Source organism: Lithobates pipiens, unplaced genomic scaffold (assembly GCF_037356315.1).
Source record: "Lithobates pipiens isolate NorthernLeopardFrog02 unplaced genomic scaffold, aLitPip1_a1.2 Scaffold_98, whole genome shotgun sequence".
Classification (NCBI taxonomy): Eukaryota; Metazoa; Chordata; class Amphibia; order Anura; family Ranidae; genus Lithobates; species Lithobates pipiens.
This window is the reverse complement of record NW_027507921.1, coordinates 347021-491199: the sequence shown is the minus strand read 5'-3', so window position 1 is coordinate 491199 and position 144179 is coordinate 347021. Positions and strand designations below refer to the sequence as shown.

Below are 144179 nucleotides of genomic sequence, written 5' to 3'. Positions count from 1 at the left end.
AAGGACTGGTAACTTGGTATAGGGTGCTACGGTACATAGGCTTGAGTGCGGTACAGTCTGCTGTTCTGTAAGGACCGCTATAGGTCCACAATAGATAGGGTTGACGTGCACCACTGCTGACCGCTCACCTATACTGCAGCAGTCCTTCAGCGGTATAGGGACTGACGTACAGTCTGCTAATCACTAACACACAACCTGCTTGTTCCACAAAAGTTCTTATAAGGACTGGTAACTTGGTATAGGGTGCTACGGTACATAGGCTTGAGTGCGGTACAGTCTGCTGTTCTGTAAGGACCGCTATCGGTCCACAATAGATAGGGTTGACGTGCACCACTGCTGACCGCTGCCCTATACTGCAGCAGTCCTTCAGCGGTATAGGGACTGACGTACAGTCTGCTAAACACTAATACACAACCTGCTTGGTCCACAAAAGTTCTTATAAGGACTGGTAACTTGGTATAGGGTGCTACGGTACATAGGCTTGAGTGCGGTACAGTCTGCTGTTCTGTAAGGACCGCTATCGGTCCACAATAGATAGGGTTGACGTGCACCACTGCTGACCGCTCACCTATACTGCAGCAGTCCTTCAGCGGTATAGGGACTGACGTACAGTCTGCTAATCACTAACACACAACCTGCTTGTTCCACAAAAGTTCTTATAAGGACTGGTAACTTGGTATAGGGTGCTACGGTACATAGGCTTGAGTGCGGTACAGTCTGCTGTTCTGTAAGGACCGCTATAGGTCCACAATAGATAGGGTTGACGTGCACCACTGCTGACCGCTCACCTATACTGCAGCAGTCCTTCAGCGGTATAGGGACTGACGTACAGTCTGCTAATCACTAACACACAACCTGCTTGTTCCACAAAAGTTCTTATAAGGACTGGTAACTTGGTATAGGGTGCTACGGTACATAGGCTTGAGTGCGGTACAGTCTGCTGTTCTGTAAGGACCGCTATCGGTCCACAATAGATAGGGTTGACGTGCACCACTGCTGACCGCTGCCCTATACTGCAGCAGTCCTTCAGCGGTATAGGGACTGACGTACAGTCTGCTAAACACTAATACACAACCTGCTTGGTCCACAAAAGTTCTTATAAGGACTGGTAACTTGGTATAGGGTGCTACGGTACATAGGCTTGAGTGCGGTACAGTCTGCTGTTCTGTAAGGACCGCTATCGGTCCACAATAGATAGGGTTGACGTGCACCACTGCTGACCGCTGCCCTATACTGCAGCAGTCCTTCATCGGTATAGGGACTAAGAGTTTTGTCACAGGGTCATTTAAAAAATGACAGGCAGAGGAAGAGGCAGGCCCTTCCGCAGGGGTGGTAGGGGTAGGGCAGGAGCAACAGGCTTGAGCCAAAGTGGGAAGTTGCAGAAGGTGCGTTCAATTACTTTAAAGGATGCACCAGACTTGGTTGAGTGGCTCGCTCAGCCTTACTCTTCTGCACCCTCCTCATCCTCTCGATCTGCACCCTCTTCTTCACTCTCTGCTATGTGCACCCCCAAAGACACTACCACCAACAACACGACCACCACCACCACCACCACATACCTTCCGCTTGAGTCACTGGAATTATTTTCCGATCCATATCAAGAGGACATTTCTGATGCGCAGCCACTCTTGGTATTGGATCAGGAAGAGGAGGTAGCAACAAGCGCTACTCAGCAGTCTGACGCCAGTACCCAGATCAGCCCAAGGAGGAGGTTGGTCCCCGGTGTTGCTGCCTACTCCGAGATCTCTACTTATAGCGGTGGGGAAGGTGACGTTGATGATGACGTGTCTAGTGATGTCACGTGGGTGCCCACAAGAGAGGAAGAGGAGGGGAGTTCAGAGGGAGATATGGACCAGCAGATAGGGAGGAGAAGCAGCAATGACTTACATTGCACAGCAGGGACAAAGCAGACTGCAAATGTATCAGGAGCGAGTCATCGACCATGTACGGTCACATCTGGCGCTCCCAGGACACCGGCACATGGCTCCGCAGTGTGGGCTTTTTTTAACGTGTCCGCTGCTGACAATAGCGTTGCCATCTGCAATCTTTGCAGTCAACGCGTTAGTCGCGGTAAGCCCAATACTCACCTAGGGACGACCGCCTTAAGAAGGCACATGAGCAGCCATCACCGAGCCCAGTGGGAGCAACGGAACACACAAAGCCACACTGCAGGCTCTCACCGTCCAGCCTCGTCTTCTACTTCTCCTTCTCCTCTCTCCTCACAATTGTCCTCCACTCCACCTTCCATCACGCCAAGCTCACATTTTTCTGCAAAAAGGCAGGCTTCCGTGGGCCTAATGTTTGAGCGTAAAAAAATGATGACGCCGGATAACCCTCTTGCCCAACGGTTGGCGGCTGGCTTGTCAGAACTCATAGCCCGCCAACTACTGCCATATAAACTGGTGGACTCGGAGGCCTTTCGCAAATTTGTGGCCATTGGAACACCACAATGGAAGGTCCCAGGAAGGAAGTATTTCTCAGAGAAGGGCATCCCAGAGCTATATGGCCATGTTCAGCGGCAAGTGAATGTATCTCTGGCACACAGTGTCGGTGCCAAGATACATCTGACCACAGACACGTGGTCTAGCAAACACGGGCAGGGAAGGTATATCAGTTTTACTGCCCACTGGGTGAACCTTCTGACGGCCGTCAAGCATGTAACCCGTGGCACCCGTGTAGATTTGGTTTTACCGCCACGGATTGCATGCAGGCCTGACTCTTCTTCTCCTCCTCCTACTCCATCCTCCTCCCTCTCCTCCTCAGCTGCCTCCTCCTTTTCCGCTGCTAGCGTCTCTTCCACTGCACCGCCCAAGCTCCCCAGAACCTATTCCACATGCCAGGTGAGACGTTGCCATGCCGTGCTGCGTCTGTTGTGCCTGGAAGCAAAGAGCCACACTGGCCCGGCACTCCTTTCAGCTTTGCGTTCACAGGCAGATGAGTGGCTAACACCGCTCAATTTGACAGTTGGTAAAGTGGTGTGTGACAACGGTGCCAATCTGCTTAGCGCATTGAAACAGGGCAAAATCACGCACGTGCCGTGCATGGCACACGTCTTAAACTTGGTCGTGCAGCGATTCCTTGTCAAATACCCTGGGGTCCAGGACATCTTGCGGCAGGCAAGGAAAATCTCGGCCCATTTCAGAAGATCTTACACGGCCATGGCTCGCCTTGCTGACATTCAGCGGCGACACCATCTGCCGGTCAGACGTCTTATTTGCGATTGCCCGACGCGATGGAACTCAACCTTCTATATGCTTGATAGGCTGCTCCAGCAGAAACGTGCAGTTAACGTCTACCTGTATGAACTCTGCGAAAGAAACGGTTCTGGGGAGCTGGGTTTTTTTTCACCGCGCCAGTGGCTGCTCATGCGCGACACATGCAGACTTCTGCGGCCATTTGAGGAGATCACCAAACTGGTCAGTCGCAGCCATGGCGCCATCAGTGACATGGTACCTTATGCCTTCTTTCTGGAGCGTGCATTGCGTCGTGTCATTGATCAGGCTGTGGAGGAGCAGGAGCGGGAAGATGAGGAAGTCGCAATGCTGGATGAATTCCCAGGGGGGGCTACTCTATCTGAGACAAGTCAACAACAGGAGTCTGATGAGGAGTCAGAGGAGGATGGTGCCGGGGCGGATGAGCAGGAGCAAGAAGAGCATGCTTTAAACCTTTCTGGGATCCCTGTTGTGCGAGGATGGGGAGAGGAGAATGAAGAGGACGACATTATCCTGGATGATGAGCAGGAGCCAGGCCACCACACCGCTTCCACTTTAGTGCAAATGGGGGCCTTCATGCTCCAGTGTTTTAATAGGGACCCCCGTATAAAAAGCATGAGGGTCAAGGACCAGTACTGGGTGGCAACGTACTTAGACCCCCGGTACAAACACAAAATGGCGGAAATGTTACCGCCGTCGCAGAGGGCTGTCAGAATGCAGCACTTCCAGGCCTTGCTTCGAGAAATGCTGCATTCTGCTTTTGCGTGCGCTGGCAGAGGAGCAATTCCCACTCCCAGAGAAGGATTTGCGGGTACCAATCCAACAGCGCCTGCAAGAAGAGGCCGGTTTGAAGATGTGTTGGTGACTTCGGATATGAGGTCATTCTTTCAGCCGACCCATCGACAGGTGTCATCCGGATCCAGCATCAGGGAACGCCTAGACCGTCAGGTGTCCGACTACATTGGGTTAACGGCCGATGTGGACGCTCTGAGGAGTGATGAACCCCTAGACTACTGGGTGGGCAGGCTTGACCTCTGGCCAGAGCTTGCCCAATTTGCAATCGAACTGTTGGCTTGCCCCTCATCCAGTGTCCTGTCCGAAAGGACGTTCAGCGCAGCAGGGGGGATTGTGACCGATAAGCGTACTCGCCTAGCTCACCACAGTGTTAACTACCTCACATTTCTAAAAATGAATGAGGCATGGATCTCGGAGGAATTCAACACATGTGACCAGTAGACCATGTATATGTCTATAAACTATTTTTTTAATCAAGCACACAGACCTTCTTAATTCATTTGGCTCACTTCCTTGACCCAAAAAAGCACACCGTACTATATGCCCCTACCCTCCTCTTTGAAGAGGTTGAGCGGTGTCATATTTCTACTGGGGCTGCTTATGATATCCCTGTGCTGTGCTGACTTCCTCCTGGGGGTTCTTATTATGAAGGGATCACACTATCCCTGTGCTGTGCTGACTTCCTCCTGGGGGTTCTTATTATGAGGGGATCACACCATCCCTGTGCTGTGCTGACTTCCTCCTGGGGCTGCTTACGGTGCTGCTGTCAGTGCTGTATGTCACGGTGCTGCTGTCAGCGCTGTATGTCACGGTGCTGCTGTCAGCGCTGTATGTCACGGTGCTGCTGTCAGCGCTGTATGTCACGGTGCTGCTGTCAGCGCTGTATGTCACGGTGCTGCTGTCAGCGCTGTATGTCACGGTGCTGCTGTCAGCGCTGTATGTCACGGTGCTGCTGTCAGCGCTGTATGTCACGGTGCTGCTGTCAGCGCTGTATGTCACGGTGCTGCTGTCAGCGCTGTATGTCACGGTGCTGCTGTCAGCGCTGTATGTCACGGTGCTGCTGTCAGTGCTCTGTATTACGGTGCTGCTGTCAGATGCCTCTATCACGGTGCATGTGTCATTCCGGTATGTCACGCTGCTGGTGATCATCTCCTGCACCCTCTTCTTTGCCTACCCTGGTCCCTGACCTTCCCTCTCCTCCATTGCCTTCATTAGCTCCATAGTCCTGAATTGTTAGAACAATTTCCCAAATAAAATAAAAATGCTTGTAGTTATCGATCCCAAATTCACCTCATACATGTATTATGTCATTGTCCAGATGGTGGGACTACGTTTTACCCCCTAATAATTACCACGTGGCCGCAAATTCGACATGAAGGTTTGCAAAGTTCGCCTCCCATTGAAGTCAATGGGGCCCGCGGCGAACGTTCGGTTTCGCGAACGTTTGGGTCCGTTCGCATTTCGCGTTCGCGAAACGTCCCGTCGGAAGTTCGTCCATCACTACAGGTAAGTATAAAATGTTTGTTATTTTCATAGGGAAAAAAAAAAAACTTTACAATCACTTTAAGCTGGCTACACATTATACAATTTCCTTGTACAATTTTCCTTTAGATTTACCAAAACCATATACTGTAATATGATGTCAAACCTAAACACTTTCAAATTGTATGCAATCGGGCAGGGTCTTGCACTAGGTAAATCTAAAGGAACTTGAACAAGAAAATTTGAGAATATATAGCCAGCTTTAGGTTGGTCACACATGTGGCTATTTGATAACACAATTTAACTTTATATTACATGTTTTCTTATAAATAACAAAGCAATTAAAAACATAAAATATGGTTTCTATAGCTTGCAAGGGAATGAGATAAAAATTGTCTCAATTGAACACAGCAGAAAAAGATTCATAGCTCTAGATTTGTTCCTTTTCTGATTTGACTTTCCAGTAAACTGTACTGAAGCTATCAATTAGTTGCCCGGTTTAAGTTTCACAATTGAATACAATTGGTCCATCTAATGTTTAGGTGTTAAATTGCTTAGTTTGCATAAATTACTTTCTAACGTATTTTAATTCCTGGTTAAACGGAAATTGCCCCGTGAGTGGCATGCTTTAACTGGTGCACTTCTTTATGGTGTCACCAACTCCTTTCAGTTATAATTGAAAAGGAAACGCCGTTCTTTACCTGTGTGTCATAGGGATAAGCTTCTGGCTTGGGTCAACCATGAGTTTTTCCCAAACCAAAGTTGTATGCAGTAAGCCGAATTGGCAAACTAAATGGTGAGATTTGACCAGTGTACTTGCCCATCAAAACCTCCAGCTGATACAGCCACATGCTTGTTTCAAATTGTACACAAAATGGTGGGCATACCTGGTGACATCAATGACTAAATATGGTCATAACCAGTTGGTTGACATGTATTAGCCAGCCAAGGAGTGTTCATTTTCTGGCAAAATAGTGACAGAGGAGGATTGCCATGCACAAATCATTAAACACGACGAACCACACATGACAATACTTTACTGCTCTACTTCCATTGAATATTTCCCGAGCGGTACTGGAATGCAAACAGCAGTGCCATGGAATCTGGCTAAAATCATTTATCAAATATGGTTATCCATGGCCATTTTGTTTACAAACATAAGCAGGCTGGGAAAGTGTCATGTAATTTAGTAGTGGATATTCTATAGGTGGGCCATTTAACAAGGAGATTTAAGGAACTGTGACAGACTCAACCGGGACAGATACTTTTGGAGGGGACCACATGCTAGCCTCTTATGTACTGACTATGGGCCTGGTTTTTAAGAGTACACTACTCTTTAGGAGGTGGGTGCCTGGGAGACCCTTGGAGTGGTCTTGTTTCTGATTCAAGTCCATGCCTCCCCAAAACACACAGACTCTGGAAATCTAGGCCTGGGATCCATATTTAGGGCCTAGATGCCCCAATACCAGCAATGACTAAATTCAGGCTGTGAGACTCAGAGCAGATGTCATCAGCTCAAAGCAACCTGATCCTTGAAGTCTCCTGATATAATCTATTTAAAGTGGTGTTGCCACCAAAAAATCTATTTTTTAAAAAAATTCTTAAAAAATAAATAAATAAAATAATTGGAAAAAATGTTTTTACTCACCTCTAAATAACTGTTGCTAGGGGATGCCTCGCAGTCTGCCTTCTTCCTTGCCCAGGATGGTGACATCACTTCCCCTCGCACCGCACAGTCACCTGGGACCTGTCACGTGTCCCAGGTGACTGCGCGGCATATCATGGCGCCCTGCACCGCTCGTGCATGCGCAGTGGGTGCTTGGCTGTGAAGCCACAGCCGGGTGCCCACAGTACGAATGACGGCGCTGCGAGCAGAGGGGGGAACGAGAGGGGGCTTCGTTCCCCCACATTGCTGGACCCTGGGACAGGTAAATGTCCGATTATTAAAAGTCAGCAGCTGCTGTATTTGTAGCTGCTGACTTTAAAATTTTTTAGGGGGTACCTCACTTTAAGTTATGTGTTTTTGTCCCATTGTGGAAGATTCAGCTCCCATGGATCCCTATGGAATTTGGGTTTTCAGATTTGTTTTTTAATTGTTCAACAAACATCCAGTAAAGTGAATTTTTTTTTCAGTTTGTTCATCACTGTGTTGTAGAAGCAGAACTTCCTATTGAGGAAACTGGCCACTCAAGCTGACTGTTGCTTGACCGACATCTTTTCAATCAAGGGATGTTAGTTAGGAGATGGCTGACAGCCCAAACATTGTTTGGCGAACGCTCCAATTTGTGGGGCGCTCGGCAGGATGTTCGACCGCCGAGCACCCCACAATACACTGTACACTGCATAGTAGATAGCTGATTGTTAAGGAGTGGGCTGGGAATGTGCTTCCCTGCTGACAGCTAAATAGGGATGAGCTTCGTTTTCGAGTCAAACCCATGTTCGTCTCGAACATCAGCTGTTCGACAGTTCGATGAATTGAGAACCTTATGGGCCATCTGCACCAAATTTGAGTGGCGCGTCACGGCCCATAATTCACTGCAGAATCGCAGTGCATTGCTGGCTGATGATTGGCCAAGCATGCACTATGACCCGCATGCTTGGCCAATCACAGCGCCGTCTGTCTAGCGAGCTGTAATTGGCCAAAGCCAGGGTGGCTTTGGCCAGTTATGGCTCAAGGGGTTACAGTGTACAGGGTCAAGTAGTACATGCCCCACACTATATAAGGCCGCCTGGAAGTCGGCCTTATGTAGTGTGTTCCGGCGTGGTGATAGAGAGAGAGATAGACAGTGTGATTTCATTTAATTTGAGTTAGATAGAGCAGGCAGAAGGCTAGTCAGTTAGCTGCAGTCAGTGTATTGTGTATATATATATATATATATATATATATATATATATATATATATATAAATATATATATATTGTGGCAGCACGCAGGTAAAGTCACCTGGTTGTATCCAGGATGGGAAATATGTGTGCCCTAGATTCAGGCTTTATGCAGACTTGTACAACTAGAGGGGAAGAGTTAATGAGCCCAGCTGAAGTAAGTGGGCTCATTAAGACCTCTACAAAAAACCCCAGCATGCTTAGGGAGATGCTCCATCCTGGAACCAGTTTTGTGTGTATAGACTGGGGAGTGTGATACCTGTTCTGTGCGGTGAGTTAACGCCTGTGTGGCAAACCTCTACAACAGAGACAGGGACTGGTGCAGCACAAGGCTGCACTCAGTTGTTAGACAGGGAGTCTAAGTGTGTAATTAGAGGTCAAGCTGACCAGGATTTATTTTCATGTTTTATTTTTGTTTGGCTGTTATATGTTTCACTGCATGTAGCATAAATAAACTGCATCTTTTGTTTTTTTGCACCTACAACGCTGTCTGCTGTGCCTAATTTTGTGTTGTGAACCCATCCAGGGGGTCACACACACCCGCTGCCGAGCTAACCCCCTCACAGTTGGTGGAGAATGCGGGCACTTTTTTTTTAAGGTCAGCATGGAAGAGATACTGAGACAGCTGGCTCTAGCAAATGCAAATCAGCAGCAAGCAAATGCAAATCAGCAGCAAACAAATGCAGGTTTACAAAAGAGCCTTGCATCCCAGCAGCAGACAAATGCAACTTTGCAGCAGTGTCTGGAAGCTCAGCAACAAGCCCAGCAGCGATCTGAAGCCCACTTCATAGACCTGTTGCAGAAGCAAGAGCAGAGTTTTCAACAGCAAATAGAGACATTAATACAGCAACGTCCGCAGACCAATGAGGCAAGTGGTTACACTAATACCGCATCCTTTGGTGTGAGCCGTTTACTGACAAAAATGACTGGAGAGGATGATCCGGAGGTATTTTTGACCACATTTGAAAGGACTGCTGAAAGGGAAAAGTGGCCTAAGGAGCAATGGGCTGGACTGGTGGCCCCTCTGTTAACTGGGGAATCGCAGAAAGCTTATTATGACCTAGAGCCTGACCAAGCAAAAGACTATGTGGTGCTAAAAACAGAAATATTGGCACGGCTGTGTGTCACTCTGGCCGTCCGGGCTCAACGTGTGCATAATTGGACTTTTCAGGTTGGAAAACCCCCCAGGTCTCAAATGTATGATCTCATTCACCTGAGCAGGAAGTGGCTGCAGCCAGAGATTTTGCCCGCACCAAACATTGTGGAACGTGTTGTTATGGATCGTTTCCTGAGAGCTCTTCCTACTGCCATCCAAAAATGGGTAAGCCATGGAGATCGAGAAAATTCAAATAAACTTGTGGATCTGGTTGAGAGGTACTTGGCTACAGAGAACCTGACCACCTCTTCCAGGGACTCACGGACTTTCCACCCTAAAACCAGATCATCCCCAGTGGCGGGTAAGATGACTCCAAGGGGTGAGGGTGGAGAGAGTGAGAATTTGGGAGTTCTACCTAAGGTCTGGCGGGAGCAGCCCAGGAAGCCCAGGCTGCAAGAGGCAGCGAAAAAGATTATTTGCTACCGCTGCCGGCAAGAGGGACATATTGCAGCCAATTGCCCTGTTGTGGATGAGCCTATGCAATGTGACTTTACAAGGGAGAGACGTCAGTCGCTGTTTGCGACAGTTGCATGCACTGCCATTCGGGGATCTGAGAAACATTTATGTAAAATGTGTATTAATGGTAGAAATGTTGATGTGTTGCTGGATTCAGGTAGCCTGGTAACGTTGATAAAAGCTGAATTAGTTACTACAGAGGTCTCTGGGAAGAACAGGGTGGCTGTTATTTGTGTGCATGGGGACACCCGAGAGTATCCTGTAACTTCAGTGTTTTTTGAGACCCCCAAAGGTAACCTCTCTCATCAGGTGGGGTTAGTGTCTCACTTACCACATGATGCTATTGTGGGAAGGGATTTTCCAAAATTCTGGGAACTCTGGGATTGTCCTGAGCCCCCCACTGGTGCCCCTATAAACCAGGAAGATGACCAGAATTCCTCTGGGAGTGGTGAGGACTCTCCTGAATTTCCCTTGTCGGTATTGGCGGGGGAAACTCGAGAAACTGGGGAGGAGCCAACATCCTCAGATGAAAACATGCCGTCTGTGGAGTTTTCGGATCTTGAGGTTCACAGGGAAAATTTTGCCACAGAACAGTTAAAAGACCCCACCCTAATAAAGGCACGGGAAAATGTGGTGAAAATAGATGGTGAGTTAGTGAACCCAGATAAGACTTGCACTTATCCATACTTCACTATGGAAAGGGACCTGCTGTATCGAGTGGCTCAAAGGGCAGAAGAAACCATTGAGCAACTTGTAGTGCCCAAACCTTACAGGAAGTTGGTGCTAGAATTGGCCCATGGGCACATTCTGGGAGGTCATCTGGGGACAGAGAAAACCAGAGAGAGGATATTGCAGAGATTCTGTTGGCCTGGGGTCATGAAGGAAACAGAAAATTATTGTTCCTCCTGCCCTGTGTGTCAGAAGTCGGCACCTATGCCACATTTCCGTAACCCGCTGGTACCTCTTCCTATCATTGAGGTCCCCTTTGAAAGGATCGCAATGGATTTGGTAGGTCTGATAATGAAGTCCGCCAGGGGGCATCAGTACATTTTGGTTATATTGGATTATGCCACCCGTTATCCGGAAGCAATTCCTCTTCGAAATACCTCGGCCAAAACCATAGCCAAAGAGCTATCTCTTGTTTTTAGCCGCGTGGGTATTTGTAAGGAACTGCTTACGGACCAAGGTACACCCTTTATGTCCAGGGTTATGAAAGAATTATGCAAGTTGTACAAAGTGACACAATTGCGTACATCTGTGTATCACCCCCAAACAGATGGGTTGGTTGAAAGATTCAACAAAACCCTAAAACAAATGTTAAAGAAGGTGGTGGATAGAGATGGAAAGAATTGGGACTGTCTAATACCCTATCTGATGTTTGCCATTAGGGAGGTACCCCAATCCTCTACCGGTTTCTCACCCTTCGAGTTGCTCTATGGGAGACACCCAAGAGGGCTGCTGGATATCGCCAAGGAAACTTGGGAAAATGAGAGTTCTCCTCACAGGAGCGTGATTGAGCATGTCGCCCTGATGCAAGATAGAATTGCACAGGTAATGCCAATTGTAAAGGAACATTTAACCCAAGCGCAGTTAGCAAAGCAGAGAGTGTACAACCGTGGGGCCAAGACACGTACTTTTTCCCCGGGGGATAGGGTCTTGGTGCTAGTCCCAACGGTTGAAAGCAAATTTCTGGCCAAATGGCAAGGTCCATATGAAGTAATTGAAAAAATTAGTGAGGTGAACTACAGGGTTAGGCAGCCAGGAAGGCGAAAGCCGGAGCAGATCTATCACGTCAATCTGCTGAAAGCCTGGAGGGATAGGGAATCCCTAGTCGCAGAGACTTTGTCACAAGTACAGCCTGATTGCTTAGTTCCTGAGGTTGGAATAGCAGACACCTTATCGAAACCCCAACAACAGGAGGTTAAAGAGTTTGTACTTCGTAACAAAGAGATTTTCTCTGAGTTTCCGGGACAAACATCTGGCGTAGAGCATGACATTATCACCCCGCCAGGAGAAAGGGTAAAACTAAAACCTTATAGAATACCAGAGGCCCGACGGGAGGCAATACGTGGGGAGGTACAAAGGATGCTGGAATTGGGAGTAATAGAGGAGTCCCAGAGTGACTGGTCCAGTCCTATCGTACTAGTGCCCAAACCTGATGGGAGCTGGCGGTTTTGTAACGATTTTCGACAATTAAATAAAGTTACAAAATTTGACACCTACCCCATGCCGCGTATAGATGAGTTGATTGACCGGCTGGGAACAGCCCAATATATGACAACTCTTGATCTCACCAAAGGGTATTGGCAAATTCCCCTAGCCAAGTCGGCCAAGGAGAAAACTGCGTTTGTAACCCCAGATGGGGCATTCCAATATAAGAGAATGCCGTTTGGGTTACAGAATGCACCGGCAACATTCCAGCGGAAAATGGATACGATTCTGAGGCCCCATCAGAAATATGCTGCAGCTTACCTGGATGATGTGATTATCCATAGCACAGACTGGGTCTCACATTTGCCAAAAGTACAAGCAGTCCTAGACTCTATCCGGGAAGCTGGGTTTACGGCCAATCCAAAGAAGTGTACCATTGGACAGGAGGAGGCCAAATATCTTGGGTACACTATTGGGAGGGGAGTGATAAAACCCCAAGTAAATAAAGTTGAGGCCATACAGATTTGGCCACGTCCCAACAGCAAGAAACAGGTATGAGCCTTTCTGGGAATCGCTGGCTATTATCGACGATTCATTCCCCATTTTGCTTCTCAGGCTGTGCCCCTCACCAACCTGACAAAAGGGAAAGAGTCTGTTATGGTTAAATGGTCCCCAGAGGCTGAAGAAGCATTTCAGTCCTTAAAAACAGCCTTATGTAGCCAGCCAGTGTTGTACTCACCAGACTTCTCTAAGGACTTTGTTGTACAAACTGATGCATCAGACGTTGGGTTAGGAGCAGTGTTATCCCAGGTCTGGAACGGGGAAGAGCACCCAGTCATTTACCTCAGCAGGAAGTTGAAGTCCCATGAGGTAAATTACGCCACGATTGAGAAGGAATGTTTAGCAGTGAAGTGGGCTCTAGATTCCCTTCGGTACTATCTGCTAGGTAGGCACTTTGACCTGGTGACTGATCACGCTCCTTTAAAGTGGATGGCTCAGAACAAGGAGACCAATAGAAGGGTAAATAGGTGGTTCCTGGCCCTACAGGAATTTAACTTTACAGTTAAGCATCGCCCTGGTGTTAAAATGGGGAATGTGGATGCTTTGTCTCGGATACATGCGTGTCTGACTGCTTGTGTTACAACCCCAAGGTTGAAACAAGAGGGGGGGGTATGTGGCAGAACGCAGGTAAAGTCACCTGGTTGTATCCAGGATGGGAAATATGTGTGCCCTAGATTCAGGCTTTATGCAGACTTGTACAACTAGAGGGGAAGAGTTAATGAGCCCAGCTGAAGTAAGTGGGCTCATTAAGACCTCTACAAAAAACCCCAGCATGCTTAGGGAGATGCTCCATCCTGGAACCAGTTTTGTGTGTATAGACTGGGGAGTGTGATACCTGTTCTGTGCGGTGAGTTAACGCCTGTGTGGCAAACCTCTACAACAGAGACAGGGACTGGGGCAGCACAAGGCTGCACTCAGTTGTTAGACAGGGAGTCTAAGTGTGTAATTAGAGGTCAAGCTGACCAGGATTTATTTTCATGTTTTATTTTTGTTTGGCTGTTATATGTTTCACTGCATGTAGCATAAATAAACTGCATCTTTTGTTTTTTTGCACCTACAACGCTGTCTGCTGTGCCTAATTTTGTGTTGTGAACCCATCCAGGGGGTCACACACACCCGCTGCCGAGCTAACCCCCTCACAATATATATATATATATATATATATATATATATATATATATATATATATATATATATATATATATATATATATATATGCATCCTAGGTGTTGTGTGTATATATATATATATATACAACTGTATTCAGTTTAGCTAGATTTGTTCCTGTGTACTGTGTCCTTTGCACAGTGTGCACTTAAAGTTACCCCAATTGCTGGTGTTCTGCTGATCCTATCCGCAGGCAGCTGTAGTAATTACAGTTGGTGTATTGTGTCATCTGAACAGTGTGCACCTAAAGCTACCCCAATTGCTGGTGTTCTGCTGATCCTATCTGTAGGCAGCTGTAGTAATTACAGTAGGTGTACTGTGTACTCGGTACAGTGTGCACCTAAAGCTACCCCAATTGCTGGTGTTCTTCTGATCCTATACTACAGGCAGGCGGCTGCAGTAATTACAATTGATGTACTATGTACTCTGCACAGTGTGCACCTAAAGCTACCCCAATTGCTGGTGTTCTTCTGATCCTATACCGCAAGCAGCTGCAGTAATTACAGTTGGTGTACTATGTACTGTGCACAGTGTGCACCTAAAGCTATCCAAATTGCTAGTGTATTGCTGATCCTATCTGCAGGAAGCTGTAGTAATTGCAGTTGGTGTATTGTGTCTAGGGATGGCCGAACAATTCGTCCGGCGGTCGTTTCGCGGCGAATTTCGGCTGTTCGCGGTCTGCCAGTTCGGCGGACTATTGGCGCTGTTCGCCCGGCGGACTTCCGTGTTTTTACTGTGTAAAGGAACTTTGACCTGATGACACATCCATCATGGGATACAGGACAGCCAACTGATACATGACAGCACATGGACACTTGGACATTCCCCCTAACTTATAAATACACCCGATTCGGCGGCCATTTTACATTCTTTCTTCTGTCACTATAGGGAAAGGTTGCTGTTTGGAGCAGGGAGAGATAAACCACTAGCTATTTGGTACACAAAAGTTCTTTTCAGGACTGGTATAGGTGTTAGTTGTATATAGGTTTGCTGTGCTACTGATTGTTGCAGCAGCCTGAGTGTCTTTTGTCAGTTTAGAGAAAGGGACAGAGCGCTGTGTCTGCTGCTATTTTAGGGACAGCCAGATTAGTCGTCATCATCATCATCATCATCATTAGCTGTTACTATCAGGTCCACAAAAGTGCTATTCGAGTGACCAGTAATTGTTCCAGTCTCCTCTGTTTTGCCAGTTTGTATAGGGACAGGAAGGAAGCAGTGTGTCAGGCAGTGAGGGTCAGTTTAAACAGTTGCTGTTACTATTAGTTCCACAAAGGTTCTTTTCAGGACTGGTATCAGTGGTACGGTAATAGGCTTGTACACGTATAATATTCTTTCTTCCAAATATAGAAAGAATATTATACTTGACTGCTGCCCTTCTGCTGCAGTCTGCTAATCATTCACAACTCACTTGTTCCACAAAGCTCTTTATCAGGACTGGTAACTTGGTCTGTCTAGGGTGCTACAGTACATAGGGTTGAGTGAGGTACAGTCTGCTGTTCTGTAAGGACTGGTATCAGTCCACAATAGATAGGGTTGAGGTGCACCACTGCTGACCGCTGCCCTATACTGCAGCAGTCCTTCATTGGTATAGGGACTGACGTACAGTCTGCTAATCAGTCACACACAACCTACTTGGTCCACAAAGGTCCTTATAAGGACTGGTAACTTGGTGAAGGGTGCTACAGTACATAGGGTTGAGTGAGGTACAGTCTGCTGTTCTGTAAGGACCGCTATCGGCCCACAATAGATAGGGTTGAGGTGCACCACTGCTGACCGCTGCCCTATACTGCAGTAGTCCTTCATTGGTATAGGGACTGACGTACAGTCTGCTAATCAGTCACACACAACCTACTTGGTCCACAAAGGTCCTTGTAAGGACTGGTAACTTGGTGAAGGGTGCTACAGTACATAGGGTTGAGTGAGGTACAGTCTGCCGTTCTGTAAGGACTGGTATCGGTCCACAATAGATAGGGTTGAGGTGCACCACTGCTGATCGCTGCCCTATACTGCAGCAGTCCTTCATTGGTATAGGGACTGACGTACAGTCTGCTAATCAGTCACACACAACCTACTTGGTCCACAAAGGTCCATATAAGGACTGGTAACTTGGTGAAGGGTGCTACAGTACATAGGGTTGAGTGTAGTACAGTCTGCCGTTCTGTAAGGACTGGTATCGGTCCACAATAGATAGGGTTGAGGTGCACCACTGCTGACCGCTGCCCTATACTGCAGCAGTCCTTCATTGGTATAGGGACTGACGTACAGTCTGCTAATCAGTCACACACAACCTACTTGGTCCACAAAGGTCCTTATAAGGACTGGTAACTTGGTGAAGGGTGCTACAGTACATAGGGTTGAGTGAGGTACAGTCTGCTGTTCTGTAAGGACCGTTATCGGTCCACAATAGATAGGGTTGAGGTGCACCACTGCTGACCGCTGCCCTATACTGCAGCAGTCCTTCATTGGTATAGGGACTGACGTACAGTCTGCTAATCAGTCACACACAACCTACTTGGTCCACAAAGGTCCTTATAAGGACTGGTAACTTGGTGAAGGGTGCTACAGTACATTGGGTTGAGTGAGGCACAGTCTGCTGTTCTGTAAGGACCGGTATCGGTCCACAATACATAGGGTTGAGGTGCACCACTGCTGACCGCTGCCCTATACGGCAGCAGTCCTTCATCGGTATAGGGACTAAGAGTTTTGTCACAGGGTCATTTAAAAGATGACAGGCAGAGGAAGAGGCAGGCCCTTCCGCAGGGGTGGTAGGGGTAGGGCAGGAGCAACAGCCTTGAGCCAAAGTGGGAAGTTGCAGAAGGTGCGTTCAATTACTTTAAAGGACGCACCAGACTTGGTTGAGTGGCTCACTCAGCCTTACTCTTCTGCACCCTCCTCATCCTCTCGATCTGCACCCTCTTCTTCACTCTCTGCTATGTGCACCCCCAAAGACACTACCACCAACAACACCACCACCACCACCACATACCTTCCGCTTGAGTCACAGGAATTATTTTCCGATCCATATCAAGAGGACATTTCTGATGCGCAGCCACTCTTGGTATTGGATCAGGAAGAGGAGGTAGCAACAAGCGCTACTCAGCAGTCTGACGACAGTACCCAGATCAGCCCAAGGAGGAGGTTGGTCCCCGGTGTTGCTGCCTACTCCGAGATCTCTACTTATAGTGGTGGGGAAGGTGACGTTGATGATGACGTGTCTAGTGATGTCACGTGGGTGCCCACAAGAGAGGAAGAGGAGGGGAGTTCAGAGGGAGATATGGACCAGCAGATAGGGAGGAGAAGCAGGACTAGCTTACATTGCACAGGAGGGACAAAGCAGACTGCAAATGTATCAGGAGCGAGTCATCGACCATGTACGGTCACATCTCCCAGGACACCGGCACATGGCTCCGCAGTGTGGGCTTTTTTTAACGTGTCCGCTGCTGACAATAGCGTTGCCATCTGCAATCTTTGCAGTCAACGCCAACACTCACCTAGGGGTGACCGCCTTAAGAAGGCACATGGGCAGCCATCACCGAGCCGAGTGGGAGCAACGGAACACACAAAGCCACACTGCAGGCTCTCACTATCCAGCCTCATCTTCTACTTCTCCTTCTCCTCTCTCCTCACAATTGTCCTCCACTCCACCTTCCATCACGCCAAGCTCACCTTTTTCTGCAAAAAGGCAGGCTTCCGTGGGCCTAATGTTCGAGCGTAAAAAAATGATGACGTCGGATAACCCTCTTGCCAAACGATTGACGGCTGGCTTGTCAGAACTCATAGCCTGCCAACTACTGCCATATAAACTGGTGGACTCGGAGGCCTTTCGCAAATTTGTGGCCATTGGAACTCCACAATGGAAGGTCCCAGGAAGGAAGTATTTCTCAGAGAAGGGAATCCCAGAGCTATATGGCCATGTTCAGCGGCAAGTGAATGTATCTCTGACACACAGTGTCGGTGCCAAGATACATCTGACCACAGACACGTGGTCTAGCAAACACGGGCAGGGAAGGTATATCACTTTTACTGCCCACTGGGTGAACCTTCTGACGGCCGTCAAGCATGTAACCCGTGGCACCCGTGTAGATTTGGTTTTACCGCCATGGATTGCATGCAGGCCTGACTCTTCTTCTCCTCCTCCTCCTACTCCATCCTCCTCCCTCTCCTCCTCAGCTGCCTCCTCCTTTTCCGCTGCTAGCGTCTCTTCCGCTGCACCGCCCAAGCTCCCCAGAACCTATTCCACATGCCAGGTGAGACGTTGCCATGCCGTGCTGCGTCTGTTGTGCCTGGAAGCCAAGAGCCACACTGGCCCGGCACTCCTTTCAGCTTTGCGTTCACAGGCAGATCAGTGGCTAACACCACTCAATTTGACAGTTGGTAAAGTGGTGTGTGACAACGGTGCCAATCTGCTTAGCGCATTGAAACAGGGCAAAATCACGCACGTGCCATGCATGGCACACGTCTTAAACTTGGTCGTGCAGCGATTCGTTGTCAAATACCCTGGGGTCCAGGACATCTTGCGGCAGGCAAGGAAAATCTCCGCCCATTTCAGAAGATCTTACACGGCCATGGCTCGCCTTGCTGACATTCAGCGGCGACACAATCTGCCGGTCAGACATCTTATTTGCGATTGCCCGACGCGATGGAACTCAACCTTCTATATGCTTGATAGGCTGCTCCAGCAGAAACGTGCAGTTAACGTCTACCTGTATGAACTCTGCGAAAGAAACGGTTCTGGGAGCTGGGGTTTTTTTCACTGCGCCAGTGGCTGCTCATGCGCGACGCATGCAGACTTCTGCGGCCATTTGAGGAGATCACCAAACTGGTCAGTCGCAGCCATGGCGTTATCAGTGACATGGTACCTTATGCCTTCTTTATGGAGCGTGCATTGCGTCGTGTCATTGATCAAGCTGTGGAGGAGCAGGAGCGGGAAGATGAGGAAGTCGCAATGCTGGATGAATTCCCAGGGGGGCTACTCTATCTCAGACAAGTCAACAACAGGAGTCTGAAGAGGAGTCAGAGGAGGATGGTGCCCTGGTGGATGAGGAGGAGCAAGAAGAGCATGCTTTAAACCTTTCTGGGATCCCTGTTGTGCGTGGTTGGGGAGAGGAGAATGAAGAGGACGACATTATCCTGGATGATGAGCAGGAGCCAGGCCACCACACCGCTTCCACTTTAGTGCAAATGGGGGCCTTCATGCTCCAGTGTTTTAATAGGGACCCCCGTATAAAAAGCATAAGGGTCAAGGACCAGTACTGGGTGGCAACGTACTTAGACCCCCGGTACAAACACAAAATGGCGGAAATGTTACCGCCGTCGCAGAGGGCTGTCAGAATGCAGCACTTCCAGGCCATGCTTTGAGAAATGCTGCATTCTGCTTTTGCGTGCGCTGGCAGAGGAGCAATTCCCACTCCCAGAGAAGGCGTTGCGGGTACCAATCCAACAGCGCCTGCAAGAAGAGGCCGGTTTGAAGATGTGTTGGTGACTTCGGATATGAGGTCATTCTTTCAGCCGACCCATCAACAGGTGTCATCCGGATCCAGCATCAGGGAATGCCTAGACCGTCAGGTGTCCGACTACATTGGGTTAACGGCCGATGTGGACGCTCTGAGGAGTGATGAACCCCTGGACTACTGGGTGGGCAGGCTTGACCTCTGGTCAGAGCTTGCCCAATTTGCAATCGAACTGTTGGCTTGCCCCTCATTCAGTGTCCTGTCTGAAAGGACGTTCAGCACAGCAGGGGGGATCGTGACCGATAAGCGTACTCGCCTAGCTCACGACAGTGTTAACTACCTCACATTTCTAAAAATGAATGAGGCATGGATCTCGGAGGAATTCAACCAGTAGACCATGTATATGTCTATAAACAATTTTTTTAATCAAGCACACAGACCTTCTTTCTTCATTTGGCTCACTTCCTTGTCCCAAAAAAGCACACCGTACTATATGCCCCTACCCTCCTCTTTGAAGAGGTTGAGCGGTGTCATATTTATACTGGGGCTGCTTATGAGGGCATCACACCATCCCTGTGCTGTGCTGATTTTCTCCTGGGGGTTCTTATTATGAGGGGATCACACCATCCCTGTGCTGTGCTGACTTCCTCCTGGGGGTTCTTATTATGAGGGGATCACACCATCCCTGTGCTGTGCTGACTTCCTCCTGGGGGTTCTTATTATGAGGGGATCACACCATCCCTGTGCTGTGCTGACTTCCTCCTGGGGGTTCTTATTATGAGGGGATCACACCATCCCTGTGCTGTGCTGACTTCCTCCTGGGGGTTCTTATTATGAGGGGATCACACCATCCCTGTGCTGTGCTGACTTCCTCCTGGGGGTTCTTATTATGAGGGGATCACACCATCCCTGTGCTGTGCTGACTTCCTCCTGGGGGTTCTTATTATGAGGGGATCACACCATCCCTGTGCTGTGCTGACTTCCTCCTGGGGGTTCTTATTATGAGGGGATCACACCATCCCTGTGCTGTGCTGACTTCCTCCTGGGCCTGTTTATTATGAGGGGATCACACCATCCCTGTGCTGTGCTGACTTCCTCCTGGGGCTGCTTACGGTGCTGCTGTCAGTGCTGTATATCACGGTGCTGGTGTGAGTGCTTAATGTCACGCTGCTGCTGTCAGTTCTGTATATCACGGTGCCAATGTCAGTGCTTAATGTCACGCTTCTGATGTCAGTGCTCTCTATCACGCTGCTGCTGTCAGTGCTGTATATCACGGTGCTGATGTCAGTGCTTAATGTCACGCTTCTGATGTCAGTGCTCTCTATCACGGTGCTGCTGTCAGTGCTGTATATCACGGTGCTGATGTCAGTGCTTTATGTCATGCTTCTGATGTCAGTGCTCTCTATCACGGTGCTGCTGTCAGTGCTGTATATCATGGTGCTGATGTCAGTGCTTAATGTCACACTTCTGATGTCAGTGCTCTCTATCACGGTGCTGCTGTCAGTGCTGTATATCACGGTGCTGGTGTGAGTGCTTAATGTCACGCTGCTGCTGTCAGTGCTGTATATCACGGTGCTGCTGTCAGTGCTGTATATCACGGTGCTGGTGTGAGTGCTTAATGTCACGCTGCTGCTGTCAGTGCTGTATATCACGGTGCTGCTGTCAGTGCTGTATATCACGGTGCTGATGTCAGTGCTTTATGTCACGCTGCTGATGTCAGTGCTCTCTATCACGGTGCTGCTGTCAGTGCTGTATATCACGGTGCTGATGTCAGTGCTTAATGTCACGCTTCTGATGTCAGTGCTCTCTATCACGGTGCTGCTGTCAGTGCTGTATATCACGGTGCTGGTGTGAGTGCTTAATGTCACGCTGCTGCTGTCAGTGCTGTATATCACGGTGCTGATGTCAGTGCTTTATGTCACGCTTCTGATGTCAGTGCTCTCTATCACGGTGCTGCTGTCAGTGCTGTATATCATGGTGCTGGTGTTAGTGCTTAATGTCACGCTGCTGCTGTCAGTGCTCTCTATCACAGTGCTGTTGTCAGATGACTCTATCACGGTGCAGGTGTCATTGCTGTATGTCACGCTGCTGATGTCAGTGCTCTGTATCACGGTGCTGCTGTCAGATGACTCTATCACGGTGCAGGTGTCATTGCTGTATGTCACGCTGCTGGTGATCATCTCCTGCACCCTCTTCTTTGCCTTCCCTGGTCCCTGACCTTCCGTCTCCTCCATTGCCTTCATGCGCTCCACAGTCCTGAATTGTCACAACAATTTCCCATATAAAAAAAGAATGCTTGTAGTTGTCGATCCCACATTCACCTCATACATGTGCTATGTCATTGGCCATGTGGTGGGACTATGTTTGCCCAGCTAATAATTATTTTGTGGCTGCAAATTTGACCTATAGGTTTGCGAAGTTCGCCTCCCATTGAAGTCAATGGGGCCCCCCGCAAACTTTCCGGTTCGCGAACTATCGGCCGCGTTCGCGGTTCACGTTCGCGAAACGTCCCGTCGGAAGTTCGTCCATCACTAATTGTGTCATCTGCACAGTGTGCTCCTAAAGCTACCCCAATTGCTGGTGTTCTGCTGATCCTATCCGCAGACTGCTGTAGTAATTACAGTTGGTGTATTGTGTCATATGCACAGTGTGCACCTAAAGCTGCCCCAATTGAATGGTGTTCTGCTGATCCTATCCACAGGCAGCTGTAGTAATTACAGTTGGTGTATTTTGTCGTCTGCACCGTGTGCATCTAAAGCTACCCCAATTGCTGGTGTTCTGCTGTTTCTATCCACAGGCAGCCATAGTAATTACAGTAGGTGAACTGTATACTCGGCACAGTGTGCACTTAAAGCTATCCCAATTTCTGGTGTTCTTCTGATCCTATTCCACAGGCAGGCAGCTGCAGTAATTACAGTTGGACTACTGTGTACTCTGCACAGTGTGCACCTTAAGCTACCCCATTTGCTGGTGTTCTTCTGATCCTATACCGCAGGAAGCTGCAGTAATTACAGTTTGTGCACTGTGTACTCTGCACAGTGTGCACCTAAAGCTACCCCAATTGCTGGTGTTCTTCTGATCCTATACCACAGGCAGCTGCAGTAATTACAGTTTGTGTACTGTATACTCTGCACAGTGCGCACCTAAAGCTACCCCAATTGCTGGTGTTCTTCTGATCCTATACCGAGGGCAGCTGCAGTAATTACAGTTGGTGTACTGTCTACTCTGCACAGTGTGCAACTAAAGCTACCCCAATTGCTGGTGTTCTTCTGATCCTATACTGCAGTAATTACAATTGGTATACTGTGTACTCTTCACAGTGTGCACCTAAAGCTGCCCTAGTTGCTGGTGTTCTTCTGATCCTATACCACAGGCAGCTGCAGTAATTACAGATGGTGTACTGTGTACTCTGCACAGTGTGCACCTAAAGCTACCCCAAACCCCAGGCGAACAGCCGATGTTCGAGTCGAACGTATGTTCGACTCGAACCCGAAGCTCATCCCTAGTCACAGCCAAGTACTTGCGGGCAATCTACTATCAGAACACCGACGTCCGATTGTACCAGGAAAATTTCCCTGCCTCCGCTGCTGCACCGCCGAAAGAAGTTCACTCCCAGCCATCCACACACCCAGCGGTTGAATGCTAGCTTGGCTAAATTGCTAACACTTCAACTGCTGCCTTTTCAGTTGGTAGACTCTGCCCCCTTTCCGTGAGTTTGTGGAATGTGCAGTTCCTCAGTGGCAGGTTTCCAAATGCCACTTTTTTACATGGTCAGCGATTCTGGCCCTCTACCGGTATGTGGAAGGCAATGTCAGGGACGTTTCCTATCTTTCACGGCGCATTGGGTGACTCTGCTGGCAGCTGGGAAGGATGCAGGACAAGGTGCAGTAGTGTTGGAGGTTGTTCCACCACCACACCTCCAAAATGCTACTACTGGTTGTGACACACCTCTCTCCTCCACCGCCTGCTCTTCTTCTTCCTCCATGGCCTCTTCCAGTGCTCTGCCCTCGGAACCAGCGGTGCTCCATAGGCGTTCAAGGGGCTATGCAAGTATGCAGGCAAAAAGATGGCATGCGTTGCTTGCGCTGGTGTGCTTGGGGGACAAGAGCCACATTGGGGCAGATATTCTGTCAGAGCAGGCTGAGAGGTGGTTGACGCCACGCCAGCTTAGGCCAGGATTGGTGGTTTGCAACAATGGCACCAACCTCCTCTCCGCCCTCCGACAGGGATAACTGACCCATGTGCCCTGTTTGGCTCACGTCCTTAACTTGGTGGTGCAGCGGTTTTTGGGCAGGTACTCAGGCTTACAGGATGTCCTGAGGCAGGCCAGGAAAGTCTGTATGCATTTCTGCCGGTCATATAATGCCAGTACTCGGCTGGCTGACCTCCAAAAGGAATTGAACCTCCCAAGAACCGCCTAATCTGTGACATGCCCACCAGGTGGAACTCAACATTGGCTATGCTGCAGTGGCTACACACGCAGCAGAGGGCCATCAATGAATACCTGTGCACCTATGGCACCAGGACAGGGTCAGGGAAGCTTGTTTTTTTCCCCATGCCAGTGGGCCATTATCAGGGATGCATGCACTGTCCTGTCACCATTTGAGGAGGGCACAAGGATGGTGAGCAGTGACAGTGCATGCATCAGTAACACTGTCCCTCTTGTTCACCTGGTGGAGCACATACTGCGTGGAGTAATGGTCAGGGCACTTGAGGCAGAATAGAGGCAAGAAGAGAAGGACTTCCTTACCTCTCAATGCCCCCTTTATCCAGAAAGGGTTCCTTCTGGCCCGCTAATCACACAGGAAGAGGAGGAGGAGGAGGATTGTGTCAGCATGGAGGTGGAGCCTGGCACTCAGCATCAGCAGCAGTCTTTTAGGCATCATTTACAATCCCAAGAAACCCGTGGACTTGCATGTGGCTGGGAGGAGGCTGTGGATCATGTTATTCTTAGTGACTCAGAGGACTCCGGACTGAATGCCTCAGCTAACCTACACTGCATGGCCTCCCTGATCCTGCAAAGCCTGCGGAAGGATCCTCGTATTCGTCGGATCATGGAGAGGGATCATTACTGGCTGGCAATCCTTCTTGATTCACGTTACAAGGGTAAGGTTGCGGACCTTATCTTGCCATCACAGAGGGAGCAGAGGATGAAACATCTTCGGGAGGCCTTGCAGAAAGGTCTGTGCAACACGTTTCCAAAGACTGGGAGGTTACAAATTCCTGGTACTGGACAACTTGTTGCTGAGGCTTCGGTCAGTCACAGAAGGAGCGATGAAGAAGGTGGCCATCTGACCAATGCCTACAGACAATTTTTTAGTCTGCCAAGGTATGATCGGTTACAGCAACCATCGCCAGCGTCTGATTTACATGGTGCAGGAATACCTAGGGTCAAGGTCAGACTTGGACACCTTTCCCACCGAAAATCCTCTGGGTTACCTTGTCTTGAGGATGGATCACTGGGCAGAGCTTGCACAGTAAGCAATTGAGCTACTGGCCAGTCCTGCATCCAGCATTCTTTCGGAACTGGAGACTTTGTAACCGATCATAGGATGCGCTTGTCCACCGACTCGATTGATCGACAGATATTCATAAAATTTAATCAGTCTTGGATCACCACCAGCTACCAAGCACCTGATGCTGATGTAACCGAATATTTTTTTTTGAAATTTCAGATCCCTTCAAGACTGCCTATGCTGAATGACTATCCCGTTATGCTGAGTGACTATCCTCTTCCTCCTCAATGATCATGCTGATAGCTTGTAAGAAAATGTTTGGTTCTGGGTACCACCACCAGTGGCTAAGGCCCAATTTCTCAGCCCCTGTTTAACAGGGGCTTGTAATTAAATATTTGATGCAATACTTTGCAGCAGGGCTCATTCCTGCACTCCAACTAGAGTGTCTGTGAGGTGTTGCAGTGTTGTGGCACCAGTGTCTGAGGCCTAATTTTTCTGCCCCTGTCCAACAGGGACATGTAATTACAATTCTTGACCTAATATTTCACAGCAGGGCCCATTCCTGCACCCACCAAGAGTAACTGTGAGGGCTTACAGTGTTGTGGCAATACCACCACCACAGAAGGCCCTTTAGGGGTGCCGGGACTGGGGGGCCTGCCCCTTACTCAGGTACAGAGAGGTTATTAGAAAAAATATTTTTCTCTAGAACTTCAGTCTTTCAACACGATGCAAGGTCTTTTTCTCAGCAAAATGTTTATATTCTGTACTATGCTTCTGTCTCTATTAATATGCATTGTTAATGTTTTGCATTATTTCTTTGAATTCTCAATAAAAATCTGTTGAACGAGAGAAGTGGGTGACCAAAGTAGTTCCCAGCTTAACTTTTAACATGATGCTGGTTTGTTACTCCTCTCCCTTTCCACCCCCATTTATTCTCTCTCCTCCACTTCTTCTTCCTTTCTTCCCCATCTTTCTCCTATATTTCAAATGTTTACAGATGAAAACGACAGGTAGCCTCATCTCATACCTGAACTCAGAAGTTTAATTCAGGAGATACAATCCATGGCATTTCTCTTTCCCTCTTAGGCAGGGTTCAAGAGGGGTCGTGGGATGGATACCCCTAATCCGATATAGTTAGATCCCATATGGGGTGCAGGAGGGTGGGGAGTCCTTCCACCCGACTCTCTGGTAATTTCTTTATAATACTAAGTCACGCCTTGTCCATCTGATTTCAGGTGCACAAGTTTAAATCTTGTTTTTTTTTGTATCACTTGCAATTCATGTTGTAGAGTTATAATGCATTTCAACAGTTGTTTTATACATACTGTCGTTCTCATATGTATTTCTCTTGTGATTCAAAATAAAATATTTTAAATCAAAAATCGTGATAAAAGCATATTGATTGGTTTGTGCAAAAGTCATAGCATCTACAACATAGGGATAGATTTATGGCATTTTTATTATTTATTTAAATTTAATAGTAATGGCAATCTGTGATTTTTATTGGGACTGCGACATTGTGACAGACAGATCAGACAATTTTGACACTATTCTAGGACCATTGACAATTATACAGCAATCAGTGCTGATTACTGTGTAAATGTCACTAGCAAGGAAGGGGTTAACACTAGGGGGCGATCAAGGGGTTAACTGTGTTCCTTAGTGTTTTAACTGTGGGGGTGGGGACTGACTACAGGAGATGACAGATTGTGGTTCCTAGCTAGTAGGAAATCATGATCTGCCTCTCCTCTCCTCACAGAACAGGGGTTTACACACACATGTCCCTGTTCTGCCTCTCGTGCTTGCGATCGTGTGTGGCCGGCAGTTAAAGATATGATAACAAAGCTAATTCCATCAATCTCACATCAGGAATTGGGAATCATCAGAGCACACAGATTACCTAAATCATCTCACATTCCAGAAATATTACCAAGAGACGTCATAGCCAGAATTCACTTTTGTAAGGTAAAAGATGCGGGTATCATTTTATATTCTGCTCTAACACATGTGACGAACTTGGTCTGCAAAAACCTAAATTCAATTACCAAGATCCTACGGAATCACAGCATAATCTATAAACGGGGATTTCCAACAAAAATACTTGTAGATCATAAAGGCACCTCGTATTCGATCAATAATCTGGAGCAAGGTTTGAAAATCCTACGCTCATGAGGTATTCTCCCAAACAACAAAGAAAACATAATGGATAAATCCAAACCTGGGAAATTATCACAAGACTGGCAAAAAAGCCACAGATGAATCCTCTTGACATCACAAGATAATATTATGCCTTCTACAAAACGACATGTTGCTGTTTTATGAAATCGATAATTCCTCAAATATCAATCATCCAAATTCTTCGAAGCTCAGGGATCCATATAATTGGTAAATTTGGAACAAGTTCAATGTACACCGGAGTTGCCCAGTAACTCTTTCATTTTTTCCATTTTCTTATGTTTGAGGTAAATTACTGGTTTTTCTTTTCTCCAATGACACTTATAACTGTTATATGGTCCAACACCTCTACATACTGGAAGAAGATCATAACTACATCAAGTCCAACTCTCTCAAAACTTATCTATATATTAGGCTAATGACACTCTTCAGCAAATGTACACAAACTTACAATTAATCTTAAACTTTTTTCACTAAATGTAAAGGGACTAAACAGTCCTTACAAAGAAGAGCTTTATAGACGGATGTCCTAAAATATGAATGTGACGTCATCTGCATCCAGGAGTCCCATTTCGCATTGGACAAAGCACCCAAATTTAGCCATCGCAAATTCCCTCAAATTTTCTCATCCAGCTGCAAAAAAAAAGGAGTGATTACAGCAATTAAAGACACTGTCTCTTTCAGGCTTATTAACCTGAAAACCGACAACCAAGGTAGATACATAATTTTGGTGGCTTCAATTGACAACGTAATCTATACAATTGTAAACATCTATGCTCCCAATAAAAATCCTCTCCAATTCATCAGAAAAATCATTAAGAAAGCACGTAAAAAAAAAGGAAGGAACTCTCATCTTTTGTGGTGACTTCAACACACCAATGAACTCTGCTATGGACACTTCCAAGAAAGGAATCATTACTAAAAGAGGTCTATCTTCCATTTTTTCCTCAGAGGACATGTATGACATCTGGAGATGTTTGCACACAACGGCAAAGGACTATACATTCTTCTCACATGTTCCTAAATCATATTCTAGATTAAATTATTTCATTGTCGACAATCTTCTCCTGCCAAAGGTCTACCTTACTCTAATAACTACCTCCGGAGAAACAGCACCTTTGTTCTTTCGCAGGAGAAACACTTGTCTGTGCTGAAAAAAAAAAAAAAAAAACAAGAAGATTTTTTGTAATAAATGATAAAGAACCGATAAATAGCACTACTCTGTGGTGTATCTATAAAGCTTATGCTATAGGCCTCCTTATACAGGTAGCAGCCAGGGGCAAAAAAGGAAAACCAATATGTTAAATAATATACTAAAAGACATAACCAAATTAGAAGAACTATACAAAAAAACTCCTCAAGACATCAACCTAGACCGCCAACTTACTCACTTAAGATTTGAATTTGAGAGCTATCCTTATAGCAGATCAAAATAACCCATATCACTATTAAACTCCGACCTAAAAATGTATGCAAAAACCTTGGCCAACAGACTAGTAAACATACCCCTTACCTAATAGTAAGCTTTATTAAGAAGAGTAGACATGTGCATTCGTTTTTGTCCAAATGCATTTTCGTCCGAATTTTGGGTATTTTCGTTATCATTTTAACAAATAATAACAAACGTGCGGAATTCGAAAAATGAAAGATCCGACATAAACGAATACTTTATTTTCTTTTTCGTTGCAACAACAGTTCGATATAGATAGGAGATTCAACATGACGCTGACAATAGCAATCTCTGTCCATCAAACCTGTGGTTGAATGTGCCTAACCTTAGCTCTATTAGTCCAAGATTACTCTACATAGAGAGAAAAGATTTGACATAGAGAGAAAATATTTTACATTATAGAGACAATAGCAAAAAAGATTGAATGTGCCTAACCTAACTCTAATAGTCCAAGATTATTCGACATAGAGATAAAATATTCAACATGAAGATTCGATGAAGCAGTCGCCTCGAGCGGACATTTATGATCAAATGCTCTGCCCATAGGCTATAGAAGAATCCTAATGTTGGTTGACTAGTAATAATAATTAATACATATACATATTACTAGTGTCATATAACATTAGAATTCTACTATAACTTGTAGGCAGAAGATTCGACCGGAAATGTACTATTGCGGCATCGTAAAGTGAAGCTGCTCCGTTGAATCTTCTTAGAACATTTGACAGACACCATAAGCCTTCAATGACAGATTCAACCTTAATCATTTTGGATTTTTTGACGAATGCATTTTTTAACAAAACAAAATAAATAAAACAAATTTCAGGAGTAACTAAACAAATGTATTTTTCGGACAGAAATTCTGAAACAAAATATTTCAGTGGGCACATGTCTAAAGGGAAGACAAGCACCAAATGGCACTAGAAGAATTCTGAACTTAATTAACCAAATTCATATCGAACAAACACCCTCATTGCTTCTAGCATTAGATGCAGAAAAGGCGTTCGACAGAATACATTGTATACGTTTCCAAAACTCAAACTAAATTTCGATTCCAAGGATTCATCCACCCGGCAATTACGGCGCTATACACAAAACCCATGGCTAAAGTATTTATATCAGGTATAATCTCTAAAAATGTCTCCCTTACTAACGGGACCAGACAAGAATGTTCACTATCCCCATTCATTTTTTCACTAGCAATAGAACCACTTGAGGAATATATAAGAACAATGTCAGAAACCATGAAATCAGAGACAGAAGTACAGTTAAATCACACTTGTTTAATAATTAAAGTAAAAAGAACAAACATAGTCAAAACATAGCCAGAGTTCAGTAACCGGAACAGATAGTCAGCCAAGCCAAAAGTAATGGATCAAAGTAGTGGAATGGCAAACAGAATCTGGAGCCAGACGGGATGTCAGCAAAGCCAGTCTTTAAACAGGAACGCGGAAGATAGTTTCTAGTGATGTGACCAAGGCGAAGGCAGAGATCCTCTGGACTGGATGGCTTAAGTAGGCAGAATTGACGAGCAGGATCATCAACAGCTGAGTAACTGTGGAGAGAGATGGCAACTGGCAATTAGCCGACAGCTGAGCGGCCAGCTCAGAGAAGGAAGGGCTGAGCCCAGCCCTGACAAACAACCCCTAACATCAAAGGCATAACTATAGGAAGGTATGAGCATAAATTAGATTTATTTGCAGATGATATCATACTTACCGTATATACTCGAGTATAAGCCGAGATTTTCAGCCTCTTTTTTGAGGCTGAAAGTGCCCCCCTCGGCTTATACTCGAGTCATCGCTGTCTGTCTGCCCGATCAGCGTGTCGAGCAGACAGACAGCGGCCATTCTAGGATTCAAAGGCCGCGCCTCCGTCGGTGATAGGCGGAACACTGAATTTCCCAGCAGTGTGTGTTCCGCCTATCACGGACATCCTCTCATCCTCGTCCGTAGTATGAGGATGAGCGGACGTCCATGATAGGCGGACCACTGACTGCTGGGAAATTGAGTGTTCCGCCTATCACGGACATCCGATAGGCGGAACACTCAATTTCCCAGCAGTCAGTGGGAAATTGAGTGTTCCGCCTATCACCAACGGAGGCGCGGCTTTTGAATCCTAGAATGGCCGCCGACGAAGAGCTGAAGGACGGAGGCTCGGCTCGGGACGGGCCGGGACGGGACGCAGGCTGGACGGGACGCAGGCTGGACGGGACGCAGGCTGGACGGGACGCAGGCTGGACGGACGCAGGCTGGACGGACACAGGCAGGCTGGACACAGGTAGGCACACACACACACACACACACACACACACACACACACACACACACACACACGGATGGATGGACACACACACACACGGATGCATGGACACACACACACACACACACACACACACACGGATGCATGGACACACACACACACACACGGATGCATGGACACACACACACACACACACACGGATGCATGGACACACACACACACACACGGATGCATGGACACACACAGGGATGGATGGACCCACAGGGATGGACGGACACACAGGGATGGACAGGCATGTCTCACCCTCGGCTTATACACGAGTCAATAATTTTTTCCAGTTTTTTGGGGGTAAATTGGGGGCCTCGGCTTATATTCGGGTCGGCCTATACTCGAGTATATACGGTACATTAACCAATCCTGACTCTTTCCTGCCAAAAATTTGTCGTATTACAAAACAAATCAAAACAAGTGTTATGCTCTCCTGTGAACCTTCCTACGACATTAACTAATATGCTACGTAATATGGCTTTAATTGGGATAACTCCTCAATAATTTATTTGGGGATACAACTATCTTACCCACCAACCAAAACATATAAAGTTTACTACCCCCACCTTTTAGATCTACTCAGCAAAGACCTACAAAATATACAAAAAACACAACTTTCCTGGGTAGGGAAAATAGCCACATTTAAAATGCAAACCCTCCTTAAAATATTTTTATTTTTATGATATAAAAGGAAAAAGACAAAATTTTGAAAAAAAATATATTTCTACTTTTTGTTATAAGAAAAATCGAATAAACTAAATTTTAGTCATACATTTAGGCCAAAATGTATTCAGCCACATGTCTTTAGTAAAAAAAATGTCAATAAGCGTATATTTATTGGTTTGCACAAAAGTTAAAGCGTCTACAAACTAGAATACATTTTCTGGAATTTACACAGCTTTTAATTTATGACTGCCCATCTCATTTCTTGATGTGCTAAAATGGTAGGGCAGTACAAACCCCCCCCCCAAATGACCCCATTTTGGAAAGTAGACACCCCAAGAAAATTGCTGAGGGGCATGTTGAGCCCATTGAATATTTTTTTTTGTCCCAAGTGATTGAATAATGACACAAAAAAAAAAAAGTTTACAAAAAATTGTCACTAAATGATATATTGCTAACACATGCCATAGTTATATGTGGAATTGCACCCCAAAATATATTCTGCTACTTCTCCTGAGTACGAGGATACCACATTTGTGGGACTTTTTGGGAGTCTAGCCGCGTACGGCACCCCGAAAACCAATCACTGCCTTCAGGATTTCTAAGGATGCAAATTTTTGATTTCACTCCTCACTACCTATCACAGTTTCGAAGGCCATAAAATGCCAAAATAGCACAACCCCCCCCCCCCCCCCAAATGACCCCATTTTGGAAAGTAGACACCCCAAGGAAATTGCTGAGGGGCATGTTGAGCCCATTGAATATTTTTTTTTGTCCCAAGTGATTGAATAATGACACAAAAAAAAAAAAAGTTTACAAAAAATTGTCACTAAATGATATATTGCTAACACATGCCATAGTTATATGTGGAATTGCACCCCAAAATATATTCTGCTACTTCTCCTGAGTATGAGGATACCACATTTGTGGGACTTTTTGGGAGTCTAGCCGCGTACGGCACCCCGTAAAGCAATCACTGCCTTCAGGATTTCTAAGAATGCAAATTTTTGATTTCACTCCTCACTACCTATCACAGTTTCGAAGGCCATAAAATGCCAAAATAGCACAAACCCCCCAAACGACCCCATTTTGGAAAGTAGACACCCCAAGCTATTTACTGCGAGGCATGTTGAGTCCATGAAATATTTTATATTTTGCCACAAGTTGCGGGAATATTACAAACTTTTTTTTTTTCACAAAGTTGTCACTAAATGATATATTGCTCACACATGCTATGGGCATAAGTGAAATTACACCCCAAAATAAATTCTGCTGCTTCTCCTGAGTACGGGGATACCCCATGTGGGGGACTTTTTGGGAGCCTAGCCGCATATGGGACCCCGAAAACCAAGCACTGCCTTCAGGATTTAAATATAAAACACTACCAAAAAAAACTGTTAGCGATCGCAGGAATCAGGCCTGACTCTGCGAACGCTGCAGTTATGTGGTTAGTGTTTTGTAAGTGACAGTGATCAATCGATACTGCACTTGGGTGGGCTGGGCGGAGGGGCAAAACGCAGGTGCCAGCAGGTATCTGGGCTGATCCCGCTAACAATGCGTTTTTTTGGAACCCTAAACTGCTGGGGACGCTAGTATAGATCTGATCAGATCAGATATTGATCTGTTCAGATATTGATCTGATTTGTGTGCCTATGTGTACCTACATGTCAGTGTAGTGTTGGTGCACTTACTATGTGTTCTCCTCACAGTCCGGTCAAAAAGACCGCCCGAAGATAAGGACATCACTTCCTCCCTGCCTGTTGTGTTTACACTACACAGGCGGGAGAAGGTTCTCAATCGTCATGAGCGATCGAGAGGGGATGGCCAGAAACCAACGGCCATCCCCTCATCCCGGATCTCTCCTGAAGAGAAACGGACAGCTGCAGCCAGCGGGAGGGGGTCCGATCGGACCCCCCACCCGCTGGAAGGCAAGCACGTACATGTACGTGCTTGTGCCTGTCGGTGCCATTGTGCTGACGTACATTGACATGCGGCGGTCCTTAAGTGGTTAAAGCAGGCTTTCTCAACCTTTTAGCCCTAGAGGAACACCAAGAATAATTGTCATGTCTCGATGAACTCTTACTAAAACTAAATCATCAGGGATCAATAGGAACGATGCTCCTTATATTAGTGGTCAACAGGAAGAATGTCCCCCTTAAAGTGGTGTTTAGAGTGCCACCCTTAAAGACAGCTAAAAAGATATTTGGTGTCATGCTGCTGGCTTTGCTACATGGTGCTGAACCTTGAACTCTGTAGGCATCATCAAATAGGTGGTTCATCAGTAGGGATGAGCTTCGTGTTCGAGTCGAACGCATGTTCGACTCGAACATCGGTCGTTCGTGCGTTCGCCAAATTCCGAACGTTTGGGCCGTTCGCGGCAAAATTCGTGTGGCCCACAATGCATTGCGATGGCGCAATGCATTGCTGTCTCACGATTGGCCAAGCATGCACTGTGACCCCGCATGCTTGGCCAATCGCAGCGCCAGTAGCGAGGAGAGCAATGGTTGGCCACAGGCATCCTGCCTGTGGCCAATCATAGCTCAGGCTGTGTAGTGCACGCCCCACACTATATAAAGCTGCCTTTCAGGCGGCCTCGTGTAGTGTTTGTTAGCATCTGAAGCAGTGGGTGTTCTGTGTACCTTCAACACAGTTACACACCAATCGTTTTTGGCTGATTTACTATTTTGCTCTTGTGTAGTGGTTACTGTCTGTGCCCTGACCGCAGTATACACCACTATATTCACCTCACCTATATAGCTAGTGATCTAGCTTTAATAATAGAGCTTGCAGTCAGTAGTGTTAGTGCGTGCTGTCTGCGTGCTCTGTACCCAGTACATACCACTATATACACCTACATAGCTGTTCTCTATTTGAGCCCGATTTTCATTTGCTGGAGTTATTGGAAGTTGTGTGTGCCTCCAGCACAGCACAGTATACATCTGTATATACCCCTTTAACTCTGCTGTTTTCTGGTTATTGTCTGCGTGCCCTGACCGCAGTATACACCGTGATATTCACCTCACCTATATAGCTAGTGGTCCATCTTTAACAATAGAGCTTGCAGTCAGTAGTGTCACTCAGGAGATAGTGCGTGCTGTGTGCCTGCTCTGTACCCAGTACATACCGCTATTATCCACCTACATAGCTGTTCTCTATTTGGGCCCGATTGGCATCTGCGGGAGTTATTGGAAGTTGTGTGTGCCTCCAGCACAGCACAGTATACATCTGTATATACCCCTTTAACTCTGCTGTTTTCTGGTTATTGTCTGCGTGCCCTGACCGCAGTATACACCGTGATATTCACCTCACCTATATAGCTAGTGGTCCATCTTTAACAATAGAGCTTGCAGTCAGTAGTGTCACTCAGGAGATAGTGCGTGCTGTGTGCCTGCTCTGTACCCAGTACATACCGCTATTATCCACCTACATAGCTGTTCTCTATTTGGGCCCGATTGGCATCTGCGGGAGTTATTGGAAGTTGTGTGTGCCTCCAGCACAGCACAGTATACATCTGTATATACCCCTTTAACTCTGCTGTTCTATAAAAAAGGCATCTGCAGGAGTTAGTGGGTGTTGTGTGCCTCCAGCACAATATAAACTACCCAACTACTGTTTTACCCAACTCCCTTCAGGCCATTACCATGTCTGGAAGGCCAGCAAGGAGAGGCAGACAGGCGCGAGCCGATAAAAGAGGGCAAGCAGGCTCTGTGTCTAGAGACAACAGTGCTGGTCGTGGACGCGGTGCATTGTCATCAGCACATGGCCATGGGACATGCTTGTCCTTCTTTTCTGCAGCTGGACATGTTGAACCGCAACATGCCAACGACTTGGTAGAGTGGATGACCAAGCCCTCTTCATCCTCCTCATCCTCTCTCACCCAGTCTCAGGGTAGTAGAAAAGCAGCTGCCAACACATCGTCGTCCCTCCTCTCAATGTCATCATCAGTGACTCCTTCCCTAGACCCACCACGTCCTCCTGAGGAGTCTCCTGAACTCTTTGAGCACAGTGTTGGGTACATGCTCCAGGAGGATGCCCAGTGTTTGGTGGGCTCTGATGATGACACTCAGCTAGAGGAAGGCAGTAGCGTGAGCACAGAGAGAGGGGATGCTCAAGAAGGACAGCAATCTGGCAGTCATGTTCCACAAGCTGCAGCATACTGCCAGGTTTGCTACAGCGATGAAGAGGGAGGGGATGATGAGGGCACTGACTCCACGTGGGTGCCTGGAAGGAGGGAGGAGGAGGAGGAGGAGGAGGAGGAGGCACATGTCCAACGAGGCAGGATGCCCTCCGGGGGCCAGCTTAGGGGCAGCACACCGACTGAATCACACCGCAGAGCTCCGCCTGCGCAGAGCGCTTCCTCTGCGCAGAGCGCTTCCTCTGCGCGTTATTCTAAAAGTTCTTTGGTGTGGGCCTTTTTTGAGACGAGTGCATCAGATCGCACCGCTGCTATTTGCAACATATGTCTCAAGCGTATCTCACGTGGCCAAAACATCAGCCGCTTGGGCACCACATGCTTGACCAGACATATGTTGACCTGCCATGCAGCTCGTTGGCAAGCATACCTCAAAGACCCACACCAAAGAACAAAGCGGACCTCTCCTTGCTCCTCATCAGCTGGCATCTCCAACCCCACTAGACCTTCAGTCCTCTCTGAAACCTGCTCTGAGAGGAATGAAGGTGTAGAATTAGGTGTGTCACAGCCAAGTGCTTCCGGGAACTCTGCTAGTGGTACATCCACGTCCGATTATAGCAGACAAATGTCCCTGCCCCAGCTGCTGGACCGGCGGAAGAAATTTACTCCCAGCCATCCACATGCCCAGCGGTTGAATGCTAGCTTGGCTAAATTGCTAGCACTTCAACTGCTGCCTTTTCAGTTGGTAGACTCGGCCCCCTTCCGTGAGTTTGTACAATGTGCGGTTCCTCAGTGGCAGGTCCCCAAACGCCACTTTTTCTCACGGAAGGCGATTCCGGCTCTCTACCGGCATGTGGAAGGCAATGTCCTTGCCTCGCTGGACAGGGCGGTCAGCGGTAAGGTGCATATTACCGCTGACTCATGGTCCAGCAGGCATGGACAGGGACGTTACCTGTCTTTCACGGCCCATTGGGTCACTCTCCTGGCTGCTGGGAAGGATGCAGGACAAGGTGCAGTAGTGTTGGAGGTTGTTCCGCCACCACGCCTCCAAAATGCTACTATTGGTTGTGACACACCTCTCTCCTCCACCCCCTCCTCTTCTTCTTCCTCCATGGCCTCTTCCAGTGCTCTGTCCTCAGAACCAGCGGTGCTCCGTAGGCGTTGCAGGGGCTACGCAAGTACGCAGGCAAAACGATGCCATGCCGTGCTTGCGCTGGTTTGTTTGGGGGACAGGAGCCACACTGGGGCGGATGTTTTGTCAGCTCTGCAGGGGCAGGCCGAGAGGTGGTTGACGCCACGCCAGCTTAAGCCAGGAATGCTGGTTTGCGACAATGGCACGAACCTCCTCTCCGCCCTCCGACAGGGACAACTGACCCATGTGCCCTGTGTAGCTCACGTCCTTAACCTGGTGGTGCAGCGGTTCTTGGGCAGGTACCCCGGCTTACAGGATGTCCTGAAACAGGCCAGGAGAGTCTGTGTGCATTTCCGCCGATCATTTAATGCCTGTGCTCGGCTGGCTGAGCTCCAAAAGGAGTTGAACCTGCCCAAGAACCGCCTTATATGTGACATGCCCACCAGATGGAACTCAACATTGGCCATGCTGCAGCGGCTGCACACGCAGCAGAGGGCCATCAATGAGTACCTGTGCGACTACGGCACCAGGACAGGGTCAGGGGAGCTTGGTTTTTTCTCACCACGCCAGTGGGGCATGATCAGGGATGCATGCACTGTCCTGTCACCGTTTGAGGAGGCCACAAGGATGGTGAGCAGTGACAGTGCATGCATCAGTGACACTATACCTCTTGTCCACCTCTTGGAGCATACGCTGCGTGGAATAATGGACAGGGCACTTGAGGCAGAACAGAGGCAGGAAGAGGAGGACTTCCTTGCCTCTCAAGGCCCCCTTTATCCAGACAGTGTTCCTGCTGTGCCACCCATCACACAGGAAGAGGGTGAGGAGGAGGAAGAGGAGGAGGAGGATGATTGTGTCAGCATGGAGGTGGAGGCTGGCACTCAGCATCAGCAGCAGCAGTCTTATAGGGATGATTTACAGTCCCAAGAAACACGTGGACTTGTACGTGGCTGGGAGGAGGTAGCTGCGGATCATGTTGTCCTTAGTGACCCAGAGGACTCCGGACCGAATGCCTCAGCTAACCTACGCTGCATGGCCTGCGGAAGGATCCTCGTATTCTTCGGATCAAGGAGAGGGACCATTACTGGCTGGCCACTCTCCTTGATCCACGGTACAAGGGTAAGGTTGCCGACCTTATCTTGCCATCGCAGAGGGAGCAGAGGATGAGACATCTCCGGGAGGCCTTGCAGAAAGCTCTGTGCAACGCGTTCCCAGAGACTGGGAGGTCACAAACTCCTGGTCCTGGACAACGTGTTGCTGAGGCATCAGTCAGAAGGAGCGGTGGAGAAGGGGGCCGTCTGACTGATACTTTCAGACAATTTTTTAGTCCGCAGCCCCAAGGTATGATTGGTTCCAGCACCCATCGCCAGCGTCTAATTTACATGGTGCAGGAATACCTAGGGGCAAGGTCAGACTTGGACACCTTTCCCACTGAAAATCCTCTGGCTTACTGGGTCTTGAGGATGGATCACTGGCCAGAGCTTGCACAGTATGCAATTGAGCTACTGGCCTGTCCTGCATCCAGCGTTCTTTCGGAACGCACCTTCAGTGCTGCTGGTGGCTTCGTTACCGATCACAGGGTGCGCCTGTCCACCGAATCAGTTGATCGACTGACCTTCATCAAGATGAATCAGTCTTGGATCACCCACAGCTACCAAGCACCTGAAGCTGATGTAACCGAATAATTTTTTTTGAAATACCACATCCCTTCAAGACTGCCTATGCTGATGCTGAGTGACTGTCCTGTTATGTTGATTGTCTATCCTCTTCCTCCTCCGCTGATATGTTGGAAGAACATTTTTGGTTCTGGGTGATGCCAGCAGCCCAATTTTTCTGCCCCTGTTTAACAGGGGCGTTTAAGTACAATTTTTGATGCAATGCTTTGCAGCAGGGCTAATTCCTGCAATAAAACTAGAGTATATGGCAGAGGTTGCAGTGTGATGGCACCAGTGCCTAAGGCCCAATTTTTCTGCCCCTGTTTAACAGGGGCGTTTAAGTACAATTTTTGATGCAATGCTTTGCAGCAGGGCTAATTCCTGCAATAAAACTAGAGTATATGGCAGAGGTTGCAGTGTGATGGCACCAGTGCCTAAGGCCCAATTTTTCTGCCCCTGTTTAACAGGGGCGTTTAAGTACAATTTTTGATGCAATGCTTTGCAGCAGGGCTAATTCCTGCAATAAAACTAGAGTATATGGCAGAGGTTGCAGTGTGATGGCACCAGTGCCTAAGGCCCAATTTTTCTGCCCCTGTTTAACAGGGGCGTTTAAGTACAATTTTTGATGCAATGCTTTGCAGCAGGGCTAATTCCTGCAATAAAACTAGAGTATATGGCAGAGGTTGCAGTGTGATGGCACCAGTGCCTAAGGCCCAATTTTTCTGCCCCTGTTTAACAGGGGCGTTTAAGTACAATTTTTGATGCAATGCTTTGCAGCAGGGCTAATTCCTGCAATAAAACTAGAGTATATGGCAGAGGTTGCAGTGTGATGGCACCAGTGCCTAAGGCCCAATTTTTCTGCCCCTGTTTAACAGGGGCGTTTAAGTACAATTTTTGATGCAATGCTTTGCAGCAGGGCTAATTCCTGCAATAAAACTAGAGTATATGGCAGAGGTTGCAGTGTGATGGCACCAGTGCCTAAGGCCCAATTTTTCTGCCCCTGTTTAACAGGGGCGTTTAAGTACAATTTTTGATGCAATGCTTTGCAGCAGGGCTAATTCCTGCAATAAAACTAGAGTATATGGCAGAGGTTGCAGTGTGATGGCACCAGTGCCTAAGGCCCAATTTTTCTGCCCCTGTTTAACAGGGGCGTTTAAGTACAATTTTTGATGCAATGCTTTGCAGCAGGGCTAATTCCTGCAATAAAACTAGAGTATATGGCAGAGGTTGCAGTGTGATGGCACCAGTGCCTAAGGCCCAATTTTTCTGCCCCTGTTTAACAGGGGCGTTTAAGTACAATTTTTGATGCAATGCTTTGCAGCAGGGCTAATTCCTGCAATAAAACTAGAGTGTATGGCAGAGGTTGCAGTGTGATGGCACCAGTGCCTAAGGCCCAATTTTTCTGCCCCTGTTTAACAGGGACATGTAATTACAATTCTTGATATAATATTTCACAGCAGGGCGCTCCAGCGCCCACCAAGAGTCACTTTGAGGGCTTACAATGTTGTTGCAAAACCAACACCTTGTTCCGCCATTTCTGCAGAGCATATAGGGCAGGCCCCTACTTTCAAACATCCAATTTACAAACATCTCCTACTTGCAAACGGAAGGAGACAACAGCAAGTGAGATGAAAAAAGATGGACGACAAAACAAATTATACAGGGGTGATAACCCTTCCCTATGTTTTCCAAAAAGCTTAAAAATATTTTTTTTGACTGGGGCTACACTTTAAAAATGTACCAGTTGAAAATTACAAACAGATTCAACTTAACACAACAAACCTACACAGTCCCTGTCTTGTTTGCACCGCCTGTATACTTCTGTTCTGAGTAAATAGGGCCTGGGGGCCACACGCATTTCCTTTTTTTAATATGGGTACAGGGTTCCCCTTAATATGCGTACAAGACCCAAATAGGCTGGTAATGGGCAGGGAGGGCTACCCATGCCATTTTTCTGAATGATTTTCAACCATATTGCAGGAACCAGATATAACATTAAAACCGCAAGCAGTTTTAAATGGTGTTATTTCTGCTTAATGTCATTTTGTGCAGGGACTGTTCTAAACACGGGAAACACGTGGCACTTCACAGGCATACTACAGACACCCACCAGGCACCATATTTAAAGGAATATTTCACTTTTTTTTTTTCACTTTAATCGTCATTAAAATCAGTGCTCCCACCAAAACGGTAGTTTTTAAAACTTTTTTTTGCAGTGACCCATGTCCCCTGAGGCAGGAGGCAGGTCGCCAAACCCTTTTTAGGACACTATCTTGCATATTAGCCATTAAAATTAGCACTTTCCAATTCGAACGTTCGAGTCCCATAGACTTCAATGGGGTTCTAACGTTCGTACCGAACGCGGGGGTCGTTCGCAAGTTCTGGTGCGAACCGAACCGGGGGGTGTTCGGCTCATCCCTATTCATCAGCCACAGCTCAAGGAACCCCTAGCAACCTCTGGAGGAACCCCAGGGTTCCATGGAACCCTGGTTGAAAATGGCTGCCCTAAAGCTTTAGAGAAGATCTGTAAAGAAGAGTGGACCAAAATCCCTCCTGAGATGTGTGCAAACCTGGCCACCAACTACAAGAAACGTCTTACCTCTGTGCTTGTCAACAAGGGTTTCTCCACCAAGTACTACGTCATGCTTTGCTTGGGGATCAAATACTTATTTTATCACTGAACTGCAAATTATTTTATAAAATTTGAATTGTGTTTTTTCTGGATTATTTGGTTGATATTGTGTCTCTATAAACTATGATAAAAATTATAGACTCTTCATTTCTTTGTAAGTGGACAACCTTATAAAATCTGCAGGGGATCAAATCATTATTTTTCCCACTGTAACTACATGCTGGCTTGTGCTCATGACTTCCAGGCTTGGTCCTTAGGCACTCTATGCTGCAAGGTTGGTCCCAGTATGTGGGGAACTGGTTTCAAGTGAAGGGGTCAAGCACAGCACCCCTTCATTACCAGGGTAACCATCACCCTTGCCAGTCACCAATTTCCTGGCCGGTTGGTTGAGTTTAGCAAAAGATACAAGTATGGTTGTCCCTAGCAACAGCAATATAGCCTAAAATAAACAGAATTCCCCCCATGCTGGACTATATGTACTCCATCTACTCTAACCTACAGTGCCCTAGATGTAAGCCCTATTATTTTGATATGCCATGCACTGCACCCATTTGGAGAGACTTTAAACCAGACTTTAAACAAAATAACAAAAGTCTTTACTGAAATAGTAAAGCATACAGGAACAGTTCCTCCAAAGCAACTTCAAATACATTCATGTACGGCGGTCTCTAAAGCCGCGTACACACGGGCGGACTGTCTGGCTTACTTAGTCCGCCGAAACACATTTCAGCGGACAGTCTGCTCGTGTGTGGGCTTCAGCAGACTTTTTCAGCGTGCAGTCTGGCGGACTAAGTATTTCGGAATTTCCGTAATACAGTCCGTCGGACTCTCATTTCTGCGGACAATCCGCCCGTGTGTGTGCCAGTCCGCCATACTTTTGAAATGAGCGGACTTTTCCCGCCCGGAGAAAAGTCCGCTCATTTCGAGTGGGTATCCAGGTAGGCGGGGCCCGCGAAGGAGACGTCGCTGGCCCCGCCGCCTGGTATGGACTTAAAGGGGAACCCCAACGCCGAAAAAAATCGGCGTGGGGTCCCCCCAAGTCCACAACAGACAGCACGCTACCCGGCCGGCCAGGAAAGGGGGGCGAGCGAGCGCACCCCCTCCTGAGCCGTACCAGGCCGCGTGCCCTCAACATGGGGGGGTGCCTTGGGGAAGGGGGGGCCGAGCGGCCCCCCCACCCCAAAGCACCTTGTCCCCATGTTGATGAGGACAAGGGCCTCTTCCCGACAACCCTGGCCGTTGGTTGTCGGGGTCTGCGGGCGGGGGGCTTATCGGAATCCGGGAGCCCCCTTTAATAAGGGGGCCCCCGGATACCGGCCCCCCACCCTATGTGAATGAGTATGGGGTACAATGTACCCCTACCCATTCACCTGTAAAATAAAAGTACCAAAAAAAACACAACACAGGGTTAAAATATTTTATTGCACAGCTCCGGGGGTCTTCCGTCTTCGGGGGTCTTCTCGCCGGACTCCTCCGCTATCTTCTTGTAGCTCTTTTGCTAGCGGAGGAGTCCGGCTTTCTTCCTCGCCGCCGGCCTCTTCTCCCGACTTCGGAGTCTTGTCCCCCTCTTCGGTTCTTCTGCCGGGCCACCGCGCCTTCTTATAGCTCTTTTACAGGCGGTGGCCTGGTCTTCTGTCGCCGCCGTCGCCGCCGCCGCCTTCCGTTCTTCTTCTTCTTCTTCTTCTCCAGGAGATGTTGCCTTGATGATCTCTCTGGCCGGAATGCCAGGGACGCACTGCGCGGCCACTTATATAGGGACAATGGGGCGGTGTCACATGGCTTTATGTCACATGGGTTGGTGTCACATGGTGACCCCGCCCCCTTACGATGTCATAGTCCCCATGTGACATCAACCCATGTGACCAACCCATGTGACATAAAGCCATGTGACACCGCCCCATTGTCCCTATATAAGTGGCCGCGCAGTGCGTCCCTGGCATTCCGGCCGGAGAGATCATCGAGGCAACATCTCCTGGAGAAGAAGGAGAAGAAGAAGAAGATGAACGGAAGGCGGCGGCGACGGCGGCGACAGAAGACCGGGCCACCGCCTGTAAAAGAGCTATAAGAAGGCGCGGTGGCCCGGCAGAAGAACCGAAGAGGGGGACAAGACCCCCGAAGTCGGGAGAAGAGGCCGGTGGCGAGGAAGAAAGCTGGACTCCTCCGCTAGCAAAAGAGCTACAAGAAGATAGCGGAGGAGTCCAGCGAGAAGACCCCCGAAGACGGAAGACCCCCGGAGCTGTGCAATAAAATATTTTAACCCTGTGTTGTGTTTTTTTTGGTACTTTTATTTTACAGGTGAATGGGTAGGGGTACATTGTACCCCATACTCATTCACATAGGATGGGGGGCCGGTATCAGGGGGCCCCCTTATTAAAGGGGGCTCCCGGATTCCGATAAGCCTCCCGCCCGCAGACCCCGACAACCAACGGCCAGGGTTGTCGGGAAGAGGCCCTTGTCCTCATCAACATGGGGACAAGGTGCTTTGGGGTGGGGGGGCCGCGCGGCCCCCCCTTCCCCAAGGCACCCCCCCATGTTGAGGGCAAGCGGCCTGGTACGGCTCAGGAGGGGGGCACTCGCTCACCCCCCCTTTCCTGGCCGGCCGGGTAGCGTGCTCGGACAAGGGTCTGTTGTGGACTTGGGGGGGACCCCCACACCGATTTTTTTCGGCGTTGGGGTTCCCCTTTAAGTCCATTCCAGGCAGCGGGGTCAGCGACGTCTCCTTCGCGGGCCCTGCCTAGCTGGAGACGCGCTCAAAATGAGCAGACTTTCCTCCGCGTGTGTGGGCGAGTCCGTTCATTTCAAAAGTAGGGCGGATAGTATGGCGGACTAAGTAAGCCGTATTAGTCCGCTCAAAAAGTGCCATGTGTGGGCAAGTCCGTTCATTCGAAAGTATGACGGACTGTCCGTCGGATTGTCTGACGGACTAATTTGGCCAGACAGTCCGCCCCGTGTGTACGCGGCTTGAGTGCCGCATAAAGTGACTGTACCTTAGGCAAATGGCAAGTTTATTCAAGTAATTCTTTCAAGGAAAGAGTTCATTTAGCAACATAATACTGTATCTCTTAAAGTGCAGACTGTTTATTAACTTGTATAAACAAATAAACTGCACTCCTATAGGGAAATCAAATCATCTCAACACAGCTCAAACAGTATCACAGTGTAATCCTAGCCACGTCCTCAGCGTTCCACGCGTTAGTGCAGTCTATTTATCTATACAAGTTAATAAAACAATCTACGCTATGAGAGATGTTATATGTCTTTCTATGAGCTTTTAAACCGTGGGAAATTAAGTGCCCTGGAAGGAGGAAGAATATTGATGGGACCTTAAAGTGATATCAGACCTCTTTTCTGTACCTATTAAGGGTCCACCATTGGAGGTGAGGGCATAATTTGTTCACACTAAATAGTTAAGTGTGGGGAAAAGAACATGGCAATGGATCTTTGTCCATGGTTTCACTACATAATGACTGATGTTTGTTCACTAAATACAGTGCCTTGAAAAAGTACTCATGCCCCTAAAATCTAGTGGAACCAATTGCCTTCAGAAGTCACCTAATTAGTAAATAGAGTCCACCTGTGTGTAATTTATTTTTAGTATAAATACAGATGTTCTGTGAAGCCTTCAAAGGTTTCTTAGAGAACCTTGGTGAACAGACAGCATCATGAAGGCCAAGGAACACACCAGACAGGTCAGGGATAAAGTTGTGGAGAAGTTTAAAGCAGGGTTAGGTTATAAAAAAATGATAATAAAAAATGAAACACACTACCAGAGAGGTTGGAGAGTGCTGCTCACCCCTAAATAATGGCAAAAAAGAAAAAGGAGCAATTTCCCCTATGGTGGGGTTTTTAGGCAGCAAAATAATAATAATAAATATAGGAGAATGTTGAATAAAAAAGATTTGAAAATTTATTGGTACATAAAAAAAGTATGACACATTGGTTAAAAAATTAACTCCACTGGACAATTAGTGAAAACTGAAAAACAACATTGGTAAAAAATGGGTGTACATGTACAGACAAAAAATTCACATAAACACTGTACGAAGTTACAGACAGTGGGAATGTGACACTAACGCATTTCAACCCGCGATACGGGACTTCTTCAGAGGAATAGTCTGCTATGAGAGGAAAACATCATAAGTATGTACATTGAAAATTACTTCAATACAGTATGTGTCTAGAATCCTAACATAATTACCGAGTATTGTAGATCCAAGTAGTAGGTTTCTTAGAGAACCTTGGTGAACAGACAGCATCATGAAGGCCAAGGAACACACCAGACAGGTCAGGGATAAAGTTGTGGAGAAGTTTAAAGCACGGTTAGGTTACAAAAAATAAGGTTTGAACATCTCATGGAGTACTATTTAATCCATCATCCAAAAAAATGGAAAAAGTATGGCACAACTGCAAACCTACCAAGACATGGCCGTCCACCTAAACTGGTAGGCTGGGCAAGGAGAACATTCATCGGAAAAGCAGCCAAGAGGCTCATGGTAACTCTGGAGGAGCTGCAGAGATCCACAGCTCAGGTGGGAGAATCTGTCCACAGGACAACTATTAGTTGTGCACTCCACAAATCTGACCTTTATGGAAGAGTGGCAAGAAGAAAGCCATTGTTGAAAAAAAATTCTAAGAAGTCCCATTTGCAGTTTGCGAGAAGCCATGTGGGGGATACATCAAACATGTGGAAGAAGGTGCTCAGGTCAGACGAGACTAAAACTGAACCTTTTGGCCTAAAAGCAAAACGCTATGTGTGGCGGAAAACTGAGAATGCATATCACCCTGAACACACCATCCCCAACGTGAAACATGGTGGTGGCAGCATCATGTTGTGGGGATGCTTTTCTTCAGCAGGGACAAGGAAGCTGGTCAGAGTTGATGGGAATATGGATGGAGCCAAATACAGGGCAATTTTAGAAGAAAACTTCTGCAAAAGACTTGAGACTGGGTTGGAGGTTCACCTTATAGCAGGACAACGACCCTAAACTTACAGCCAGAGCTCCAATGGAATGGTTTAGATCAAAGCATATTCATGTGTTAGAATGGCCCAGTCAAAGTCCAGACCTAAATCCAATTGAGAATCTGTGGCAAGACTTGAAAATTGCTGTTCACAGACGCTCTCCATCCAATCTGGCAGAGCTTTAGCTATTTTGCAAAGAAGAATGGGGAGAAATGTCCCTCTCTAGATGTGTAAAGCTGGTAGAGACATCCCCAAAAAGACTTGCAGCTGTAATTGCAGCGAAAGGTGGTCCTACAAAGTATTGACTTAGGGTGGCTGAATATAAATGTACCCCACACTTTTCACATATTTATTTGTAAAAAAAAATTGAAAACCATTTATCATTTTCCTTCCACTTCACAATTATGTGCCACTTTGTGTTGGTCTATCGCATAAAATCCCAATAAAATATAATAATATAACATGGCAAAATGTGGAAAATCTCAAGGGGTGTGAATACTTTTTCAAGGCACTGTATTTAAGACTTTGTTGACTCACATATGTGTTTTTATTTAAGTGATTGACTATAAGGCCACTTTCACACTGAGGCATTTTTCAGGTGTTTTTGAGCTAAAACTTGTGCATGTGAAGCACCTGAAATACACCTCCCCTGCAGCCCCAGTGTGAGAGCCAGAGTGAGAGCTAATTCGGCCAGTGCCTCAGTCTGAAAGTGCCCTTACTGTATGTAATGAGTGACCGGGATCACTGATTCTCTATACTATAAATCACGTTTCACAGATTTTTCACGTTAGAATTCTCTTTCTCTTGATTACATTGTGTGCACGTCTTAGTATAAAGATCCATATAGACATGGATCAGTGAGTTTGGGGTGGAGGAAATTGACTGGCCTGCACAGAGTTCTGACCTCATCCTGATAGAACCACTTTGGTATATATTAGAGCGGAGACTGTGAGCCAGGCCTTCTCATCCAACATCAGTGCCTGACCTCACAGATATGCTTCTGGAAGAATGGTCAAACATTCCCATAGACACACTCCTAAACCTTGTGGACAGCCTTCCCAGAAGAGTTGAAGCTGTTATAGCTGCAAAGGGTGGGCCAACTCAATATTGAACCCTACAGACTAAGACCAGGATGCCATTAAAGTTCATGTGTGTATAAAGGCAAGTGTCCCAATACTTGTGGTAATATCGTGTATATTATCCACAGATCAAATGTCCTAAAAGCTTGTCATTTAGTGAGCCAACAACAGCCACTCCAAATGTGCTCTTCAGTGCCATTCTGTGTCAACAGCTTGGTTGACTACCCCACTCCATCCACCATGGTGCCCCAAGGCTCAGATGTCTCTTTATTAATACTGCACCACAATACCAGGGAACAGAAGTGCCACAGAAAGAGAAATCATTGTGCAACCTGTTTATTTAAACATTTATAAAACCACTAATAAGTATCACTCACATAATACTGTGCCAACGTGGGTACTCAATCTATCCAGCGTCTGATAGAGAGAACTCCAGTGTTGCAGCCAGTCCAAGTCCAAGAACCAGTATGCTTTCCAACAACAGGGTGTGACTGCACTGGAAATGACGAATGCATCCAAGAACCCCACCTCAAGTCTGTTGCTTTTCAAAAGAATAAGCTCTCCTGAAGAATGTATCAGTTACAGAGATGAGACAAGCCACTTACCACTGACAGGGGTGCTTACAATGGTCATTGTTTATTTATTTATTTATTTATTTGTGTAAAACCTTTATCCCAAAAGGGAAAAAAGGAATAAAGTGTGAGCTGAAGTTTGGCTTCAATTTATTAGTGTATCTAAATCTGCTAATACTTCTAACACTGCGCTCCCCCCAGACTGACAATGCTGCTGTCCAAAGGTGTCCCCTGTGCTCCTTCATCCAGAGTGGAGGCACTCTAATGCCGCGTAGACATGTTCGGAATTTTGGCCAGCAAGACCGACCCATGAGAGCTTTTAGTCGGAAAATGCAACCGTGTGTATGCTCCATCGGAATTTTGCTGGCCGAATTTCCCCCAGAAAAAGATTGGGAGCAGGTTCTCAATTTTTCTGATGGAAAAAGTTTCTATCGGAAATTACGATCGTGTGTATGCAATTCTGACGCGCAAAAACTTGCGCATGCTCAGATTCAACTACGAGACGGAAGCTATTGGCTACTGGCTATTGAACTTCCTTTTTCTAGTCCCGTCGTACGTGTTGTACGTGACCGCGTTCGGAATTTGGTGTGTATGAAAGACAGCTTCAGCGAAATCCCATCGGAATTCCATTGGGAAAACCATCAGAGCTTTTTCTGACCAAAATTCCAATCATGTGTTCGGGACATAATACAGGAGGCGGGGTACTGGCTAGATAGCCAGATGAAAATAGAGGGGGGAAAAGCCAAAGAAAGGAAAACGAATGCAGCCGCCACATCTAATGATTGATAAGTTGCAGAATATTAAATTTCTGGTTTTGAGTTTAACACCACTTTACATTTGTGTAGGATACCAGAAAACCAGATTTTTTGCATAACTTGTATGTATTTATAACGGTGAATATGCGTTCATAGGAAAGGATTGCCCACACAAATTGCAATAAGTAGTAGTTCCATGTAAGCAATAGAATGGGGGTCTAAGGGGTCTAAATTAAAAAAAATATATTATTTCACAGCACTACATGTCATATTTATCTGTAGGAAAAGTCATTTTAAGCCAAAAAACGAGCATGGTTCTGCATGGTTCTGCATTGGAGGGGTGGTTTCCATATGGATGATTGGTGAGGACAAAAGGACAAAAATTCAACCCAACCACATGTGTTTTGTTCACATACAGAGTGGTAATATGGCACAGTTGTAAAAAATATGATTATCTCTATTATATATTATTTAAATAAAAAAAAAATATGTAGGCAGGTTGCCTACTGTAGGTATTTAGTTAGGTATGACTGCCCTAGCCAGGGGAAGGGGATTCAAATTTGTCCCTCAGTGCCTTTCCAGGCTAAGTTCATGGGCTTTCCTGGGTCTGTCCCTCCTGTTCTCTGTGTTTACAAAAGGGACAAGGGTTCAGATATCCAGAGCCACCGGTGAGTCTCCGTGGAGTCTTCCAGCGAACTCGGTTTGGGAAACTGCATAACGCCATCATGTAAAAGGGTCTGCTGGAACTTGTAGTTCGCTTCGAGGAACACAAACTCGTTGGGACATCATTGTCATGGACTCCTGCCATTTTGGACGTACTTCTAATGGACTCTACCCGTGAAGGTATTCTCAAGAAAAGAACAACTTCTCCTGCGCTCTGGTGTCGGGATCCTCAATATGTGATACAGGCAGCTTCACAAGGTAGTGTCTAGAAGTCTTGCAGCCCTCCTCAGAATAATGGGCATTCAAACGCTGGAGAAAACAAAACAAAAAAGGAGGGCGCACCAACCTAGTGCATTACCATAGACAGAGCTTTATTCAAACCAAACATATAGCAAAATGGCTACTCACAAACGAGTATTGATAAAAGGCATAATCAATACAGCAGGGTCCACCTCACCGAACATCAACAGGCCTGGATCTGATGTCAAGTAAATCGATTGATACCCCAACACAATGGCTGACGCGTTTCAGGGGAGAATCTCTTTCCTCAGAGCCTAGATGGGCAATGACTCGTTTGTGAGTAGCCATTTTGCTATATGTTTGGTTTGAATAAAGCTCTGTCTATGGTAATGCACTAGGTTGGTGCGCCCTCCTTTTTTGTTTTGGTATTCTGGGGCAGCCACAGTTAGGATTAGTTAAGGAAAATACTCTTGCTTGTTAAACTGTTATGCGGAGTCTTATTAACAGTTAACCCTTGAACCATTGTTCTGCCTGGTCTGAAGCCATTCTAAAGGAGTGTATGAAAATAACCAACACTATACACAGACACTTGAAGCTTGAGTCAGCTAAAGCATATAGCATTCAACATGTTTAACATGGTTCAGTCAACATAGTTTAGAAGAGAAGGAAGTCTGTTGTCAAGAGTAACTAGAGGCTAGTAGCCAATACAAGCAGCCTGTCATGAAGAGTGTTACCTGCATTAGGTGAAGCATGCTCCTTATAGTTAGGGGGGCTCTTCTTTAGGCTCCATCTCCAGCGATCCATCTCCCATAGCAATAAGAGCAGATAAGCATCACGGAGGCCCTCAGCCTAACCACCAGGTATGGGAAGCAAGAGGAACAAAGTGCATGCTTGAGGTCCTTGCTAGGTGCACGGTGGACCCCATTCTGTTACTGGGAGTGAGGTGGATGCCTGGATGGGTGGAGTGGACAGTGAAAGTGTGCACTGACACAGGACCAGAAGGTTAGCTGGAATTTGGCTTATTCACTGTGCAAATAGTATTTGGCCCATCTCTAAATTGGACTTTCCCTGAAAGTGGTTCCTCTAGGGTAGCCATCTTTTCATTAAGCCAAACCCGGACACTTTAATGGTGCACTGCATTTTTTTTGCAGTATACCCTATAGGATTGTAAAATACTTGGGACACCATTGGGTGCCCCAAGAAGAGCTGTGCTGTGGTGCTGTGATGAGCAGAGGGTATGGCTAAAAGGTTAGTCTGTCCCCCAGTATAATCCCCCTAGGCCAGTCTGTCACCCAGTACATCTCCCCGAGTCAGTCTGTTTCCCAATATTATCCCACCCAGGTCAGTCTGTACCCCAGTACATTCCCCCAGGTCAGTCTGTCCCCCAGTGTAATCTCCCCCAGGTCAGTCAGTTCCCCAGTATAATCCCCCCAGGTCAGTCTGCCCCCCAGTATAATCCTCCCGGGACAATCTGCCCCAGTATAATCCGCCCAGGTCAGTTTGTCCCCCAGTGTAATCCCCCCAGGTTAGTCTGTCCCCTGCTATAATCTCCCCAGGTCAGTCTGCCCCACAGTATAATCCCCCCAGGTCAGTCTATCCTCCAGTATAATCCCCCCAGGTCAGTCTGTCTCGCAGTATAATCACCCCAGGTCAGTCTGTCCACAGTACACCTCCCCAGGTTAGCTAATGCTAACAGAGGTTGGTGTGAAAGGGGCAGGGAGGACTCTGTACTACTGCCCAGGGACAATAACATGAGAGCTGAGTATTTTATAGGCACCCATAATGAAGGAGTAATCAGGGACCCACATCCAGAAGTGCAAAGAATAATATGAAAACCCCAACTGGAGTCAGACACCGGGGGGTGATCAAATGGGACCCTCATTCAGGAATTCTCCTCACTCCCCCCCACCAGATAAAGAAGAACCCCAGCTAGGAGGACTGCAGATGGTGATAAGAGGGGACCCCCCTCCAGTAACTCCCTTTCCTCCCCCTTCCAGTTAAAGAAGGCCCCCAGGTGGGATCACTGCAGGGGGGTGATAAGGGGGACCCCCATCCAGGAACATAGTAACTCCCCTTCCTCCCCCACCAGTTAAAAAAGACCCCCAGCTGGAAAGACTGAAGGGGGTTGATAAGAGGGGACCCCTCTCCAGTTAAATAAGACTCCCAGCTAGGAGGACTGAATAGGGTAATAAGAGGTACCCCCATTCAGGAACAGTGGGGACCTTGCTCAACTCCTCCAGTAGAAAGAGACCACTGTTCCTACCTCTTAAAAAGGGTGAATGGTAGTGTAGTGACTGAGTGAACACATCCAGAGAGCTGTACACACATAGCAGCCTAGGTCACAGTGCAGAAGGGGAGGGGGTGACTCACAGTAGCGGATAAGGAGGAAGAAATATCCATACAGCTCTGATGTCTGTGATGGAGCTCTGGTCGGGCTGTCACTGCTGCTTCTACTCCTCGTTCTGTCCTCTGTGCTGCTGAAAGTGCAGTGGTGGCAGCAGGGGGTGCAGTGGTGTCATAGACGGCACAGGCTTCATTCACAACAGGATTCACAGGCAGGCAGGCTGGCATTGGTGGGGGGATTGGATGGCACGCACCGCATGGGGGAGAAAGCGATAGAACGGAGATGGTTGGGACTGGAGGTATGCTGCTGTGTCCCAGTTAGAGGAGGACAGAAACCCAGGCACAAGTGTCAAAACCCAGACTGTCTGGGACATTCCCATACAGGTGGCAACCCTAGGTCCCTGTTTTGTCCTGGGGCATTGATTAGCACGACACATCAAAGGTACCCCATGTGCAGAGCAGGGTGAATGATTGCACCCACATTGTCTAATGTAGCCCAGAAGAACACAATAAACCCCCTCCTCACCCACAAGTATCCAGGTCTTGGAAAAAAAAATTACTTTATCAAAGTCTCAATTGCACTTATGCTCCGTACACATGGTCAGATTTTCAGACGGAAAATGTTCCATGGGAGCTTTTTGTCAGAAATTCTGACCATGTGTAGGCACCATTGGACTGCATTGGAATTTCCGACACACAAAATTTGGGATTTGGATCTCAAATTTTTCGACAACAAAATCGGAAATTCTGATCGTGTGTACACAATTTCGATGCACAAATTTCCACGCATGCTCAGAATCAAGCAGAAGAGCATCAGCTATTAATGTTCTTGACGTTCACAATTTCCGACCAACTTTGTGTGACCATGTGCATGCAAGACAAGTGCGAGCCAACATCCTTCGGAAAAAATGCATGGATTTTGTTGTCGGAATGTCTGATCGTGTGATAAGGGTGCTCAAGTCAAGATCCTCCTAATTGTGTTTCAATGTAATGCTTAATCCAATGCATCCCTTCTCAGATTGGGTAGTCTTCAAACTATGAAATTGTTTTTACACTTGGAAAAAAATGGGTATAATGCTATGTATAAAGTTGACACAGAAAAGCCTGGAATTCTATAACATGACTTTTTTTGGACAATTTACTGACATGCATAAGTAATGTATTATTAACAACTTTATTTTTAGTCTTGTGTTTTCTTATATAAATTTTATATAAAAAAGTAACCTACTGTAGTACATTTAGTAAAAAAAATAAAAACACACAGAGGAAAATCTTATTTTGGGACAAAGCAAGCTTAATTTTTTTGATAGAGTCAAGCAATCAGTTCACATTGTTACTCACTTGTCACCAGAAGCAGTAGACCCGACAGCAGTAGTAGGACCCGTGCTGCCTTCATCATTGCAGCACTGTGTTTGCAACATCTGAGAATATTCATCAGAGAACTGAAATAGTCACACCGCCAACAAACTCCAAAATGATGAATTACTGCAGGATCGTCCCTTTTGTATTGTAATGATCTTTGCCCTTCCTAACCTTTACATAAATACAGGACAGTGAAGCCAACCAATGGCTGGGATGATTCTAGATGTGACACCTTGTACAATATTAGTTATCTTTGGGCATTGTCTTTATCTTTCTAAGATATAAAGGTTGGAGCAAGAAAATAGATGTAGCATTATGTGATGAAAAATGGGACTATTGCATATTAGTGTGCTATTATGCCTTAGTGAAATAATTATTAACAATTACAGTATGTAACAATTTTGCTACTGAACATTTCTCATGAGGCACATTATTCTTTAAGATTATGTATGGAAATACAAAGTAAATGTATATAATAATTATTATTTACAAATCACAATATCTTTTAAACTTATTACTAGGGATGAGCTTGACTCGAACATCACTGAACAGCGAATATTATGGGGGCATTTGCAGAAAATTTGAGTGCCACGGACTGCCCCATAATACACTGAGAGATCGCAATGCATTACTGTATGATGACTGGCCAAAGCATGCATCTGACCTGCATGCTTTGGCCAATCACAGCTCATGGACAGAAATATAGCTTGAGTTAGATTAAGCAGGCAGGTTATTCAGTTAGTGGCAGAGTTCACCAGAGCTTCACAGGTTTCCACTGGAGTCCTCTTCCACTCCTCCGTGACGACATCACCGAGTTGGTGTATGTTGGAAACCTTGCGCTCCTCCACCTTCTGTTTGAGGATGCCCCATAGATGCTCAATAGGGTTTAGGTCTGGAGAGATGCTTGGTCAGTCCATCACCTTTACCCTCAGCTTCTTTGGCAAGGCAATGGTCTTCTTGGAGGTGTGTTTGTGGTAGCTATCATGTTGGAATACTGCCCTGCGGCCAAGTCTCCAAAGGAAGAGGATCATGATCTGCTTCAGTATGTCACAGTACATCTTGGCATTCATGGTTCCCTCAACGAACTGTAGCTCCCTAGTGCTGGCAGCACTCATGCAGCCCCAGACATGACACTCCCACCACCATGCTTGACTGTAGGTAAGATACACTTGTCTTTGTATTCCTCACCTGGTTGTCTGCACACACGCTTGACACCATCTGAACCACATACATTTATCTTGGTCTCATCAGACCACAGGACATGGTTCCAGTAATCCATGCCATTAGGCTGCTTGTCTTCAGCACTGTTTTCAAATTTTCTTGTGCATCATCTTTAGAAGAGGCTTCCTTCTGGGACGACAGCCATGCAGACCAAATTGATGCAGCGTGCAGTGTATGGCCTGAGCACTGACAGGCTAACCCCCCCACCTCTTTGACCTCTGCAGCAAAGCTGGCAGCACTCATACATCTATTTCCTGAAGACAACCTCTGGATATGACGTTGAGCATGTGCACTCCATTTCTTTGGTCGACCATGGAGAAGCCTGTTCTGAGTGGAACCTGTCCTGTTAAACCACTGTATGGTCTTGGCCACTGTGCTACAGCTCAGTTTCAGGGTCTTGGCAATCTTCTTATAGCCTAGGCCATCTTTATGCAGAGCAACAATTCTTTTTTTTCAGATCCTCAGTGAGTTCTTTGTCATGAGATGCCAGGTTGAACGTCCAGTGACAAGTATGAGAGAGTGAGAGTGATAACACCAAATTTAACACACCTGCTCGCTATTCACACTTGAGACCTTGTAACACTAATGAGTCACATGGCACTGGGTAAGGAAAATAGCTAATCGGTTCTTAATTTGGACATTTTTACTTAGGGGTGTGCTCACTTTTGTTGCCAGCAGTTTGGATATCAATGGCTGTGTATTGGGTTATTTTGAGGGGACAGCAAATTTACACTGTTATGCAAGCTGTACACTCACTACTTTACATTGTAGCAAAGTGTCATATTTACAAAAATGTGAGGGGTGTACTCACTTTTGTGAGATACTGTATATATATATATATATATATATATATATATATATATATATATATATATATATATATATATATATATATGTATATATATATATATATATATATATATATATATATATATATATATATATATACACATACACAGTCTCATATATATATTCGCATCCGGTGTACCCTATATCTACAATGCATTTGGCGGTGTACTGTTTCTAATACACTTCAGGCAGTGTACAGTGTGTACAGTTTCTACTACACTTCTGGTGGTATAGACAGTATAAAATACAGTGCAGCCATTGTACAGTTTCTAATAGAGTGCAGGCAGTGTTCACAGTATCTAATAAAGTGTGTACAGTTTCTACTCCACTTCTGGTGGTGAACAAAGTACACAATACAGTGCAGCTGCAGTACAGTTTCTAATAAAGTGCAGGTGGTGTACACGGTATCTAATACAGTGTGTACAGTTTCTACTACACTTCTGGTGGTGTACACAATACACAATACAGTGCTGCCGTAGAACAGTTTCTATTACTTTTCTGGTGGTGTACACAGTATCTAATATAATGTGTATAGTTTCTACTACACTTCTGGTCGTGTATACAGTGAACAATACAGTGCAGCTGTAGTACAGTTTCTAACACAGTGTACACAGTATCTAATACAGTGTGTACAGTTTCTACTACACTTCTGGTGGCGTACACAATACACAATACAATGCAGCTGTAATACATTTTATAATACAGTGCAGGTGGTGTACACAGTATCTAATACAGTGTGTACAGTTTCTACTACAATTCTGGTGGTGTACACAATACACAATACAGTGCTGCCGTAATACAATTTCTATTACTTTTCTGGTGGTGTACACAGTATCTAATACAGTGTGTACAGTTTTTACTACACCTCTGGTAGTGTTCACAGTATAAAATACAGTGAGTGCAGCCTTTGTACAGTTTCTAATACAGTGCAGGTGGTGTACACAGTATCTAATACAATGTGTACAGTTTCTAATACACTTCAGGCAGTGTACACAGTATATAATACAGTGTAGTGTGGTGTTGCAAAACAAAAAATACATCATGTCCAGAAGGCCACCAAAGAGAGGCAGACACTCACGAGCCACTAAAAGAGGGCAAGCAGCCGCTGTGTCTACAGTCAACAGTGGTGGTCGTGGGCATGGTGCATCCGTTGCAGGTCGCTGTGGGGAAGGCTTGTCCTTTTTTTCTGCTGCTGGCCATGTTATTGAACCCCACATGCAGAAGAGTTGGTATAGTGGATAAAAAAGCCATCCTCATCTTCCTCATCCTCTATCAGCCAGGCTCAGAGTAATTTTCCTTCCAATGCAGCTGCCATTCCACCGGCTCCTTGTCCACAGTCACTTCTTCCATAGCCCCACCAGTCCCCAGAATTATTCGACCACAGTGTCGGGTACATGCTGCTGAATGATACGCAGCAATTTGGCGGCTCCAATGTTGGTTCCCAGCTTGAGGAAGGGAATAACGTGAACCTAGAGAGAGGGGGTGCCACAGAAGGACAAGAAACTGGCAGCCATGTTCCCCCAGCTGCAGCATACTGGCAAGTTTGCTCCAGTGATGAGGAGGGAGGGGATGATGAGGTCACTGACTGTACTTCGGTGCCTGAGGGAAGAGGAGGAGGAGACACAACTCCAACAAGGCAGGATGTCCTCTAGGGGGACGCTTAAGGGCAACCACCCTATTGCATCACACCGCAGAGCTCCTCAGGAACAGGGCAATGCTGACTCCCCGCTGACTTTTGAAAGTTCCTTACTGTGGGCCTTTTTTGACACGTTTGCTACAGATCGCACCGTTACTATTTGCAACCTATGTCTGAAGTGGATCAAGCGTGGCCAGAACAGCAGCTGCTTGGGCACCACTCGTTTGACAAGACATATGATGACCTGCCATGCAGTCCGTTGGCAACAGCACTTGGAAGATCTACATCAAAGAAAAAGGTGGACTTCTCCTTGCTCCTCATCTGGCATCTCCAACCTTACTATACCTCCAGTCCTCTCAAAAACCTGCACTGAGGGGAATGAAGGTATAGCAGAAAGGGTCCCAAGTACTTACAGCCAATATGCTAGCAGTACACCACCAATTGATTTTAGCAGGCAAATTACCCTAACCCAGTTGCTGAACCATAAAAAGAAATTTGGTCCCAGCCATACACATGCTCAGTGTCTGAATGCTAGCTTGGCCAAATTGCTAGCACTGCAACTGCTGCTTTGTCAGCTGGTAGACTCTGCCCCCTTTCAGGAATTTGTGGAATGTGCTGTACCTCAGTGGCAGGTTCCAAAACGCCATTTCTTTTCACGGAAAGGCCATTCTGGCTCTTTACTGGCATGTGGAAGGCAATATTTTGGCCTCGTTGGACAGGCGGTGCATATTACTGCTAACTCATGGTCCAGCAGGCATGGGCAGGGACGTTACCTTTCCTTCATGCACTGGATAACTCTGCTGGCAGCTGGGAAGGATGCAGGACAGGGTTCAGTGTTGTTGGAGCTTGTTCCATCACCATGCCTCCAAAATGCTAGTGATGATTCTGCCACGGCTCTTTTGTCTAGCACTCCTTTTCTTCTTGCTCTATGGCCTCTTCTGCGGATTTGTCCTCTGAACCAGTGGTGCTCCATAAGCTTTCAAGGGGCTATGCAAGCAGTCAGGCTAAAAGATGCCATGTGGTGCTTGAGTTGGTCTGCCTAGGGGACAGGAGCCACACTAGGGCAGAGATTTTGTCAGCTCTGCAGGGGCAGGCTCAGAGGCAACAATGGCACCGACCTTCTCTCCACCCTCAGAAAGGGACACTTGACCCATGTTCCATATTTGGCATGCATCCTGAATTTGGTGGTGCAGTGGTTCTTGAACAGGTATCCAGGCTTACAGGATCTCCTGAGGTAGGCCAGAAAAGTCTGTGGTCATTTCTGCCGGTCGTACAATACCAGAGTTTGACTGTCTGACATTCAAAGGGAATGCAACCTGCACATTTGTGACATGCCCACCAGGTGGAACTCATTGGCCCTAAGGCCCAATATTCTGCAGAGTATATAGGGCAGGCTTTTTATATACTGCTGTTCAGAGTATACAGTGCCTGGGGGACCGTACACCATTTAAAAAAAAAAAATGGGTGCTGGGTTCAGACCTGAAGGGCATGGTATGGATTTTGGGGGGGACATACACACCATTTTTTTGGGTATTTTAATCTATATTGCCGGGATCCGGAAATACATTACAGCTGCGAGCAGTTTTAAATGACATTTGTTCCTTTAGAAATGTAATTTTGCTGTGGTACTTTTCTAAACACGGGAAAACTTCACTACAGGCGTACTATAGACACCCCCCAGGCATGATATTTAACCTGTTGCTGCCTGCCCACCATCATATGACGTGATGGACTTTGAGCGGTTCCCTACACCGCAAGAATGATCATAACGGCTGTTCCGCCGCTTAATGTTCTTACGGCACCGCCTCGGCTGGGAAGTCATGATTGATTTTTTAGTTTTTTTTGGAGATTTCAGGCTTCCCAGCCTAGTGGTAAGATGTGGGGTCTTATTGACCCCATATATCACTGTAAAGAGGACCTGCCATGTCATATTCCTATTACAAGGGATGTTTACTTTCGTTGTAATAAGAATAAAAGTGATCAAATTGTTTTTTGTTTTCAAAAAAGTGTCAAACTAAAAAAAAAAGTATATTTAAAGCGGAGGTCCACCCTAAAATGGACCTCCGCTCATCGGAATCCCCCCCCCCCCTCCGGCGCCACAATCGGCACCTTTCAGGGGGGAGGGGGGTGCAGTTACCTGGATAATCCAGGTAACTGCACCCACTTCCGGGCTAGCTCTCTGCGTACGTTACGCCCCGTTCCGCAAGCGCCCGCCCCCTTCAGCAAGTGCCCCGCTGCCTGCTGGGAAACACACAGCTCCCAGAGGCAGCGGGGACCGTCCGGATTGCGCCGTGCGGCTCGCGCATGCGCAGTAGGGAACCGGGAAATGAAGCCGAAAGGCTCCATTTCCTGATTCCCATACCCAAGATGGCGGCGGGACCCGGCAGCCGAGCGAGCGATCGGCTTCGGGTGCCGACATCGCGGGCGCGCTGGACAGGTAAGTGTCACTATTTAAAAGTCAGCAGCTGCAGTATTTGTAGCTGCTGGCTTTTAAAAAAAAAAAAAAACGCGGAGTCCTGGTGGACTCCCGCTTTAACAATAAAAAAAAAAAATGAAAGTTCCCCTGTCCCCATGTGCTCGCACGCAGAAGCGAACACATACGTAAGTCCAGCCCACATATGAAAACAGTGTTCAAACCATACATGTGAAGTATCGATGCAAACGTTGGAGTGAGAGCAATAATTTTGACCCTAGACCTCCTCTGTAACTCAAAACATGTAGCCAGTAAAACAATTTCAAGCGGTGCCTATGGGGATTTTTAAGTAGCAAACTTTGGCGCCATTCCACGAGCGTGTGCAATTTTGTACATGTTAGGTATCTATTTACTCGGCGTAACTTCATCTTTCACATTATGCTAACTTTACTGTTTGTTCGTTTTTTTAAAGCACAAAACTGTTTTTTCCCGCATTTTAAAAATTGCTGCAAAATAGTGTATTAGATAAAAAGTTGCAACAACTCCCATTGTATTCTCTAGGGTCTTTGCTAAAAAAAAACATATATAATGTTTGGGGGTTCTATGTAATTTTCTAGCAAAAATAATTATGATTTTTACATGTAGGAGACAAATATCAGAATTGGCCTAGGTGGCAAGTAGTTAAAGAAATATTTAATTTTTATTGTTTCCCTTTAAGCATTATAAGGCCTCATGCACACGGACGTTTTTACAGCCACTTTTTTGAGCTTTTTTTGCAGCTTAAAAACGGCTGTCCATGTTAGTCTATGGCTTCATGCCCACCTAGGCGTTTTTGAGCTGCAAATGGCATAGGCGTTTTTAAGCTGTAAAAAAAACCCAGGACCAGTGCGTTCCGTGGCGTGGAGCTAGAGCTGTAAAAACGCGAATCGCGGGAAAACGCGCAAAAACGCGCATAAACGCGCATAAACGCGCATAAACGCGCAACATATTTTCTTTGTTTTCTGAGTGCTATAGCCAAGAGATGTGTTTCTTAAAAAACGCTACTTAACGCTAACGCTAAAAAACGCGCAAAAACGCGCAAAAACGCCAATGCAAAACGTGGTAAAAATCACGTTTTTAACAACGATTTTTCCAGGCATCGGAGTTAGCTTTGCAGCCAGTTTTTTAAAACGTCCGTGTGCATGAGCACTTAAAATCACTGCTCCCAAAAAAAGGCAATTTTTAAAACTTTTTTTGCATTGATACATGTCCCCTGGGGCAGGACCCAGGCAGGCCCCAAACATTTTTATTGCCAATAACTTGCATATAAGCCTTTAGATATGGGCACTTTTGATTTTTCACATTCGTGTCCCATAGACTTTAACAGTGTCTTTTGCCTGTTTTCATGTTCTGCTGCAACCGAACCGGGGGTTGGGGGAGGGCGGTGTTCTGCTCACCCCTACTTATTACTGGTTCTTTGACATTGCTTTATTAAAACGCATAAAATAATTTTAGTTTCAACCAGATGAATACATAACAGATGCATCAAAACAAAAAGTGTGCAATTTTTTTTTCTTTAGAAAGCAGCAACCTCCTGAGCAGAGAAGCCTGCCTCTTGTCAGCATGCTACAGAGAGGAACCCCTGCTTTGCTAGAATTCTCTAATCAACAGTTAGCATAAGAGACAACTGATTCCCTAAAGGGTGCTTCTCTACAGCATGCTGGCAGGGGACAGCTCTACAGCATGCTGGCAGGGGACAGCTCTACAGCATGCTGGCAGGGGACAGCTGTATCTGCTTTCTACAGGAAACAAATGATAAGACTTTGCACACCTTTTGTTTTAATGCACATGAAATGTGTTTATATGATTTAAACTGAATGTACTTTGTGGTCTTTAACCACTTCAATACAGGGCACTTAAACACCTTCCTGCCCAGACCAATTTTGAGCCTTCAGCGCTGTCGCACTTTGAATGACAATTGCGCGGTCATGCTACACTGTACCCAAATGAAATTTTTATCATTTTTTTCCCACAAACAGAGCTTTCTTTTGGTGGTATTTGATCACCTCTACGGTTTTTATTTTTTGCGCTACAAATAAAAAAATACCGAAAATTTTGAAAAAAAAAATGTTTTTTTTTGTTTCAGTTTCAAAACTTTGTAAATAAGTACGTTTTCTCCTTCACTGATGGGCACTGATGGGGCTACACTGATGGGCACTGATAAGGTGGCACTGATGGGCACCAATGTGGCACCAATGAAGTGGCACTGATAGGCGGCACTGATGAGCGACACGGATGGGCGACACGGATGGGCGACACGGATGGGCGACACGGACGGACACTGATAGGTGGCACAAATTGGCACTGATAGCTGGCACGGATGGGCGGCACGGATGGGCATGGATAGGCGGCACAGGTGGGCATGGATAGGCGGCACAGGTGGGCATAGATAGGCGGCACAGGTGGGCATAGATAGGCGGCACAGGTGGGCATGGATAGGCGGCACAGGTGGGCACTCATAGGCGGCACAGGTGGGCACTCATAGGCGGCACAGGTGGGCACTCATAGGCGGCACAGGTGGGCACTCATAGGCGGCATCGGTGTTATAGTAATGGATGCCAATCAGTGCCAAACAATAATGCATGCCAATCAGTGATGCCCATTGTGGCCACTGATTGGCATCCATTATGGGCACTGATTGGCACCCATTGTGCTGACTGGCACCCTGGTGGTCTAGGGAGGATTATGGATTTTTATTACCTTTTCCCTGGTGGTCTAGTGGTGTCCCTGGTGGTCCAGTGTGGGCATCCTCGGGGGGGCTGTGCTGATAATCGATCAGCACAGACCCCCCCCTGTCAGAGGAGCAGCCGATCGGCTCTCCTCTACTCGCGTCTGACAGACGCGAGTGAGGGAAAGCCGATCACCGGCTCTTCCCATTTACACTGTGATCAGCCGTGATTGGACACGGCTGATCACATGGTAAAGAGTCTCCGTCGGAGACTCTTTACCGAGATCGTAGTTGCTGGGTGTCAGACTGACACCCCGCAACAACGATCGCCGCGATGCGCGCCCCCGGGGGCGCGCAGCGGCTCATTATCCTAATCACGTCATATGACGTGAGGTTAGGATAATGAAACCACTTTGCCGCCGTCAATTTGTAATAGGGCGGGCGGCAAGTGGTTAAAGTGATCCTAAAGGTAAAAGAAAAATAATAATAACAAATAGAGATGGTCTTGCGGTTCGCCCGGCAGTCGGTTCGCGGCAAATTTTGCTAGTTCACGATTCGCCAAACCTGCGGACTTCTGCCGCTGTTCACTGTGGCCATATTTGTTTACATTGTGAAGAACTTTGACCCGTGACACATCCATCATGGGGTACAGGACAGCCAATTGAGACATTTCAGCACACGGACATACCCCCTACCTTATAAATAGACCTGATCTGGTGGCCAGTTTACATTATGTCTTTTGTCAGTGTAGGGAAAGGATGTTGTGTGGAGCAGGGGCAGTCAGTTTAATCACTAGCTATTACTATTAGGTCCACAAAAGTCTTTTTAAGGACTGGTATAGGTGTACAGTATATAGGGTTGTAATACACCTATAATATACTTTCTTTCAAATATAGAAAGTATATTATGGTGCACTGCTATGCTGCTGGGTGCTGCTGACCGATTCTGTAGCTGTCTTTTATCAGTGTAGGGAGGGACAGTTTGGTGTTTGGAGCAGGGACAGTCTGCAAATCACTAGCTACTAGGTCCGCAAAGGTCCTTTTAAGGACTGGTATAGATATACAGTATATAGGGTTGTACACGTATAATATACTTTCTTTCAAATATAGAAAGCATATTATACTTGACTGCTGTGCTGCTGAGCTGAGTGCTGACTGATTCTGCAGCTGTCTTTTATCAGTGTAGGGACTGAGGGACAGTTTGGTGTTTGGAGCAGGGACAGTCTGCAAATCACTAGCTACTATGTCCACAAAGGTCCTTTTATAGGTGTACAGTATATAGAGTTGTACACATATAATATACTTTCTTTCAAATATAGAAAGCATATTATAGTGCACTGAATGCAGTGCTGCTGACCGATTCTGCAGCTGTCTTTTATCAATGTAGGGAGAGACAGTTTGGGGTTTGGAGCAAGGACAGTCTGCAAATCACTAGCTACTAGGTCCACAAAGGTCCTTTTAATGACTGGTATAGGTGTACAGTATATAGGGTTGTACACGTATAATATACTTTCTTTCAAATCTAGAAAGCATATTATACTTGACTGCTGTGCTGCTGAGCTGAGTGATGACCGATTCTGCAGCTGTCTTTTATCAGTGTAGGGACTGAGGAACAGTTTGGTGTTTGGAGCAGGGACAGTCTGCAAATCACTAGCTACTAGGTCCACAAAGGTCCTTTTAAGGACTGGTATAGGTGTACAGTATATAGGGGTGTACACGTATAGTATACTTTCTTTCAAATATAGAAAGCATATTATACTTGACTGCTGTGCTGCTGAGCTGAGTGCTGACTGATTCTGCAGCTGTCTTTTATCAGTGTAGGGACTGAGGGACAGTTTGGTGTTTGGAGCAGGGACAGTCTGCAAATCACTAGCTACTATGTCCACAAAGGTCCTTTTATAGGTGTACAGTATATAGAGTTGTACACATATAATATACTTTCTTTCAAATATAGAAAGCATATTATAGTGCACTGAATGCAGTGCTGCTGACCGATTCTGCAGCTGTCTTTTATCAATGTAGGGAGAGAAAGTTTGGTGTTTGGAGCAAGGACAGTCTGCAAATCACTAGCTACTAGGTCCACAAAGGTCCTTTTAATGACTGGTATAGGTGTACAGTATATAGGGTTGTACACGTATAAAATACTTTCTTTCAAATCTAGAAAGCATATTATACTTGACTGCTGTGCTGCTGAGCTGAGTGATGACCGATTCTGCAGCTGTCTTTTATCAGTGTAGGGACTGAGGAACAGTTTGGTGTTTGGAGCAGGGACAGTCTGCAAATCACTAGGTCCACAAAGGTCCTTTTAAGGACTGGTATAGGTGTACAGTATATAGGGGTGTACACGTATAGTATACTTTCTTTCAAATATAGAAAAACAATTATACTTCACTGCTGTGCTGCTGAGTGCTGACTGATTCTGCAGCTGTCTTTTATCAGTGTAGGGCCTGAGGGACAGTTTGGTGTTCTGAGCAGGGACAGTCTGCAAATCACTAGCTACTAGGTCCACAAAGGTCCTTTTATAGGTGTAAGGTATATAGGGTTGTACACGTATAATATACTTTCTTTCAAATATAGAAAGCATATTATAGTGCACTGCATGCAGTACTGCTGACCGATTCTGCAGCGATCGTTTCTCAGTGTAGGGAGGGACAGTTTCACAGTAAATCCTGATTTGTGTATTTAACTTTATGGTGTGTTCTGATGCTCTAACCCTCAATATTTGTGGTTATTGTCTCTCAGATATTACATTTAAATATTCACCTCAAGATAAAACCTGATCTGTCCCTCTTATAAGCAAGCTGCTTACATACATCCTGTCTATTGTGCAATATTTGTTATTATTTTCTCTGAAATAATATACTCTATATTTTATTTTAGAGTAAAATACATTGCAGCATAAATCTGTACAGCCCAGCCACTGTACGATATTTCTGGCTAATATCTATGAAAAAATGCACTACAATGTTTATTTCAGGATAAAACCTGCCTAATCTCTCCCTCTTACTTTGCAGTTTTAGAAAGCCACTGTGCATTTGTGGCTTTTATCTTTAAAATAACATATTTACATTTTTACTTCAGGATAAAACCTCCCTTGTTTTTCTCTCTCTTAGATTGCTGACTAACCAAGATCTTTTCATACTGGCCATCTACTGTACACTATTTGCAGCTATTGTCTTAAATCTAAAATAATACACTTGCATCTTTCAGGATAAAACCTGCCTTGTCTATCTTACAATTTGACCTTATCAAGCTACTTACAGATGGTCAAGCCACCATACAATATTTGTGGTAATTGTTTCTCAGATAATATACTCAAATTCTATTGCAAAATAAAACCTGCTTGGTCCCACTCACTGATACTGCAAGCTAGACAAGCTGCCTATATACTGTTCAGCCACTGTTCAATATTTGTGGCTATTGTCTCTGAAATTATACACTGTTTTTTTTCAGATTAAAACCTGCCACATCTTTCCATCTTATACTGCAACATAATCAAGTTTCTTTTGTACTTTCCATTTACTGAACAATATTTGTGGCTATTGTCTCTGAAATTATACATTCTTTTTATTGTTCAAGATAAAATCTATCTCGCCTCTCCTTTTTATATTGTGGCCTAATCAGGTTACTTACATGCTGTCCAGCCACTGAATAGTATGTGTGGCTACTGTCTCTAACATTATGCACTATAATGTTTATTTCAGAATAAAACATGCCTCATCTCTCCCTCTTATATTTTATAACCAAGCTATTTCATACTGTCCAACCACTGAACAATATTTGTGGCTATTGCCTTTCGAATAATACACGCTAATATTTATTTTATGATAACAACCAAGCTGTTTCGTACTGTCCAACCACTGAACAATATTTGTGGCTTTTGCCTTTCGAATAATACACCCTAATATTTATTTTACGATAACAACTGCCTCATCTTTCCCTTCTATATTGAACAAATAGTGGGGGTCAGACGTCCAAGCAAAGACACAAACAAGATCTAAGATCTAACACATAATGTTACAGTATTTTTACAGAGGGGATATTTTTATTGTAGTTATGATAGCAGCAGGAGGGCATGTATGTTTTTATTGTAGTTATGATAGCAGCAGGAGGGGAGGGATTAGGCATGGACAGAGCTGACAGGCAGGGAGGGGAGGGGGGAGGGGTAAGAGCATAGAGGAGAGCTGCGGATGACGGAGGCACATAAACTGACCACAGTGTCAGGACTCGTCAGCCATAATAAACCGTGGTCAGTTTACAAGGAGGAGGGTATAGCTAGGCAGGATAAGCCTTTTTTAGGTGATAGAAGGAACCAGGGTAACAAACACTTTAAGCATAACAATAAATATAATAAAATAAAATAAAAATGTTTACAGAAAGCAATATAGCTCATTAAATGGAGTCATATGCTTTAATATTAGGTAAGGAAAAATAGGCTGATGTTCACAATTTATCCAAGGAGTTAAGGGTTATGGACAAATGTATTGATGGATTCATATGAGAGCAGGCAGCAGTGGGATATTAGTGTGTGCATGCTGTTTTTGGTTATTTTCCAAGCCTGGTTTGGAAACTTTGGATTCCTGTGATAATTGACTAGTATGTTCATCAATTTATGAGGACACATGATCTTCAACGAGGCCTTGCACATGGTCCAACCTCCCACATCCTTCTATCCTCTGTATACTGATCTGTGACATATGTGTTTAGTAAAATGACCTCAATAAAAAATCTATACGCTGCTCTATTAATAATACATCAATTGTCTGTACTAATAGCTATGAAGAACAAAGAAAATTGCCATTACTTAAACATTTCACACATATATGTTTTATGTTTTATGTATGTGAGTGTGTGTATATGCATATTAAAACCAGCAGAATATATTGACTTACATTGACGTATGGCTTAATCCACTGCATAGCTTTATTTGAAATTTGCTATTTTAAACTATATTTTTTTTAGTTATTATTTTATCCTTCAATTAATTATTTATATTCCTACAAAATCATATATGTACATTGTATAAGCATTTATTTAAATGATTTGATCTGATTTATATAATTTACTAAAATGCTTTATTACTCCAAATCCAACCTTGCTAAATGGATACCTAAAAAATCAGCGCTTGAAGTTCTTTATTCTTTTTGATTCTTTAGTGTTACAAATTTAATTTGATCAAATCTGGCAATTAATTCTAATTTACTATTCCATTTTTTGGATAATGATATAATCACACATGACATGACTCCTTATTGCCAAAGGATTGATTGTTTTCTTTCTGCAGGGGATTTTTTTACCAAATAATTCACTGACATCCACTCCAAAATAATGGAAGAAAAATAAGATGCAAACCAGTGGCGGCCCGTCCATTAGGGCGTCCAGGCACCGACCCCTCTCTCCAGGCCACCCTCTATATGATAATGGATAGATTCATGAATAGCATGAATCTATCCATGTCTGCCACGCCTCCCCTAATTCATGCGTCCAGCCCCTTTTGAGGCATCGGGCGAATAAATTACAGCAGCAGGAGATTTTTTTTTGAAGCACCTGATTAAAGCCAGAGGCTCTAATAGGTTTCAAAATCGGGTGGGCTCAGGTTGCAGAGCATGCGACTGGAGCCCACCCAGGTGTTTCACTGTATGAAACACTGATCCTCAATCCAGCCAATCAGAAGAGGGTGTGAGACCCGTTTTCTGATTAGCCTAAAAGAGAAGACTCCCGATTGCCCGCCGAGGAGGAGGGATAAAACAGAAACCACTGCCCTGGAGAGCAGAGAGAAGGGAAGTTGCCGGTGATGGAGAACGGAACGTCGCCGCCGCCGAGCAGGGGGAAGCCACCAGTGATGAAGGATGGGAGGCCGCCGGTGATGGGGTAAGTGCTACTGACCGACCGGGGGGCGGGTTTTTGCTGCCCCCCCAAAAAAAATTCCACCAGCCGCCACTGATGCAAACTATGTTTGTAATTCAGAACATTAGTCAACTTCAGATTTTTGTACAAATAATAATTTAATCTTTTATATTTTCTTAAGTTATGAACATGTCAGTACCGCTTTAAAAAAATAAATGTACAAATATTTATAAAGCTTAAAAAAAGGTAAGGCAAAAAGAAGACATGTTAACAGAAGGAATGTGAATAGGTCAATGTCCCGCAACAACTTTCTTGTACTTTAGCACATTACTTTCTCATAAGTTCTTTGAAACAGAAAATACTTGTGAATAAATGTAATTATTTTTTTAAAAGTTCCTTAAAAATAATATAAATAGTTTAGAGGCACTGGAACTTTTACATTTTTTTCTTAGCATGAGAATAGGGATCTTTATTTTCAGCCATGTTATTGTAGGTTTCACATCACAACTATCACTTTTTGAAAATAATAAATCCTGTGCAAGCTTTCTGAATTGAACCTTATGTGTAGTCTTGGGAATGTTAATCTTATGCATTTTTCCATTTACTAGTGAACAATTCATTGTAATTTAACTTGTATATTTGTGTTTCAGAAGTTTGTGACTAGTAATGATATTAACCTGTAAATTACTTTTTATTCAACACATGTTTTTATGCAAGTACACTATGGAATTAAGTCTCTGTTCTCTTCTACCCGTCTTTATGACGTCAGCATTCAGTGTGCTGTATTATAAACAATTTCTGTAATCTGAACAATTTCTTTTAAATGAGATGTTTGAGGTGAGTTATTTTGCTAATGAATGAAATCCTCCCATATGTTCTCTGTGAATGTTCTGTCTTCTTTTTGCAAAAAGTCAGTTTGGTTACGCATAGGAAATCTGTGGCCTCTGTATTTTCACCTGTGAGGAAAGAAAGGAAATACAAGAAAATTAAGAGTGACTCCATGAATATTTCCACTTATTTTATATAATCATTTTCATAATTATAGCTGGATGACAACTGGTTAGCTGAGTTCCTCACCCCGAATCTTGTCAGTGCCACAGGAGAAAGAAGAGAGTGCAGACCAGTACGGGGGGGGGGCAGAGACCTGAGAGACAGATAGAGGCCAAGGACTGAGCCACTGGGAGCCTCCTGTCCTGAAGACTGTGGGGTACAGACTCTCTGCTTCTAACTGTCTGCATTCAGGGAGACTTAGCCTGAGAGAGAGGTTGATTGGGGGAACAAAGCTGGAGAGACCTGTTGCTTACACAGATGATAGACTGAGTATTGTGAGGACATGATTGTGAGGACTGGAGACTTCTGGGACAACAGACTGCCAAGCGTAGAGGACCGGACCTGTTGCATGTGGTGAGCTAAATCGCCTGTGCTTATTTCTACATTGACACAATTAATGCAATAGAGACTGCTCCTTGTTCAGCAGCCCACCAGTCATCCACTACACACTCTTAAAATGGCAGCTACATGAACACCACTTTACAGAAGGGCCCCAATAAAAGACAGCCAACACTGACATTTAGGCGCCAGCCTTTGCAATCACCTCCAGGGGTACCCCTTCACCAGGAACGTATATGAACACTCACTATTGGAGCTGTAGGTGTAGAGTGCTCATGAAGACACTTTGATTTTTCACTGGTTATAATTTGGTTGAATGTTGCTATAGTTAAGTTGATCACCATCTTATGGGTTGCTGTTCACTTTACCTAATTCAACATCTTTAAATATGTTCATTTGTTTGTGATTAATTTATGCATTTAATCTATTACCAATTGTGTGTGGGCTATTTTCTGTGTAGTTTTAAAGATTTGTAGCATACTAACGCTAAGACCTCTTTCACACCACACCACTGATAGCGTGGGCGGTAAAACGCCGCTATTTTTAGCGGCGTTTTACCGCCAGATTTGCAGCGCATTAAGGCCGCTAGCGGGGCGCTTTTACCCCCCACTAGCGGGCGCGAAAGGGTTAAAACCTCCAGCAATATGCCCCAATAGCGGCGTTTTGCCGGCAGGATTACAGCGCTGCCCCATTGATTTCAATGGGGAGCAGCGGTGGAGGAGCGGTAAACACACCGCTCCTTCGCCGCTCTAAAGAAGCTGCTGGCAGGACTTTTTTCTGACGTCCTGCCAGCGCACCGCTGTAGTGTGAAAGCCCTCGGGGCTTTCACACTACAAACAATGGTGCAGCTTCTTTAGGGCGTTTTGCAGGCGCTATTTCTAACGCTATAGCGCCTGCAAAACGCCCTGGTGTGAAAGGGGTCTAAGTTAACCAAGCATGTTAATAGGGACTGAGCAAATTAAAGAGTCGTGGCAGAACTCATCACCACCAGTGGCACTTACGGCAATAAATGCTACATAATCATTTTGTGATATATTGTGTTAAGATTTTTTATTTTTTATTTGAGTCCTTGAAGTTGGGAGTTTTGTGGTGTATTTAACTACACTTAGAAAAAATAAAATATACACAAGCAGCAAGTTAAAGTTGGATCTGGAAACGAAATCAATAGGGAATACTATCATTATTATTATAAAGGATTTATATAGCTCCAACAGATTGTGCAGTGCTTTACAATATAAAGGGAGATAGTACAGTGTCAATACAATTCAATAAAAGATGGTTAGGTGGGCCCTACATATGATCACATACAATCCAATAAGGTGGGACAAGTGGTATACAAGGTAATAAATGTGAGGGATGAGCTGTTTGAGAAGATAAATGCACAGTTGTTAAGTGGAGGCAGGATAGGCTTCCCTGAAGAGATGAGTTTTCAGGGATTGCCTAAAGATGGACAAAATAGAAGATAGCCGGATAGATTTAGGTAGAGAGTTTCCAAGGATGGGAGATGCTCTAGAGAAGTCCTGGAGTCAAGCATGGAAAAGGGAGACACAGGAGGTCTTGGAAGGAGTGGAAAGGACCATTTGTATTTTGTTAGTATTTTAAATTGTATTCAGTGGGCAATCATAAATCAGTGGAGAGATTGGCAGAGATAGGTGGCAGTTGAAATGGTGGATGAATAATAAAGATAGTCAGAGAGGATACGAGAAGAAGTGAAGAATCAGTCTATACTGTACCTCAATTGTTGTATCGACTGCTTCTAGCTTGGGTTGGAACTTCTCCTTACTAGATTGGCTGTTCGTAGACGAAGAATCTGAAGACAAGAAGGGAATTGTGGAAGATTGTTAAAAACAGTTTTAAAGGAGAAGTATGGTAAAAAAACAAAACATGGTATGGTAAAAAAAAAAAAAACACAAATATATATATTCACCTTAGGGATTCAGGTTCGCTCTGATGCTGCAGCTGTCCCTCACTGGTTCTAAGCCTGAAACTGAGCAATCACATGACCGCTGACCATCTTCACTAAGCAGAGAGCAGTGACTGTCAGTCAGACTCTGTGCTCTACCCCTCCAGTGCTCTCTGGAGTATCATGCTGGGAATAAGATGGAAGAAGCTGCTTCAGGCTCTCAGCAGCACACTGAGAGATTGAGCCAACTGCCAGTCAGGCATCTTGATAGATCCCAACATTATTATTTTGTTGGGCTGCTCCCACAGCCTCAACCAACTCTGTGACATCAGCTGACAGCGGGCTCTGGGCCACAGTCAGCTGAATCTGGGTCATAGGAGAGCACAAGTAAGTGTTTTTCTGTGATTCAGAAGAGAAGTAAGGCCAAAAAAAATAAAAAGAGTTGGTCATACTTCTTTTTAAAAAAAAAATTGGTATACAATGAAATAGTGATTAAGAAAAAACATATTTTTTAGAAAATAATGTTGCGCTACCTATCACGCACAAACATCAATGTTTTGTTTATTATAAACGTGACTTTATTAAAATAAAAAATCATTAATAATAAATATTATATAAAATATAATACTATGTATTAATTGTGCTGCAATCTCCACAGTTCTTAAATTAATATAATATGTCGTTCCACTTGTGTGAAAATCACCACTTGTGTCACCATCTTAAACATCATACTCTCACTTTCTTTGTTTGACCCATAGGTTATAATAGGTAAATTCCCCTTTAAGAGTGGGGTCACATTTGCTGCTACTCTCCTCTCCTCTTTCCACTCCTGGTGGGGTCCCATTTCCCTTCCATAAACTACCTTCACTGCTGTCAAATCCAGGTTATATGTCTGGGACTGGATAAACTGGGCATATCCGCGTAAGGGCGGAGCTGGCGATGTCACTACAATCGGATAGATGCTTGCTATCTGCTAGCCTGCCATTCTAGGGGGCCATAATATCCACATGTACCTGCTTTTTCATGTAGTGCACCTGTGTTAATACACTGAAATATGTGAATGCATGAAAACCTTTTTTTTTTATATAAAGATTGTGTTTTCATACAGAGATGACCTATGGGAAAAATGTATTTTATTTTTGTGCAAATATAATACATAAAGAGGAGTGTATCAAGTCCCACCTATTCAATTTTTATTTGACAGCAGTATAGAATTATCACAGAAGGAAATCCCACTAGTAGTGGAAGGAGGAGAGTGGAAGCAAGAGTGACCCTGCTCTTAAAACGGTTGTAAACCGTTGGATTTATTTTTTTGGTACCTGCAAGGGAAACGCCTAGTATGCATCACTTACTAGCATATTATGTTAAACTTACCCTAAAACAAAGTTCTTCCAGTGCCAAAATGTCAGCGTTCCCATCTTCACCCATGTTGCTTCTGGGTTTGCGGACTCTGGCTCTGTTCATAACATGGAGCTCTGAAGAAACGGCACGGGTGGCCGTTCCTTCAGAGTGCATGAACCAGTGATGTCACTGCCTGCATTTACACTAAATATCTCCTAAATGACTCACGTTTAGGAGATAATTGCACTACCTATAGGTAAACCTTATTATAGGCTTACCTATAGGTAAAAGCAAAAGATGGAAGTTTACTTCCACTTTAATGGAGAAGGCATGCTATTGACCTATTATAACCTATAGGTCTAAAAAACAAGATGAGACTATGGTGTTTAAAGTGTTGGCACATGTATTGATTTTCACACAAGTCATGTTTATGATACATGATGGTTGTGAGTGATAGGTGGCGCTACACTATCTTATAAAAAGTATTGCACAAGGAGGCGTGTGGAGTGGTAATACAGACAGAAGGGAGCTATGAGTCTGTCCTCCTCCTGCAGGGTGATACAGACAGAAGGGAGCTATGAGTCTGTCCTCCTCCTGCAGGGTGATACAGACAGAAGGGAGCTATGAGTCTGTCCTCCTCCTGCAGGGTGATACAGACAGAAGGGAGCTATGAGTCTGTCCTCCTCCTGCAGGGTGATACAGACAGAAGGGAGCTATGAGTCTGTCCTCCTCCTGCAGGGTGATACAGACAGAAGGGAGCTATGAGTCTGTCCTCCTCCTGCAGGGTGATGCAGACAGAAGGGAGCTGTGAGTCTGCCTCTCCTGCAGATTGACACAGGAGCAGTGACCATACAGCTGTTGCTCTTATTATTAAGGTTAATTACACTTTGGGATGAAATATGAAATGATTCAGAATATAATGCAATGCTTACCATTCCCTTCTGAGTCTATATTTAGGTTTAGATTGGATATCCCATTTTGGGCATTCCACTGATCATCCATATCATAACCCCATACATCTTCACCATTATCTCTGAAGACGTCATCCCTGGAAACATATGATGCAAACACACCAATTATAAAACAACAAAATGTATCCCTATTACCTACATTTCTTTATATTTTTTTTTAATTAAAGACCATAATCTGTCACACTACTCTGCACACATTAGATCCAAAGTTTAGACCAAAGTTAAGCTGGTCATAAATGGAGTGAATCTCTGAAATGTGAGCCATAGATGGCCTTGCCGGTACCCTCATGCCCCAACACCCTTCCATATGAAAATCAAAGGATCCGTGTAGAAAATTATAGGCCAAATAGTGGCTGCATCCATGGGTACTCTAACAGCTGTGCGTGCCGAAGAATACAATAACCAGCAGTGCAATTTCCTCCATCCACGCTGTTTAGCAGGTTTCTCTCATTGAGCTTGCAAGCAAAAAAGTATGTACAGTCAACTAGTGATCTACTAATGTGGCCCAACAGCTGTTCTTAATTAAAAAAGCACCCTTAATTTATACTAGTAAATGACAAGAAACTGAAGTCCCCAGCAGCCACATTCATCAATTGCTATCATGTTCGTTAGGCTGGCTTCTACTAGCTAAATGGTTTGGTTTATTTCTTTGCACCTTCTTGCTATGTGTTTTCCTGATCCTTTTCCCTTTTTTCAGAAATGTTCTCTCCCTTTTTAAATGATTCATACTGAGAAGAAAACCAACTGTATTGGTAGAAAAAAAATGGCGCTCTATGGAGCACTAATGTGGGAACATTGCCTAGTAGGGACTGTAATGGCATCTCTAGCAGTCTTTTGCAACTTGCTGTAGGCTTATCATTGTCTCCTGCAGCATGTCCCCAATATCCAACCATACCTCTAGCATGTGCGCAGTGCCTGACTGAAAAGAAAACCAACAGTCTCTATTTCTTGTAGCTTGTAGACTGCATCTATAACCTTCTCCTGTAACATGCATGCAGTTTGACCATCTCCTGTAGCATGCCTATAGTCTCTGTCCATTTCCTGTAACATACGTGCAGTCTCTGACTATCTCCTATAGCATGTCTGTAATCTCTGACCATCTCTGTAGGCTCTGACCATTTCCTGTAGCATGCATGCAGTCTCTGAACATCTCCTGTAGCATGTCTGCAGTCTCTGACCATCTCCTGTAGCATGTCTGTAATCTCTGACCATCTGCTGTAGCATGTCTGTAATTTATGACCATCTCCTGTAGAATGCCTGTAGTCTCTTAACATCTCCTGTAGCATGCACGCCGGCCCTGTGTCTATTTCCTGTAGCATGCCTGTAGTCTCTGACCATCTCCTGTAGAATGAATGCAGTCTCTGACTATCTTCAATAGCACAAATGCAGTCTCTGACCATCTCCTGTAGCACGAATGCAGTCTCTGACCATCTCCTGTAGCATGCATGCAGTCTCTGGCCATTTTCTGTAGCATGCATGCAGTCTCTGGCCATTTCCAGTAGCATGCATGCAGTCTCTGACCATCTCCTGTATCTTGCGTTCAGTCCCTAACCATTTCCTGTAGCAGGTCTGCAGTCTCTGACCATCTGCTGTAGAATGTCTGCAGTCTCTGACCATCTCCAGTAGAATGTCTGCAGTCTCTGACCATCTCCTGTAGCATGTTTGCAGTTCCTGACCATCTCCCATAGCATGTCGGTCATCGCTGACAATCTCCTGTAGAATGTCTGCCATCTCTGACAATCTCCTGTAGAATGTCTGTCATCTCCGTCCATTTCCTGTAGTATGTATGCAGTATCTAACAGTTCATTGTAGCATTATATACACACGCTATGTGAGCCCTTTGATAATGGCTTGCGCTGCTCTAGAGGTTTCTATATCAAGTAAGTTCATCATTATTGCTATAAAAATGTCAGTTCACAGCTTTTTGCACAGGACTCACCCTTTTTTCTTCCTTTTTTCTCTGACCAGGTAAAATGATACAGAGATAATAACAATGAACAGAGCAGCAATGACAGCTCCTACCCCTCCGTACACTTCAACTTTTGATATTTGTCCTGTGCAGTTTGAACCTGTATATATGTAGATATCTGTCCTTGGACACCTGTGTGGATAAAGAATATATTAACCATTCTAGTACCAGCATGTTTCATTAGCAGACAATTTTGCAGTTTTCAGTGCTGTGATCATTTGCCTGACAATTATTTGGGTATGCTACACTGTGTCCAAACTAATTTTATAGAATTTTTTGAGACAGACAGAGGTTTCTGTTGGTGTAAATTTAATAACCCCTGTATTTTTTTATTTTTACCAGATAAAGGAAAAAAGACCAAAAAGTTTGAAAAAAAAAGACAATTTTTTATAAAGTGGAAACCACAAGTTGATCTCATTTTCCACAATTTTGTGGAAATGAAGATTCAAGTTAGCACAATGGCCTCCAAAGTGAAACCTTCTATTAAAAAAAAAAAAAAAATGATGAAATAAACTTCAGACAGTTGACTGTCCAATGAAGGCCTCTTGAGCACCCTCCCTAGGGAAAGAGAGCCTTGATTTATGAGGGCATGGCTAGGTGCCGGCAAGGGGAACGATTGGCTTAAATAAGGGGGATGGGATGGGCCTGAGCTCAGGGAACGTGTGCCCCAGGGAATTCTGGGTCTTTTAGGGGAGTCAGTTGGAAGAGCTGCCCACCCTCCCACCCCTCTTCTTTCCTCTGTTATGGTATGTCACAGCTTGCTGCGGTTTTTCTTGACCTTGCCAGCAGTTAATGTTGCTGTAATGGACTATACCAGCCATATGCAATTAGCGGACCTCCAGCTGTTGCAGAACTACAAGTCCCATGAGGCATAGCAAGACTCTGACAGCCAAAAGCATGACACTCAGAGGCAGAGGCATGATGGGAGTTGTAGTTTTGCAACAGCTGGAGGTCCGCTAATTGCATATACCTGGACTATACCATTGATGGAAAAATTAGAAGTAGGCTGTCTGTTCAGCACTTATGGTAAGGACAGGCCCCACTTCCCTCTTTTTGTTGAGTGCTCACAGTATGACTGTGACTGGCACTGGTTAAATATGTTCACATGTTATGTGTTGGAATTTAATAAAGCTGTGGCCTTGCCCTTTCCAACCTAATGGTTGTAAGTGTCTTATTTAATGGGTTAAAGGGCAAAGGTGGTGGGGGTTTTGATTCCCATTGTGTTACGTTAATTGGGACCTATGCCCACTGCGCCTCAGCAGTCAAATATGTTATATAGATTTTTTAAAGGATAAAAAAAGGGAAACTATAATGCTCTTGGATCAAAGTTTTTTTGTTGTATTTTCTGTTTTTAAATTGCTAATTTATACTGATTCTCTATCTCTCTTTCTTTCTCTCTCTCTTTATATAGAGTACTGAGCAAAAGTTTAAGGCTGGGTTCACAGTATTGCGAATTGAATGTGTCAATGTGAATGTTACACCACATCCAATTTGCAGAACATTTGAAAACATTTTTTTTTCAATGAGTATGGTTCACATATGTACGTTGCATCCACACTTCGCATTGTACAACATTTGTGTGCGTTTTCTAGGCAGTGCAGTGGGAATTGCAGGCACATAATCTTCACATTCTATGCATGAAGGTAAAAGAACCTTCAGAATGCAGCCCCCCCCCACAGCCCCGCCAATACTTACCCGAGCCTGATCCAGCAATATGAAAGAGAGCAGCTCTCCCTGGTCTCTGCCTCCTCATTGGCTGAGACACAGCAGCAGGAGCCATTTGCCCCCGCTGCTGTCAATCCCAGCCAGTGAGGAGGGAGCTGGGGTGGGGCTGAGCCCCATTCTGTGTGTCTTATGGAGCTCGGGAGCAAGCATGCATGAGTGCCCCCATAGCATGGCTTGCTATGGGGGCACATGGCAAGAGGGAGGATCCCAGAGCACTGGTAGGGGCCTGAAAAGAGGAAGATTGAGGCTTCTCTGTGCAAAACCCTTGCACAGAGCAGGTAAGTATAACATGTCTGTTATTTTTTCTAAAAAAAAAAGCCTTTAATATCATTTTAAGTTTCCTTGGCCAACCATGGCTTCTTCAGTCCTCAAGGTTTCCTGATTCATTGTGCCTCTACAGAAGAGTTGTAGAGCGTATCTGGAAACAACTGTCTTTCTCAAAATTTCTGCCTGCGAGAGACCTTGCTGATACAGTAAAACAACTCTGTGTCTTGTTACTGTGCCTAAGCAGGCTATAGATGACTTGATTTCCAACCACGTGTTGCAGGAAAGAAAACCCCTCAACTCCCCCATTACCACAGTCAGCAATGGGGGAATCCCTCCAGCAGCCTAATGCCTTGTACACGCGGTCGGAAATTCAGACGGAAAAGGTCCAATCGGATTATATTGTTGGAAAATCCGATCGTGTGTGGGCTCTATCGGACTTTTTCCGTCGGAAATTCCGACATAAAAAATTTGAGAGCAGGATCTAAAATTTTCAGACAAAAAAATCCGATCTGACTTTTTCTGATCGTTTATAGAGAATTCCGACAGACAAAGCGCCACGTATGCTCAGATCAAATTACGAGACCAAAGCTATTGGCTACTAGCCTGAATGTAGTCCCGTCATACGCAATGAATGTCATCACGTTCCGAATGATAGGATTTTCCGACAACTTTGTCCGACCGTGTATATGCAACACCAGTTTCGGTCAAAATCCGTCGGAAAAAAATCAGACGGATTTTGTGGTCGGAATGTCTGTCCGTGTGTACAAGGCATTCTTGTGTTCTGCCAGCAGGGATTGGGATAATGGGGAGCCTTCTTGGTCAGGAGGACATTATGATTACTGCTAGTGACTATAGATGGCACAGCAAAAGTATCTAGCTCTCAGGCTGGTCCTGTCTGATTAAAACCTCAATAATATAACATTTTGTATTTTTTTTTGTTCTGCCCATAATAAATAAAGGACAAATACAAAACCACTTTACATTCTCTGTAACACAAAATTAGAGACCATCATACTTACAAGCACTGTGGACCAACACCTTTCTCAATCATACATTTTCCAGCATTACAAGACGTAGGCTGTTTATAGGCCGGATCACAAAATGACATACAGGTCAGTCCTTCTAAAGTGATTGTTTCTGCATAGAACTCTTTATATCCAGGTTCGATAATACTACAGACTGGGAACAAAGAGAAAGTATAACTTTAATTCAGTCGTCACGCTAATGGATTCAAAAGCCATTTTGTCCACGTTAAAAAAATATATATATTTACCTTGGGGTTTAGGGACGTCAGTTTCATTGGCACCCCCAAATGTTTCATCAAAAACCAGACAATTAGTACCTGTAAGGAAAATAAAATGGAGTTTGGTTGAACAGAAAACTGTTTACCCGCTTAAACTATTACTATTGTTTCAAAAGATGGGTGCAAGTAAAGACTGAGACACCGGGGACAGTGGTGGCTGGTGCTAAACATTTTTTTTTTTGGGTTGGGGGATGGCAAACAAACCCACTCCTAGGTCCGCACTCACCACCCCATGGTTCCCTGCACTCAGCCCCTCCACGGCTTTCTCGGCTTCTCTTCCCGGGCCAACCCGATCCGCCTTCTGTCCTGATTGGCCCAGGAGGAGACTCTAGAAGACAATAGTGAATATTGATTCGCTAGTGTCACAAATAGGTGGGTTCCGGGCACAGTGCCCTGCTCCCCGAGCCTAATCTTTTAATCTTTTTCAAGCCAAGTAGAGCCCCCGCCTCTAATCATGTGGCTTGAAAAAATGAATAGAAATCTATGAGTCCGGTGCCCCGCATGCATCCCCTGAGCCCCTTATGGACCGGCCACTCCTGCACCTGGATGAATGTGCAACCAATCTATTACTCTATTGCCTCTACTACATAGCCTGAGATCCTGAACACATGGGCAATGGTTCATCGTAGCTTGAAAATTCAACTCTAAGCCCTTGTACACACGATCAGAGATTCCGACGGAATGTGTCCGATCAGAGCGTTTTGTCGGATATTCTGACTGTGTGTGGTCTGCATCGGACTGTTTCCGTCGGAATATCCGTCGGACCAAATTTTCCAACTTGCCGGAAATATTTTCGGACAAAATGCTCCGATCGGACATACTCCGATCATGTGTAGTGAATTCCGATCGGACAAAGTGCCATGCATGCTCAGATCTAATTCCTACATCAAAGCTATTGGCTACTAGCCTGAACGTAGTCCCATCGTAACGAAATTACGTCATCATGTTGTGAAAGATCAGATTTTCCGACAACTTTGTCCGACCTTGTGTATGCAACAGTTTTGCACAAGATCCGACGGACAAAATCCGACGGATTTGGTTGTCGAAATGTCCGACCGTGTGTACAAGGGCTAAGGGATATTCGATTCAGCAAACCAGGATATATACCATATCCAGTAAACCAGCATATCCAGGACATGTAACAAGCTTTAAACTGTTTCCTGGAGCCCTTTTATTTTTAAGTTTTTCACAAAGGGTAAAATCTGCATTTTTATTGCTAGAAAGTTACTTAGACCACCCAAAATGTATGTATTTTATTGTCAAGTATTAGTATTTACTCAGGATTGTTTATGCTGATTATTTTTAGTTTGTATTTAAAAGTAGTTAGGTGTAAGAAAAATCTGTAAGGCGAACTTACACAGAATCCCCCCCCCCCCCCCGTCTCCCGTTCTGAGTCCGGGTATGTCTGGGAGTCTGGGGCTTAGAAATCCCCTCAGCTGTTCAAAATGTACCTCATCAGGAGGGATGTTTTTGAAGCATTCTAATTAGTCAGCACCATCACATGGGTGACGCAGACCAATCAGAAGCTGCATAGCCCATCCAGTCAGATGGGAAGAAGTGGGGATGCCAAGGGGATTTCTAAGCCCCGGACTCCGGATGCGGATATACCAGGGCTCAGGACAGGAGATTGCCACAGTCCAGGTCAGCGGGACGGGGGGGGGGGGGGGGTTGCGGAGGGGTCCTGTGTAACTTCACCTTACAGATTTTTCTGTAAATGTAACTTACCCTTTAAGCGTTAGAACTTCTGTCATGTGTTTTTGCGGCTTTACTTCAGTTTGAAGAGATGTCCTCTCAGTTTTTCTGGTCTTAAGCATAAAAAGGGAGAGTACATATCCCTAACTAGACACTGGCAGCACAAAAAAATAAAATAAAAAAAGACTGGGGGGACCAGTGTGCTACTGTTTTTTCTCCACCAACAATCTGAGCTGAAAACAGGTATGTGATCACTTCTAAAAAGGGTGGGGTGGTATGGTGTTTTTATATCTATACACAAATGATTTGCATTTAACCACTTCCCGACCGTGCTATAGCCAGAAGACGGCTGCAGCTCAGACTTAATTTGCTGGGAGGGCATCCCTGGACATCCTCCCATGCTCGAGTGGCCTGCGCATCCCCCTGCAGGATGGGCATGGCCCACTCTGTGATCAGCAAGTCTATGAGACTCGGCTGGTCACAGATCCCGACGCCTTACCACGTGATCAGCTGTCAGCCAATGACAGATGATCATGTGATGTAGACGGAGCCATAATCGGCTATTCAGAGGGGGCTCTCTAATTAGGTAAAGTAGGCGGTGGCCTAAGGCCTCGCCCTCCTAGGGGCCTCGCTCCCGCCTACTTTGCCTAAAGAGCCGCCTCTGGCTATCCTCATACATCAGTCCCAGGTGCCTCCTTGTTCAGAGTACAGTCAGCCCGCCTCCTCTCTTCTCTGTAACACCCCGCCCCACTCCTGTCAAGAAAACTTCACTGGAAGTGGAACTGCAGTGCAGGTGTCCTTCCAGTCGGAATACCAGCAGACACAGAGACTTTCAACTGCCCTGCCCCGCCCCGCCTGCCCCACCATTAAATCCTGTCCATCCTTTCTTGTGCAAGGGCAGGGCACAGCTAGCATCTCAGCACAGGATCGCCGAGTCTACCCTCCTTCCAGGGCGGGGCTTCCGTGATGGAGGCAGAGCCAATTCAGCCTGTCTGTGTACACTGTGCAGCCCTACGGACTGAAAGATGAGGGGACAGAGCCTTGCTATATGTGAGGTAAATGTGACTAGGGGGTTCATGTGACTGGGGGGGAGGTGGTACAGTGGTGTGGTGTCAGTATGCTCTACCTCAGCCCTGGTGTCAGTGTGCTGTATCTCAGAACTGGTGTCAGTGTGCTCTGTGTCAGCCCTGGTGTCAGTATGCTCTACCTCAGCCCTGGTGTCAGTGTGCTCTACCTCAGCGCTGGTGTCTGTGTGCTCTACCTCAGCGCTGGTGTCAGTGTGCTCTACCTCAGCGCTAGTGTCAGTGTGTTCTACCTCAGCACTGGTGTCAGTGTGCTCTGTCTCAGCCCTGGTGTCAGTGTGCTCTGTCTCAGCCCTGGTGTCAGTGTGCTCTTTCTCAGCCCTGGTGTCAAAGGGCTCTACCTCAGCGCTGGTGTCAGTTAGCTCTACCTCAGCGATGGTGTCAGTGTGCTCTATCTCAGCGCTGGTGTCTGTGTGCTCTATCTCAGCGCTGGTGTCAGTGTGCTCTATCTCAGCACTGGTGTCAGTGTGCTCTATCTCAGCACTGGTGTCAGTGTGCTCTATCTCAGCACTGGTGTCATTGTGCTTTATCTCAGCGCTGGTGTCAGTGTGCTCTGTCTCAGCTCTGGTGTCAGTGTGCTCTGTCTCAGCGCTGGTGTCAGTGTGCTCTGTTTCAGCGCTGGTGTCAGTGTGCTCTGTCTCAGCGCTGGTGTCAGTGTGCTCTGTTTCAGCGCTGGTGTCAGTGTGCTCTGTTTCAGCGCTGGTGTCAGTGTGCTCTCAGCGCTGGTGTCAGTGTGCTCTGCCTCAGCTCTGGTGTCAGTGTGCTCTGTCTCAGCTCTGGTGTCAGTGTGCTCTCAGCAATGGTGTCCGTGTGCTCTCAGCTCTGGTGTCAGTGTGCTCTGTCTCAGCCCTGGTGTCAGTGTGCTCTGTCTCAGCCCTGGTGTCAGTGTGCTCTGTCTCAGCCCTGGTGTCAAAGTGCTCTACCTCAGCGCTGGTGTCAGTTAGCTCTACCTCAGCGATGGTGTCAGTGTGCTCTATCTCAGCGCTGGTGTCTGTGTGCTCTATCTCAGCGCTGGTGTCTGTGTGCTCTATCTCAGCGCTGGTGTCTGTGTGCTCTATCTCAGCGCTGGTGTCTGTGTGCTCTATCTCAGCGCTGGTGTCTGTGTGCTCTATCTCAGCGCTGGTGTCTGTGTGCTCTATCTCAGCGCTGGTGTCTGTGTGCTTTATCTCAGCGCTGGTGTCAGTGTGCTCTATCTCAGCACTGGTGTCAGTGTGCTCTATCTCAGCACTGGTGTCAGTGTGCTTTATCTCAGCGCTGGTGTCAGTGTGCTCTGTCTCAGCACTGGTGTCAGTGTGCTCTGTCTCAGCACTGGTGTCAGTGTGCTCTCAGCGCTGGTGTCAGTGTGCTCTGTTTCAGCGCTGGTGTCAGTGTGCTCTCAGCGCTGGTGTCAGTGTGCTCTGCCTCAGCTCTGGTGTCAGTGTGCTCTGTCTCAGCTCTAGTGTCAGTGTGCTCTCAGCAATGGTGTCCGTGTGCTCTCAGCTCTGGTGTCAGTGTGCTCTCAGCTCTGGTGTCAGTGTGCTCTATCTCAGCTCTGGTGTCAGTGTGCTCTATCTCAGCTCTGGTGTCAGTGTGCTCTATCTCAGCTCTGGTGTCAGTGTGCTCGATCTCAGCGCTGGTGTCAGTGTGCTTTATCTCAGCACTGGTGTCAGTGTGCTTTATCTCAGCGCTGGTGTCAGTGTGCTCTGTCTCAGCTCTGGTGTCAGTGTGCTCTGTCTCAGCACTGGTGTCAGTGTGCTCTGTCTCAGCACTGGTGTCAGTGTGCTCTCAGCGCTGGTGTCAGTGTGCTCTGCCTCAGCTCTGGTGTCAGTGTGCTCTGTCTCAGCTCTGGTGTCAGTGTGCTCTCAGCTCTGGTGTCAGTGTGCTCTCAGCTCTGGTGTCAGTGTGCTCTATCTCAGCTCTGGTGTCAGTGTGCTCTATCTCAGTTCTGGTGTCAGTGTGCTCTATCTCAGCTCTGGTGTCAGTGTGCTCGATCTCAGCGCTGGTGTCAGTGTGCTCTATCTCAGCTCTGGTGTCAGTGTGCTCTATCTCAGCTCTGGTGTCAGTGTGCTCTCAGCGCTGTTGTCAGTGTGCTCTGTCTCAGCGCTGGTGTCAGTGTGCTTTGTCTCATTGCTGGTGTCAGTGTGCTCTGTCTCAGAGCTGGTGTCAGTGTGCTCTATCTCAGCGCTGGTGTCAGTGTGCTCTGTCTCAGCTCTGGTGTCAGTGTGCTCTATCTCAGCGCTGGTGTCAGTGTGCTCTATTTCAGCACTGGTGTCAGTGTGCTCTATCTCAGCACTGGTGTCAGTGTGCTTTATCTCAGCTCTGGTGTCAGTGTGCTTTATCTCAGCACTGGTGTCAGTGTGCTCTGTCTCAGCGCTGGTGTCAGTGTGCTCTCAGCGCTGGTGTCAGTGTGCTCTGTCTCAGCTCTGGTGTCAGTGTGCTCTGTCTCAGCGCTGGTGTCAGTGTGCTCTCAGCGCTGGTGTCAGTGTGCTCTGTTTCAGCGCTGGTGTCAGTGTGCTCTGCCTCAGCTCTGGTGTCAGTGTGCTCTGTCTCAGCTCTGGTGTCAGTGTGCTCTCAGCTCTGGTGTCAGTGTGCTCTATTTCAGCTCTGGTGTCAGTGTGCTCTATTTCAGCTCTGGTGTCAGTGTGCTCTATCTCAGCTCTGGTGTCAGTGTGCTCTATCTCAGCACTGGTGTCAGTGTGCTCTACCTCAGCTCTGGTGTCAGTGTGCTCTATCTCAGCTCTGGTGTCAGTGTGCTCTATCTCAGCTCTGGTGTCAGTGTGCTCTCAGCGCTGTTGTCAGTGTGCTCTGTCTCAGCGCTGGTGTCAGTGTGCTCTGTCTCATTGCTGGTGTCAGTGTGCTCTGTCTCAGAGCTGGTGTCAGTGTGCTCTGTCTCAGAGCTGGTGTCAGTGTGCTCTATCTCAGCGCTGGTGTCAGTGTGCTCTCAGCGATGGTGTCAGTGTGCTCTGTCTCAGCGCTGGTGTCAGTGTGCTCTGTCTCAGCGCTGGTGTCAGTGTGCTCTGTCTCAGCGCTGGTGTCAGTGTGCTCTGTCTCAGCGCTGGTGTCAGTGTGCTCTTTCTCAGCGCTGGTGTCAGTGTGCTCTCAGCGCTGGTGTCAGCGTGCTCTGTCCCAGCGCTGGTGTCAGTGTGCTCTGTCTCAGCGCTGGTGTCAGTGTGCTCTCAGCGCTGGTGTCAGTGTGCTCTCAGCGCTGGTGTCAGTGTGCTCTGTCTCAGCGCTGGTGTGAGTGTGCTCTGTCTCAGCACTGGTGTCAGTGTGCTCTGTCTCAGCGCTGGTGTCAGTGTGCTCTTTCTCAGCGCTGGTGTCAGTGTGCTCTCAGCGCTGGTGTCAGTGTGCTCTGTCTCAGCGCTGGTGTGAGTGTGCTCTGTCTCAGCACTGGTGTCAGTGTGCTCTCAGCGCTGGTGTCAGTGTGCTCTCAGCGCTGGTGTCAGTGTGCTCTGTCTCAGCGTGGTGCCAGTGTGCTCTCAGTGCTGGTGTGATTGAGCACATTGACACCAGTACTCCTAATATATGCAATTCATTTTTTTTTGCTTGAATTATTTTTCCCCCCCCCCATTATAGATGTGAGTGGGGCCTCATGTCTAGGTTATGCCTAAGGCCTCACAAAGCCTAGAGCCTCCTCTGCGGCTATTTTTTCTCCTCACGCTGATAGTGTGAGGAGTAAAAATAAGGCTGATCACCGGCGGCTGTGAGAGGGACATTGGTCCTGATCATGGAGAGCCTCTGCAGAGGCTTCTGTGCCCCCCAGTGTTACCTACCAGTGCCTACCAGCGCTACCTACCAGTGCCCACAGTACCACCCATCACTGCTTACAGTGTCACCTATCAGTGCCCACAATGCCACCTATCAGTGCCCACAGTGTCACCTATAAATCATCAATCAGTGCGTCATCACCAGTGCTGCCTATTAATACCACCTACCAGTGCCCATCACTGCCACCTACCGGTACCAATCAGTGTCACCTATCAGTGACACTCATCAGTGCCACCCACCAGGGCCCATCAGCACCATCTTTTCACTGCCCATCAGTGCCATCTTATCTGTGCCTATCAGTGTCACCTTATCTGTGCCCATCAGGGCCTATCAGTGCAGCCCATCAGTGCAGCCTCATCGGCAAATATCAATGAAGGGGAAAAAAATACCTGTTTGCAAAATTTTATAACAAACTATGAAACATGATTTTTTTTTTTTAATTTCTGTCTTTTTGTTTGTTTAGCAAAAAAAGAAAAAGCCAAGTGGTGATTAAATACCACCAAAAGAAAAGCTCAATTTGTGTGAAAAATGATAAAAATGTAATTTGAGTACAGTGTAGCATGACCGCGCGATTGTCATTCAAAGTGTGACAGTGCTGAAAGCTGAAAATTGGTCTGGGCGGGAGGGGGGTTTAAGTGCCCTGTAAGCAAGAGGTTAATTTCTATTTTAACGCAAAAGGGTTGTTTTACAAGGTGGGGATTAACATAAACTTAAAGCATATCAAAATCCAAAACAGTGTGTGCTGTAGTAATGAAAGTGAGAACAGTTACATTATGGAAATCAGTTTAAGGTTAAAGGAATCTGCAAACGTACCATTTTCTGTGCAGATCTTCTCCGTCTTCAATGCTTCCACCTTCGCATCGATATTGTTGAATATCTCCTTGTACTTATCCTCTACAGTCACATCTGTTCTGTATTCTATCTCCACAATCACGTCATGATTTACAATAACGCTGCCACTCCTGCCACAGATAAAGAATGTATGATATTGCTGGGTACTGACAATATTTTAACTAATTTTTTATTTTGACTTTCGTAATTGCCAAGTGGCCAAGTGTAATGGTGGCCACATGAGCTTCAATTGTATCATCTGTTCAAATCTGCAAATGATTGAAGAGCTATAACTTCTAGGCTTGTGCAATTCGTTTCGTAGCGAATCGAAATTCGGCCAAATTTTGCATATTTTGGACATTTGGATGCATCCGAATAAAAAAATAACGAATTACAACGAATACGAAAGAAATTATAGCGGATATAACGAATGAATTCGACGTGATTTGGTAATTCTTTAAAGATCTAATGAAACAAAAGGTCAGCTCAAAGTAAATCTTATAGTCCAATCAGCTGATTCATTTTGTGCCGGAGGATGGATTACTGGCAAAGTGCATTCCTGAGAATTGAGTTAGCCCTTGTACACACGGTCGGAGAATCCGTCGGAATGTGTCATATCGGACCGTGTTGTCGGATAATCCGACTGTGTGGTATGCATCGGAATGATTCCGTCGGAATATCCGTCGGACCCAATTTTCCAACTTGTTGGAAATATTTCCCGACCAACTGGGCCGGTCGGACATATTCCGATCATGTGTAGAGAATTTTGATCGGACCAAGTGCCACGCATGCTCAGATCAAATTCCTACATCAAAGCTATTGGCTACTAGCCTGAACGTAGTCCCATCGTAACTAAATTACATCATCAACTTGTTGGAAATATTTTCCGACCAACTGGTTCGATCGGACATATTCCGATCATGTGTAGAGAATTTTGAGAATGTAATCCCATCGTAACGAAATTACGTCATCACGTTCTGAATGCGATACTGCTCACCTTGTATCACCTATTCCTTTGAATATCACAGCTTCAATGCCTTATCCATACTACCTATTACAGGCTACACCTCCCTTCACCAATAAATTGCAGCATTTCCTTTCTACTGAACTAGCTTCTTTTAAGTAAAACCCTGTTATTGCACCAAATATCTCTTATGCCGCGTACACACGGTCGGAGAATCCGTCAGAATGCGTTTTATCGGACCGTGTCGTCAGATAATCCGACTGTGTGTGGTATGCATCGGATTGATTCCGTCCGAATCTCCATCGGACCCAATTTTACAACATGTTGGAAATATTCCCCGACCAACTGGTTCGATCGGACATACTCCGATCATGTGTAGAGAATTTTGATCGGACCAAGTGCCATGCATGCTCAGATCAAATTCCTACATCAAAGGTATTGGCTGCTAGCCTGAACGTAGTCCCATCGTAACGAAATTACGTCATCACGTTCTGAATGATCGGATTTTTCGACAACTTAGTCCGACCGTGTGTATGCAACAGTTTCGGACAAGATCCGACGGACAAAATCCGATGGATTTGGTTGTCGAAATCTCCGACCGTGTGTACAGGTGCTTAGAAGGGTGTTGTATTGTATTTGAGCCGAGGAGAAGAGACGTTGTCGTTGTGTGTGTTAAAAGATTCAATAAACAAACGATTTTCCAAACTATGAATCATTATCACGAATGTCTATACATACATAAATAGCGAATTTCAACGAATACGAACGAAATTATAGCGCATATAACGAATTAATTCGACATGATTTGAGATTCAGTATAACGAATATCGACACTCTACAAATAATAACAAATTATCCGAAAACATACTAACGTAACAAAACGAATATAACAGAACTAAAATATGTATTTTACGAATGACAATGAACCGAAACTAAACAAAATTTTCCATTGGGCAAAAGTCTAATAATTTCCCTTCCAATCATCCTGGGGTCAGGGGCGGACTGACAACTCATGGGGCCACCGGGCAATGGAGATTATGGGGCCCCCAGGCACTCAGAGATTATGGGGCCATACAATATACACACACACACACACAGTATACACATACATGTACACACACAGTATACACAGACATGTTTCTATTGGCTGAGAAGGTACTGGAGAGGTACCAAAACATCTGGGGTGCCAAGGTTCGCCATCACTGCTCTATTGTATGCAGTGGTGCTCACAGAGAACATGCTGGCAAAAGGAGGAGCAAGAATAGTGAGCAGAAAGATGACCTAAATAATATGCTAATGTTCCTCTATTATCCAATCAGAAGGTTGGAGGCGTGCTGTTGTGCTGTCTGGCAGGGGTGCCTGAAAAGAATATTCATGTGTATTTGACTGCTTTATTAAAGCAGTATTAAAGCCTTGGCTTATTTTTTTAAATAAATTGTTCACACACTCACATTCTACACAGTGTGAATGCAGCCGAATAAGGGAGATGAGAAAAGGTGAAAGTAAATCTGCTGTAAAATTTGGGGATGAATTACATAACAGTGACTGTAGCTACAGAGATGAGCGAAGGCTTGTTTCAAAGTTTATTTGCGGTTTAAGAATATGGAAATGTCTGTATTTCAAAAGCCTGGCCACAACTTAAAATCCCTGCTGTTGATAAACTTACAGGATTTCTGTAATGTTGACATCTTTGTATCCGGGGACGCTGGAATAGACCGATCTCATCTGCATGAAGAGACGTGATAGTTAATTATATGTCATGCTGGTCCTAAGATAAATTGCTGTCTGTTTGCATAGCTCCCAACTGCCCCTGGTTTTGAGGGACTGCCCCTGATTTGGAATAAAGCCCCTCTGTCCCTCTTCCCTCCCCATTTGTCCCTCATTTTGGTCTGATCTATAATGTTATATATAATATTCACTTTTTATCTTTCAAAAAGTGTTTTCCAGTACTAAACCTTTCATCCAATTTCTAAATTGCTGCATTTGTAAATTTCAAACGCCAGAATAAAGGAATAGCAGTGGTAAATAAAAATACTAGTTGGTTTTGGCAATATTTTTTTTGGTATAATTGTCCTTTAAGGGGGCGTGGTAGGGGGCGTTTCCAATGCCTTCATACTTTTGCTAATGGGTGCCCCTTGCTCCCATCTCAAAATGTTGGGAGGTATGTGACTGTTCTATAATAAAAAGTTTCAATCACTCACCTCTGTTTTAAACTGAGCCTCAAAATCCTTATATTCTTCTGTTGTGGGGTCTTTCAGTTCCTCTGTAAAATTTTTGTTTGTGATTTTTAGCTCAACCTTCACAGTGGTGTCAACAGACTTGACTATGGGACAGAAAGAGTTAAAACAAATGTTATAAAATTGTTACAGCTGTACAATCTATCAGTGGCGGCCCGCCCATAGGGGGCGCCCGGGCGCCGCCCCCCCTCTCCCTAGGTGTAAAAAAAAAAAAAAATTAAAAAAAAAAAAAAAAAACGGGCCCTTTAAGACATTTAAAGAAAAAAAAAAATGTCATTTAACAATTTAACACAGTGTACTGTGGCGCTGGTCACAGTGCACTATGAGAAGCGCCACGTCGATGCAATCACAAGATTGCATCCATGGCGCTTCATTTGCGGGTTAAAAACCTGCCTTGCGGCGCACTGCAGAACGCCGACTAGCTTCCGCCCGTAAAATCACTGTGATTCTACGGGCGGGAGCATTGTCATTCTTAGAGAGGCAGTCACTTCCGGCTTTCGGCTGCTTCACGAAACCCGGAAGTGACGTAGGCAGCTCCGTTCCTTAGCCCGAGCGGAGCTGCCAGACAGTGAGAGGTGAGTCACCGCATAAAGGCTTTCTAGCTTCTACTTTGTGGAGAATGTTCATGCATTTAGCTGAATGAATGCAAAAAGCTTTCACAGCCAGAAAGGTTTCCCCAGGCCAGGCGACTTTTGCCGTGGCCAATCGGAGAATGAGCTCTGAAGGGGGAACTCCATGGCAAATTTCTGAAAAAAAATTTGACGTGGGTTCCCCCTCCGAGAGCATACCAGGCCCTTAGGTCTGGTATGGATTCCAAGGGGACCCACCTACGCCGAAAAAACGGCGTGGGGGTACCCCCCAGATCCACACCAGACCCTTATACGAGCACGCTACCCGGCCGGCCAGGAAAGGGGGTGGGGACGAGCGGGCGGCCCCCCCTCCTGAGCCGTACCAGGCCGCGTGCCCTCAACATGGGGGGGTGCCTTGGGGGAGGGGGGGCGTGCGGCCCCCCCACCCCAAAGCACCTTGTCCCCATGTTGATGAGGACAAGGGCCTCTTCCCGACAACCCTGGCCGTTGGTTGTCGGGGTCTGCGGGCGGGGGGCTTATCGGAATCCGGGAGCCCCCTTTAATAAGGGGGCCCCGGATACCGGCCCCCCACCCTATGTGAATGAGTATGGGGTACAATGTACCCCTACCCATTCACCTGTGAAAAAAAGTACAAAAAAAAAACACAACACAGGGTTAAAATATTTTATTGCACAGCTCCGGGGGTCTTCCGTCTTCGGGGGCGACAGAAGACCGGGCCACCGCCTGTAAAAGAGCTATAAGAAGGCGCGGTGGCCCGGCAGAAGATCCGAAGAGGGGGACAAGACCCCCGAAGTCGGAAGAAGAGGCCGGCGGCGAGGAAGAAAGCCGGGCTCCTCCGCTAGCAAAAGAGCTACAAGAAGATAGCGGAGGAGTCCGGCGAGAAGACCCCCGAAGACGGAAGACCCCCGGAGCTGTGCAATAAAATATTTTAACCCTGTGTTGTGTTTTTTTTTTGTACTTTTTTTCACAGGTGAATGGGTAGGGGTACATTGTACCCCATACTCATTCACATAGGGTGGGGGGCCGGTATCCGGGGCCCCCTTATTAAAGGGGGCTCCCGGATTCCGATAAGCCCCCCGCCCGCAGACCCCGACAACCAATGGCCAGGGTTGTCGGGAAGAGGCTCTTGTCCTCATCAACATGGGGACAAGGTGCTTTGGGGTGGGGGAGCCGCACGCCCCCCCTCCCCCAAGGCACCCCCCCATGTTGAGGGCACGCGGCCTGGTACGGCTCAGGAGGGGGGGGGGGGCTGCCCGCTCGTCCCCACCCCCTTTCCTGGCCGGCTGGGTAGCGTGCTCGGATAAGGGTCTGGTGTGGATCTGAGGGGGACCCCCACGCCGTTTTTTCGGCGTAGGGGGTTCCCCTTGGAATCCATACCAGACCTAAGGGCCTGGTATGCTCTCGGAGGGGGGAACCCACGCCAATTTTTTTTTTAGATTACATAAGGGGCGTGTTTTATGAGAAGTGGGAGGGGCCAAAATGATGGGCGGGGTCATGATGGGCGGGGTCTGGCGCCCCCCCATCCAAAAACTTCACCAGCCGCCACTGCAATCTATGCTTAACCACTTCAATACCGGGTACTTTTACCCCCTTCCTGCCCAGGCCAATTTTCAGCTTTCAGCGCTGTTCCATGACAATTGTGCGCCCATGCAACATTGTATTCATTGAAAAATTTGTATTATTTTGTTTCACACAAATTGAGCTTTCTTTTGGTGCTATTTAATCACCACTGGGTTTTTTATTTTTATTTTGTGCTAAATAAACAAAAAATCTGCTACATTTCTTTGGTGAAGATAACTCAAATCAGTGTTTATTATTTAGTCTGTAGGAAAATTTAAAAAATCCACAAACTATACATATATATATCTGAAAAATGATCAGTCCTGATGTACTGATGGCCTAATTTCTTGAAGCCCAAAAATAAAAGGACAGTATAAATACCCCCCAATTGACCCTTTTAGGAAAGTAGACAGTCCAAGGTATTTAGTAGAGTTGGGCGAATGGTTCGGCCTAAGCATAAGTTTGGAAAGTAGACAGTCCAAGTTATTTAGTAGAGTTGTGCAAATGGTTCGGCCCAAGAATAGCAGTGCCTGTTCGCCCCGTTCGGGGAACACCCGAATTTGCAGGCTGTTCACCCCACTGCAATGAATTACATGCTGCACAGTGCATTCTTTGCCCGTGATTGGGGGAAGCTTTCCCTAATCACGGTGCAGTAAAATCTGGTTGTTAGGGAGTGGGGCTGGGAAGCTGGCTGGGGCGTCCTTAACAACCAATCAGTCATCAGCTGCCAATAGGCTTCCACACTGAAAACTGAATAAAAAAAAAAATTTGGTGGCAAAAAAATGATGAAAACAATACAGTGTAGCCCCCCCCCCCCCCTCTTGGTATGGATTTTAAAGGGAACCCCAAGCCATGATTTCAAAAAATTATGGCGGGGGGTTCCCCCAAAGTCCATACCAGACCTTTATCCGAGCATGCAGCCTGGAAGGTCAGGAAAGGGGGGGATGAGAGAGCCCCCCCCCCTCCAGAATTATACCAGGCCACATGCCCTCAACATGTAAAGCACCTTATCCACATGTTGGTGGGACAATGGTCTCTTACCCACAACCCTGGACAGTGGTTGTGGGTGTCTGCGAGCAGGAGACTTATCAGAATCTAGAAGCCCATTTTAAGAAAGCGGCCCCCAGATCCTGTTCCCCAATGTGAGTAAATATGGGTAATGAAAACACAGAGACAGTTTTTGACAATTTCTTTATTAAAAAATAAATAAAAAACAGTGTCCCGCATGTAAATCCATCACCAGTCACGCCACCTGCCCCATGTAAAAAAGAAAAAACAAATGCTGTTCACTCATAAATGGCTGACCACCTAATGCCTCCTCTGCCGCTTGACACCGCCACCTTGTGACGTCACCGACCCAGCAAGCACCAGTCTGGGACGTCACACAAGGGGGGTGGGGTCACCAGGTGATATTGCCAGGTGGCCCTGCCCTTACCCATATAAGAACTGTCAAACGGCAGAGGAGGCATTAGGCAGTCGGCCATCAATGAGTGCAGAGCAATTTTTTCCAGGTACGGTAGATGGTGTGATTGACGATGGATTTACATCAAGTGCACTGTTTTTTTTTATTTTTTAATAAAGGAGTTGTCAAAAACTGTCTTTGTATTTTTATTACTTTTTGACAGTTTTTTATGAATTGGTAGGGGTACTATGTACTCCATATTTGTTCACATGTGGGGGCTGGATCTGGGGGTCTGAGAGTCCACTAAGCCTCCTGCTTGCATACCCCCACAACACCAGCCCAAGGTTGTGGTTGTGGGGAAGAGACCTTTTTCCCCGTCAACATGGAGCCCAAAGCACCCCCCCAAATCAAGCCCCCCCCCCATGTTGAGGGCATATGGCCTGGTATGGTTCAGCGCTTGCTCACCCCCCCTCCCACCTTTTTCTGTCCTACCAGGTTGCATGCTCGGATAAGGGTATGGTATGGATTTTGATGGGGACCCCACTCCATTTTTTTATTTTGGCAAGGGGTTCCACTTAAAGTCCTTATCAGACCTCAAGGACTGTCTACTTTCCATGCATATTCATTTTTTTTAAATAGCCAGATGCTAGCAATTGCAACCACAAGTCAATTTCAATGTGATTTGACTTTTTTTTTCTTTAGAAATATAATTTTTTTCTGCAGCAGGTTCAATACATGATACAGATGCACCACTTTACAGGAAGACTAAGGGGACACCCCATACATTATATTTAAAGGATTTTTACATTTTTATTGTTGCACTTTAAGCATCGTTAAAATCAACGCTCCTGTAAAAACAATTGTTCTAAAAAAAAAATGTTTACATTGATACATGTCCCCCAAGGCAGTACCTGGAACCTCACACCCCTTTTATGGACAATTACTTGCATATAAGCCTTCAAAATAGGCACATTTGATTTTTCCTGTTTGGCTCCAATAGACTTCAATAGGGTTCGCCGTTTGGGTCAAGACATTTCCCCTGTTCTGTTGTGAACCGAACAGGGGGTGTTTGGCCCATCTCTAATATTTAGTAAGAGGCATGGGGAGTTTATTGAAGTATTTAATATTTTTGTCACAATTTTTTGGAAAATATGAAAAAGTTTTTTGTGTTTGTTTTTTTACATACTGTCAGTGCAGTACAGCATCATCATATAGCTGGTGTGGGGGTGCCAGGGACACTGACTGGTGACAGTATGTAAAAATAAAATAATAGTTATAGTTTTTTTTTTTTATAATATTTCTTTTTTATTACATTTTACTATTTTTTTTTTATTTTATATTTTTTTTTAACACAATGTGACCAGAGCAATACAGTACTACCATAGTAATATTGTACTGCTTTGGGGAAGTGATCAGATTTTTTTCATTTTTTTTCTGTTTTTACACATTTTGATCGCTTGAATTTCACTTTAGTGGCTATATATTGGCTTGCTATGGGCGGCACAGTGGCCAAGTGGTTAGCACTTCTGTCTATCTGCCTTATGCCTTACGGTTAGTGCTGAGTGAGATCATGTTAGAAAAATCAGTATAGTCTGAACCTGCAACCTTTCCTGTGTCTGGCGATGTCTCTCTACTTGTTTAGTTGTAAAACTTGTTGGATATTTTTAATGTGAATAAGACTATCCCTGCTATTATTCACTACTATTTTCTATTGTCTGTATCACTGTATTAGGTGGTTATTCTGTAAAAACCCAGGACTAAATGGCCTATAGGTTCCTTCCACTTTTTAATCATAGTTATAGTATAATGGGGGGCTTCCATGTGATTTTTTTTTAGGTTTTCAGCAAAATAAAGTTAGATTCCCCTCAATTTCAAAGGACTACATGCCCCATGGTACATTGCTGCCTACAAACAGTGATTCCTGTACTGACCGAAAGCATTTGATATAGTTCCCCATAAACGTTTACTGTACAAAGAAAGGTCAGTTGGCATGGACCATAGGGTGAGTACATGGATTGAAAACTGGCTACAAGGGCAAGTTCAGAGGGTGGTGATAAATGGGGAGTACTCGGAATAGTTGGGGGTGAGTAGTAGAGTCCCCCAGGGTTCTGCGCTGGGACCAATCCTATTAAATGTATTCATAAACAACCTGGAGGATGGGATAAACATCTCAATCTCTGTATTTGCAGACGATACTAAGCTAAGCAGGGCAATAACTTCTCCGCAGGATGTGGAAACCTTGCAAGAAGATCTGAACAAATTAATGGGGTGGACAACTACATAGCAAATGAGGTTTAATGTAGAAAAATGTAAAATAATGCATTTGGGTGCTAAAAATATGAATGTGATCTATACACTGGGGGGGAGAATCTCTGGGGAATCTAGGATGAAAAAGGACCTGGGGGTCCTAGTAGATGATAGGCTCAGCAATGGCATGCAATGCCAAGCTGCTGCTAACAAAGCAAACAGAATATTGGCATGCATTAATAAGGGGATCAACTCCAGAGATAAAATGATAATTCTCCCACTATACAAGACTCTGGTCCGGCCGCACCTGGAGTATGCTGTCTAGTTCTGGGCACCAGTCCTCAGGAAGGATGTACTGGAAATGGAATGAGTACAAAGAAGGGCAACAAAGCTAATAAAGGGTCTGGAGGATATTAGTTATGAAGAAAGGTTGTGAGCACTGAACTTATTCTCTCTGGAGAAGAGACGCTTGAGAGGGGAAATTATTTAAATGTACAAATACCATACTGGTGACCCCACAATAGGGATAAAACTTTTCCGCCAAAGGTAATTTAATAAGACCCGCAGCCATTCACTAAAATTAGAAGAAAAGCGGTTTAACCTTAAACTGCATAGAGGGTTCTTTACGGTAAGAGCGGCAAGGATGTGGAATTCCCTTCCACAGGCGATGGTCTCAGCGGGGGGCATTCATAGTTTCAAGAAATTATTACATAAGCACCTGAACGACCGCAACATACAGGGATATACAATGTAATACTGACATATAATCACACACATAGGTTGGACTTGATGGACTTGAGTCTTTTTTCAACCTCACCTTCTATGTAACTATATAACTGTGACTCCCCCTGCTGAAACTCCTCCCCTCAGCACCTCAGAAGGCAATGTGTGGAGATCTTTACAAAGTGGGATACAATGTGGAAATACGGAAATAAATAAACGATTTTACATTTTACCCAGAGGTAAGTAACATTCAGACACTTACCAGGCGGAACTCTATCGATGGTATTCTCACAGTAAGTCCCGTAGAACATTTCTAGACAAAGACACTTGACTTCATCTCTGGTACCTCCATTTTTGCAGTCTGTGGAAGAGAATTTAAAAGTCAGAAAAGGCAAATAAATGAACAATTATCATACCATTTTTTAACTTAAAGCTGAACTCCAGGAAAAGGGACAAATAAACAAATAAAATGCATGTATTTGAGCCAAAAGGAGTTCTGTTTCAGTTCATCCAGCCCTAATGCCCCGTACACACGAGCGGAATGTCCGACAGAAAAAGTCAGACGGGAGCTTTTCATCGTATATTCCGATCGTGTGTATGCCTCATCGGACTTTTTACGTCGAAAATTCTGACGGACCTAGAAATAGAACATATTCTAAATATTTCCGACTGAACCAATTCCTATCGGGAAAATCACTCGTCTATATGCTGTTCCGAAGGACCAAAAACAGCGCATGCACTGAAGCAAGTACGAAACGGAAGCTATTGGCTACTGGCTATTGACCTTCCTTTTTCTAGTCCCGTTGTACGTGTTGTACATCATCCCGTTGTTGACGGAAGGACTTTGGTGTGATCGTGTGTACGCAAGACAGCCTCAGTGGAATTCCGTCGGAACTCCGTCAGAGAAAAAACCTTCAGTGCTTATTCCGATAGGATAACTGGTCATGTGTACAGGGCATTCGAGTTAGATAGCTTTGCTACAAAGCATATCTCTGTCTAGCAGGAGAGTAGAGACCTGTTTTTTTTTTTTTTTGCTGCTGCAGTTAAAGCGTTGTTAAACCCGAAACCAAAAATGTAATATCATATCATTTTTTTTTTAACCACTTCAATACCGGGCACTTAAACACCTTCCTGCCCAGACCAATTTTGAGCTTTCAGCGCTGTCGCACTTTGAGTGAAAATTGCGCGGTCATGCTACACTGTACCCAAGCGAAATTTTGCATTTTTTCCCCCACAAATAGAGCTTTCTTTTGGTGGTATTTGATCACCTCTGTGGTTTTTATTTTTTGCTAAACAAATAAAAAAATACCGAAAATGTTGAAAAAAAAATATGTTTTTTTTGTTTCAGTTTCAAAACTTTGTAAATAAGTATGTTTTCTCCTTCACTGATTGGCACTGATGGGGTTACACTGATGGGCAATGATAAGGCGGCACGGATGGGCACCGATGAGGTGGCACCAATGAAGTGGCACTGATGAGGTGGCATTGATGGACACTGATATGTGGCACTGATAGGCGGCACTGATGGGCACTGATAGGCGACACTGATGGGTGGCACTGATGGGCGACACGGATGGGCACTGTTAGGTGGCACAAATTGGCACTGATAGCTGGCATGGATTGGCATGGATGGGCGGCACGGATGGGCATGGATAGGCGGCACAGGTGGGCATGGGTAGGCAGCATAGATGGGCATGGGTAGGTGGCACAGATGGGCATGGGTGGGCACTGATAGGTGGCATGGATGGGCACTGATAGGCGGCACAGATGGGAACTGATTGGCATCCATTGTGGCACTGACTGGAATCCCTGGTGGTCTAGGGTGGCATACCTTGTCCTGGGCATCCCTGGTGGTCTGGTGGCGTCCCTGGTGGTCCAGTGTGGGCATCCTCGGGGGGGGGGGGGCTGCGCTGGTAATCGATCAGCACAGACCCCCCCCTGTCAGAGGAGCAGCTGATCAGCTCTCCTCTACTCGCACAGCGGCTCAAAATCCTGATGACGTCATATGACGTCCGGTCAGGATTTTGAAACCACTTTGCCGCCGTCATTTTGTTATAGGGCGGGCGGCAAGTGGTTAACCAAAGCAGCATACATATTGGTTCTAAATTAATGAGAAAATTAATTTTTTTCCATTTTATTTATTAGATTTGTTTTATAGCAGAACGTAAAATTATTATTTTTTTTCAAAATTGACTTTTTTTGTCTATAGCGGAAATATAAAAAGTGCAGAGGTGATCAAATATCACCAAAAGAAAACTCAACTCAAAAAAGACTTTGATTTTATTTGGGTACAATGCCGTGGTTGCTGCTCCATAAGAGACAAACGGGTGCCGCCCCCCATAAATACACCCAGCCCCCTGATCATGATGCAGGGACACCGGACTACGGATTCCAATGGTGGGGGGAGTGTTTTTTTGAAGCACATGATTAGAGCCTGAGGTTCTAATAGGCTTCAAAACAGGGTGGGCTCGGGGAGCAGAGCACTGTGCCCTGAACCCACCTAGTTGTGGGACACTAGTGAATGAATATTCACTATTCTGACACATTCTCCTCCCGGCCAATCAGGAAGCCCCTATTGGCAAAGGAGTCTCATGACTTCCTGGCCAATCGTGTCTCAGGACACACTTCTGGGTTCCAATTGTCCGGAAGGAGAATGTCTGTGTCCCCACTGGATCAGCCCGGTTCTTCCTTCTCCCTGCCTCCGTGTCTCCTCCATGCCAGCACTAGGTAAGGTGATCACCACTGCCTTTGCCAGGTACCCAGAAGAACGGAAGGCGGCAGCGGCGACAGAAGACCGGACCACCGCCTGTAAAAGAGCTATAAGAAGGCGCGGTGGCCCGGCAGAAGAACCGAAGAGGGGGACAAGACCCCCGAAGCCGCACGCCCCCCCTTCCCCAAGGCACCCCCCTATGTTGAGGGCACGCGGCCTGGTACGGCTCTGGGGGGGGGGCACTCGCTCGCCCCTCCTTTCCTGGCCGACCGGGTAGCTTGCTCGGACAAGGGTTTGATGTGGACCTGGGGGACCCCCACGCCGATTTTTTTCGGCGTTGGGGTTCTCCTTTAAGTCCATACCAGGCGGCGGGGCCAGCGACTTTTTTCATTCGCGGGTTCCGCCTACCTGGAGACCGGCTCGAAATGAGCGGACTTTTCTCCGGGCAGGAAAAGTCCGTTCATTTCAAAAGTACGGCGGACTGGCACACACACGGCCGGTTTGTCCGCCGAAATGCGAATCCGGCGGGAAGATTGGAGTGTAAAACTACTTTCTAAGTCCGCCGTACTTCGGGTCAAAAAAGTATGCCGGAGGCTACACACGGGGGGATTGTCTGGCGGACTTAAGTTTGCCAGACTTTTCCACCCGCTTGTTTGATCGTGTGTACACGGCATAAAAGGCAGGAAGAAAGGCAAATTAATTATTGATTATCATACCATGACTTTACTTTAAGCTAAACTCCAGCATTGGGGCAATATATACAAACAAAAATACATATATAAATACCGATCGCCCTATGTACATTTACTGCGGCAGGGCAGCCGCTCTGTGCCAGATCATGTACTGTACCTAGTATGTGATCTGTCACTTCCGGGTCTGGGGTGTGTGCGCGCCCTGCCGGCGACCCACTCCCACTGCGATTGGACACAGCGGGAGCCAATCAGCAGGTCCAGCGGACCCATCGATCATTTCGGGACACAAGCAGAACGGCAGTCTGCCTATGTAAACAAGGCAGATTGTCGTTCTGTGTCAGCGGGGAAGGTTTTGATCCTGTGTTTCTGCAAAGCAGGATAATGGATCTTTGCCTTCCCCTAGTCAAAGCACAGTGAGTAAGCACTCCCTAGGAACACATTTAACCCTTTGATCTCCCCTGATGTTAACCCCTCCCTAGCCAGTGTCATTAGCATAGCTCGCAACTGTCCCTGATTTCAAGGGACTATCCCTGATTTGAAGAAATGTCCCTCTGTCCCTCATTCCTCCTCATTTGTCCCTCATTTTGGTCTGATCTATATAGTTGTATATAAAATGCACTTTTTATCTATCAAAAAGTGTTTTCCAGCCCTAAACCTTTCATCTGATTTCTAAATGACTCATTTGTAAATTGCAAAAGCCAAAATAAAGGAACAGTAGTGGTAAAAAAAAAAAGCACTTGTGGGTTTAACTGATCTTTGTTTGTTTTTTTTGTATAATCCTCCTTAAAGGGGGCGTGGTCAGGGGTGTGTCCTGTGTCTGCATACTTTTGCTGATAGGTGTCCCTCATTCCTCAAAAAGTTGGGAAGCGTGCATTAGTACAGTACATCACTGTATTAGTATCACTGGTCCCCAAAGAGTACCAAAAGTGTCAGCTTTATCCGACGCAATATGGCAGCCCCTCTATAAGTCGCTGATCGCTGACATTGCTAGTAAAAAAAAAAAAAAAAAAAAAAAAAAATATTCCATAGTTTGTTGACACTATAACTTTTGCGCAAACCAATCAATATATGCTAATTGTGATTTTTTTTTTTTACCAAGAATATGTAGCAGAATACATATTGGTCTAAATTGATGAAGAGACTTCATTTTTTACATTTTTTATTGGATATATTTTATAGCAGAGAGTAAAAAAAACTTTTTTTATTTTTTCAAAAAACATTTTTTTTGTTAGTTTTTTGTTTAAAGCGCAGAATGCATACCACCAAAAGAAAGCTTTATTTGTGTGAGGAAAAAAAAAATAGCAAACATATTATTTGGGTACAGCGCCGCACGACCGCTCAGTTGTCAGTTAAAGTAACAGCACCGTATCGCAAAAAATGGCCTGGTCATGGGAGGGGGGGGGGGGGGGGGATACTTTTGAGTTTTTGACAATTTGTTGCAGAACTTAACCCCAACAGCCGCATCATTCATTCACAAATGATTGTGAATAAATACACTACAAGTACAATCTTCCACCATAGAGGATGGGCTTTTAGTTTCAAAGGGCTGCAGGGTGCACTGTTGACCGCTGTCATAGTCCACTGGCATGTTCTATGCCTTTCAAATAGAAAGCCTGTACAGAAGTAAGGGCTGACACATCTGCAGCAGCCCACATTCCACCAGTGATCTACTGATCAAGGGTGCAAAGCTTTCCAGGCTGCTGCAGGAATAAATAAAAAATACAATTTTTCTTGAAAAAATATGTGCATTTATAATTTTTTTTTGTAAAGGTTAACTTAGACTTTAAAGTGAAACACATAATGCTACAAATACTTACAATTAGTTGTAGTAGAAGAAGTAGTAGTAGTTGTAGTAGTGGTAGTTGTTGTAGGTGTAGTTTTAGCTGCAGTTGTAGTAGGAGTTGTGGGAGCAGGAGTAGTTGCAGTTGTACTAGGAGTTGTGGTAGTAGGAGTAGTTTTAGCTGCAGTTGTAGTAGGAGCTGTGGTAGTAGGAGTAGTTACAGCTGCAGTTGTAGTAGGAGTTGTGGTAGCAGGAGTAGTTTCAGATGCAGTTGTAGTATGAGTTGTGGTAGTAGCAGTAGTTTCAACTGCAGTTGTAGAAGGAGTTGTGGTAGTAGCAGTAGTTTTAGCTGCAGTTGTAGTAGGGGTTGTGGTAGTAGGAGTAGTTTCAGCTGCAGTTGTAGTAGGAGTTGTAGTAGCAGGAGTAGATTCAGCTGCAGTTGTAGTAGGAGTTGTGGTAGTAGCAGTAGTTTCAGCTGCAGTTGTTGTAGGAGTTGTGGTAGTAGCAGTAGTTTCAACTGCAGTTGTAGAAGGAGTTGTGGTAGTAGCAGTAGTTTTAGCTGCAGTTGTAGTAGGGGTTGTGGTAGTAGGAGTAGTTTCAGCTGCAGTTGTAGTAGGAGTTGTAGTAGCAGGAGTAGATTCAGCTGCAGTTGTAGTAGGAGTTGTGGTAGTAGCAGTAGTTTCAGCTGCAGTTGTTGTAGGAGTTGTGGTAGTAGCAGTAGTTTTAGCTGCAGTTGTAGTAGGGATTGTGGTAGTAGGAGTAGTTTCAGCTGCAATTGTAGTAGGAGTTGTAGTAGCAGGAGTAGATTCAGCTGCAGTTGTAGAAGGAGTTGTGGTAGTAGCAGTAGTTTCAGCTGCAATTGTAGTAGAAGTTGTGGTAGTAGCAGTGGTTTCAACCGCAGTCGTAGTAGGAGTTGTGGTAGTAGCAGTAGTTTCAGCTGCAGTCGTAGTATGAGTTGTGCTAGTAGCAGTAGTTTCAGCTGCAGTTGTTGTAGGAGTTGTGGTAGTAACAATAGTTTCAACTGCAGCTGTAGTAGGAGTTGATGTAGTAGCAGTAGTTTCAGCTGCAGTTGTATAAGGAGTTGTGGTAGTAGCAGTAGTTTCAGCTGCAGTCATAGTAGGAGTTGTGGTAGTAGCAGTAGTTTCAGCTGCAGTTGTTGTAGGAGTTGTGGTAGTAGCAGTAGTTTCAACTGCAGCTGTAGTAGGAGGTGATGTAGTAGCAGTAGTTTCAGCTGCAGTTGTATAAGGAGTTGTGGTAGTAGCAGTAGTTTCAGCTGCAGCTGTAGTAGGAGTTGATGTAGTAGCAGTAGTTTCAGCTGCAGTTGTATAAGGAGTTGTGGTAGTAGCAGTAGTTTCAACTGCAGTCGTAGTAGGAGTTGTGGTAGCAGCAGTAGTTTCAGCTGCAGTTATAGTAGGAGTTGTGGTAGCAGGAGTAGTTTCAGCTGCAGTTGTGGTAGGAGCTGTGGTAGCAGGAGTAGTTTCAGCTGCAGGTGTAGAAGGAGTTGTGGTAGTAGCAGTAGTTTCAGCTGCAGTAGTAGTAGGAGTTGTGGTAGTAGCAGTTGTCTCAGCTGCAATTGTAGTAGGAATTGTGGTAGTAAAAGTAGTTTCAGCTGCAGTCATAGTAGGAGTCATTGTAGAAGCAATAGTTTCAGATGCAGTTTTTGTAGAAGTTGCAGTGGCCGTAGTAGTTTCAGCCGCAGTTGTAGTAGGAATTATGGTAGTAGCAGTAGTTTCAGCTGCAGTCGTAGTAAAAGTCATTGTAGAAGCAATAGATTCAGATGCATTTTTCGTAGGAGTTGCAGTGGCTATAGTAGCTTCAGCTGCAGTCACAGTAGGAGTCATTGTAGAAGCAATAGTTGTAGATGCAGTTTTTGTAGGAGTTGCAGTGGCTATAGTAGTTTCAGCAGCAGTTGTAGGAGAAACAGTGGTAATAGTGATAGATCCATCTGAAGTTGCAATGTTAGTCAATGTAGTCATAGGAGTTTCAACTGGAGTTGTAATAGGCGTTGTATAAGCCACAGTAGTGGTAAGTGTGGTTGTAGGATGGATTGAAGTAAAATCATTAGTAGATCCAGCTGCAGTTGGAATCAGAGTATGAGCAGTAGATTCAACTGGCACTGTAGTAGGAGTTGTGGTAGTCACAGCTGATGTTGCAGTGGGAATTGCAGTAGTGGTAGGAGATTTAGCTGCAGTTGTAGTAGGAGTTGTACCAGTAACAGCAGTTTCGGTTGTAATAGGAGTTGTGTTAGCTACAGACGTTTCAGCTTTAATTGTAGTAGGGGTTGTAGAGGTAGGAGTAAGAATTTCAGCTGCAGTTGCAGTTGAAATCAGAGTACTAGTTGATTCAGCTTGTGTTGTAGGTAGAGCTGTAGTAGTAGCAGTAGTTTCATCTGTAGCTGTAATAGGGGTTGTAGTAGCTATAGTGATTTCAGCTGCAGTTGGAGCCAAAGTCGATGCAGTGGTATATCCATTTACAGCTGTACTAAGGACTATGGTAGTAGCAGTAATAGGAGTTGTGTTAGCTACAGACGTTTCAGCTTTAATTGTAGTACGGGTTATAGAGGTAGGAGTAAGAGTTTCAGCTGCAGTTGAAATCAAAGTACTAGTTGATTCAGCTTGTGTTGTAGTTAGAGCTGTAGTAGTAGCAGCAGTTTCATCTACAGCTGTAATAGGGGTTGTAGTGGCTATAGTGATTTCAGATGCAGTTGGAGCCAAAGTCGTTGCAGTAGTATATCCATTTACAGCTGTACTAAGGACTATGGTAGTAGCAGTAAACTCAGCTGCAATTGTAGTAAACATTGTAGTAGCAATAGTAGATCCAGTTGCAGTTGCAGAAGAATTAGTAGTTATAGCAGAAGCCAGGGTTGTTGTCTCGGGAACAGTTGTGTCCGGATGGATTGATGTGTCTGCTGTTGCAGCAGGCATGGTGAATGTTTCTGGTGTTTTAGTTGTAGTATCAAGTATGGTTGATATATCTGATAGAGTTGTTTGTGGAAAAACTGCTGTTACTACTGTTGTTTCAGATACACTGGACAACTCAGCTGTGCTTGTTTCAGGAACCTTTGTTGTTTCTTTGGCTGCTTCAGAAACTGTCGCTAAATTTGCTGCAGTTGTGTCAACACCAGGTGATGTTGCTGTTGTTAGGTCGGGCAAAGTAGATGTTTCTCCTTTTTCAGTTCTTGTGTAAAGTAAGGTGGTCATATCTACTGTAGTTGTCTCAGGGACAGATGTTGTTCCAACAGTGGCATAAGACACAGTATGGGTTGCTGAAGTAGTTGTAGCTATTGGGACTGTGGTTTCAGCTGATGCATCAAGGACGGTCGACACTTCTGATGTAGCTGGGCCAGGAACAAGAGTATCTACTGTTGTATCAGGTACAGTCACTAGTGTTGTATCTGCTGCTGTGCCAGGAAAAAGTGTTGAATCTGTTGTATTTGGGTCTGGGTGGAGTGTTGCATCTGTTGCTGTTGTAGCTACTTCTGTGCCAGGAATAAGCGTTGAATCTGCTGTAGTTGGGTCTGGGTGGAGTGTTGTATCCGTTGCTGTTGTTGTATCTACTTCTGTGCCAGGAATAAGTGTTAAAACTGCTGTAGTTGGGTCTAGGTGGAGTGTTGTATCTGCTGTTGTGCCAGGAATAAGTGTTGAATCAGCTGTAGTTGGTTTTTGGTGAAGAGTTGTATCTGTTGCTGTTGTTGTAGCTACTTCTGTGCTGGTAATGAGCGTTAAAACTGCTGTAGTTGGGTCTGGGTGCAGTGTTGTATCTGCTGCTGTGCCAGGAATAAGTGTTGAATCTGCTGTAGTTGGGTCTGGGTGGAATGTCGTATCTGCTGTTGTGCCAGGGATAAGTGTTGAATCAGCTGTAGTTGGGTCTGGGTGGAGTGTTGTAGCTACTTCTGTGCCAGGAATAAGCGTTGAATCTGCTGTAGTTGGGTCTGGGAGGAGTGTTGTATTTGCTGCTGTGCCAGGAATAAGTGTTGAATCTGCTGTAGTTGGGTCTTGGTTGAGTGTCGTATCTGTTGCTGTTGTTGTATCTACTTCTGTCCCAGGTATAAGCGTTGAATCTGTTGTAGTTGGGTCTGGGTGGAGTGTTGTATCTGCTGCTGTGCCAGGAATAAGTGTTGATTCAGCTGTAGTTGGGTCTGGGTGGATTGTTGTATCTGCTGCTGTGCCAGGGATAAGTGTTGAATCTGTTGTAGTTGGGTCTGGGTGGAGTGTTGTATCTGCTGCTGTGCCAGGAATACGTGTTGATTCAGCTGTAGTTGGGTCTGGGTGGATTGTTGTATCTGCTGCTGTGCCAGGGATAAGTGTTGAATCTGCTGTAGTTGGGTCTGGGTGGAGTGTTGTATCTGCTGCTGTGACAGGAATAAGTGTTGATTCAGCTGTAGTTGGATCTGGGTGAAGTGTTGTATCTACTTCTGTGCCAGGAATAAGTGTTGATTCAGCTGTAGTTGGGCCTGGGTGAAGTGTTGTATCTACTTCTGTGCCAGGAATAAGTGTTGAATCTGCTGTAGTTGGGTCTGGGTGGAGTGTTGTATCTGCTGCTGTGACAGGAATAAGTGTTGAATCTGCTGTAGTTGGGTCTGGGTGGAGTGTTGTATCTGCTGCTGTGACAGGAATAAGTGTTGAATCTGCTGTAGTTGGGTCTGGGTGGAGTGTTGTATCTGCTGCTGTGCCAGGAATAAGTGTTGAATCTGCTGTAGTTGGGTCTGGGTGGAGTGTTGTATCTGCTGCTGTGACAGGAATAAGTGTTGATTCAGCTGTAGTTAGATCTGGGTGAAGTGTTGTATCTACTTCTGTGCCAGGAATAAGTGTTGATTCAGCTGTAGTTGGGCCTGGGTGAAGTGTTGTATCTACTTCTGTGCCAGGAATAAGTGTTGAATCTGTTGTAGTTGGGTCTGGGTGGAGTGTTGTATCTGCTGCTGTGACAGGAATAAGTGTTGAATCTGCTGTAGTTGGGTCTGGGTGGAGTGTTGTATCTGCTGCTGTGACAGGAATAAGTGTTGAATCTGCTGTAGTTGGGTCTGGGTGGAGTGTTGTATCTGCTGCTGTGCCAGGAATAAGTGTTGAATCTGCTGTAGTTGGGTCTGGGTGGAGTGTTGTATCTGCTGCTGTGCCAGGAATAAGTGTTGAATCTGCTGTAGTTGGGTCTGGGTGGAGTGTTGTATCTACTTCTGTGCCAGGAATAAGTGTTGATTCAGCTGTAGTTGGGTCTGGGTGAAGTGTTGTATCTGCTGCTGTGCTAGGAAAAAGTGTTGAATCTGCTGTAGTTGGGACTGGGTGGAGTGTTGTATCTGCTGCTGTGCCAGGAATAAGTGTTGAATCTGCTGTAGTTGGGTCTGGGTGGAGTGTTATCTCTACTGTTGCGTGAGATATAAGTGGTGTTTCTGCTTTTTCAGTTGATGTATCAAGTATGCTGGCAGTAGCTGATGCTGTATATTTAGGAGTAAGCGTTGTTAAAACATCTGTAATTGTGTCTGAGGGTAGTGATGTTTCTGCTGTTGCTTCAGATGTGGCAAATGTTCCTGCTATTTCAGTTGTATCAAGTACAGTTGGTAAAGCTGATGTAATGGTTTCTGGAACAATTGTTATTTCTGTTGTCGTATGAGGTACACTGGACAATTCTGCTTTGCTTGTTTCCAAAACCAGTGTTGTTTGTTCAGGAGCTATTGTTAAATCTTCTACAGTTGTGTCAACACCGAGTGATGTTTCTGGTGTTGTGTCGGACAAAGTAGACATTTCTGCTTTTCCAGTTGTTGAATCTAGCACAGTTGATTTATGTGGTGTAGTCTCAGGAATAAGTGTTGCTTCTACAGTTGTACCAGGCATTGTATGAATTTCTACAGTAGGTGTAACTTTTGTTTCAGCTGATGTATAAAACACTGTTAATACTTCTGATGTAGCTGTGCTAGGAACAAGAGTTTCCTTTGTTGCTCCTATTGTTGTGTCAGATGCAGTCTCTAGATCTGCTGTGCTTGTTTCAAGAGCCAGTGCTGTGGTGTCAGGAACAATCATTGTTTCTGTCATTGCACCAGACACACTTGATACTTCAGAAGTTGTTTCAAAAGCCAGTGTTGTATCTGCTGTTGTCCCAAGAACGGGTGTTAAATCATCTATGGTGGTGTCAGGGAGAAGTGTACTTTTTGTTGTGGATTCAGTCACAGTCAATATTTTTTCAGTTGTTGTATCAATCACGGTGCTTATATATAATGTGGCTGTTTCAGGAACAAGTGTTGTTTCTGTTGCTGCATCAGTTGTAGGTATTACAACTGAAGTTTCAGCTGGTGTATCAAGCACGGTCGTTAAATCTGGTGTAGCTGTGCCAGAAGCAACAGTTTCCTTTGTTGTTTCTGCTGTTGAATCAAGCGTACTTAACACTTCAGCTGTGGTAGTTTCAGAAGCCAGGTTTGTATCTACTGTTGTCTCAGGAACAATTGTTAAATCTACAGTAGTTGTGTCAGTGCCGAGTGATGTTTCTGCATTAGACGTAGTAAATGTTTCGGCTTTTTCAGTTGTAATATCAAGAATAGTTGGTATATCTGATGTAACTGTTTTTGGAACAATTGTTGTTTTTCCTGTTGTTTCAGATATGCTGGACAACTCAGTTGTGCTTGTTTCAGGAACCGGTGTTTTTTCTTCTGCTGTTGTGAAATCTGCAGCAGTTGGGTCAACATTGGTTGAGGTTTCCGTCATCATGCCAGGCAAAGTAGATGTTTCTGCTTTTTCAGTTGTATCGAGTACAGTAGATATTACTCTTGTAGATGTCTCAGGAGAAAATGTTTCTACAGTTCTATCAGACAAAGTGTATATTTCTACAGAAGGTGTAAGTATTAGGACTGTTGTTTCAGCTGAAGTATCAAGGACAGTCGAAATTTCTATTGCACCTGTTTCAGAATCGAGTGTTGTAACAACTGTGGTTTCAGGAAGAGTTGTTAATTCTGCTCTAGTAGTTTCAGGGTGAAATGATGTCTCTGATGTTCTATGAGACATGGTAGACATTTCAGCTTTTACAGTTGTTGTATCAAGTGTGGTTGTTAAATCCAATGTGGCTGTTTCAGAAACAGACACACTTGATATGTCAGTCATTGTTGTTTCAGGAGCCAGTGTTATGTCTGCAGTTGTCTCAGGAACGTTTGTTAAGTCTGACGTAACTGTTTTTGGAACAATTGTAGTTTCTACTGTTGTTTCAGATATGCTTGACAACTCAGTTGAGGTTGTTTCAGGAACCGGTGTTTTTTCTTCTGCTGTTGTAGAATCTTCAGTTGTGCCAACACCGGCTGAGGTTTCAGTTGTCATGCCAGGCAAAGTAGACATTTCAGCTTTTAAAGTTGTATCAAGTGTGGCTGTTTCAGAAATAGCCACACTCGACACTTCAACCATTGTTGTTTCAGAAGCCAGTGTTATATCTGCTGTTGTTTCAGGAATGTTTGTTAGGTCTGACGTAACTGTTTTTGGAACAATTGTAGTTTCTACTGTTGTTTCAGATATGCTTGACAACTCAGTTGTGCTTGTTTCAGGAACCAGTGTTTTTTCTTCTGCTGTTGTAGAATCTTCAGTGGTGCCAACACTGGCTGAGGTTTCAGTTGTCATGCCAGGCAAAGTAGACATTTCAGCTTTTAAAGTTGTTGTATCAACTGTGGCTGCTTCAGAAAAAGCTACACTTGTCACTTCAACCATTGCTGTTTCAGAAGCCAGTGTTATATCTGATGTTGTCTCAGGAATGTTTGTTAAGTCTGACGTAACTGTTTTTGGAACAATTGTAGTTTTTACTGTTGTTTTAGATATGCTTGACAACTCAGTTGTGCTTGTTTCAGGAACCAGTGTTTTTTCTTCTGCTGTTGTAGAATCTTCAGTTGTGCCACCACTGGCTGAGGTTTCAGTTGTCATGCCAGGCAAAGTAGACATTTCAGCTTTTAAAGTTGTTGTATCAAGTGTGGCTGTTTCAGAAATAGCCACACTCGACACTTCAACCATTGTTGTTTCAGAAGCCAATGTTATATCTGCTGTTGTCTCAGGAATGTTTGTTAGGTCTGACGTAACTGTTTTTGGAACAATTGTAGTTTCTACTGTTGTTTTAGATATGCTTGACAACTCAGTTGTGGTTGTTTCAGGAACCGGTGTTTTTTCTTCTGCTGTTGTAGAATCTTCAGTTGTGCCAACACCGGCTGAGGTTTCAGTTGTCATGCCAGGCAAAGTAGACATTTCAGCTTTTAAAGTTGTTGTATCAAGTGTGGCTGTTTCAGAAATAGACACACTTGACACTTCAACCATTGTTGTTTCAGAAGCCAGTGTTATATCTGCTGTTGTCTCAGGAATGTTTGTTAGGTCTGACGTAACTGTTTTTGGAACAATTGTAGTTTCTACTGTTGTTTTAGATATGCTTGACAACTCAGTTGTGCTTGTTTCAGGAACCAGTGTTTTTTCTTCTGCTGTTGTAGAATCTTCAGTTGTGCCAACACTGGCTGAGGTTTCAGTTGTCATGCCAGGCAAAGTAGACATTTCAGCTTTTAAAGTTGTTGTATCAACTGTGGCTGCTTCAGAAACAGCCACACTTGTCACTTCAACCATTGCTGTTTCAGAAGCCAGTGTTATATCTGATGTTGTCTCAGGAATGTTTGTTAAGTCTGACGTAACTGTTTTTGGAACAATTGTAGTTTCTACTGTTGTTTCAGATATGCTTGACAACTCAGTTGTGCTTGTTTCAGGAACCAGTGTTTTTTCTTCTGCTGTTGTAGAATCTTCAGTTGTGCCAACACTGGCTGAGGTTTCAGTTGTAATGCCAGGCAAAGTAGACATTTCAGCTTTTAAAGTTGTTTTATCAAGTGTGGCTGCTTCAGAAACAGCTACACTTGTCACTTCAACCATTGTTGTTTCAGAAGCCAGTGTTATATCTGCTGTTGTCTCAGGAATGTTTGTTAAGTCTGACGTAACTGTTTTTGGAACAATTGTAGTGTCTACTGTTGTTTTAGATATGCTTGACAACTCAGTTGTGCTTGTTTCAGGAACCAGTGTTTTTTCTTCTGCTGTTGTAGAATCTTCAGTTGTGCCAACACTGGCTGAGGTTTCAGTTGTCATGCCAGGCAAAGTAGACATTTCAGCTTTTAAAGTTGTTGTATCAAGTGTGGCTGTTTCAGAAATAGCCACAGTCGACACTTCAACCATTGTTGTTTCAGAAGCCAGTGTTATATCTGCTGTTGTCTCAGGAATATTTGTTAGGTCTGACGTAACTGTTTTTGGAACAATTGTAGTTTCTACTGTTGTTTTAGATATGCTTGACAACTCAGTTGTGCTTGTTTCAGGAACCAGTGTTTTTTCTTCTGCTGTTGTAGAATCTTCAGTTATGCCAACACTTGCTGAGGTTTCAGCTGTCATGCCAGGCAAAGTAGACATTTCAGCTTTTAAAGTTGTTGTATCAAGTGTGGCTGCTTCAGAAACAGCTACACTTGTCACTTCAACCATTGTTGTTTCAGAAGCCAGTGTTATATCTGCTGTTGTCTCAGGAACGTTTGTTAGGTCTGACGTAACTGTTTTTGGAACAATTGTAGTTTCTACTGTTGTTTTAGATATGCTTGACAACTCCATTGTGCTTGTTTCAGGAACCAGTGTTTTTTCTTCTGCTGTTGTAGTATCTTCACTTGTGGCAACATCAGCTGAGGTTTCAGTTGTCATGCCAGGCAAAGTAGACATTTCAGTTTTTAAAGTTGTTGTATCAAGTGTGGCTGTTTCAGAAACAGACACGCTTGACACTTCAACCATTGTTGTTTCAGAAGCCAGTGTTATATCTGCTGTTGTCTCAGGAATGTTTGTTAAGTCTGCTGTGGTGGTATCAGACGGAAGTGATGTTTCTGGTGTTGGTTCAGACCTGGCAGTTGTTTCTGCACTTTTAGTTGTTGTACCAAGTAGTGTTGTTTCTGTAAATGCCGTTCCAACTGTCAAATCAGGCGCACTTGATGCTGCAGAAACCAAGGTTGTATCCACTGTTGTTACAGGAACAATTGTTAAACCTCCTGTAGTTATGTCAGGGTGAAGTGATGTTTCTTCTTTTGCATCAGTTGTGGTTAGTGTTTCTGCTTTTTCAGTTGATGTATCAAATACAGTGGTTAGATCTGATGTTGCTGTATGAGGAATAAGTGTTGCCTCAGTTGTATCAGGCACACTTGACGCTTCAGCAATAGTTGTTTCAGAAGCCGGTGTTATGTCCACCGTTGTCTCAGAAATGGTTGGTAAATCTGCTGTGGTGGTTCCAAGAGGAAGGGGTGTTTCTGCTGTTGATTCAGACACAGCAGATGTTTCTGTTTTTTCAGTTGTAACAAGTCGCGTTGTTATATCTGGTGTGATTGTTTCTTTAAATGTTGTTTCTGCTGTTGTATCAAGCACACTTGACACCGCATATGTGGTTGTTTCAGAAGCCAGGGTTGTATCTACTGTTGTCTCAGGAACAGCTGTTAAATCTCCTGTAGTTGTGTCTGGGTGGAGTGAAGTTTCTGCTGTAACGTCAGACGTGGTAAATGTTCCTGCTTTTTCTGTTGTTGTATCAAGTGCAGTTAATATATCTAATGTAGTTGTTTCTGGAACAAAAGTTGCTTCAACTGTTGTAGTAAATACACTGGCCAATTTAGCTGTGCTTGACTCGGAAACCAGTGTTGTTTCTTCTGTTGCTTCAGAAACTGTTAAACTTGCTTCAGTTGAGTCAACTTTGGGTGATGTTTCTGTTGTTGTGTAAAACAAAGTAGAAGCTTCTCCTTTTCCAGTTGTTGAATCAAATTCAGTATATATATCCGATGTAGTCTCTGGAAGAAATGTTGTTTCTACAGACACAGTATGCATTTCTACAGTAGGTGTGACTGTAATTTTAGCTGATGTCTCAAAGACAGTAGATATTTGTGATGTAGCTGTGTCAGGGATAAGAGTTTCCTTTGTTGTTTCTACTGTTGTATCAGATACAGTCTCTAAATCACTGGTTTCAGAAGTCAATGTTGCATCCACAGTGGTATCAGGAACACGTTTTGTTTCTGTTTTTCCATCTGATACACTTGACACTTCAGTGGTCATGTCAGAAGCAAGTGTTGTATCTACTGTTGTCCCAATTGTAAAATCATCTATAGTGATGTCAGGGAGTGTAATGTCTGTTTTTGTTGTGGATTTGGACTCAGTCAACATTGTTTCACTTGTTGTATCAAGTATGGTGGTTATATATGATGTGGCTGTTTCAGGAATAAGTGTTGTTTCTGTTGCTGCATCAGGCATAGTATTAATTTCCCCTGTAGTAAAAATTACGGCTGATGTTTCAGCTGTTGTATCAAGCACTGTTATTAAATCTGATGTAGCTGTGCCAAGAGAAGCGGTTTCCTTTGTTGTTTCTGCAGTTGTATTAAGCACACTTGATATTGCGTCTGTGGTTGTTTTAAAATCCAAGGTTGTATCTAGTGTTGCATCAGGAACAATTGTTAAATCTGCAGTAGTTACATCAGGGTGGAGTGATGTTTCTGCAGTTGCATCAGTCGTGATAAATGTTTTTGCTTGTTCAGTTGTTGTGTCAAGTGCAGTTAATGCATTTGATGTTGTTGTACCAAATATCGTTGTTATATCTTGTGTGACTTCTTCTGAAGATGTTGTTTCAGCTGTTGTATCAAGCACACTTGATACTGCAGATGCGGTTTCTGAAACTAGGGTCATACCGGCTGTTGTCTCAGGACCAGTTGGTGAAGTTGTATCAGGATTAAGAGACATTCCTGTTGTTGCATCAGTTGTGAAAAATGTTTCTGCTTTTTCAGTCGTATCAAGTACAGTTGATATTTCTGATGTTGTTTCTGGAGCAATTGTTGCTTTTTCTGTTGGCGTAGATACACTGGATGATTCAGATGTGCTTGTTTCAGAAACCAGTGTTGTTTCTTCTGCTGTTTCGGCAACTGTTGTTAAATCTGCTACAGTTGTGTCAGCGTCGGGGGATGTTTCTGATGTTGTGCCAGAAAAAGTAGAATTTTCCAATTTTCCACTTGTTGAATCCAATACAGTAAATATATCTGATGTAGTCTCAGGAGCAAGTGTTGTTTCTTCAGTTGTATCAGTAGGTTTGACTGTAACTATTGTTTCAGCTGATGTATCAAGGACAGTTGAGATTTCTGACGTAGCTATACTAGAAACGAGAGTTTCCTTTGTTGTTACTACTGTTATATCAGATACAGTCTCTACATTTGTTATGCTTGTTTCAGAAGCCAGTGTTGAATCTTCTGTTGTCACGAAAACATCTGTTAAACTTTCAATTGTTCTATCCAGTACAGTGCTTACATATGATGTGACTGTTTCAACAATACTTGTTGTTTCTGTTGCTGTAGACATAGTACTTTCTTGCTCTGTAGCTGTAACTATTTTGGCAGATGTTTGACCTGTCGTATCAAGCGCAGTCGTTAAATCTGATGTAGCTATTCCAGAAGCAATAGTTTCTTTTGTTGTTTCTCCTGTGGTATCAGATACACTGGACAATTCAGATGTGTGTGTTTCAGGAACCAGCGTTGTTCCTTCTGTTGCTTCAGAAACTGGTGATAAATCCACTGCAGTTGTGTCAACCGCAGTTGATGTGTCTGTTGTTGTACCAGACAACGTAGACATTTCTTCTTTTTCAGTTGTTGACTCTAGTACCGTATATATATCTGTTGTAGATTCAGGAACACTCATTGTTTCCACAGTCGTATCCGACTTTGCATGTGTTTCTACAGTTGGTGTAACAGTTTTTTTGGCAGATGTATCAAAGACGGTTGACACGTCTGATGTAGCTGTGCCAGGATCAAAAGTTTCTGTTGTTGTTTCCAATGTTGTACCAGACACTGTCTCTACAGTGGCTGTGCTTATTTCAGAAGTGAGTGTTGTATCTGCTGTGGTGATCTGAAAAGGTGTTGTTTCTGCCGTTGCATCAGGCTCATTTGATATGTCAGTGGTTATGTCGGAGACCAGGGTTGTATCTGCTGTTGTCTCTGAAATAATTGTTAAATCCCCCATAGTTGTGTCAGGCTTGAGGGATGTTTTTGCTGTTGCATCAGACATAGTAAATGTTTCTGCTTTTTCAGTTGGTGTATATGATGTAGCTGTTTCTGGAAAAATGGTTGTTTCTTCTGTTGTATCAGATACACTAGGCAATGGAGCTGTGCTTGTTTCAGGAACCGGTGTTGTTTCTTCTGTTGTTTCAGAAACTGTTGTGTCAATACCAGGTGATGTTTCTGCTGTTGGGTCAGTAGAAGTTTCGACTCCGTCAGTTGTTGAACCCAGTGAAGTATTTATATCTGTTGGAGCCTTGGAAACAAGTGTTGATTCTGCACTTGTATCAGACATGGTTTGTGTTTCTTCAGTATGTGTAACTGTAATTTCAGCTGATGTATCAAAGGCAGTTGATACGTCTGCTGTAGTGCTTGTTTCTGGAGATGGTGTTGTATCTGCAGAGGTGATGGTTGTTTCTGTTGTTGCATCAGACACACTCGGTTCTTCTGTTGTCTCTCGAGTAGTCATTAAATCTACTGTAGATGTGTCTGGGTCGAATGACGTTTCTGTTGTTGCGTCAGACGTGATAAAGGTTTCTGTGTTTTCAGTTGCTGTACCATGTTCAGTTGATATGTTTGATGTAGCTGTTTCTGAAAAAAAAATATTTTTTGTTGATGTCTCAGAAACACTGGATAATTCCTCTGTGCTTCTAGTAGTGACAAATGGTGTTTCTTCGGTTGTTTCAGAAACTGATGTTAAATCAGCTGAAGTTGGGCTATCACCACTGGAGGACATTTCTGTTGTTGCATCAGACACACTCGGTTCTTCTGTTGTCTCTCGAGTAGTCATTAAATCTACTGTAGATGTGTCTGGGTGGAGTGACGTTTCTGTTGTTGCGTCAGATGTGATAAATGTTTCTGTGTTTTCAGTTGCTGTACCATGTTCAGTTGATATGTTTGATGTAGCTGTTTCTGAAAAAAATATATTTTTTGTTGATGTCTCAGAAACACTGGATAATTCCTCTGTGCTTCTAGTAGTGACAAATGGTGTTTCTTCGGTTGTTTCAGAAACTGATGTTAAATCAGCTGAAGTTGGGCTTTCACCACTGGATGACATTTCTGTTGTTGCATCAGACAAAGTAGAAGTTCCTGCTTTTTCAGTTGTAGAATCTAGCACAGTTGATTTAAATGATGAATTCTCAGCTTCCTCTGTTGCTGCTGTATTATCTGTTCTATCATATCTTGACTCAAACATTTCTTGTGCTTCCACATCATACAAAGGGTCTGTGTCCATTGCATTATTATTTATGTTCACTGACGTTTCAGTAGAATGTTCTGATGTTTGCGTTGCACTTCCTAGAATATAAAAAAAAGGTGCAGTGTATTAGTAATAAGTGTTGCCCCTCTATGTAACCTTAGCAGTTAGGCAGAGACTGCAAATGAGGGAAAAATATTTTACTAAAGGTTACAAAATTTTACAAACCAATCTCCCAGACAGATGTAAAATAACATTTGGTGAGTAATTCAGATATAAAATGCAATTTATCAAGGTGGGGGTAATGGTTTAGATCAATCATTTCGGTATATTAAAGTATGGATTAATAATACAGTACAAGTGCAGCACAATAGTAACACAATCAATTCATTTATAATAGTAAACATAAGTCCAACGTGCATCGGTGCCATAAATAGTCCCCACTGTAGATAGCTAATTATCCTATGCAGTAACTCCATGCGACAGTTCAAATTGATAATCCTGTGTGTTCAGTGACCACTACCTATAGACAGAATCTCCCAGCTATGGCCCCATTACAGAGTCAAAATCACCTAATACAATGTCTTTAAGGATGACGTTGAACCACGTTATTCCACTTCTAAGAACTTGATCATCCATGAATGACCATAAAAACAAAATGAAAAACCATAGTGCTATCTGGTACAAATCATTTATTCAAAACTAAACACAGGGATTAAAAACCTTTGCATAAATAAAAAAAAGTGAATAACAAGCATATCATTAGCTCATCACGCTGATACATAAGTGCAAACCTCCTGGATCATAGTTCCTCCCACCTGAAGAAGGGGGCGTAATGCATACAGGTGGAAGGAACTATGATTCAGGAAGTTTACACTGGAGTATCAGTGTGGTAAGCTGATGATACGCTTGTTATTCACTTTTTTATGTGAGCATTTTTTTTTTGTTTAATAAATGTTTATTGGAGATAAACAACAAACATGTACTGTAGAATTCACAAACAAACATACAATCAAACATACAATCAATGCCCAATCCCACAGACCAGGGGGCAGGATGATCAATTAGCACTAGAGCAGCTTGGAATCAGTACAGTAGAACAATAAAAACGGAAGTGCCAAAGGAACAAACATTCTGGAGGTTATGAACAAGGTGCGCAGCACCTATAAAAGGACCGGGCATCATGTTGTCTATCATAGAAACTGAGAAGTGTGATTAAAGAACAGATAAAGGCAAGAGAGTGTAAAGAAAAGGGGGGGCAGGAAGAACAGAAAAGAGTCAGGGAGGGGAAGGGAAGGATGGGGGAACGGTGGCCTGCGTGGTAACATTCAGCATACATGGCTCAGTGGGGTTGCGTTAAAATATCCTTGTAGAATGAAGTTGAGGTAAATTCCCTCCAACAAGACCAAGTCAAGAGGGTTTTTTGAGAGGTATTCTTATTAGCATGAGTAAAGTCCTCCATGAGGTAAACTGCCGCTATTTTATGCATCCAGGTTTTCAGTGACGGGATCTTGGGTTGGCCCCAGAAGGCAGGAATAAGTGCCTTAGCTGCGTTCAGCAAGTGGGGGATGATGGAGCGTTTGTACCGGCCCACCGGATCTGTAGTAGCATGGAAGAGAATGGTCCAGGGATCATTAGGGAGGAGGATGCCAGTGATACGTTGTGTAATCTGGATGACGTCAGACTAAAACTGCTGAATAAGGGGGCATGACCACCAGATGTGTACATGAGTGGCCCTAAACCCACAGTTCCTCCAGCACAACGGGGAATTTTCAGGGAACATCTGGTGTAATTTCACAGGGGTGTAGTGCCATCTGGTGAGCAATTTATAATTAACTTCGGCAATTTGAGTAGCAATGGATGAGACATGACATAGTTGTAGTACCTTCCTTTTTTGTAAATCTGTGAGGCTGATATTTAAATCATCCTCCCATTTGGCCAGATAGGGCGGGAATGAGTTGTGAAGGAGTCTGATGAGGGCCTTATAGAGCAGTGAAATGCAGCGTAGGGGGGGTCTTTGGGGTAGAACACTACCTCAACTCCATTCAAAGTCTCGGAACCTCTCAGTGGTTGGGGCAAGGCCCTCAGGAAGCAGCGTAACTGAGCATATCGCCACCTGTCAAGGAATGTAGCTGGTTTAGCACCGAGTATATCCGACAAAGACTTAATGGTAGAGTTCCGGAGGACTTGGTGTATCATCAGGTGCCCATCCGAGGACCAGGCCCGGAAGCCTGGATCTAGCAGACCCGGTAGAAAGTACTGATGGTGAAGAAGGGGCATTAGAGGGGAGTTGTAAGACCAGGAGCACTGTCTGTGAAGGTTGTCCCATATAGCCAAGGTGGAGGAAGTAAGGGAAGAGGTGTCAGTGCCAAGGTGTCTGTGTATTCGAGGGATCCACGGTGCAACCGTGAGGTCTGCCCCACACAAAAAGCGCTCCATGGACACCCACAGCTTGGTGTTAGCAGCGTACTTCCAGTCTGCCACCCTGGAAAGTACTGCTGCATAATAACACAACCTAAAGTTTGGAAGGGCCAGACCCCCAGCATCTTTGGCACGATATAAGACGTCCCTAGACACTCTGGGATGACTGTTCCTCCAGACATAGCAGGAGATCATGGTCTGTAAAATTGCAAAAAAACCTATAGGTACCCCCAGGGGAATCATTTGGAATAGGAATAAGACTCTGGGCAATACGTTCATTTTAATTACGTTAACCCTCCCCAGCCAGGAATGTGAAAGATTCTTCCATTTCCGCAAGTCTTCCCTGAGATTGTTTAGTAATGGGAGGTAGTTATAACGGAAGAGGGAGTGGATATTTGGTGTAAGGAAAATACCGAGATATTTCATACTACGCTGAACCCATTTAAAAGGGAAGAGGGGCCGAAGTAGATCCGCTTCCCGTCTGGGGAGGTTAATATTCAGAATTTCTGATTTAGAAAAGTTTATTTTAAAATTGGAGAGTTTTTGGTAGGTAGAGAGGGCCGACATCAGATTAGGCAGGGAGACACGGGGCCGTTGAACAAAAAATAAAATATCATCAGCATATGCCGCGTATTTATGGGTCACTGGCCCTATTTGAACACCGTGGATATCAATATTATGCCTAATGGTGGACAGGAAGGGTTTGAGGGTAAGGGCAAATAGGAGCGGGGATAGAGGACAGCCCTGTCTGGTCCCGTTGTACAGTGAGAATGATTCACTCAGAGAGCCATTTATGCGAACACGGGCTGTGGGAGTGGAGTAAAGGGAGGTTATCCGGTAGAACATTTTAGGGCCAAGACCTAGGTGATGCAAAGTCGTTTTGAGGTAGTCCCAGTCCACCCTATCGAACGCCTTTTCGGCATCTGTGGAAACAAGCAGGGTGGGCTGGGAGCACCGACGAACGTATTGAATCAGGGATATGGTCCGGAGGGAGTTATCCCTGGCTTCCCTGCCAGGTATGAAGCCAGTCTGGTCTTTAGAGATCCAACCAGGTATTAAGGGAAGTAGCCGATTAGCCAGGACCTTGGAGTATAGCTTGACATCAACATTAAGTAGGGAAATCGGCCTATAACTACTACAAGCTGTGGGGTCCTTACCCGGTTTGGGTAATACTGTTATGTGGGCCGCAAGAGATTCCGGGCGCAAACATTGCGAGAGATAGAGTTGGCGTAAGCTGTGAGGTGAGGGAGTAAAACGTCGCTAAACGTGCTATAATAGCAGACAGTATATCCGTCGGGGCCGGGAGCCTTTCCCGTTGGGGATGACTTCAGGGCTGCCTGGAATTCTTCCACCGTAAGGTCTTCTTCTAGGGCCTGAAGTGCGGACGTGGGTAACGTGGGCAAATTGGCCTCTTGTAAGTAAGCCTGTATGCGATTGCGTTTTTCCCCCAGTGTTAGCGAGGCCATTTCGCTCTGTACCTTATACAAATCCGCGTAATAATCGCTAAAAGCCGCAGCAATGTGGGGAGTGGCGTGTACTAAATTGCCATTGGGGAGTTTGATTTTGGGGATGAATGACCTGGTTTGTTTCGCCTTGAGGGATCTCGCCAGTTGCCTGCCGGGTTTATTTCCCCATTCATACAACGACTGAGCGAAGCGTCGGAATTTCCTGGCAGTGTCCATATCAAGGAGGGTTTTTAATTCTTCCCTCTTCAAAGTAAGAGCTTTTAAATGGGCCACGTGTAAGGTAAGTTTATGCTGCTTGTCTAATTCTGCAATTTGTCCGATGACCTGTTCGATTTGCCGGCCATGCTCCCTCTTCTTTCTAGCTCCCAGTTCAATGAGTCGTCCCCGCATGGTAGCCTTGTGAGCTTCCCATACAACAGAGGGGGAGGACTCGGGAGAAGTATTCTCAAGGAAATACTGTTTCATATGGGAGGCTAACTCAGCCACATCAGCCTCGGTAGAGAGGAGAGAGTCGTTGAGCTTCCAATTATTGGAGCGTTGTACTAAGGAGGGCATGGCCATGCACATCGATACCGGCGCATGATCAGAAATAGTAGCTGTACCTATATGAGCGGACTGCAGGAGTTGGAGATGATGGTGATCTAAAAAGATATTATCAATGCGCGAGTAAGATTGATGCGTTTTAGAAAAATGGGAGTAATCCCTATCTTTGGGGTGAAGTATGCGCCAGACGTCTATCAATTGTAGCTCGAAGAGCTTGCGTTTAAGTGCGGACAGTCTTTTAAATGAAATATGGGATCGGCCCTGGGAGGTGTCCATTATGGGATCAAGAGGTAGATTGATATCACCCGCTAGGATAGTTATACCAACAGCGAAGTGGGCTAATTTAGAGAGGATCTGGGAGAGGAAGGCAGGTTGATGCCGATTAGGGCAATACACGTTAGCCAAGGTGCAGCGCGTGTTGCCCAGATACCCCTTCAAAAAAAGATACCGACCATGATCGTCCGCCAACATTTCATCAAGGCGGAAGGGAACACTGCTGCTGAAACCTATGGCCACTCCTTTCGCCTTATTAGTATCAGACAGGCTGTAATACCATTGGGGAAATTGGGGGGAGGTCAGCTTGACCGGTGTTGTATGTGTCAAGTGCGTCTCTTGAAGAAAGGCGATTGAGCATGCAGCCTTTTTCAGTTCACGGGTAATTTGGTGCCTTTTTGCGGCAACATGAAGGCCCCTCACATTATAGGAGGAGATTTTTATGGAAGCCATAGCAGCAGAGTGTTACCCTTCAGCTTAAATTTCCACGCAAGCCACCCGGGGAAAAGTAATAGGGGGGGAAAGGAGACAGAGGGAAGAGAGAGAAATGGAAGTAGAGAAAACAGTCTGAGACATCGGAAAAACATTTCGGACATTAAACCAGTGGGAACAATTAGAAAGTCACGCAGTAAACTGCCGTGAACCCTGAGGGGAGAGGGAGAGCAGGCGGCAATTCCGTCCTCAAACCAGGAGTCGGAATTCGTAAAATAAATGCCATCAAAAGGAGGGGGGGGGTAGGAGGTTTGCCGAGCGAGAGGCACATGGGAGCAACGTGCCCCGCCAGCGTTCAGCAAAGCGTTCTTGTAGAAAGAAAAAATAACCAAACAACAAAAAACCCTAACACACAAATAACAATATGCAATGTAATAAGTAACAGCAACTGAAACCTTCGACTACATTTAACCACTTGCTTACTGGGCACTTAAACCCCCCTCAGTCCCAGACCATATATATATATATATATACAGTGCCTTGCAAAAGTATTCGGCCCCCCTTGAACTTTTCAACCTTTTGCCACATTTCAGGCTTCAAACATAAAGATATAACATTTTAATTTTTTGTGAAGAATCACCAACAAGTGGGACACAATTGCGAAGTGGAACGAAATCTATTGGATTTTTGAAACTTTTTTAACTAATAAAAAAATGAAAAGTGGGGCGTGCAAAATTATTCGGCCCCCTTGCGTTAATACTTTGTAGAGCCACCTTTTGCTGCGATTACAGCTGCAAGTCGCTTGGGGTATGTCTCTATCAGTTTTGCACATCGAGACACTGAAATTCTTGCCCATTCTTCCTTGCAAAACAGCTCGAGTTCAGTGAGGTTGGATGGAGAGCGTTTGTGAACAGCAGTTTTCAGCTTTTTCCACAGATTCTCGATTTGATTCAGGTCTGGACTTTGACTTGGCCATTCTAGCACCTGGATACGTTTATTTGTGAACCATTCCTTTGTAGATTTTGCTGTATGTTTGGGATTATTGTCTTGTTGGAAGATAAATCTCCGTCCCAGTTTCAGGTCTTTTGCAGACTCCAACAGGTTTTCATCCAGAATGGTCCTGTATTTGGCTGCATCCATCTTCCCCTCAATTTTAACCATCTTCCCTGTCCCTGCTGAAGAAAAGCCGGCCCAAACCATGATGCTGCCACCACCATGTTTGACAGTGGGGATGGTGTGTTGAGGGTGATGAGCTGTTTTGCTTTTACGCCAAACATATCGTTTTGCATTGTGGGCAAAAAGTTTGATTTTGGTTTCATCTGACCAGAGCACCTTATTACACATGTTTGGTGTGTCTCCCAAGTGGCTTGTGGCAAACTTTAGACGAGACTTTTTATGGATATCTTTGAGAAATGGCTTTCTTCTTGCCACTCTTCCATAAAGGCCAGATTTGTGCAGTGTAAGACTGATTGTTGTTCTATGGACAGACTCTCCCACCTCAGCTGTAGTTCTCTGCAGTTCATCCAGAGTGATCATGGGCCTCTTGGCTGCATCTCTGATCGGTCTTCTCCTTGTCTGAGCTGAAAGTTTAGAGGGACGGCCAGGTCTTGGTAGATTTGCAGTGGTCGGATACTCCTTCCATTTCAAAATGATCACTTGCACAGTGCTCCTTGGGACGTTTAAAGCTTGGGAAATCTTTTTGTATCCAAATCCGGCTTTAAACTTCTCCACAACAGTATTACGGACTTGTCTGGTGTGTTCCTTGGTCTTCATGATGCTCTCTGCGCTTTCAACAGAACCCTGAGACTATCACAGAGCAGGTGCATTTATACAGAGACTTGATTACACACAGGTGGATTCTATTTATCACCATCAGTCATTTAGGACAACATTGGATCATTCAGAGATCCTCGCTGAACTTCTGGAGTGAGTTTGCTGCACTGAAAGTAAAGGGGCTGAATAATTTTTCACGCACCACTTTTCAGTTTTTAATTTGCTAAAAAAGTTTAAAATATCCAATAGATTTCGTTCCACTTCACAATTGTGTCCCACTTGTTGGTGATTCTTCACAAAAAATTACAATTTTATATCTTTATGTTTGAAGCCTGAAATGTGGCAAAAGGTTTTTTTTTGCACTCAGTTTAAGACATATTTGTGCTGATTATATATATTCTTTCACTATATTAAAATGTGGGATAAAGTGCTACGACAAATATAAATAAAATGAATTCATGATCCTCTATATACAATAAATACAGAGAAAAATGAACAAAATTAAATATATAAACATCTAGTAAATTAATTCATAAATATGAACAGTAATAATACATTTGTGCAAAAAATATATATATTATTTAATAAATGTGTAAATTTATAAATGTCAAATCATATATAAATAAAATTACGTCATAATCCTCTATATCCAATAAATACTGAGGAAAATAAGTACAATTAAATATATAGAAATCCAGGGAATTAATTCATAAATATAAACAGTAATAATAAATATTTGCAAAAAATATATATTATTCAATAAACGTGCAAATATATAAATGTCCAACCATATATAAATACATTTATTTCATAATCCTCTATATCCAATAAATATCAAGAAAAAAAAATAAAAAAATAAAAATGAAATCCTATATATAAAAAATATGTGCAAAAAAATATTATTCAATAAACATGCAAATTTATAAATGTCCAGTCAATTCAAATAGTCCTTGATATTTGCAATTCCACCATGTATAGCAAATCACCTATCTTAAGCCTAGGTTTCCACTATTGCAACCTGAAAGCCGCACGATTTTGCCACAATTGTTTGCAGCGATTTTGATGCAACTTAAAGCAATGCATGTGTATTCTTGAAGTTTGGGGACCTTAAGTCGCATCAAAGTCGGACCAAAGTAGCACAGGACTACTTTGAAGTCGCTGTGACTTGAAGTTGCACAGATATGAATGGTACTCATTGGAAATCGTGGGGTCCGACTTGTCATGTGAATTTGCAATCCCAAGTCGCAGGACTTGCACAAGTGGAAACAGAGCCTTAATCTTCACATTGCCATTGATAGGCACAGTGGTATTTGGTGTGTGAAGCTTCAAAAAGCGTGATTCACTATACACAGTGAAACATCATGGACTATTTGAATTGATTGGATATTTATGCATTTGCATGTTTATTGAATAATATATATTTTTTGCAAATTTTATTAATTTATTAATTAAATTCATTTATTATTTAATTCACTACATTTTTATATATTACATTTTATTTATTTTTCTTGGTATTTGGAGGATTATGAATTCAATTTATTTATATATAACTGAACATTTTTTAAGTTTATTGAATAATATATTTTTTTTGCACATATATATTATTACTGGTCATATTTATGAATTGATTTACTAGATTTTTATATATTTAATTGTATTTATATTTATTGGTGTTTATTGGGTATAGAGGATTATGAATGAACTTTATTTGTATATGTTTGGGCATATAAACATTTGTATACATTTATTGTATAAATTATTATTGTTTATTGAATAATATTTTTTTTTGCAAATATTATAGAGCGTTCATATTAACAAATTAATTTACTAAATTTTTATATATTTAATTTATTTTTTATTTCTCTCTGTATTTTTTGGATATAGAGGATTATGAATTACTTTTATTTATAATTGTTGCAGCTCTTTATTTGTCAGAGAGGTGCAGAGATTTGTTTTTAATGGTGCGTACTATATACTATATGAGTATAATTGAATATATCATATTTTTTTCTTTTGCACTTATAGTTATCGGAGTGAAGAGGTAAAATATAAATGTGCTCATCTGGTGTCAGAATCTGTGGATGGAGCCCTCCTTCTATGGGCCTCTAGAAGGCCTGTAGAAGGAACCAAATGCTCTGAGCCTTGTTTCTCCTCTCGTCTAGTACCTCTATTCTTCCGGTGACGCCGGTCCCGCAGTGCGTTCCACACTGGTCACGTGCCTTCCCAGGGCATCTCCAGGCTTCTGAGCCAGTCATCTCTCCTCCCAGCAGCAGAAAAATATGCCAGAAGTCCTGCAGAATGGTTTTAGGAGGATCCACAGACTCTGATACCAGATGAGCACATTTATATTTTGCCTCTTGTGAGTGTTTTTAATCCTTTGCCATTAAAATACTACACTTAGCTAGTGCTTCCTTCCCTTCTTATTTCTTTCCTCTTGGTTTATACAGAACCAGTTACAACACTTAGCCCCCGTACACACGGTCGGAGATTCCGACAACCAAATCCGTCGGATTTTGTCCGAAACTGTTGCATACACACGGTCGGACTAAGTTGTCGAAAAATCCGATCATTCAGAACGTGAGGACGTAATTTCGTTACGATGGGACTACGTTCAGGCTAGTAGCCAATAGCTTTGATGTAGGAATTTGATCTGAGCATGCGTGACACTTGGTCCGATCAAAATTCTCTACACATGATCGGAGTATGTCCGATCGAACCAGTTGGTCGGGAAATATTTCCAACATGTTGGAAAATTGGGTCCGACGGATATTCCGACGGAATCAGTCCATTGCATACCACACACAGTCGGATTATCCGACGACGCGGTCCGATAGGACACATTCTACAGTCTACAACCAACTAAGCGACCACCTCACCAAGAATAACCTTCTTGATCCCCTTCAGTCTGGAATCCGCCCTCAACACTCCACAGAAACTGCTCTCGTAAAACTCACAAACGATCTGCTAACAGCTAAATCCAATGGACACTATTCTGTACTCCTACTCTTAGCCATTGCACACACGGCCGGACATTCCAACGGAAAATGTCCGATCGGACCCTATTGTCAGATAATCCGACCGTGTGTGGGCTCCATCAGACTGTTTCCGTCTGAATATCCGACCGACAAAGTTTTAGAGCTGGGCTATAACATTTTCCGACAACATGATCTGATTGGACTTTGTCCGATCGTTTGTAGAGAATTCCGATGGGACAAAGTTCCACGCATGCTCAGATCAAATTCCTAGACCAAAGGTATTGGCTACTAGCCTGAACGTAGTCCCGTCATAACGAAATAACGTCATCACGTTACGAACGATCGGATTTTCCGGCAACTTTGTCCGACTGTGTGTATGCAACACCAGTTTCGGGCAAAATCCGACGGATTTTGTTGTCAGAATGTCTGACAGTGTGTACAAGGGCTTAGACCTCTCTGCTGCCTTGAAACATTGGATCACACCTCTCCTCTTCAAAAAACTCCACACCTTTGGTCTCCATGACTGTACTCTTCACTGGTTCTCATCTTTTTTATCCAACTGCACCTTCAGTGTCACTAAAGCCCCGTACACACGAGAGGACTTATGTCCGACAGACTTCCGAAGGAGTCTGACAGACTTTTCGGCTGAGCGGACTTGGCCACACATGATCACACTAAACTCCGACGGATTCGAACGTGATGACGTACGACTCGGCTCGAATAAGGAAGTTCATAGCCAGTAGCCAATAGCTGCCCTAGCGTCGGTTTTAGTCCGTCGGAATAGCATACACACGAACGGATTTTTCGAAGGGGACCGGGTCCGGCGGAGTTCCTTCGGAAAAATTTGAAGCATGTTCCATATTCTAAAGTCCTTCGGACTTTGGCGAGTCAAAAGTCCGTTGCAGCCCACACACGATCGGATAGTCTGACGGACTCAGTCCTTCGGACTTTGGATGTTGAAAAGTCCGCTCGTGTGTACGCGGCATTACAACTTTTTTTCCTCCTCTACCTTTCTCTGTTGGGGTCCCCCAAGGTTCTGTTCTTAGATCTCTCTTATTCTCCATCTATACCTCTCACTGGGTCAGGTAATAGCCTCCCATGGCTTCCAATACCATCTCTATGCTTACGACACCCACATCTATCTCTCTACTCCTCAGCTCGCTCCTTCAGTCTCCTCCCGTATCACTCATTTACTAACAAACATATCAATCTGGATGTCACACCACTTCCTCAAACTCAATCTATCCAAAACTGAGCTCATGATTTTTCCTCCCCCATGTGCCTCTCCCCCTGATTTCTCTATTAAGATCAATGGCATTACTATCAGCCCATCCCCGCATGCCAAGGTTCTAGGTGTAGCCCTGGATTCTGAACTATCCTTTTGGCCCCATGTCCAAACACTTTCCAAATCTTTCCGTCTCATCCTCCGCTACATCTCCAAAATATGCCCCTTCCTAACCAATGATGCCACAAAGCTCCTAGTTCACTCCCTGGTCATCTCCCACCTCAACTACTGTAACTCCCTCCTCATGGGATTATCTTTACATAGGCTATTCCCCCCTTCATTCCATCATGAAAGCTGCCAGGCTCATTCACCTTACAAACCACTCAGTGTCTGCTACTCCTCTCTGTCAATCCCTCCACTGGCTTCCACTCACCCAACAAATAAAAATAAAAATTCTAGCAACACCTTACAAAGCCATTCACAACTTGACCCCCGGCTACATCACTAACCTAGTCTCAAAATACCAACTTACTCGTTCCCTTCGTCCCTCCCAAGCCCTCCAGCTCTCTAGTTCCCTTGTCACCTCCTCCCATGCTCGCCACCAGGACTTTTCCCGAGCCTCTCCTATCCTCTGAAATTCCCTACCCCAATTTGTCTGACTATCTTCTACTCTGCTTGCTTTTAGACGATCCCTGAAAACACTTCTCTTCAGAGAAGCCTATCTGGCCCCCCTCCTAATAACTGTACATTTACTTTCTCCTTCAGATCATCCCCCACAGTGACCCTCCCTCCTAGACTAATGAGCATGGCTCTCTGATTCCTCCTGTATTGAATTGTATTGTAACTGTGCTGTCTGCCCCCTTGTGGTAAAGTGCTGTTGGCGCTGTATAAATCCTGTATAATAATAATGTCTTCAGGATTTCCCTCAGATAAAATGACTGTGGTAATTACTAAGGCAGTAAAACGTATTAAATCGACGTATCAAAATAATGGAAAGCCTGATAACATGTCCTGTTGGGGCGCCTTGAGGACTGCTCTATAATATGTGGTGCATACTAGCACATTACAGCATAAATCTGCAGGTGGTCCAGATTATTTTTTGTAAAATTTTTAAAGATTTACATTTTTATTTGTATTGGTAAATTTTCCTCATGACAGTACCCAGCTCCCCAGTGCCCTTTGTTTGACAACCACTTGTCTATTAGGCTTCACACACACACACACACACTGGACATTTTTACAGCTGCTGTTTTTGGCTTCGCACATTTTATTTCCATCCATTCGCTGATCTCCCCTTCCTACTAATGATGCAGAAACAACATATAAATCAACAATTCCGGGTCCTTTTAAACCCCTGATATCTAATCAATCACTTCCCACCCGGCCACTGCACATAAACAGCCAGATGGGCGCTCTCTCCTTCCCTAGTGAACCTTCAGGAATGTCCCTCAGAAAGAGGCGGATCGCGTGCGCGTGTGCCTGTGCAGCGGCGCGATCCCAATGCGCTCGTGTCACCCGGACACGATACATTTCTGATCGACAGGAGGGCTCTCTGATTTGCCCTCCTGATCACATGACGGCCGCGTCCAATCACAACCATCATGTGATGTAAACAGAGAGCCGGTTTCTAGGCAATCGGCTCTCCTCTCCTCACACAAAAGTTGTCGGTGAGGAGAAAAGAGCAGATCGCTGCAGCTGGCTGATGATCAGTGAGTATGAGCTGTTTTTTACAGCTTTTTACACACTGATCACCAATGTAAAACACAAATGTAAAACACACATGTACACAATTTAAAACACAGAAGTAACACATGTACACAATGTAAAACACACATGTTCCCACATAGTAAAAACACCTGTCCCCCACAGATTTAACAGTAAAATCAGATGTCCCAATGATTATCTGCACACATATGTCCGTGATCTCCTGTACACATCTGTACATGATCATCTGCGTACATCTTTCCGTGATCACACAAACCAATTATTATACACTTAACGGGATTTTTTTTTACCGAAGACATGTAGCAGAATACATATTGGCTTAAATTTATGCCAAAATTCGATTTTATTGGATTTCTTTTCAAATAGAAAGAAGAAAATATTTTTTTTTCCAAATTTCCGCTCTTTTTTCGCTTATATTGCAAAAAAAAACGGAGTCGTGATTAAATACCACCAAAATAAAGCTCTATTTGTGCAAGCAAAATGATAAAAATGTGATTTGGGTAGAGCGTAGCATGACCGCGCAATTGTCATTGAAAGTGCGAGAGCGCTGAAAGCTGAAAATTGGTCTGGGAAGGAAGGGGGCGAAAGTGGCCAGTATTGATGTGGATAAAGAGAACCCATCACCAAAAAAAATAAATAAATGCATCACATAGGGTATTTTGTCCCCCATGTGATATAAAAAAAAAGTTTAAGAAAATAATGTAAAATAAAATTGAAGTTACACCCAAGCACTTCAAATTCCAAAGGGTTAACCAATAGTATGCTGATCCGGACAGGAAATTCCAATCATGAGATAGTAGATAATGCAATATTCTGAACAACTTTTCTGATCTTCCAACCGTATTTCCGATCAGAAAGAAAATGTATTGAAAATACGAATGTATATAAAATTGTGTGTGACCACCATAACCAACATTTTTTTAAGTTAAGCATACATTTCTGTCTGTAATCTGTGCCGTTTTGTCCATTGACGTAGTTTTACAACCATTGAACTTTGCACTGATATCTCATCTATATTGTTTTTCAGCAAGATACATAAATTGACTTAGGAACTCGGTCAAGTTGTTTTCTTTATGAACATTATAAAAGGAGAACGACTTGTAGTTTGAACTTTGTTAATTACATTAGTCATGGAGTTACGAACAGCAATCCCACTACGCCCCCTACTGACTAAAATTTATGTTATTCCCTTATAATTTTGCCCCTATTTTTACCTCTTGCCCATGTAAGGAATATGTGGGGCGGCAAAGAGGATGGGCTTTGAAGCCCATAGGCTGCACATATATGGCAATGGACATTTGCGGTTTCGGTACATGCTCTCAGCACAGTGACCAAGCTGGCATAGACAGCCAATGACAGTAGTCACATATTTTGGTATTTATGTCCAGCCATCAGATGCAAAGACCCATTTAAAGGGATGCCATGGCTGGGTGGGAAGGGGTTAAAGTGTAAATAAACCCAAAAACATTTTTTTAAAGTTTTGAATACAGTAAAGAAGTGCTAAACCCACTGTATGGTTTTTATTGCTTTCCGTGTTCCTACTGGGGAGATTCACCCTCTCTATTTGGACAAGGTACGATGTGGAAATTAACCGCTTATGGACCAGCCGCCGCAGTTTTACAGCGGCAGGTTGGCCCCCGCTGCGCAAAATCCCGTTATTGTACTTGATCTTGCGAGTCTTGGATAGCAGGCTCCACAAGTCCGACCGCAGGTCCCACGGACTCGATGTCCTCGGGGATACCCGCGTTCGTCTCACGGAGAGGAAAAATGGGGAGGTGCTGTTGTAAACAAGGATTTCCCAGTTCTGCCTAGTGACAGTGTCACTGATCACAGCTCTCTGTAATAGGGTGCAGTGATCAGTGACGTGTCACACACAGCCCTTCCCTTCACAGTTAGAACACATCCCTAGGACACACTTAACCCCCTCAGTGCCCCTCCTGGTTAACCCCTTCACTGCCAGTCACATTTACACTGTAATCAGTGCATTTTTAATCGTATGTGATCACTGTATAAATGTGAATGGTCCCAAAATAGCACCAAAAGTGTCCGATGTGTCTGCCATAATGTCGCAGTCACAATAAAAATCGCTGATCGCCATCATTACTAGTAAAAAAAAATATATATATATTAATAAAAATGGCGTAAAACTATTCCCTATTTTGTAGATGCTATAACTTTTGCACAAACCCATCAATAAATGCTTATTGCGATTTTTTTTTTTAACAAAAATATGTAGAAGAATACGTATCGGCCTAAACTGAGGAAAAAAAAAGTTTTAGATCATTTTGGGGATATTTATTAGAGCAAAAAGTAAAAAATAATCATTTTTTTTCAAAATGTATGCATTTTTTGGTTTATAGCGCAAAAATTAAAAACCGCAGAGGTGATCAAATGCCACTAAAGGAAAGCTCTATTTGTGGGGAAAAAAGGACATCAATTTTGTTTGGGAGCCACGTCACACAACCGCGCAATTGTCAGTTAAAGCGACGCAGTGACGAATCGCAAAAAGTGCCAGCCAAATGGTCCGGGGCTTAAGTGGTTAATGAAAAATTACGCGCTTTCACACACCATAAGAAAATGCATTGCCTTCTGCAGATATGTGTGTAGGCAAGTGTAGTTTGGCCTCCCTCCATGATCAGACTTCAAACACACACACACACACACATTCATTCACTGGAAAGATCAGTGTGATGCTGTTTCTCCTCCCCCGGCTCTCTGAGCTTCTTAGGCAGCTGAGAACAGAGGGAATGTGTTCACTTATATAAAAAAAGGTGGAAAAGGGTATTTATAATTTATTTTTATTTTATTGCTTCACAAATATTTTGCCTTTCATTTCTATTTTAAACGTATTGGGTTGTTTTACCAGGTCAGGGTTTACATATATTTACAACTACTTCAGCTCTCCGAACATCCTATGTCTGAAGCATTTAAAACAGGTTCACAGCTGCAGTAACCTCTATGAGCTTGTGCCTATTTTGTTAAGCCAGCTCTTGGCTTTAATGTAAAATTGATCCGAGTGGCTACATAGCTGCCTGATCACTTTTACAGTGCTAGTGGTGTGGCTTGTTACCCTCCTTGTGATAGCAATACAGTGAAAGGTAAAAAAATTAAAATAAAATAAAAATATTTTATAATATTTAAAAACAAAATGTGAAAATGTATTAAAAAAAAATAAACTAGTAAAAGCTCCCCCATTGCCTTGTGCACAGAAAAATAAAAATACATGCATAGCATGTAAAAAGTGATTGCACCACATATGTTATATATCACTGCAAAAAGTCAGAATAAGAGCAATTATTCTGGGTGTTTCATTTACGGATAACTCAAAAGCCACTGAAAAACCATTTAAAGCATCTCCTATTGATAAATTTAAGTGGTATTATTATTATTTTTTTACTATTTCGAGGCTTGACGTATTTGGTATTTATTTACTTGACACCACCTCATCTTTTATTTTGTATAATAAATATTATAATGTATGTATAATAAATATTGGGAATTAAATTGCATTTATGTCTAATAAAATTCATTTTTATGTTTTTATCTTGAAAATTTAGATAAACAGTTGTGCAAATATCTGATGACCTAAGAAATGCAACTACCGTACCCCTTTTTTATTCTACAGGGCCTCTGTTTTCAAAAAAATATTTAATGTTCTCTGGGTTTTAAGTAGCTTTATAGCCAAAACTGAAGATTTGAAAGTGTGCAAAAATAAAAAAAAAAATAGGAAAATGGTTTCCATAGTTATTAACTTGCATTAGTTTATTGTTTGTTAAAACAATAATGAAAATACCCGGACGAAAACGAATGCACATGTCTAGTACCTTTATAGATTTTTATTTTATACTCCAAATAACGCATTAGTAGATACTGGGACACTCAAAACTCCCATATGGACAGGGACACAGCTGGAAATTTTAATCGATAGTTTTTATTAAAGTTTACATTTTTATCAAGACAAATGACAGAAATTATGACTAAATAACAGATCAGTTACAGTAGTTAGATACATAGATAATAGTATCCAAAAATAATAAAAAATATAATATAAAGAAAACCATATTAATTATCTCAATTATAATCGGGATAATAAAGATAACGATCGGGAGGTTATTAATACATCCATTCTGGAGACAATACACAAAAGTAATATCAATATTATCTTCATATATTTATATACTGCCAATTTAAGTAATTCAACACAGCTGGAAATTTTGACATAGAGATATTTCTCCGTTGGATATCCGAACAATGCACCTGCTCTGTGTTGCAAAATGGTCATGTCCACTTTTCTGGCCGTTGAGATGCATCGGAAGCCCTTTCATTTTGAACTCACAAAATACTGCACGTTGAGACCGCGTACACACGGGCGGATTGTCTGCCCAACTAAGTTCGTCAGACAATCCGACAGACAGTCCGTTCAAAATTTGCATGAACGGACTTGACCACACACGATGAGCAGACAGTCCGCTGAAAGCGAGCGCGATGACGTGTACAGCACGTACGACGGGACTAGAAAAACGACGTCCTATACACTGCAATGCAACCTTCGGCCGTGTAAATCCTTTCTGAGCATGCGCCATACTTAGTCCGTCCAACTTGCCTACACACGAGCGGACTGTCCGCTGAAACCAAGTTTGGACGGACAAAACCAAGTTTGAACGGACTGTCTTACGGAAATTCCGTAAGACTTTGTTCGTCAGATTGTCCGCTGAAAAAGTCAGCTGAAGCCCACACACGAGCGGATTGTCCGCTGAAACACGGTTCAGCGGACTAAGTTGGGCAGACAATCCGCCCGTGTGTACGCGGCCTAACGTGTGTTCGATAACAAGCCACAATGAACTTCAAAAATCTGAAGGGGAACTTCCAAATAAAAGTAAAGGCCCCCTTCGTTCTGATTTGATTTGTATCTGTTACCAAATAGTTGACCTCCCTCCTTATCCTCAGCCTCCTTGTTTCATCATGGTCTTCCTAAGTATTTTAAAACTTTGTAATATATTCATTGCAGTTCTCCTTGCCACCAACCAGTTCCATTTCCCCTTTATTATTTCCTTTGGTATAGCTTCTTATTTATTTTATTTTTTTACATCACTGATATTGCCTCTTCTTTATTTTTCCTATACCATATTTTAATCTCTTATCTCCTATCACATTTCCATATCTTGCTATATTTGTATGTTTTATTCATTTTTCAATTGAAGCTAGATATAGGTACATAACTTTAATATTTTTATATACAGATAAAGCAATTTATCATCATTCTTCACTGGATAGGTATCACTATTATGATTAGAAAATGAAAACCAATCCTTCTACTTGTAACAAATTTATAGACAACGTCCCAGTAAACATAATGTTTCCATCATTCAACCAGTTAAGCTAGGACATGTACCATCTATATGTCTTGCAGCATTGCAAAAAAAATTTTTTTTAGGATTCTGGCTATATTTGGTCAACACCTGATTGGCACATAACTGATACAATACTTCCTTCCTGATCTGCCAAGTGGCAATCTGATATGCCCACTTTACCTATGAATATTAATATCCAATTATATTATGTACATTTAAGAATGCATCCATGCCTTTCTTAAAGCAATCTACTGAGCTGCCCAGAACCAGCTCTTGAGGAAGTCTATACCACAATTTCAGAGCTATGTGAGAAGAAGCCTTTCTGTATTTTGAGATTAAATCTCCTTTTCTCCAGACTTAAAGAGTGCCCACTTGTGCTCTGTGATAACTTTAAAGTGTATAACTGTACAACAAGTTCACTATATATACCACGTATGTATTTATGCATGTTGATCACATCCCCCTTTAATCTTCTCTTCTCAAGAGAGAAAAAATGTAGTTCCTCTAATTTTTCCTCATAGCTGAGTTGCTCTATGCCTCTTATCAGTTTGGTTACCCTTCTCTGTGAACTGGAGCCCAAAACTGAACTACATACTCCTAATGAGATCTTACTAATGATTTGTACAAGGGCATAATGATATCTCTCTCTCTGCAGTCCATACCTCTCCTAATACAAGAAAGGATTTTCCTTGCTTTGAAAACTGCAGCTTGGCATTGCATGCTATTATTAAGCTTATGATCTGCCAGAACACCCAGATCCTTATCCACCATTGATTCCCCCCAGTTGTACTCCCCCAATACGTATGATGTATGCATTATCTTAGCCCTCATATGTGCATAAGTGTACATTTATCAACATTAAACCTCATTTTACACAGTTGCCCAAATAAACAGTGCATTGAGGTCAGCTTGTAAGTTGGAGACATCCTGTAAGGACGTTATTCCACTGCATAGCTTGGTGTCATCTGCAAAGACTGAAATGGTACTTTTGATCCCAGACCTTATATTATTTATAAATATATTTAAAGTAAGGGTCCCAACACTGAACCTTGGGGTACACCACTGATAACCTTAGACCATTCAGAGTATGAATCATTTACCACTACTCTCTCTGAATTCTGTCTTTTAGCCAGTTTTATACCCATTTACAAACTGATCTTTCTAAGCCTGTAGACTTTCCTTTACACATTAACCTTGCAGCATTAACTCACTTATCTTTGAAGTGTGGTGATGTGGAACGTATGCAATGCAATGAGTACAAGTACAACAGTACAAGTTTACCAAATAGCAATAAGAAGTTGGCCCCCGGTACTCTGTGCATATTGTGGGTCATATTGGATGGTCTCTCACATCTATGTATGGTAAAAATGTTCAATGAATGTGCATTTCATACTAGACTTTATAACCAATTATGTTTGGTCTGAAGGAGAAGGGATCTCACTGCTCCAGAAGCACACATGCAGGCTGTAAACTGTCTCTTCGGCTGGGAAGCCACAGGTGCTGGCTATCACCACTAGCAACAGATGAAAAACAAGCTCTGGTCTGCCGCACTCTTCAGAAGACCACTTTCTTTTATTGGAAAATCACATCACAGCTCAATAAACACAGCGAACAAGGAAAAATTGCTGCCGTTTCACACTAGCTACAGTGCTTATTCACAGCTATGAATAAGCACTACAGCTAGTGTGAAACATCAGAAATTTTTCCTTGTTCGCTGTGTTTGTTGAGCTGTGATGTGATTTTCCAATAAAAGAAAGTGGTCTTCTGAAGAGTGCGGCAGTCCAGAGCTTGTTTTTCGTCCATTCTGTTTGGTCATCGTTGTATGTCACCATGTATGTATTACTGGCATCAGTAATTCTAAGTATTCATGGGCAAATCAGTAACTGAAAAACCAACACTTGGCAAGTTTTCAAATGATCATCATGAGCAGTGTAAACCCTGCGCTAGGCATACTAATGAGTTTCATATATTATATACTTTTATTCTGTCATATATACAATATTTATCATTAGTTGGCTGGGTCTGTACAAGCTTGTGGGACCTAACGTCTTAACATCAGAAATGTATCCACCACACCGGTTACTTGCAGTACCATTACAGTAAGTCCCCTACTTACCAATGAGTTCTGTTCTGGGAGCTTGTTTCTAAGTCCAGCTTGTTCCTAAGTCCAGCAAAGTTCAGTGCTTGCAAACAAAGGCCGCAAGCACTGATCAGTGTGTTCTGGTGGGGGGGGAGTCCCCTTGTCAGGACACAATAGTACAGCTGGGGAGATCGCTGAACCGGTATTGCATGTGTTGGTACAGCGATCTTTAAAAGTTGACAACTTGAAGGTCTGTATGTAGGAGACCTTCTGTCAGGGCTGTCTTTAAGGTAGGGCAAAAGGGGCAGCTGCCCTGGGCCCTGTCATTGTTGTGGGGCCCAAAGCAGCTGCCTCATACTTGCCAACTATCCCAGTTTAAATTCCCTCGCCCATTGAAGTTTTAGTCCCTTCCTGTGTCCTGATATCTCAGTGTGAAGTGCTGCTACTAATGTGCCCAGCTCTGCCCTATTGTTGTGTACAGATGACTCACCTGCAGACCCTGTGTTTACATGTACATTACCAGCATTCATATGTAAATATGAAGTGACATGCATATGTAAATAGCTGAGGCCAGCGGAATTGATATGTAAATAAAGGCAGTATTCATATGTATATTATGCCCCCCTGCAGGGAGGAGAAGATGCGCTGTAACCTATAGCAACCGGTGAGCAGTATTACTGTACAGTAATCTCTAGCAGCCAATCAACAAATATAAATCATGTGCTGTAACCTCTAGCAACTAATCAGTGAGCCTTAATGTATGCTGTAACCTCTAGCAACCAGTCAGTAAGTGGTAATGATATGCTGTAACCTCCAGCAACCAATCGCAATTGCTGCCTGATCTGATATACTACACTGATTTTAAGTCGAGCTGCTATTTATTTTATGTCTCAGAGAAGGTGGAGAGTGAAATTGCATGGGAGGCCCCAAGAAAATTTTTGCCCTGGGTCCAATCAATATTAAAGACGCCCCTGCCTTCTGTAAACCAAATGTTTGCTCTTTATAACATTCAGTTGTGATAACTTGTTTTCATACAGTCAGAGGTTTTAAGTGGTTCTTCAATCTTCAATGTACTGCAGAGGGTTGGAGGGGATAACTGAACCTAAAATGTGTGCATTGCACCTGATATGAGATTTATAGTCCTTATTCTATCCTAAAGCGATGTGAATTCACACCTAGATTATATTTAGGTTGAACATGTATGCTGTATCACCAAAAGAGAATTTGAATAAAGTCAAAAAAAACTAAAAAAAACTAAATAAAAAAAAAAAAATATAACAGACTCCAACACTGGTCAATGAGTCAATGCAGTTTTATCATCAACTGTATAATGTATAGAATGTTTAGCTAAGAGAACAAATGCTGCCATTTTAAAGTCTTGCCAAATCAATATCACCAGTGTCAGCGATGAGAACGCAGTTTTGTCTAATCAATGGATAAATAAGGAAAGGCCTCACATAGATACAGCAGGTGGATGAGTAGGCCTTACTTATGGGAAACATGTTAAGGCATGCTATGGAAAGCTGCTATGGATTTCTATAAACCTTTGTGATACCTGGATGTGATCAAGGGTGTATTTTTCCAACTTGAATGAGCAAATAGCCATGAATTAGCAAAGTTTCAAATCCAAACTGCTTTTTGCATTAAGGGAACATACCAGCTCACCTTTGATTTATTCTAGAGCAAACATTTTTATACAACGCCACTATTGTAGATCATCTTATCTTTAGATCATCTTATCTTTGAAGTGCTAATTTTATGGTAAAGGGAAGTTTGGATCACATTATTTCCATTCCATGAATCAATCGAAACACAAAAAGACTTTTTAAAAAAAAGTTAAATCGAAAGGCCGCTCCATGCAATGAGCTCTGGGGGAATCTCCCTTACAAACTACAACTTCCCCTGCAAAGTTAACAGCCTGTTTTCCTTAAATAAGTCAACCCCATACTGCGTGAGTTTTTTATTCTCAACAAATGTTGGTTTAATAATTAAAATATAGTGTTCTGTGAAAATAATTTTTCTTATATCAGCCTCCTGTTAAATTTTCTGTAGTATACCAGATAATCTGATTTAGTGTAGACCTTGTATACAGCTATAACCATGCATAACCTTTCATAGAAAGGACCTATGAGTGCCTGTTTTCTCATGGACTTCAGCTTGCATAAGAGCAATGTGAATAGCAAACTTTTATGAAAGTTTCAGCAAGCTTTGAGCAGCTTTTAAAATGCCCTTCCAGTCCTCTTTCAAAATGTCATACATAGATCCTAATGGGAATGCTAAATGTCACTTTAAGCAAGCTGCTAGCAGGCTTCAGCAGGCTTTCAACAAGCTTCAAGAGGAGCCAAAACCTCACACAGGCTTCAGCTTGCATAAGAGCAATGTGAACAGCAAGCTTTTATTAATGTTTCAGCAAGCTTTTGCAAAGCTTTTAGCAAGCTTTGAGCAGCTTTTAAAATGCCCTTCCACTCCTCTTTCAAAATGTCATACACAGATCCTAATGGGAGTGCTAAATGTCACTTTAAGCAAGCTGCTAGCAGGCTTCAGCAGGCTTTCAACAAGCTTCAAGTATTGCCAAAACCTGCTAGTAGCTTGTTTAAAGTGGCAATCAGCACTCCCAAACTGGAGCTAAAAGCCACTTTAAAAGCTTCAGCAAAGCTTGCTGAAAGCTCTGGGAATGCTTTGTAAAAGCTTACTGTTTACAAGCTGAAGCCCGTGTGAAACTAGCCTGATATGGGTCTAAAAATATAAATCATATTTAATTGTACCAGACAAACTTCAACAAGACATGGTCCCTTAAGTCCTGGTTCAAACCTATGCAGGTTGCAGCTTATGCATAGTCCAGGTGCATTTTGCGTTTTTCAATACAAGTTTTTGATTCATTGAAGTCTATGGAACCAAAAACACAACATGCTGGTCTCTGGCCCTTTCCATAAAATGCACAGATGTGAATGTGACCCATAAGAAAAGCATGTTAAATGGGCTGTGGTATGTTCCTGCAAAACTGAAAACACCCTAAAAATGCAGAGGTGTGAAGCAGACCTTATCCTGACAAAGAAGTCATGTGTAATGATCACAGCCAATGCTAGCGCCAATAAACCTTGGCCATTAGCACTTTGGCTCAATAGCTTGTAATATATACATGTAAAATAAAAAAGGAATCCATATCCACAAATATTATCATTACAGGTATTAAAAATGTACAGTTATGACAATGTATTATTTTTCCTACAATAGTTGTCCTTTAAATCACATTTTTCCAACATAAGCATTTATTCTTAATTTTAAATTCACTTTGATCATCAAAGTATAATGGCTTAATTCATTTTGGCATTTGTAATGTTACAAGTAAATAAACCTTCTTACTTGGTTAAGTAGCTAGCAACCCTAAGGCTTGATTTAAATAGAAGTTTTAGTGTAATGAGTTCTAATATAAAAAAAAGCTTCAAATGTATTTAATTATTATTATTTTTAATTGTATTTAAATGACTGCATATAAACAATATATAAAACAAATCAAAAGACCACATTTCTGAAAATGACAGATTCATTCCACCTATAAGTGAACAGGATTCCAGAAAAGTGTTTTGTTCACTTGCAAACTGGAAAGTTTGCATAGTTGTAAAAATATGGTTATCACTATAATATAAATAAAATAATGAAATAAAATAAATGTAAAGTTGGCACAGTTAGGCCCAGATTTATGTAAAATTGTTAACCCTTTTGGGATAATTTACTGACACAGATAAGTAACATGTTATAAATAGCTTCTTTTTAATATATTATATTGTATTAATGTGTTTTATATATATATATATATATATATATATAGTTATATATATATATATATATATATATATATATATATATATATATATATATATATATATATATATATATATATATATATAACAAAACAAACAAAACAAAACAAATATATATATATATATATATATATATATATATATATATTTTTTTTTTTTTTTTATAAAAAATGAAGTCTAGTACATTTAGCCAAAGTTTTTTTTAGATTCAAGCAATTAGTCCCTGTTGGTTGCTCACCTGTCACCAGAAGCAGCAGACCCAACAGCACTAGTAGGACCCGTGCTGCCTTCATGTTGGCAACACTTCCTTTGTAACATCTGAGAATTTTTAGCATATAGTCGAAATGGTTACACCATCAACAAACCCCAAAATGAGGAAATTCTGCAGGACCTATCCTTATATTGCAATGATCTTTGTACTGTGTCAATACAGTTAATACAGTTAATAACTGGGATGGTTTAGATGTCTTGGTGGGTTGCCATAGGGCTTTGCAAACGCAAATTGAAATTCATATTCAACTGGTCATCCAGCTATCTTTTTTCAAGAATTTTTTTCTTTTCTTTATCTTTCTAAGATGCATACATTTGAGCCAGAGATAAGATAAAGCACCACGTGAGGATCAAAGAGTAGCTGGGACATACTGCTAATTAATGTGTTACTATGTCTATGTCAGTACATGTTGCAAACCAGGCCAGTGAAGTAATACTTTGTAATTAATAATGACTATTTGAGTATCTTCAAAAACATTTGCCGTGAAGAATTTATTTTTTCTTCAAGAATTCTTATTCTTCAACATTCTGTATGGAAATAAAAGGGACAGACATATAATAATTGTTACTAACAAAAGTATTTATTTTTTCTATCTAATACTTGATCTTTACAATGACTAATTCACATTAGCGTGTCTCCAAAGTCACACAAATAACAGTGTCACTTTGACGCAACTTTTGGTGGGACTTTAATCTGATTTTACATTCTCTGGACCAAAGTCGCACCAAAGTAGTGCAGGCAACTTTTCAAAATTGCTGTGACTTTAAGTTGCACCAATTTGAACAAGTGCCATTTAAAAAAAAAAAAAAACTGGGCTGTGACTTTTCATGTGACTTTGATGTCCATAAGTGCAAATGGAGCCTAAAACTCGGTCCTTATGTGGTTAAGGGCTGCCCTGCCACAGTATATGTATGTGGGGTGCTCCTTAAATGGTTAACTTTTACACTGTCATTTTTTTTTTTTTTTTTTTTTTTATAAAATTTTATTGAAAAAGGGTATATAACAAATAATACAAAAATACAAAGACAAGGAATTTTCTCATTGTAGTATACAGATCGAGTGAAAGCAGTCATAAGACCTAGATTTTGGTAGGAACAAAGCATTCTGTACATTGCTCAAGGGAGACCTACCATTCTCCCCAAAGGAGGGAGAAGGGGAGGCCTCAACTGGATGGATCTGGTAATCGTAGGGTATCATGGTATGTTTCATAAAAGAGAGCTCCAGGATAACACAAAACATATAAAGAATATAAAATAAAATAACTATGGGGGGGGGGGGGAGGGGGGGGTAAAGGAAGAAGGGGGGGTGGTCAGAAGCAGGTGTGACTTCTTGCGTATTGGGGGGGAGGGGTGCTGCATAAATCCTAGCTGTCGGTGAAAGGTGGTGTGTCCCCGTGCGAGGGGGAGAGAGTCAGGAGTACGTAGACCCGTATGGTAAGGCTTTAAGTTGTAGCGACTATCGCCGTTGGCGAGTGTCCCTTATGGAAGAAAGAGTGGTCCTCAAGGTGGGCTCATTCCTGAGGGGTGAGTTTAGAGGCTATAAACATGTCCCATCTGTTGTGAAAGCATTGTTTGGCTTTTGCGTGAAGAAGATTTGTATTTAATTTGTCCCGAAAGAGAAGGTGCATGAGTTCCCTGCTAACTTGAGAGACAGAGGGTTTGGTTGTGGTTGTCCAGTTGGCTAGGATGGTTCTCCTAGCAAGTAATAGGCAAAGCAGGGCCCACTCCTTGCCCAGAGGTGTGGGGGTAGTCGACCAAGGGAGTAGTTTGGGGTCCCAGTACCCAAAGATGAGGAGTAGCGGGTCCTTGGGGAGCTTCAGGAGCGTTATCTCGAAGATAAAAGTCAATATTCGATCCCAGAACGAGGAGATGACCAAGCATGACCAGTAGCGGTGAGTGAGGGAGGGTTTAGGATGTTGGCATAGAGGGCATAAAGAAGCAGAAGATTGAGGCAATGGTGAGGAGGGTAGGAAAGGTATGTGCGCTCGATGCGCAGTTTTTAGTTGGGTTTCCCTCCAAGTTTCATTTGGAACCAAATTATAGACTGATTTGAGTCCGTGTAAGATCTTGTCCACAATATCGTTACTTGGAAAATCTTTAGCCCAGTTGGAGACCGAGGTTGATTCCAGAGAAGGTGTTGTATTTAGTAGTAGAGGTTTGTAAATATCAGAGATGCCATAAGAGTCTTTGTGTAGAAGTACTTCAAGGAAAGAGGATTAGAATCTTGCATGTTCCACCCTGCAAGTTTTCTGCAAGAAGCTAAGGCATTGGCCATGATGAAAGGTAGACGAATCCGGCAAGGAGAACTTGGCGGCCAGCCGGCGGAAGGGGAGCGCACGATCAGAGTCTGGGTCGCATAGGGAGTAGAAGGTGTCGAAGGCCCTTTTGACGCCATGTTTCATAGGGTTGGCGGTCCAGCCCCGGAGTAAAGTCCGGGTTACCCTGTATCTGGAGATGTCTAGAGATGAAGGGGGACAGTTTGAGGCTTTTCCGTGTTTCTCTCCAGGCAATAGCCGTATCTCTCAGTAAAAGGTTATGTTGCAGTGACGGTTCCAATTGTTTCCATTTGCAGTGGAGAAGAGCTGCTCGGGAGTAGGGATGGGTCATTTCAGCTTCCAATGGATAGTTTGAGCAGCGGGATTTTTGGGTTATCCAGTCCAGGCCTACCCTCAAAAGACAAGCTAAGTTATACATTCTAAGATTGGGAAGGCTAATACCCCCTTCGCTCCTGGGAAGGTGAAGTTTAGAGAAGGCTATGCGTGGTCTCTTGTTTCGCCATAAGAATTTAGAAATTGCAGAGTTTAAAAGTTTTGTATCCTTATGTCTAAGGAGTAAGGGTATCGTCTGAAGGGGATACAGGAGGCGTGCGAGACTGACCATTTTTACCAGGTGGCACCTTCCCAGGAGCGAAAGAGGCAGATCCATCCAGTTATCCAATTCCTGTATAAGTTTGGCGAAGAGGGGGGGGGGGGGTAGTTCAGGTGATAGAGAGATGAAGGGAGCCTCCCTATCTTAATGCCTAAGTATGTGATATGGGTTCTAGCTAACTTGAAAATGGAGTGATTTGCCCATGTCGGAGGTGGAAGGGATCCCAAGGGGAGTATTTCACTCTTGGAATAGTTGATACGCAGTCCCGAGCATTGTCTGAAACGGTCAAATATAGATTTAATCGTGGGCATGTCTGCTGATGGGTTGGCGGAGAATATCAAAACGTTGTGTGCAAAGAGGTAGGTTCTTAATTCGTGTGACCCGATTTCGATCCCGTGTAGCGGTGCTCTATTTGTCAGGTATCTGGAAAGCGGCTCTAGGGTCATGTTAAAAAGGAGTGGGGACAGGGGGCAGCCTTGTCTGGTTCCCTTATGTAGTCGGAACTTGTCCGAGAGGAGGCCGGCAGCCACCAGTCTAGCTGCAGGGGAGGTGTACATGGAGCTGATCAGGTGTAGAAAGGGTCCGGAGAAACCCATGTCCCCCAGCACCATGGAAAGCCATTCAAAATTAACATTATCAAAAGCCTTTTCGGCATCTAGGGTAATAATAGCTAGATCACTGGTAGGGTTACATCTAGCGTGTTCTAGTGCCATCATCACCTTCCTAATATTGATAGTTGCTGTTCTGCCCTTGACAAAACCTGACTGGGCGGAGTGGATCAGGGAGGGGATGATGTCAGCCAGCCTATTAGCTATTATTTTGGAAAGAATTTTGACATCAAGATTTAGGAGCGAAATGGGTCTATATGACCCAGGCTCTTGTGGGTCTTTCCCCTTTTTTTCCAACAATTTAATAATTGCTTGATTGCCTGACGGGAGATAGGGGCCGCCAGACCATATATGTTGGTAGACATCGGTAAGGGTCGGGGTCAGAAGTGAGTTTAAAGATTTGTAGAACTCGCCTGATAGGCCATCCGGGCCTGGGGCTTTGGAGGAGGCTAGCTTACGAATCGTATCGGATATCTCCGAAGAGGAAATGGGAGCGTTTAGCGAATCGAGTTGAGAGGGAGATACTCGGGTCAATTTTACTTCGTCGAAAGTCGCGTGCTGTGGGTCGGTCAATAGGGTCCGCCGCGTAGAGGGTAGAATAAAAGCGAAGCATAGCCGCATTAATGCCCTTCTGAGTAGTCGTGACTGTGCCATCGGGGTTGCGTATCGATGATATAACCATGGGGCGGTAGGGTCCCTTGCATAATCTGGCAAGAAGCTTGCCAGCCTTATTGCCAAATTTGTGTAGGGTGGCATCAAAGTGAGCTTGTTTAGTGGTTTCCAAGGTTTCGGCCCAGGTGTCAAAAGACTGCTTGGCTGTATGCCAGGCCGCACGATTTTCGGGGGAATCTAAGGCTCGCCGGGCCTGGTGCAATCTGGAACTGGAGGCTTTGTAGTGAGACAGGGCGTGCTTCTTGAACGAGGATGCATAAGAGATAATGCGTCCCCTGAGGAACGCCTTACCTGCATCCCAGAACAAGTTTGGACTGTCAGTATGTATTGCATTCGTCTGTGTATAGATTGCCCATTCTTTCGCCATGTAGGCTTGAAAGTCCGTGTTGTGTTGCAAGTAGGATGGAAAACGCCATATTTTGGGGTTGGAGTGTATGTCGGGGGTCTCCAAAGTCACTGAGATTGGAGCGTGGTCTGATATAGCTATGTCATGGATTTCCGCTTTTGGAAGGATGGAGATTAGGTCATTAGAGCTAAAGAAATAGTCGATCCTAGAAAAGACATTGTGAGGATAAGAGTAAAAGGAAAATTCTCGGTCGGTGGGGTGGTGAAGTCGCCAGATGTCATGTAGGTGGAGGGATTCCATAGTCATCTACCGGGTGGGCAATAGAATTGAAATCGCCCCCTACAATTTGTGGGAGATGGGGGAAGCGCAGAAGCCAGCTAGTCAGCGCGCTAATAAAAGGTTTTGTGGGGCTATTGGGG

The 144179-nt window shown here is 44.3% G+C and overlaps 1 protein-coding gene across 1 annotated transcript; it reads right to left on the bottom strand.

Annotated features, from left to right (window-relative positions):
• Positions 1-68236: 68236 nt before the first annotated feature.
• LOC143973779 (uncharacterized) lies at positions 68237-139758 on the bottom strand. Its single transcript, XM_077474631.1, has 12 exons — positions 139235-139758; positions 100727-115012; positions 95770-95868; positions 88950-89071; positions 88415-88473; positions 85767-85915; positions 78403-78471; positions 78149-78308; positions 75108-75269; positions 73130-73245; positions 70687-70763; positions 68237-68520 (listed from the first exon to the last, which is right to left on the bottom strand). The coding sequence occupies exons 1-12, from the start codon at positions 139329-139331 to the stop codon at positions 68485-68487; spliced, it is 15432 nt and encodes a 5143-aa protein (XP_077330757.1). The 5' UTR covers positions 139332-139758; the 3' UTR covers positions 68237-68484.
• Positions 139759-144179: the final 4421 nt, after the last annotated feature.

What these genes read in the sequence shown, in the direction of transcription:
- LOC143973779 (XM_077474631.1), bottom strand. Translation starts at nt 139,331, where the DNA reads ATGCTAAAAATTCTCAGATGTTACAAAGGAAGTGTTGCCAACATGAAG. An exon ending in AGGCTCAGTTTAAAACAGAG is followed by an intron (nt 88,474 to 88,949) that starts GTGAGTGATTGA and finishes CTCTTCATGCAG; the next exon opens with ATGAGATCGGTCTATTCCAG. An exon ending in GAAAAAAGGAAGAAAAAAGG is followed by an intron (nt 73,246 to 75,107) that starts GTGAGTCCTGTG and finishes ATATGTTTCCAG; the next exon opens with GGATGACGTCTTCAGAGATA.